The sequence below is a fragment of the Arachis ipaensis genome, chromosome B6, assembly GCF_059453495.1.
Source record: "Arachis ipaensis isolate K30076 ecotype BB chromosome B6, ASM5945349v1, whole genome shotgun sequence".
NCBI classification, from domain to species: domain Eukaryota; kingdom Viridiplantae; phylum Streptophyta; class Magnoliopsida; order Fabales; family Fabaceae; genus Arachis; species Arachis ipaensis.
In genome coordinates this window covers 146,912,069-147,033,964 of record NC_142441.1, presented here as the reverse complement: position 1 = coordinate 147,033,964, position 121,896 = coordinate 146,912,069, and the positions used below count along the sequence as shown (strand labels likewise).

The 121,896-nt window shown below is 30.2% G+C and overlaps 10 protein-coding genes and 1 non-coding gene across 14 annotated transcripts in view; 3 read left to right on the top strand and 8 right to left on the bottom strand.

Annotated features, from left to right (window-relative positions):
* Positions 1–284: 284 nt before the first annotated feature.
* On the bottom strand, positions 285–4,471 carry LOC107647663 (two-component response regulator ORR22-like). The gene is made up of 5 exons (XM_088491701.1): positions 4,260–4,471; positions 3,788–3,940; positions 3,173–3,541; positions 1,675–2,747; positions 285–453 (listed from the first exon to the last, which is right to left on the bottom strand). Exons 1-5 carry the CDS (start codon positions 4,378–4,380, stop codon positions 379–381), a joined length of 1,791 nt encoding a protein of 596 aa, XP_088347827.1. The 5' UTR covers positions 4,381–4,471; the 3' UTR covers positions 285–378.
* Positions 4,472–14,007: 9,536 nt separating this feature from the next.
* On the top strand, positions 14,008–21,850 carry RBR1 (retinoblastoma-related 1). 4 transcript variants are annotated; one of them, XM_021105196.2, is made up of 19 exons: positions 14,008–14,266; positions 14,667–14,814; positions 15,759–15,857; positions 15,942–16,084; positions 16,163–16,259; positions 16,366–16,412; positions 16,684–16,870; positions 17,126–17,192; positions 17,315–17,494; positions 17,593–17,786; positions 17,869–18,748; positions 18,922–19,066; positions 19,160–19,232; positions 19,599–19,775; positions 19,857–19,976; positions 20,056–20,200; positions 20,299–20,411; positions 21,143–21,258; positions 21,343–21,850. In XM_021105196.2, the coding sequence occupies exons 2-19, from the start codon at positions 14,710–14,712 to the stop codon at positions 21,491–21,493; spliced, it is 3,039 nt and encodes a 1,012-aa protein (XP_020960855.1). In that variant the 5' UTR covers positions 14,008–14,266; positions 14,667–14,709; the 3' UTR covers positions 21,494–21,850. The 4 variants fall into 4 exon arrangements, with proteins under 4 accessions (XP_020960855.1, XP_088345811.1, XP_016162771.1 ...); XM_088489685.1 differs by having other exon boundaries at positions 14,019–14,284; XM_016307285.3 differs by having other exon boundaries at positions 14,065–14,266; positions 15,942–16,259.
* Positions 21,851–23,317: 1,467 nt separating this feature from the next.
* LOC107605406 (class V chitinase CHIT5) lies at positions 23,318–24,883 on the bottom strand. Its single transcript, XM_016307282.3, has 2 exons — positions 23,678–24,883; positions 23,318–23,547 (listed from the first exon to the last, which is right to left on the bottom strand). The coding sequence occupies exons 1-2, from the start codon at positions 24,795–24,797 to the stop codon at positions 23,525–23,527; spliced, it is 1,143 nt and encodes a 380-aa protein (XP_016162768.1). The 5' UTR covers positions 24,798–24,883; the 3' UTR covers positions 23,318–23,524.
* Positions 24,884–46,864: 21,981 nt separating this feature from the next.
* On the top strand, positions 46,865–48,322 carry LOC107648512 (zinc finger protein 1). Its single transcript, XM_088491558.1, has one exon. The coding sequence runs from the start codon at positions 47,004–47,006 to the stop codon at positions 47,862–47,864; it is 861 nt and encodes a 286-aa protein (XP_088347684.1). The 5' UTR covers positions 46,865–47,003; the 3' UTR covers positions 47,865–48,322.
* A 4,457-nt stretch (positions 48,323–52,779) lies between these two features.
* LOC107605405 (Mitochondrial glycoprotein family protein) lies at positions 52,780–54,670 on the bottom strand. The gene is made up of 3 exons (XM_016307280.3): positions 54,179–54,670; positions 53,417–53,736; positions 52,780–53,191 (listed from the first exon to the last, which is right to left on the bottom strand). The coding sequence occupies exons 1-3, from the start codon at positions 54,422–54,424 to the stop codon at positions 53,032–53,034; spliced, it is 726 nt and encodes a 241-aa protein (XP_016162766.1). The 5' UTR covers positions 54,425–54,670; the 3' UTR covers positions 52,780–53,031.
* An 8,758-nt stretch (positions 54,671–63,428) lies between these two features.
* LOC107605404 (PPPDE thiol peptidase family protein) lies at positions 63,429–65,495 on the top strand. The gene is made up of 3 exons (XM_016307279.3): positions 63,429–64,025; positions 64,314–64,601; positions 64,978–65,495. Exons 1-3 carry the CDS (start codon positions 63,887–63,889, stop codon positions 65,187–65,189), a joined length of 639 nt encoding a protein of 212 aa, XP_016162765.1. The 5' UTR covers positions 63,429–63,886; the 3' UTR covers positions 65,190–65,495.
* Positions 65,496–71,433: 5,938 nt separating this feature from the next.
* Positions 71,434–73,153, bottom strand: LOC107605403 (uncharacterized). The gene is made up of 2 exons (XM_016307278.3): positions 72,296–73,153; positions 71,434–72,193 (listed from the first exon to the last, which is right to left on the bottom strand). Exons 1-2 carry the CDS (start codon positions 72,918–72,920, stop codon positions 71,730–71,732), a joined length of 1,089 nt encoding a protein of 362 aa, XP_016162764.1. The 5' UTR covers positions 72,921–73,153; the 3' UTR covers positions 71,434–71,729.
* A 3,160-nt stretch (positions 73,154–76,313) lies between these two features.
* On the bottom strand, positions 76,314–77,339 carry LOC107647662 (uncharacterized). Its single transcript, XM_016351719.1, has 2 exons — positions 76,730–77,339; positions 76,314–76,651 (listed from the first exon to the last, which is right to left on the bottom strand). Exons 1-2 carry the CDS (start codon positions 77,337–77,339, stop codon positions 76,314–76,316), a joined length of 948 nt encoding a protein of 315 aa, XP_016207205.1.
* Positions 77,340–88,035: 10,696 nt separating this feature from the next.
* Positions 88,036–88,105, bottom strand: TRNAF-GAA (transfer RNA phenylalanine (anticodon GAA)). Its single transcript has one exon. It is a non-coding gene; the product is annotated as a tRNA-Phe (tRNA).
* Positions 88,106–113,422: 25,317 nt separating this feature from the next.
* Positions 113,423–114,688, bottom strand: LOC107605402 (ethylene-responsive transcription factor ERF003-like). Its single transcript, XM_016307277.3, has 2 exons — positions 114,568–114,688; positions 113,423–114,040 (listed from the first exon to the last, which is right to left on the bottom strand). Exons 1-2 carry the CDS (start codon positions 114,648–114,650, stop codon positions 113,521–113,523), a joined length of 603 nt encoding a protein of 200 aa, XP_016162763.1. The 5' UTR covers positions 114,651–114,688; the 3' UTR covers positions 113,423–113,520.
* Positions 114,689–118,131: 3,443 nt separating this feature from the next.
* LOC107647659 (disease resistance protein RPP13-like) overlaps positions 118,132–121,896 on the bottom strand; it is a 4,503-nt gene continuing 738 nt past the window's right edge. The window contains exon 2 of the mRNA XM_021105193.2: positions 118,132–120,368. Coding sequence (XP_020960852.1) covers positions 118,372–120,368 — 1,997 coding nt within the window. The 3' untranslated portion in view covers positions 118,132–118,371. The remainder of the gene's footprint in view (positions 120,369–121,896) is intronic.

Below are 121,896 nucleotides of genomic sequence, written 5' to 3'. Positions count from 1 at the left end.
GCTGCTTTTCGTGGGTCAAAAAAGAATTTACATTTTAGTACGGAAAGCCCTTTTTTTTATTGTAATAGTCTTATACTCTTATTCTTGCTTGTTGAACCACTAACAAATTGGGTATGGAAAAAAAGCATGTCTGCACAAAATTAAACATTGTTAATAACATAATGCCTCTATCTATGTTGACCCACCCATGCATGGATAACATACATCACAACGCAATTCTCAATCCCTTGTTCTTGGAAGAAAGAAACTAAGTAATCTTGAATCTGTCCCAAAAAATTAAGAAACATAAAAATATATAATAGAGGGCAAATAATAAAAGATTTGTCACGATCCCAAGTTCTTCAAGCATGTTATGATATTGCATTACATATGTGGGTCTCACATAGATGTTCCACCAGTAGAATAATTGTCACACAAGAAGTCTCCTTCTGGTAATTTTATCTTGTCTTGTTTCTGTGTCACAGAAAATGAAAATTTAGCTATTTTTAGTATCTCAAAAATACATGTAATAATATTAATTTAGTTCCTGAAAGATATGTGATGAGTCTATTGAAAATTTTTGACATGGTTTGGTTCTTAGAGAAGGTTTAACATCTAGACTTTGCTATGTAACAAATGCATGATACTAAATAAGTTGATGATTTTATAAGATATACAAGAATAAAATAGAACCACATATCTTTTTGTAAGCTAAGTAACTTGGGTAGCGTTTGTTTTGAGGTACTGAGACAGAGACTGAGAAACTGAGACTCAGTATCGTGTTTGTTAGTTCAGAGACTGGTACTAAAATTTCTGTCTCTGCCTCCAAAATTTCAGTATTTCAGTACCTCCAAAAAGTATGGACACAGGAGACTAAAATTTTTAAAGATGGAAACTGAAACTTTAATAACATTTTATACCTAAAATACTCTCATTTTAATTAATTAATTCCAATTTTACCCTTTGTGCAAATTAAATTAGAGTTTCATTCTTGTTTCAATTCCTGTCTCCAATTTTGCACCAAACAGAATACTAAGATTTATTTCAATCTCTGTCTCTTAGTATCTGTCTCTCAGTCTCAGTCTTTCTGTCTCTATCTCTCTACCAAACGCTACCTTAAGGAACTAAAGTGATAGTAGAAATATTGTAAATACTGAAGTAATATAAACATATATCATTCAAAAGAATAAGACTTTTGTCGCAAATTTTTTAGAGACTAAATAAGAGAAAGCATAGAAAGTTAACTTTTAGTTTGTCAACTTAGTCAATTTTAGTATTTAGGGTTATAATTTAAGATTTAGAGTTAAAAATTTATGATTTAAAATCTAAAATTTAATATAAATAAAATAATTTTAGAAAAGTTAGTCAATGTTAATTGAAAAAAAATTAGTTACTTAACTTTACTCACCAAATTAACCTCACATATATTCTTTATGATTGCAGTAGAAGAAGAGGAAAAAGAGGACGAGAACGACAAGGAAGAAGAATGTCTATAATAATAACAACCAAATAAACTAAATCTTAGAACAAATTATTAAACAAACTGAAATTTAGTTTAAATAGAATTTGAACCAACTTATTAACAACTATCCGTGCCTATAACCAATTCTAGTAGAAAGAAATGAAAATAACAAAAAACTATTAAAATGATTTGTTTTAAAAGTAAAAGTAGAAGAAAAATGGCAAGTGTATTACCTGTTTCATAATTTCATTGACAAAGTCTTCCAAGGAACCAGCATTATTAGAAATGTGAGTGTTCCGAGTCTTGTACAACTGATGTGGCTTCAGTGAAGAATCTTCAGTCAAATCAATAACCCCATCATGCTTCATTTGCGATGCATCACAAAAATCAAAATCCAAGTTTCTGTTGAAGCTTGAATTTGAAAATGGATCAATAAGGCCACTCAATGCATGGTAATTTCCATTCTGATTATTGTTATTATTGTTACTATTCCACCCTTGAAATTGCACATTGTTACTATTGTTATTGTTGGTGAAATTCACTCCTTGGAAATTCAAATCAGTGAATGAATCATGGGATTGGCTAGAGAGTGAAGTGATTGATGAAGCACCACTAAGATTCCCACCTTGAAAAGTTGAAGAATTCATCAAAGTGTTGCATTCATTTGACCAAATATCATTGTTGCAACTATTACCATGATGATGATCAAGTAAAGAAGGGAATGAAATTTGTTCTTGGGAAGAAGATCCTACAGAATTTGGAATATTATCATAGATTCCACCTTGATGATTCTGTTCCAAGATCAAACCATTGTTGGAAACTCCCAAAATGGGAGAGCTTGGTTTCTGTCTAACAAAACTCTGTTTAGAATCAAAGATAGTGCTCAAGTTTGGAACAGAATTAAGTCCTCCTCCGGAGAGATAAGTCTGATTGTTATTGCTGCGGCCGCGGCCGAGCAAGCCGGAAGATGGGAACTGAAATTGGGTATCATTGGAATTGAAACCATGAGCATTGAGGGCTGAAGGAGTGTTGAATCTATTAAGCATGTTAGAAGGTGAAAAAGATCTTAAGCCATAACCAGAGTTATTATTGAGTGTTTGTAATTGTCCAATTCCGCTTAGAGGATTCATTCTCAGATATGATGTGTCTGCACTGCTGAAGGCTGATCCAATGTTAGAGTGTTGTTGGTTTGACATGTTGCTCACTCTTCTCAGATAAAGCCTATATTTCTGAAGATGACTTGCCACATTCTCCCTTGTAAGCTTTTCAACATTCATTAAGTCAAGAATTTTTTTAGGTACAGCCTCTGCCAACCAAGAACAAAAACATGAACATGACATGATATTTTGTTTGATTAGGATCTTGTAGCAAAAAAGCTATTTAGAGGATCCAAACTCCAACAGATCATGTTTGTTTTTTTTTCCAAAATCAATTCTTCCATTTAGAATTGATCAAGAAAGAAGCACTAAATATAAACCATTATTTACTTCAAAAGTAATGCCTAACAAAAATCAATACGATTTTTTAGTAATTAATCGATTTAAAATAATCAAATAGATTTTTTTTAAAAAAAATCATATATTTATAAATAAATATATTATATTATTTTATTCAACCGTATTTAAAATTTAATAAATATAGTTAATTTTTTTATAAAAAAAATAATTTTTTCACTCAAGTAATTTTTAAAACCTTGATAAACACAGCATAGGGAGAGAGTGGAGAAATTACTGTCAATGCCTAATTGCTCGACGGCAGTGACAAATTTGTGGTGCAAGTCGACGGACCAAACCACGCGAGGCTTCTTTTGCGCCGACGGATCATCACCGTTGTCATGGTCATTTTCATCCTCCTCCTCCTCTTCCTCTTCCTCTTCTTGTTCCTTCCTCTTTTTATTTGCCTTTGAACTCTGATCTGAATCAGGATTTTCGTGGTTGTTACTAGGTTTTTCTGGCTCCTGGGAATCATTCTTGTTCCTCCTAATTACATGCTGCCAAATATTCTTCAGCTCCTCAATTCTAACAGGTTTCACCAGATAGAAACATGCTCCATGCATGATTCCCTTCATCATCACTCTTGGATCATCATCTACAGATAACACTAAACAAAACAACAAACACATATATATGTATTCTCCAAACAAATAAATAAATAAATAGAAAATAATTATACTACACTGACATAAAATATACGCTAAAATATAAAATAAACATTATTTTTACACAAATATATGATGACTGATTTTAATGTCAAATAATACGTTTATAAAACAATTAAGAAGTATAAAATTAATCAACAAAATTTAGACAAAAATAATGGAAAAGATTTTGATATAGCCTTGCTTACTTATGACAGGTAAGTCCATCTCAAGTCCAACAAGCTCAAGAAGCTTGAAACCATCCATGTCTGGCATGTGAACGTCACTGATTACCAGATCAAACTTGTTCTTCTTCTCTCTCAATAGCTTCAATGCTGTTATTGCATTGTTTGTGGTTGTTACTGCAAAATACAAAGCAGAATAACATTACTTTGTTAATTAGATACGGTGAAATAAGAAATTACAAATTCTGAATAATATCATAAAAACCTAGCTATAACAACAGAAACAAAAATTCACTACCAAAATCAATTTAGTTAATTGAATAATAGATGGATCCTTATTATCTAACGTTTCCAAGATTATCAATACAAAAATTTGCTTTACTTCATGGATAATAATTTCAGATGAGCACACATTTAGAATTCAAATATCAAACAAAACTTATGATAAAATTTGCTAATATATAGAATAGAAGAATACGATCGGAAAAAGGTGAACCTTGATAATGACACTTTTGGAGTAAAGTCTTCAAAACTATAAGACATGTTCGATCATCATCAACAGCAAGAACACGCATTCCTTTAGGAAAATGATGATCTTTTTCATCCATCACTGCCATTTTTTCTAAGAAGAGGTGTAAACTTGAACCTATTAACCAGAACAGAATCTATGGAAGAAGATCGTTGATACGAAGAAATAGAATTAAGAGAAAAAAGTTGTTTTTGTGAGTGTAACTATAGAATGAGAAAGATAACGAATCTTGAACTATATAATTATTTGTGTATTATAATGGATTAATATATAAAATATAATAATATGAAAGAGTATAGAGAGTGGAATAATGGAGAATGAGAATTAATTTGACCTTTCTCTCTTTCCACTTTTGGACACAATTAGATAACAACCAACATAGAAATAGAAATAGAAAGAATCATGGAATTCAATTTTTTCCTGGAATGTTAGGCGCGTGAGGTGGACGCGCTTGAAAGATAATCATTATTATTACCACAATGACAACTTGTTTTGTACTTTGTTTGACAAATTTTAAGGATTCCTTCATCTTCACGGGTTTTTCTTTTTATTATTATTATTATTATTATTATTATTAGGGTTAGGCCACGTTGGTTTAAATTTTCTTGGAATAATGGAGCAGTATCTATTCATTTATTGTTAGATGATTCTTGCTAACAAATTCATGATGAGGCATTTTAATTTCCTTCCTCTTGTATCTCCATTAATATTTTTTTCTCTCTTTCTCCGTAAATTCGGTTTATGAAATGAAATATTTGAGTTTTACTCTATGTTTATTCATTTAATTTGTCTTTTATTTGTGGAGTTTTTTTCACTTAAATAAAATAAACACAATTTAAAATAACTTGATTTCTCTAAAGTAATTTTTAAAACGTAAATACATTTTTTTAATAATATATGAATCGTCTTAGGATTTTGAGGCTGCGTTTGTTTTTAGAGATGGAACACTGGGACAGGTATACCAAGACACAAAATCGTATTTGACAGATAAAATATGAACAGAGACATTGTGTAAATACTGAATTAGTGTATTTTGTGTCTATTTTGACGGGAAGAACACAGAGACACTAACAAAAAATACAACTTATTTTTTATTTTTTCTTTTATTATTCTTGTTGATTTTTTATAATTAAAATTTTTTATTATTATATTTTTCTTCTCAAATTTTCAAATAAAAAAATGTGAATAAATTGGATTTTCATAATTTGTTATACTTTATCACTAAACAGAATACAAGAATACAAAATTTTGTGTCTCCGTTGTCTTGTTCTCAATGTCTTGTCTTGTCCTCTTCTCAAAAACAAACGCAGTTTGTATCATATGTTAACAATTACACCTAGGACGATTTACGCATGAATGTTTTAGGGAAATAACTCATAAATCGTGTCAAAGTTCACAGCTTTATATATTAACAATTACACCTAGGACAATTTTCATTGCAAACTAGGCCACATGTCAGAACGAGACTTGAAGATTCTTGTAGAATGTAATCTCATTCTCCGGCTCAAATCGGTAAACTTACCGTTTTGTAAGCACTGCGTTACAAGCAAACAACATAGATTGACGTTTGGTAGATCAATTGCTCGGAGCAAGCACATATTGGAGTTGATTCATTCTGATGTGTGGGAATCGCCAGAGATGTCCCTAGGAGGAGCAAAATATCTTGTATCATTTATTGATGATTACTCTAGGAGGCTATGGGTGTACCCGATCAAGAAGAAGTCAGACGTGTTTGCGATGTTCAAAGAGTTCAAAGCAAAGCTAGAACTTGAACCTGGAAAGAAGATCGAGTGTTTAAGGACATATAATGGAGGAGAATATGTCGATGGTGATTTTCTAACATTTTGCAAGCAAGCAGGTATTCAACGGCAATTCACGGTTGCATACACACCTCAGCAAAATGGTGTAGAAGAGCGAATGAATAGGACTCTCCTAGAAAAAACACGAGCTATGTTACAAACTGCAGGTTTAGCTAAGTCTTTTTAGGCAAAAGCTGTTAAAACCGCCTGTTATGTGATAAATCGATCACCATCAACTGCAATTGGGTTGAAGACACCAATGAAGATGTGGTAAGGTAAGCCACCTAATTATTCTTCTTTACATATATTTGGTTTTCCTGTGTACGTAATGTACAATTCCCAGGAAAGAACAAAGATGGACCCAAAGTCTAGAAAATATATATTCTTGGGTTATGCTGACGGAGTTAAGGGGTATCGCCTGTGGGATCCCACTGCCCGCAAGGCAGTTGTCAGTAGAGATGTGATATTTGCAGAAGATGAATTGCAAAAGGAACAAGAAAATGACAGCACTGTTAAAGAGATAACCACTGTTCGAATAGATGAAAAATACAGAGAAGGTGATCTTTCTGAAGCAGAACCACAGCACGGAGAACAAGAAGCAGAGGCCAATGACATAGAAGTTCGTCGATCCACTCGACAAAGAAGAATACCATCATGGCACTCAAATTATGTTTTGACAAACCATGATGCATATTATCTTTTGACAGAAGATAGAGAACCAACAACTTTTATAGAGGCTATGCGTAATCCAAATGCTTCTATGTGAATGACAGCAATGCAAGAAGAAATTGGGGCATTACATAGAAACCATACCTGAAAACTTGTTGAACTTCCAGCAGGTCGGAAAGCCATTGGTAATAAATGAGTTTACAAGATCAAACGAGATAGTAATGATCAGGTGGAACGATATCGTGCAAGATTGGTTGTCAAGGGATATGCTCAGAAAGAAGGTGTTAACTTCAATGAAATATTTTCTCCAGTGGTGAGACTAACTACTATTAGAGTAGTTTTGGCTATGTGTGCTGCATTTGATTTACATCTAGAGCAATTAGATGTAAAGACTGCTTTTCTTCATGGAGAACTTGAAGAAGAGATATATATGCACCAACCAGAAGGTTTTGAAGAACAAGGAAAAGAAAACTTGGTTTGCAGGTTAACTAAATCTCTGTACGGTCTAAAGCAGGCGCCAAGGTGTTGGTACAAGAGATTTGATTCTTTCATTATTAGCCTTGGATACAACAGACTTAGTTCAGATCATTGTACTTATTACAAGAGGTCTGGTGATAATGATTTCATCATTCTGCTGTTGTATGTGGATGACATGTTGGTGGTAGGTCCCAACAAAGATCAAATCCAAGAATTGAAGGCACAGTTGGCTAGGGAGTTTGATATGAAAGACTTGGGACCAGCAAACAAGATTTTAGGGATGCAAATTTACCGAGACAAAAAATATAGGAAGATTTGGCTATCACAAAAGAATTATTTGAAGAAAATTTTGCAACGCTTCAATATACAAGAATGTAAGCCAATTTCAACCCTACTTCCTATAAATTTCAAATTATCCTCAAGTATTTGCCCTAATAGTGAAGCAGAGAGGATGGAAATGTCTCGAGTACCGTATGGATCAGCGGTGGGAAGCCTTATGTATGCCATGATCTGTACAAGGCTAGATATTGCTCAAGCAGTTGCGGTGGTAATTCGATTTATGGCAGATCCGGGTAAAGAGCATTGGAATGTTGTTAAAAGGATCTTGAGATACATCAAAGGGACCTCGAATGTTGCATTATGTTTTGGAGGATCGGAATTCATTGTCAATGGATATGTCGACTCAGATTTTGCAGGTGATCTTGATAAACGAAAATCTACTACAAGATATGTGTTCATGCTTGTAGGAGGAGCTGTGAGCTGGCTATCTAAATTACAAACTGTCGTAGCTTTATCTACTACAGAAGCTGAATATACGGCAGCTACACAAGCATGCAAGGAAGCTATTTGGATCCAAAGGTTGATAGAAGAACTCGGGCACAAACAACATAAGATTTATGTGTATTATGACAGTCAGAGTGCCTTGCACATTGCAATGAATCTTGCCTTTCATTCAAGAACAAAACACATTGGAGTACAATATCACTTTATTCGGGAAGTAGTAGAAGAAGGAAGTGTTGATATGCAGAAGATTCACACGAAAGATAACCTAGCAGATGCCATGACAAAACCAATCAACACAGAAAAGTTTGAATGGTGTAGATCCTCATAGGGCCTATGGAATACATGAGCAACATGAATTTTAAAAATTTATCAAAATTAGCTTTAAGTGGGAGATTGTGAAAAAATAGTAAAGCTAATTTTAGAAAATATATAAATAAATAATAACTAAATAAAATGAAAGGTAATAAACAATCTTAGTTTATAACCTTAGAATTTTAATGGTTGAAAAAGAGAATAATTATATACCTATAATTAACAGATGGTTCATATTGAAGAGACTCGCATATAAATTGAGTTTTTCTTTAATTCATTTCAATCAAGTCATCCAGATAGAATTACATAATATTTCTTTGATTAGTTTTCTCCTATATATGATAGAGAGAAGTGTGTTCTCCTTTTGTCAAGAGAGAGTGTTATTGTAATCTCCTTGTGATAGAAAGAAGTTGTAATTCTCAAAGAAAGCTATTCAATTGTTTCAATATTTTATACAAATTTCTAATTGTTCATCTCTATGTTTTGCTGTGTCATTTGTACCATAAATGTGTTCTTTCCTAATTTATTTAAAAATAGATGTAGATATATCAATTATTTTTAAAAGAGTATTTATTTAATATAATATAAAAATAAATATCAATAAAAATTATATACATCAACATCCTATTTTAAAAATAAATTGATACAATACAATTTGATCTTTTTAATGAAATTAATAATTAAAATTATAAAAAAATAATTGAAAATTATACAAACTCAAAGAAAAAAATGACAGAAAAAAATTATATAAAAAATATAAATTTTATAAAAACTTAAATTTATGTTACTCAAAACGACGTGAATTTATATTATGCAAAATTATATTTTTTAATTAACACCCTTTTGATTCATTTTTTTAAAAAAATTTAAATTTATGTATAAAAATTTAGTACTCTTCTAATTATAATTTGTCAGTACTCTTTTTTTATTTAATTTGGCCTTTCTAATAGAATTAATAATTAAAATTATAAAAAGTATATTTTTTAAGTTAAAATTTAAATAAATATAATTTAAATTAAAATTTTAATTAAATTTAATAACAATAAACATATTCATATTATTGTACTCATACAATTAATTATATTTATTCAGTTTTAAAAAAGTTAACTATTTTAAATGAGTAATTTTAAGTGAAAAAATTGATGTACTGTATTAATTTTAAATTAAAAAATTATAAATTAATTTTAAATTAAAAAATTATAAATAAAAGTATCCGTGTTATTTTAAAATTTTAAAATTTAAATATAACATATCTCAACAAAATATATAGATATATATAATACTTCAAATTACATCTAAAAAATGTAATTGGCAAGTTAAGGAAGAATAAATCTATGGGGTTTCCTAATTCTCCTGTATTAACTAGTTGAAGGTAAATCGTGACAGGATAATCCCTAAAGTTGAACATGATTAGCGTCAGAGAAATGAGAGTTAGCCTTCGCACGTAAATCGTGCTAGTCCTATATAATTTAGCCTCAAATCACGTAACTCCTCGATTTATAAGCAATGTATAAACCTGTGAACCCTTACGCGATTTATGAGTAATTCCCCTAAAGTATTTGTGCATAAATCGTTTTAGAGTGTCATGGTTAATATATTATATAATCCTTAAAATCTGAGGACGATTTATATATTATTAAGAAGAGGATATTTACGTTTTGAAAATTATTTTAAAAAAATCAAGTAATTTTAGGTTGTGTTTATTTTATTTAAATGAAAAAACTTATTTTTGGACGTCATGAATCACCAATTATACAAACATCAAACGTAAATTTGCTAGCTATAACATAGTCAGAAATTGTTAGCAATTTAAAAAAAAAATGGAAAGATTATGAAAAGTTTATTTTGATATTTCTAATGTATAAAATTTTTAAAAAATTATTTTTTTATTACTTCTCTATTTATAATACTTTTAAATAGTATTTTAATTTTTTTTTCCTTAAAAAATAGTGATTTTTTTTAAGTCAGTGATCAGAGTGAAAGCTTTTTTTACACTGTAGAAGGTCGATCCTTAGAATAATACAATTATGTATCTTTTAAATTATTTTTTAGTCCATTTTTATTATATTAAATTAAAAATTAAAACAAATATATTTAAATAAATTTAGATAAAAAGATAAATAGATCATTGATATTTTGGTCTGTAAACATTTAAATTTTTGAATATTTAAAAATACAATTTAACTTATAAGTTTATGGTAACCTTCTATTTAAATAACAATAATCAATCATTTTAAATTATCAATTTATAGTTCATTTGACAATGGAAATCAGCTCAAAAAAAACCTTAAAAAATATTTTTTTGACATTATTGCATGCTCATATACTTCCACAAAATAGGAAAACGGATATAATGTATATGGAATACTATAACTTGCAGGATATGGACTAGTTTGAAAAAATTAATAACACAAATGATAAGGAGAAATTATAGCCATATAAAAATGTTTACAACTGAGTTTAATTGACATGTATACATTTTTTTTTCTTCTTTCTTTTTTCTTCTTTCCTATCAATTAGGATTGCGTGTCTACTCAACTCTACACATAAAATTTTGGAGAATTTAATTTGACTCAATCTAAGAAGAAAAAAAAAAAAAAGGGTAAAAACTTGAGTTAAAATTCTGTAAACCCATATGAAACTGTTATACAATAAAATAACGCTGTCAATAGAGACTGTTGTACAATAAAATAACGCTGTCAATAGATTATTATACATTATTCCATGCATATATACCTTATATAGTTTCTCCATTTTCAAGTTTTTTTTTTTTTTTTCACTTTAGAGGCTCATTTTTTCTTTATCCCACAGTACTATACTCCGATGGATACACTTAGTTTTCTGTAATCACTACTTCTCACACTCTTATGAGTGACATGATAAGGAGTATTTTATTTTATTTTTCAGATGCAAATAGTAATTGAATCTAAAAATATTTAATAGTTAGGACAAAAATTATTATATTGAACTAGTTTTAATTTTTAAATAAACGTGATTTTTTTTGAAAAATTATAAAAGACAAAAAAGTTTAATTGAATACAATAATATATATAGTTACTCTTTACTTAAACAGTTAAACTAATGTTTCTTTCAAACAATATAGTGAAATAAATTAGACTAATGTAAACATATGTTATGAACACTACTCATCATGTATTATATTAGTAACATAAAATTTAAAATTAGTGGGGACAAGTGTCCCTACACAATATTATATAATATTATAATTCGACTTTTATAAAAAAAAAAATTGGTGTCTATAAAAATTATATTTAATTTAACTAAAAGTAGAGATAAAACATAACATAATCCACTTTTTTATGTTTAAATTTTATAATAAGTGAAATTTAGACCTATAAAATATACCTTTGAAAAATATATTTCGCTTTGACATGCATTTGTTCCATCTTTTGTGAGTCAGAAGTCAAATTTTATTGTTAAAATATTAGATATGTATTGTAGTTATTCAGTAACTCGTTCATGCATCAAACTTTTCTCCTATTATCTGCCAAAATTTTATATATACTAAAATATATTTCTTATTTTTAATATTTGTAATTTTTAAAATATTTTTAATATTTAATTTTATTCAATTTTGTCCTTAATATTTTTGATTTATTTAATTTATTTTTAACGTTTTTAATTTATATCAAAATTATTCCTAAAAATTTTTTATTTTGTCCCTAATATTTTCTATGGAATTAATATTCAAAAATAATTTTGACACAAATTAAAAATATTAAAAAAATTAAATGCAACTAAATATTAAGAATTTATTTGAAAAAAATTACAAAAAAAAAGATAAAAAGTATAATTTACCCTTTTTATATTAGTTTATAAGTTACTTCATTTTAACCTTTCCTAAAATATTGAGTATAAAGTTGGAAAAATAAACATAAGAGTAAATTTAAAATGAGACCTAGTATTAATATTTTTAAATCTATTATGTATTGCATCTCTTTAAATTTTGCACGGATGTATCCGGATCAGATTGGATTTGGATATGACCAAATTCTAGATGTGATCGGCACTAAAATTATCGGATCGAATCTAATAACTATATTTTTTGGTTCAAATAAGATATTAGATATATCCAATTAAAAAAATACAAAATTTTCTAAAAATTTTAAAATTAAAAAAGCGAAAAAAATTATTTTTCCCTCTCTTTTATACTTATTTACTTCTAAAACACTATTAAACAATATTTAAAAAAAAATACATACATATATATATATATAGTTAGTATAAACTAAAAAAATATATTTTTTAAACATAGCATAACATAACATAATATTTTCTTAAGCATAACATAACATAATATAATTTTTTATTTACTTTATGGATATACATATTAGATTTGTGGATACAAAAATTAAATCTTATTTATATCAGTAAGAAAAATGCCATTATATATATATATATATATATATATATATATATATATATATATATATAAACTAAAAAAATATATTTTTAAACATAGCATAACATAACATAACATAATATTTTCTTAAGCATAACATAACATAATATAATTTTTTATTTACTTTATGGATATACATATTAGATTTGTGGATACAAAAATTAAATCTTATTTATATCAGTAAGAAAAATGCCATTCAAAGCCACCAAGGTGTCATTCTTCTTGTTAATATATATATAAACTATAATATATATATAGATATTTTTTATTAAATAGTTTACTTCTATTTAATTTAATTTATTTTTAGTTATAAAATCACTCATTCTTAAATTAATTATATTTTTATTTAATAATAATTATAAACTCATTTATTTTTTCTTTTCATAATTATATAATACCTATTAATATTATTTTTCAATAAATATTTATAGTATATAATAGTATAATAGATATAAATTAATTAATAAATTATTAAAATTTAAAAATAATAATTATTTTAATATAACAATAAAATAAAAATATTTATGATAGGATAAAATTAACAAAATACTTATTATTTTTATTTCATATTGTTTTAGAATAGCTAAATATTCTTAAAATATTAGTGAAAATATGTATTTTAAGTTTTAATTTTAAATTTTTTACTATTTTTTATTTTTTATTTATATAGGATCGGATCAACTAGTTTAATCAGTGATCCACCGGCTGAACCAATGATCTAGTAACCTGATCGGTTCTGGTCCAGTTTTAACAACTATGGTATCTAGAAAATCAATGTTTTTTATTTTTGGTTCTTTTTTTTAACGGGTTTTTTGTTTGATTTTGAACAAGTCCAATTCTTTTAGCATATTCTATGTTTTTTTTACTGGCCCTAAATTTTTCTTTCATAGCTTGAATGGATCAGGACTCGGTTTTACTAGAGGAAAGGGTCATGATATAAAGAAATTGGGCCTTCAACTTAGAGGGCTGAACAAAAATCTTAAGAGAGATCCAGTCCGTAAAAATCAGAGAACTCCGAACTCTCGAGAAAAAATGAATATAAATAAAAGGGAATCTTTTTTCCAGGATTGCTGAAAGAGAGATAAGAATTAAGAAGAAGAAACAAGTAACTCATGCTGCTCGTGGCGACTGTCGTACATTCCGGGTCAAACCAAAATTACTAAAGTACCCTCATCCACATCAGACTACGTTTTGGCGGGAAAATCTCGTAGGGACACACCAATTTGGCGGGATATCTTAACAACGCATATACGTTTTTTCTTTACTTTTACAGACAAAATTAATCCCCAAAAAAAAAAAAGAAAAATTTACGTTACATGAGAGTGAAATGAAACCCTAGGCTTTTCTTTTACCAGAAAACCCAATCTCTCTCTCTCTCACTGTCTCTCCTCAGTCCTCCCTCCACAACAGTCCGCTACCACCGCGACGTCCACCACTCTCCACCGCCGCTGTTATTTCTTCCCCGCCGTGAGTCAATCCGCCGACACATATCCACAATTTGTTAGTCCACTGTAAGGCTTCCTTCTTTGGTTTGTTTGTTTGTCCTTTCAGATCTGTGATTATGTTGGGAGTTGTTAGCCGATGATTATTCCTTCTTTTTTTTTTTACTTTCATTGATTCAAGTTGTGTTACTTGCATTTCTTCGAGTTGCTGTAATTGTGTTACTTTATGTAAAATAAGAAGCTAATTCATTGTTTTGTTTTTTGTACCTTTTTTTTTATATGACTTTTAGATTAAGATTTCTGTCTTTTTGTACATGTTTAATTTTAGTAGAGGAAGATATTTTTGGATGTTACATGCGTTATAATTTCACTTGTTTGAAGCATAATAGAAGACACTACTAAGCTAGCCCTTTCTATCTCATCTCTTTCTCACTCTAATTCTCTCTCTCTATTTCTTCCTTTGCACTAGGGTTACCTTTCTGGCGTGATCTGCGTCAAATAGAACCCTTTGCATGAGTCCTCCAGCTACACCGAACATGGAAGAAGAACCAAAGCCTTCCGTTCCAGCCGTTGATGATGGCGACCAAGCTGAGTCTCGATTCGCCCACTTTTGCAAGGTCCATTTACAAACCTTCCGAGTTTGCTGATTTTGTTGTTTAATTATTATTATTATTATTGTTGTTGTTGTTGTTGTTGTTGGATAAAGCCTCAATACTAGTAATTTTGTTTGAGTCAAACATAGGGTCTTTAGGGTTTATCCTTAGGGGAATAAAGATTGAAGTAGCTGAATGAAAAGCATCCGAGATTTTCTTAGTTTTATTCTTAGGTTACAAGTAAGGTACTTATGTAAGCTCTTATTGAATCCTTGGGCACGTCTTAATTGTGAATAGGTGGAGCTTTCTCCTTTTTCCCCTTATGTACGACATAAGAAAACTGAAATCCCAAATTGGTTACACTCTTTAATTATGTCGAGTTTAGAAATTAATATTTTATAATGTACTCCCGGAAGTTGCGCGATTTTCTTAAATAAAAAAGGGGAGATACAGCTGAAAATATTCTATTCAATGATTTCTTACTGATTGATAGGAAGATATAAAGATATGGCGTCGTTGGCGCAAGATCAGGTCATTCGATGTGTCCCGCCGCGATCCACCTGAATATTTTATTATACAATATAATATAGTTCGTCGTTTTCGAATTCAATGAAAGCAACGGCGCAATACTAAAAACATTTAATAACTTAGTCATTAAATGGTTTGATGACTAACTATGACGCGTTGGGTATAACGGTCATCCACTGTATTTGACTCCTATCATTCACTTTATGTTGCTTGGGAAGAAAGTTTGAGAGGGGCTCGGACACATGATGACGTCATTTGCTTATTTCTCAATTCATTTTTGTTCGTAGAAGGCTGTCATTGGATTGATAGTCTTGATCTAAATAGATGTATTTGAATATATTATTTGTGTGCAGTAAGCAGGCTTTCTTGAGTCGTGTTTAAATTGAGATCTGTGATCATTAAATGCTATATATTGATATGAATTTTTTTTCCAATTGCAGAATGGACTAGTATTGGATGAGAAAAGCCTTAAAGAAGCAATGAATCTGCTTGCAGGAACCAAACATCTTTTACAGGCAAATGTTTCATCAATGGGGAATGTATGGACACCATCCATTAGTATAACATATACCTTGTAAGGAAGTTTTCTATTTGAACTCATGAGGCTCTATAATTCTTTTCAGTCTGAAGAAGCAGAGCGGTATTGGTTTGCTTTTATTTTATACTCTATTAAGAAATTGACTCAGAAAAATGAGGCGGGTGGGAAGCAAGAGATGGATAACACTGGGCTTACCTTGTGCGGTATATTGAGAGCAGCAAAGCTCAAGTATTACACTATCCTTTCTGGTTTACAAGTTTATAGTCTGTTCCAATATTCACTGTTATCATTTTTTGTGTTTAACAGCATTGCAGATTTTTTTAAAGAGCTGCCTCAGTTTGTTGTTAAGGCTGGTCCAATTTTAAGTAATATATATGGCTCAGATTGGGAGAGCAGGCTTGAGGTAATGACTAAGCAGAGAATAAGGGTTATATTTGTTCAATTTTTCACTTTTTTAATCCTTAGAAATAGTTTTTCTAAGCCATTTCTGTTTCATACATCTATACCAGGCAAAGGAGATGCATGCAAATGCCATTCACCTAAAGATTCTTAGCAAGTAAGTAGTTCATCATTTACATCCGTTTCATCATTTAATGCCTTAAATTACCAATGTATAATAGATTATTCACTCTTTTTGAAGAAAAGAAAGTAGTAAAAAAAGACGATAAGGAACCCTTTCTAAGATATAAAAGTAAAAGATAAGTCCTGTAGAGATAAACTGGGAATAATGTTATTCTTGTCTTAAGTGGCAATATATTATTAACTGTTTTTTGTTACAATGGAGACTAAGGGAGGAACTAATTGACCTATAAATTTGATGATGTAAGGTACTATAAACGTGTATTTGGAGAGTTCTTTGTGGCAGTGGATAATGTTGAAAAGAACTCATCTGTGGCTGTTCAAGCATCTGACTACCATCGCTTTGGATGGTTACTTTTCTTGGCACTTCGTGTACATGCTTTTAGCCGTTTTAAAGATTTGGTGACTTGCACCAATGGTTTGATTTCTATCCTGGTATGTTAGATTGTGATATTACTTCATTCTTCGCCACTGTTTCATATCATTTTCTCTTCAATAGTGTTGTATGAAGATAACTGTTGGAACTTGTAAAACTTTAAAAAAAAAATTAAAGTGCTTCTTGGCCTTTGAGGGTTTTCATGATATGCAGTGTGTATTAGTTAACTACTTTTGCTCCTTTATGTTCTGTTTAGGCTCTTTTTCGAGTAAAGGAAGGCAACTGTCTTACTTGCTTTTATCTATTTTTTATAGGCAATCTTGATTATTCATGTTCCTGCGCGATTTCGAAATTTCAACATTAATGACTCTTCACGCTTCGGTAATAGCTGTTCTCCTCTCATCCCACTATTTTATTTGATTTTATCCATTCTCTTGTCCTGTGCTGCCTATTTTGGTGTGTAAACTATTTATTCTGATTTTCTTCCTGTTCAAATTTCTTAGTTAAGAAGAGTAACAAAGGTGTGGACCTCCTGGCGTCTCTCTGCAATATTTATAACAATTCAGAAGATGAATTGAAGAAAACCATGGAGAAAACCAATAATTTAATCGCCAATATATTGAAGAAGCAACCTTGCTTGGCATCTCAATGTGAAGCTGAAAACCTGGAGAATTTTGATAGAGGTTTATTTCGATTTATACATACACACATATATAAACTTTTATGCATCAGGAGAATAGATGATGTCATTAACTGGTGCTTACTATCCTCTGTTTTGCAGATGGGTTGACCTATTTTAGAGATTTGATGGAGGAGTCATCTCTTCCTTCCAGTTTAAATATCTTGGAGAAAGATTATGATGACATGATTCGCAACAAGGGTGAATTAGATGAAAGGCTGTTCATCAATGAAGATGACAGCTTGTTAGCTTCTGGAAGTTTGTCTGGGGGTTCTGTTTCTGCAAGTGGTGTAAAGGTATGTTTGAAGGGGGAAAAATTGAGATTTACTTCTGCAATATATTTGCAAATACCTAATTATCTATTATTGTGCTCTGTAGCGGAAATTTGATACAATGGCATCACCCGTAAAGACTATTACAAGTCCACTCTCGCCCCACCGCTCCCCCTCATCTCATGCTAATGGCATTCCAGGCAGTGTAAATTCAAAGATGGCAGCGACTCCTGTAAGCACAGCAATGACTACTGCAAAGTGGCTTCGTAGTCTCATATCACCACTTGCATCAAAGCCATCACAAGAGCTTGAGCGTTTCTTGACATCATGTGACAGGGATGTCACAGGTGATGTGGTGCGCAGGGCACAGATCATATTGCAGGCAATATTTCCCAGCAGTCCTCTTGGAGAACGATGTGTAACTGGAAGCCTGCAAAGTGCGAGCCTGATGGACAATATTTGGGCAGAGCAACGTAGATTGGAGGCCTTGAAGTTATACTATAGGGTATTGGAAGCAATGTGCAGAGCAGAATCCCAAATACTACATGCAACTAATTTAACATCACTACTAACTAATGAGAGGTTCCATCGGTGTATGCTTGCCTGTTCTGCGGAACTTGTTCTGGCAACTCATAAGACTGTAACAATGCTGTTCCCTGCAGTATTGGAGAGGACTGGAATTACAGCTTTTGATCTTAGCAAGGTGATCGAAAGTTTCATTAGACATGAAGAATCTCTCCCAAGAGAATTAAGACGACATTTGAATTCCTTGGAAGAACGACTCTTGGAGAGTATGGTATGGGAAAAGGGTTCATCGATGTATAACTCTTTAGCTGTCGCTAAACCTTCACTTGCTGCGGAAATAAATCGTCTCGGACTATCAGCTGAACCAATGCCATCATTGGATGAAATTGCAATGCATATTAATTTCTCTTGTGGAGGTTTGCCTCCTGTGCCTTCCTTGCCTAAGTTCGAGACGTCACCAAGTAATACTTCTATTTTCATAGCTTGAAGATTTCATGTCACATTTTCTTGTTCTCATATAATTGTGGTTCATCAGTCCTTAAGAGTTCTTATGGTTACTTGTGATGTTCCATAAAATTATTGCTTGCTCTTAGTGAATTTCATTGTAAGATATCTGTCAATGAATTGATTTCAGCTCAGAATGGGGATACAATGTCACCAAAACGACTCTGTACAGAGTATCGAAATTCTTTTGCTTCACCAGTGAAAGATCGCCTTCTTCCCTTCAGCAATCTTAAATCAAAGCTACCCCCACCTCCTCTACAGTCAGCATTTGCCAGGTAAACACTGGCAGCACCTTTCAAGTTTTTAGATTTTACCACTATCTGTTGTCTTCTTTTTGTTTCTCTTTGCTGACTGTTTCTTCTCTGCAGTCCAACAAAACCAAATCCAGGAGGTGGAGGAGAAACATGTGCAGAAACTGGGATTAATATATTTTTTGGCAAGGTATTTGACTTTAATTGTTAACAAGGAGTTGTAAGCAAGCTATATATGTATTAATAATTGGTGACAAAGGTGCATATGTAGATACATAGGTTCCTTAATTCAGTGAGCTGAAAGGAAAATGCTGTAACAATTGTGCATGTGCTCCCTACTTATTCAATGTGACAACTAGAATTTCAGGATGTTTTTGTTGTTGTCGTTGTTACAAACCAAATGCCTTTTGGAATAGCATCATTGCATAGCCCCCATCTTTTTTGTTTCATGATGACAGGGCAGCTACCCTGTGTTTAAGGTTGACTTTTTTTTGGTTGCTTCACCAAACCATTATAATAAGCATTACATCTTGTATGCAATTTCTGTTTTTTGCAGATTATTAAGTTGGGAGCAGTCAGAATAAGTGGCATGGTTGAAAGGTTACAGTTATCACAACAGATAAGGGAGAATGTATACTGTCTTTTCCAGCAAATCCTTAATCAACGGACATCTCTCTTCTTCAACCGCCATATTGACCAAATCATTTTGTGTTGCTTTTATGGAGTTGCTAAGGTTTCCATTTTGTTTTAGTAACTCATAATTGCAGTGTTTATTCTGTTATTACCAATGTTCTCATCCTGTGGTGTTTTGCAGATTTCTCAACTGAATCTAACTTTCAAGGAGATCATATACAACTATAGAAAGCAACCACAGTGCAAACCACAAGTCTTTCGCAATGTATTTGTGGATTGGTCATTGACACGCCGAAATGGGGTATGTAACTAAAATTTGATGCTTACATGAACTATCCCTTCAGAATCATAACCTTATATAATGATCTGGATGGAAGCAGAGAAGAGGACAGGAGCATGTGGATATCATTGCATTCTACAATGAAGTATTCATTCCCACTGTGAAACCACTTCTAGTAGAACTTGGGCCTGCAGAAATCACTACAAAAAACAGCCGGATGCCTGAAGTGAATGTTAAAAATGATGGTATATGATTTTTTTTATTTTATTGTTTTATTTATATCTGGCATATTAATTCAATCTGATGATTTGTGTACCTTTTTTTTTTTTTGCTGGCCTTTTAGCTCAATGTCCTGGATCTCCTAAAATATCATCTTTCCCAAGTCTTCCAGATATGTCACCAAAAAAGGTGTCTGCCACACGCAATGTATATGTCTCTCCACTACGATCATCCAAGGTACTTGTTCATTTATTGGCTATATGGCTTTCCTCTTTGGACTCCTTTTCTTTCCAGTATCTTTTAATTTTTAATGCTGTACAGTATACAGTCTACTGACATCATGCTGTAAAATGAAGCAGCATGTGAGGACTTTGATTTTTTACAATTATTGGTGTGTTGAATAATTATGTCGGTATTATGCATTCAACTCTTTTCCCAGTCACTTTTTTAGATCACAGATTGATATGATGTCTATGTGCGACAAGTTTGTGACTAGAAACCACTGTTAAGGAAACAAAATCTGTTTTGGTGGAAAAAATTATTGTAATGCAATGAATGCATGTTTGAAGATAAAGGCTGGCTTCTTCATTAAACATATTTGTTAAAATTACATGATGCTGGGTAGTTTATTAGTTTTTGTCGTGTTCTGCAACTTCTGTTGGGTCGTTGGTTTATACTCCTTGTTCAAATCCAAATCCAATTCCGGAGTCTCACCAGGGTACATTGGCGAATTGGGATCTTGGATGGATGAGAATGGAGGGAAGGGAATGATTTCATGAGTAACATAGAGTTATTTTACTCTTCAAGCCCTTTCCATCCCTCCCTTTTCCTCTTAAGATCCAACAAAAACACTGGAACACCAACCGCCAATATGTTCCCTTGATCCACTGCATTTTACCTGATGTGGTAGCATATTTACCATAGACATCAACCTAATAGCAAAATGTGTTCATTAATGGTTTGTGCAGATGGATGCTCTAATATCACATAACTCAAAAAGCTATTATGCATGTGTTGGGGAGAGCACTCATGCATATCAGAGCCCTTCAAAAGACCTGACCGCCATCAATAATCGTTTGAATGGGTATGCTTTCCTTGAGTTATTGATGATTGAATCTTGTTATTACCATAAAATATGTTGTTCTTATTTAGTCTGGTTCTATTGTAGCAACCGGAAGGTCAGAGGTTCGCTCAATTTTGATGACATGGATGTCGGCTTGGTTAGCGACTCAATGGTTGCGAACAGCCTCTATCTGCAAAATGGAAGTTGTGCATCGTCGTCGGGTGCACCCATGAAGTCCGAGCAACCTGACTCTTAAGTTTAATGTTAGTGTAAATTCCCATTTCTCTTCCTTTCTCAACACACTGGATGAATCAAATACTAGATAGTTTGAGACGGGGGTTTCGTAGGAGCGGTGACAGAATGCCGCCACTGCCCCCTTGTACTTTTTTGTCTGACTTGGTGTTTTATTTTTTTAAGTTAGGTCTCTGATTAGGTTCTGGTAATTTATGTTTATTACCTGCTTTTTGGGCTGGGGTTTTCAAGCAAATAGCAATGCAGCGCTCAGAAATATAATTCACTTGCCACTTACCAAAAAAAAATATATATATAATTCACTTGCCTAAATAGATATGATTAAGAGTAAAATTCCAAATTGGTGCCAAAATTTTTATCAGTGGCCACTTTAATACCTAACCTTTGCTTATTAGTGCCTGTCTATCGATTTGTAAGTTTAGGGACTAATTGACTAATAAATAAAGATTAAGGATGAAAGTGGCCAAGTTTGTGGATCAATTTGTGATTTATTCTAATTAAAATCTTTAAAAATACAAGTAATAATGGTTCTTAGATAAAGGAAATAATTTCTGAAATTCGTAATCAGTAAGTTATGTTAATGTATCAAATATCTTGTACTTAGCTGTTATTTTATCCTTTTTACAAAGATTGGGAAAACTCGAAGTCGTAGTGGTTTAGTGTAATCTTATTTAGTTAAGGATTTTGCTATATATTTAAATATTTTTATCAATCAAGTTTAACTAAGTTGATTTAAATTCCAAAAAAAAAAAAAAAACCACTCAAACATAATATGAAATCACATAATCCCGAAGTAGAAATTTTTTTAGTTTTGATATTGAAATTTATTAAGGTTATGAATTATTTATTAAATCGTATTTTTTCTTCAAAAGTTATTGGGGTTATTATGGATAAATAGAAGAATGAAACAAAAAGTTGCCTAATTTTTTTTTGATTGATTTTTCTTTTGTTTTTATTCTTCTTAAAGAGTGAAACAATAAGAGTGAAAAAAAACTATAAAAACAAGTTGTTTGGAAAAATTATAAAAAAATAATACCAAAATTTTTTATTTGTGACATAGGAATTGTTTAGTTTTAACATGGAAATTCTTTAAACATGACTCAAAACATAATGTTGCAGTTTTTTTTTATTCTTTTTTAGAAGATGAAGATAATGACGACAAGATTAAAAAAGAATTATGCAAAAGTATAAAATAGAATGTCGCATTTTTTTTCAAATTCTTATTTTTGAAGAAGACTACGATGATTATGACATTGCAGAAAAAGAAAGAAGAGGAGGATGATGATGATGGAGGAAGAGGATGTGATAATGATAATGAAAGAAGAGGAGAAGGAAGAAGAAAAAGAAATACGCTTAAGAAAAGATTTTGTTGTCTAATATTTTTATTTAGTTAACCAAACAAAGAGTATCATCTTAAAGTTTAATATATGACAATGATATAGGAATGTACGGACAAAATACGCATACAGAATTTTGATTTGATTTGACTTGGTTAAAAAAAAGATTTGATTGTCTAGTATTTCTATTTAATTAACCAAGCAAAATCTTAAAATTTAAGGTATGACTATTATATACATGAACTACAGGTTAATTCGTTTATATTTTTATTCTATATACAATTATATATATTTCGACAATACTCTTATGTCATTCTGTAGAAAAGTTATTGAAACTTAACCTTTGGTGTTGTTAAATAATCTATTTACATCAAACTTCCATTTAAGAATTAATTTTATGCACGTTATTTTTACAAAAACCGTAACAGTTCGGTGTATTACCATGATTACCAAAAAGAATAGAAATATAGCTTTCAAGTACTAAAGCTCTCTTTCATGTAGCACGATATGAATCTGATATTATAATAATCATTATTCGATAAAAAAAGGGCAGCACCATAACACCTATTGTTCTGAATCTGTCATTGCATAATATGATCACGTGAATAGTGACATGAATTTTCAGTAAGTTACACAATATAGTTGGCTAGATAGAAACAATAACATAAAATTCATATTAATAAACTTGGTATAGAACGTCAGTGTCCCCACGTACTTGAAGCTGCCAAAGAAAAAAAATATATCAGAATTATGGATCTAATCTATTAAATTTGACCATATTTAGAGCACAAAGAAACCAATAAGAATCATATTTCATAACAAAAAGAATTAGCATGGTGTAAGTGGTTTACCTTGTCTTGACATAGTCCAATTCTTATCGCCTCCAACTTGCCAAAAGAAATATCCTTTCAATCCCAAAGACTTAGAATATTGAACCTTCCTTGTCATGGAAGGTGCATCATCATAGCTCATCCAAGTAGTGCCAGCATAAGTGTAATAAGACACAGCTGACCTATCAAACACAACTGTAGCCTTATTCTTTTTATTAAATTCCAAAATATCATTATAATTCATAGTACCATCCGTGCCATCGGCTGCTCCAACTGCGGGCGCTCCGTCCCCATGAACTTTCGGATCTTGGAGCTTCCACGCTCGCCCGTAAAGCGGTAACCCGAAAACCAGCTTTGAGGGCGGGACGCCGGACTGGATCCAAGATCCGAGACCAAATTGGGTGCTTATATTGGACTTAGGATCAAATAAAGCATTATTGTAGCCAGTGAAATTGGACCATGCACCATGGTAATCAAAGCACATAGGGCTGGCCCAATCCAAGTAATCTTTAATAGCTTGGGCCGGATAAGACCTTGGGCCAGGCCCAATAAGTACAATTGTGTGAGCATAGTACACAGCTGCGGTCAAAAGCAAACGTAGCCTTCTATGAACCTTGGCTTCCAAAACCACAGCCTGGTGCCATTCTTTGAACAACAAAGCAAGGTTTGCCATGTCTTGTTCATTTTCAGGGAACTCCCAATCCAAGTCTAGCCCGTCAAAACCGTATTGACGGGCCACTTGGATTGTCGAGTTTATGAAGGCTGCACGGCTTTTTACCGTGCTAGCCATCAAAGAAAATAAGGTAGCATTGCTGGCACCCCCTCCGATGGACAATATGGTCTTGACGGGAGGGTTCCGGTTGCTTAAACCATTGATGAATTGAGGTATGTAGTTTTGGTCGGAGGATGTGATTATGAGATTGAAGGTGTTTGGTTCTGGCTCTACAAAGGCATAGTAGATGTGTGTGAAGTACCTTGTGTCAATGGAAGAAGGTGAGAGGGAATTACCTGAAGGCCAATATCCAGCTTTAACTGATCCTGAATAATATGGCGATGGAATTGGATGTTGCAATGATTCAGTTTGGAAACTCATGAGTATAACCAAAAGGGTTGTGAAAAATGTGACCATGCTTGTTGTCATGATTGGAGTTATTATTAAAAGAATGTATATCAAGTTGGGTAATTGGTCATATATATATATATAACAAACTTGTCATGGTCATTGACATTTATATATATTGTGTCAGGCTAGATATTCCAACTATTCAAATTATTCTTATACCACTTGTCCGATAAAAGTTTTTGTCACAACCCAAAAAATAATACAGTTGTTGATAAAATTGTAACTTTATTTACTTATAGTTTGTTTGTTAAATCACCTCTAATATGATAAATTATTGCATTATTCTTATATATATATATATATATATATATATATATATATATATATGATGGCTAATGGCTATTGCAATTGGAGGGTTGTGGTTCACACTTTTGTGAAGAGTGGGCTTGGAGCGTGGCATATTTAGGAGTTGGGAACGAGTCAAACAAACAGAGACAAACAAAGTTGGACATGATAAACAATATAATAAAAGTCAAAAACGTCTAGATTAATTAAAGGTCCACTGCGCCTAGATAAATTCAATATTTTCTTATTTCTTATTACGTACCTATCATACAGCAATATCATTGTTAACTATTATGATCCTATCTACAGCATGTGAACTGCCAAGGGTTAACTTAATAATCTCTTATTATTGGTTAGAATAAATTATTTTTGTTTGATTACTTTGACGTAAAGAGATCCTTTTGACTTTATAATATCATGCAGCAGCTAATGCAAGGCGCTTATGGACATTCATTATTTTCCCCTTTATTCTTTTCTGGTACATTGACCGGCAAGATTTTTTTTTGAATTGTTTGTAAAATTCTCGATTCTAAGAAAGGAAAGTCTAGGAAGCCAGCAGATTTATTAAAATTTGGCCAGTACTTAACTAGTAAAAGAAAAATGAGTGATTTTTTGTCATTAGATGAAATCTTATACTATTAAATATATTATTAATGGTTAATTAATGACTACAATTCACAAAATCTATTGACCCCTAGCACTCAAATGAAGTCAGCATTCAGTATTTACAACACTATAAATCCAAAAATTACAACAATTTAAATTTAAAAAAAAAACAATCAAAACAAAGATTAACACACCCAAATATGATAATACAACAATACAAAAACAAATACTTATTACCAAACACAATCAATACCTAACGTCTTTGCAATTTATTTACAGAAAGACAGAATATGACTCCACAATAAACAAGACTCCGATACGACTCCATAAAAAAAACATTTGAAGACTTATACCATAACCGATTACTAATATTTTTTGTAAATACATCAGACTCACTCTTTTTTTTTGTGGTGGTATTGCGTTTAAAAATGGAAAACAATTATTATTTTGTTTTATATAATGTTGAAAATTAAAAAAAAAAATGAAAGCAAACACGATATGTTCTGGATGGTTTGAGCACTGTGGAAGGAAAAGGTCAACTGAATTGGTGATTGGAGGAAAGTAATTGAGTAATTAAACACTATCTTTCTTATTAGTGCGACGGCTGCAACTTAGTGCATTAGTTATGTGCCCACCACTTATTCACATTATAAGGATATCATTAACCTATAATAATATTCACAAAACTCATGTCCTATACTTATTAATTTATTATTAAACTCGATTTGGTTATTGGCACTAGGTCATCGATGGATGCTTCAACCATTACATTACGGTTTGAGATACAACAATTTATATATTTTTATTAGTTTAAATTGCGGAAATAAGTAAATTTATAATATATAATTAAAATTTTTGTGATTAAAATATTTAGACTAGTACAATATTTGTTGATTTAAAAAAAAAATAGTATATGACAAATAAAACAAAAGTCTATACAAATTTTATACAAATTGAAAAGTGACTTATAGAAAACATATTATAAATATAAATATTTATATATCTTTCTATTAAATTAAACTGTTAAGAATCGTAGTATTTTATAAGGAGAGTTGTTTGTTATTTGGAGAGGTTTTTTTTTAACATGAAACTCAGGACAAAGAGACATTATATGTGAGACAGACTGTGTGGAGGCTTTTACTATTGTCAATAAAATTTACATGATTGTTCTGGGTTTATTGATCATTTTGTGTTAAAAATCCGAGATGATATCTTAAAAATAGCGTGCTGATCTTCAGTTGATCTTGAGAGATATAAATATAGTAGCAGATATCATGGTAAAAATTGTAATGAGGACCCTTTCTTCTCAAATAGAACTTTTATTACCTTAAAAGGAATTTAAGAATAGTATTCGGTAAAACTGTCTTTCTTAAACAGTTTCTTGGTTATTTTTCCTTTTTTAGTTGTTGCTTATTTTTTTTGAAGTCACCAAAAAATTAAACTGTTGAATAAATACTTTCATGACAATGGTGAGTAATATATATTTTTTATTTGTTGATGTGTATTTCAATGTAATTAATCAATTGGTCCATTCAATTTGTCCACATAGCTTAAAAGGTTTAAAACTCAGTGGCAAGATGACCGACAGTTTGTTTCTAATCGGATTTTTATGCTGGACAATATGTTATCCACAAGATTTATTCAATAATTTTTTCTTTTCAAGTAAACCAATCAATAAATAAATTGAATTTTAAATTTTTTAAAACGATAAAATTGATAAAAGTAATAAAACAGAGTTAATAATTATTATTAAATTTATAACTTTTATTATATATGAATTTCATTATTTTAATTTAATAATAATTAATTTTTCATATTATTATTTTACCAATTCCTTCGTTCGAGGGGAGTTTGATTTAATAAATTTTTCTTTTTTAAATAGGTTAATTAATACTTCGAGCTACAAAATTTTCTGTCTTTAATAAGAAAAATGCTATAAGTATATAAAAAATCAATAACTAAATCAGTTATCATGTATTAAAAAATATAAAACAATAAACAAAAATGTAGTGTACGACTATCTTCTTTTAAATATCATAACCGTACGATAAAGGTTTTAAGACAGGATGTTATAGAAAAGTCAAAGATCCAACAGCAAAAATGAAAGCAACTTGGTCACATGTACAGTTTTTTTTTTTTTTTTTTTTTGAGCAACTTGGTTATGTATATGTACCTTCAATTTTCTTTTAATAGGATTTTGTTTATTAATATTTTAAGCACACTTATTAAAAAACATATATTATGCATGCATGTTTATATGGAGCCTTTAAGTGGATTCTGATTAATCCATCTATAAAGCTGCATATCAGCCTTTGTTATGACAATTAATTATCAGATTATCATTTAAAATGTGTCCCTATGAATTGATGGGTTAGTATAATTAATCTCCATGAAGAATCAAACATTATGCATTTATGCAATAATATCTCGTTTTTTAAATTTAAAAGGAAAACATACTAAAAGAATTACATGCATCTTTTATATATATTTTTGGTTTTAGAAATATTAACCTCAGCATCCTTATTATAACCTCCCAACTAGTTTTTCTGTAAGTTATTAATTAATTATTCGTTGCATACACCAAGATATTTCAACTTCTTAAAAATACTAATGTAAACATAAGCACTCTAACAGGAAAGTCTATGGAGGTGGTGGACACCATGACAAGGAGGAAGATTAACATTATGTGCCTACAATAAACGATATAGGTTGGTGCAAAGGCTAGGGAGTTGGATACTTTTGGTTTCAAACTTTGGTATACAGGAAATGTGAAGAATAGGAATGGGGTTGGAATAATTGTGGATAAGCAGTGGAAGAAGGACGTAGTGGATGTCAAGAGGGTGGGAGATCGGATCATCTCTATCAAATTTGTGGTAGAGGGAGGTGCTTTCCATGTGATTAGCACCTATGCACCGCAAGTGGGTTCGGACGAACAACACAAGATAATGTTTTGGGAGGATCTAAAGAGTTTGGTTCAAGGCATACCTTTGGGAGATAAGATTTTCTTAGGAGGAGATTTAAATGGCCATGTTGGGAGAGAAGTGACTGGATATGGGAGTATTTACGGAGGCCATGGTTTCGGGGTGACCAATGCCGAGGGTAAAACTATTTTGGATTTTTCCTCAACTTTTGATCTTTTCATCGCAAATACATGTTTTAAAAAGAGAGACGAACATCTTATAACCTATAAGAGTGGCATGACAAGCTCTCAAATCGACTTCTTCTTGTTGAGGAGAGTCGACCGAAAATTTTGCATTAACTGTAAAATTATCCCGGGAGAGAGTTTGACAACACAACATAGGGTGCTCGTCATGGATTTTCGCGTTGAGCAAAAGTTGAGGAAAAGACATCATACGAAGAACCCAAGGACGAGGTGGTGGCGGATGAAAGGTGAGGAACAAAGAAGCTTTCTAAGACGGGTAGGAGAAGAGGCAAAGTGGGATGGGAATGGAAGCGCGGAAGAGATGTGGAGGGAGATGGCAGAAGTTATTAGAAGAACAGCAAAAGAAAGTTTTGGTGAATCTAAAGGAATAGGACCAAGAGACAAGGAGTTCTGGTGGTGGAATGCGAGTATACAAGAAAAGATAAAGATAAAAAGGGAATGCTTTAAAGAGTGGTTTTTATGCCGCAATGCAGATAACTGGGAAAAATATAAGGCGGCTAAGAAAGAGACAAAAGTGGCTGTAAGTGAAGCAAGAACAAGAGCATATGAGGGTCTCTATCAGTCTTTGGGCACGAAAGAAGGAGAAAAAGGTATATATAGAATCGCAAAGAGTCGGGAAAGAAGAACGAGAGATTTGGATCAAGTTAAGTGCATAAAGGATAAGGATGGAGAGGTGTTGGTTCAAGAGGAGAAGATTAATGAAAGGTGGAAGAACTACTTCTACGAGTTATTTAATGAGGGACAAAAGACTCTTCCGAGCCTTGGTCGATTATGCACAAGGGAAGAAGACCAAAAATTTGACTACTATCGAAGGATTTGAGACTTTGAGGTAAAAGAGTCTCTAAAGCAGATGAAAAATGGCAGGACAGTAGGACCTGATAATATCCCGATTGAGGTTTGGAAGGGTCTTGGAGAAAAAGGCATCAACTGATTAACCAAGCATTTTAATGAGATTTTAAGGTCAAAGAAGATGCCTGATGAGTGGAGAAAGAGTACATTGGTACCTATCTACAAGAATAAGGGGGATATACAAAGTTGCGGAAACTATAGAGGGATTAAGCTTATAAGTCATACTATGAAGTTATGAGAAAGGGTGATAGAACGGAGGTTGAGAAAAGAGACACAAGTAACAGAGAACCAATTTGAATTTATGCCAGGCAGATCTACCACTGAAGCGGTATACCTATTAAGAAGGATGATGGAGAGGTATCGTAGTAATAAAAGGGATCTACATATGGTGTTTATTGATTTGGAAAAAGCGTATGATAGGGTACCAAGGGAGGTCTTATGGAAGGTTTTAGAAAAGAGGAGAGTAAGGATCGCATATATTCGGGCAATTAAAGACATGTATGATGGGGTCATAACTAGTGTGAAGACTCAAGGTGGTGTGACAGAGGAATTCCCTATTGGTATAGGATTACACCAAGGATCATCCTTAAGTCCATACCTTTTCACATTAGTCTTGGAAGTACTCACAGAGCACATCCAAGAGCCTGTGCCATGGTGCATGCTTTTTGCCGATGATATCGTCCTTATGGGAGAGTCAAGGGAAGACCCAAATAAGAAGTTGGAGTTATGGAGAGAAGCTCTAGAAGTGTATGGTCTGCGCATAAGCTATAGCAAGACGGAATATATGGAATGTAAGTTCAGTTTGAGAAGGGAAAACCCCAATATAGAGGTGAAGATTGGAGAAAACATCCTACGAAAAGTTAAAAGTTTTAAGTATCTTGGGTGTATCATACAGGATAATAGAGAGATTGAACAGGATGTAAATCATAGGATTCAAGCAGGTTGGTCAAAATGGCGGAGTGCATCTGGTTTTATATGCGACAAAAAAGTGCCTTTAAAACTTAAAGGTAAATTCTATCGCACCGCTATAAGACCAGCTATGCTGTATGGTATGGAGTGTTGGGCGGCTAAAGGGGAACACGAACATAAGCTGAGTGTGGCAGAGATGAAGATGTTGAGATGGATGAGTGGTCATACGTGATTGGATAAAATAAGGAATGAAGATATAAAGGAGAGGGTTGGAGTAGCACCCATTGTGGAAAAGATGGTTGAATCGCGTCTCAGGTGGTTTGGACATGTGAGAAGAAGACCGATAGAACATTCAGTCAGGAGGGTGGATGAGATGGAAGATGGACAAAGAGCGAAAGACAGAGGAAGACCTAAGAAGACCATCCACGAGGTGGTCAAACGAGATCTACATGTAAACGGTCTCTCTGTAGACATGATACATGACAGAGCACAATGGCGTTGTTTGATTCATGTAGCCGACCCCACTTATTAGTGGGACAAGGCTTTGTTGTTGTTGTTGTTGTTGAAAAAAAGCTTAGCACAATAGAGTGAAGCAGGAAAAAAAAAATATAAAATACAACTAAAAACACAAGACAATGAACACAGTAAAAGTATAATCCGTTGTCATTTTCGTTATAACTATCAACAATCAAACGGATCAATACCACATCATTTTCTATAACTCAAAAACAACCTATTTATAATTCCATCAACATTTGTTTTTGAGTTTGGAAGAACTCTCTGCTATTATAACTCAAATTTTATTTTACATGTCAGCAGTTATTAATGATGTATCATTAAAAAATTAAAAGGAGTGTTAGAAAGTTAGTAAGTTTTATAATTTGTAGTTATCAATTAGTTATTTTTAGTGTTTTTAATGGTACGAAATTATATCTAATGGTATAGAATTATTTACTTTTTTTTATTGATTAAATGTTAGCCAAATTTTAATAAAACTGCTGGCTCGTAAACTTTCTCAAAAATTAATAGAAATATACACCATCTAAACTTACATTGATATTTTTTAGGGATTAAATTGAGTTTTTAATTTGTTGAGAGATCAAATTAATTTATACTTATTTAAAAAAACTATTTTAATAAAATTAACTTGTCTAGCATAGGTGTGTCTTGCTGCTCTTAACAAAGGAAAAAGTTTGGTGACAAAAAAATTTCAGTGATAATTAGTTAAAATTTTTTTATAATTTACTTTATTTATATAACTTAATAACAATTTTATTTTTTATCTCACTTTTCTATCAATTCACTTATTATATTTTTATTAGCCCCATTTATTAATGACATTAATTATAATATCATATTTCTTACTATTAGACATTCTTGTAATCGATATTTAATATTTTTTTATGATTTAATTTTTATATTTAAGAATACAATAAAAACTAATAATAATTATAAAGAACGGTAATGATAATTTGTATTAAATGATTTAATTGTAATTGGTTTTTTATTTTTGTTAAGTCATTTATCATCATTTAATGGAAATACAAAACTTGAAAGCTACCCTAATATGGTTTTATTTTCATTAATTCAATTACTTTCGTTCAAAATTCACAACTCTAATACCATTGCAAGCACAATTAAAAATTCAGAATAGGCCAAAAAATTTTACAAGAAGTCATTTTTATCATTGCAAATAATATGGCAATTGAATTCGACCTTAATACGGTACTTATGGTAGAAGGTACTGATGAAGAATTTGAACAACAGACGGACTCACCCGACGAGGTTGTTGTCAATCAACCAATTTTTGAGGATATGAAAAATCACACTAGTTTTGATGAGGTATGGTAATAAACCGATTTTTTTTTGTGTTTTTATGTGTATTTATAATTATATTATACTACTATGTTCATATACATAATATTCATACGTTCATATACATAACATCCATAATTACATACAACTAACATCTAAAAATTAAATTCATATTTATTAGATATTACATCCATACACGTATCATTTTTTAGTTATTGCATAAGTAACTATAAAGTTAATACAAATGTTTTTAAATTTTATCATAATTGAATTTAAAAAAATGTCAAATTCTTAAATTAATTTATTCAATTGATAAATTTACTCATAACATCCATAAAGTCATATACATAACATCCATAATTTCATATTAATAACATCCATAATTTATACTCATAATATTCATAATTTCATAGCTATGATGTCTATAATTAATAAATTTTTATAATTAATATTATCAAATTTTAAACTATACGTCTTATTGTATTTTTCAAATTATCTCATATGTCCACTAGTAGGTCATGATTCTAATTATTTTAATATTTTTATTTAATATTTATATGTATTCTTATTTATTGATTTTAATATGACGAGTTAATAATTATTTTTAAATTTTTGTTTATATTTTATATTTTATATTTTATTTTTTAATAGTCTATATATAAAATATAAGTTGTATAGCAGAAATTGTTAAAATTTTTTAATTTAACTTCTATAATTTTTGCATAAAATTATTGCATTTAATGAATAATAATGTGATTGAGAGATGTTAGGGATTTAATTTGAGAAAAACTGAAATTAATTTTGGAAAGAACATTAATAACTCCAAATATACAGTAAAATAGTAGGTGATAAAAAGGATAAATGATAAGAAAGTATATATCACTTGCTTATAAAAAAAATAAAAATTTTTACATGACATTTCTATATTATAATTATTTTTTGGCAAAATAGTAGGTGATAAAAAGGATAAATGATAAGAAAGTATATATCACTTGCTTATAAAAAAAATAAAAATTTTTACATGACATTTCTATATTATAATTATTTTTTGGCTAGCTAGCATCACTTTCTTACAAATCACAATGTGGCAAACAATAAATAGTTTACAAATATCTTACTTTATGAACACATAGGAATTGAATAAGAATTTATGCGTTTTAATATAATAGCAACATCTAAAATTCCCCAGGCGGTTCATCAAAATTCTTAGCTTAACGACATAATAACATGTCAATTACTATATTGTTGTTGGCCCTATGAAGATACCAACAATTACCAACACCCTCACAAGCAACCTTCATTGTAACTCCAAGGCCATTATCTTATAAATAATATATATAATATTGCTCGGATTATATTCCATCCATCTTCATATATAACGAAATTATATTAGTTTATAATATTATTGTTCTGTTCATAAAGTGCTAATTAAGTAGACGAATGATGCTATGAAAATTTGTAGAGTGATATTTCAGTCTCAACTTTCAAGTAAAAAATATTCTTTACATGAAAATTAAATATTATTATTCCATAGGTATCAACCACAATTCTACTAACATTGTATCTGTACTATGTAAAAATAGGTTTGAATATTAAAAATTATAATAGAAAAGAAATATGTGAATCGTAAAATGTCTTAAGATATTTTTTCTCTTCGAATTTCTTTTTTACCCAATAAATTCTTTTCTTTTCTATTTTTAATTATCTAATTCTACTAGATCCAGCTATTTTCTACACCGTTACATATTATATCACTAATAACTTTACCAACCAAAAGAGGTGCATCCTCTTAATCTGAGAATATACTTGATCATATTAACCCTGTTTTCTTTTTGGTTATTATATAGATTAGATTCTTTTTATGCTTTTTATAAAAATTAGATATTTTGTTGATCAAGTATGTTAAGGTCTACCTCGTCAATCAACAATAAAATGCAATATATATGTAGTCGATATAATGAATTTGTTTTATAATAGAATTTAATTTTGATGCAGTATCAGATTAAAATAGTTTTATACGTACATTCAGTAAAAATAATTAACTTAAATATAATATATTAAGAGACATATGATTTTACTACTTGAGCCAGATGTCAGCTGCATTCTTTCACATTTCTAAACTTTTTTTTTTCTTTTCTTTTTTTTTTTTTGGGTCAGGAACTTTCTTCTCTTTTATTTTCGATCAATTCATTGTCATAAACATCTTCAAATGACAACATGAGAAACCAAATTTATTACACGTAAACAATTTGCACCCATAATGGTTTTTCTTGTCTTTAAAAGATCAAGTCTTGTTGGACTTTTCATTTTTTTTTGGTATACTGTTGGACTTTTCATTTTATTCAATCCCTTTCGCATTGATGTTTATTGGGCTACTTCTAGAGACTAAGCTGAGTCCATAAAAGAAAAAACCAAAAGTGACTAGGCCTTAGGTTGATTTTTGATAGCTGTATTTCGTTCTATATGCTTTTTCTAGAAAAAAAATAGACTATTAAATATTAAATGTCACTAATAAACTATAAATATCTTAGAAAAGTAAGTACCTTTCTTACATAATAAGTTTTTTTTTTTAAAAAGTAAGTATCTTTTTCAATATTTTTTTATAGAAATAATTGGTAACTAAAAAAATTAATCAAAAATTATTAGAATTTATTTTATTTAGTATTTATTAATTATTATAATAATTAATAAATATTAAATAAGATAATTTTTTACTATTTTTTGTCTTCTTATATTAACATAATTTATTTGTGTGGACATAAAAAGTTTGCTATTTTTTTAATTTTTGGGTGACTATTGCTAACTAATTTTTTAACTAAATTGTGATAGGTTAACTCATGAAAATACATTTGAAATAATTTTTTTTAAAGAGAAGAAAGAAAAACAATAAAAAGCAAAAAAGAAAAAAGAAAAAGAAAGAAGAGAAAAAAAGATTATATATTAAATACTGAAGCAAGTATATTTAGATATCATTAATCCTATTTTGAACCTTTAATTTATCTTGCTAGTTGGAGAGTTTTCTGTTTTAGGTCTTTTAAAAAAAATTAGAAAATAAAACTTAGTGTTGTATTTTAATAATAAAAAAGTGCTATGTAATATATAATGATGTTACTTATTAATCTGAAAAGAATAAAGTAAAATTGATCTTATTTTTAATAATTATATAGAATTGAACTGTTGGAACTCAATGAATATCTCATGATTTCATAGGAGAAGACAGATAAAAATGGGGTTTTCAATTCCTATTGAGAATTGTGTGGGGCATGGTTTCAACTACTTAGTAACAAAGCTTCCAACAAATTGATTATGATGCCCACCACCACAACATCATATCTATGCATTTCAACTTCATGATGGAAGAAATTAATGTAATCATGGCTCTATCTCAATGGATCAACTTTAATTAATTTACAGTATATACCTTTTTGAACTTCAGTTAGCACCAAGTTTGTTTCTAGTTTCCTCTAGGGTTTGTTTTGGAAAATGTTGAATATAAATAGTGATAAATTATAAAATTACCTTATAAACTTAATAAATATTGCAAAACATCAATATCTTAGCTCAATATAAATAGTGAATAATGTGTATTTATTTCATGAGCTATATCTCTCCTAATAGATTATGTAAATGGTGTTATTTTTTAGAGAAATAATATATTAAAAATTAATTTTTAAATATTTTATTCATAAAAATTTTGATATTATATCATAAATTTTTTTTTAAAAAAAAAAGTTTAAATTGTTAAACCACATAAATTCTAAATAATTTTATATTTAATAATAATTTATAGATCATCTCTAAAACTGTGATTTAAATTAAACCTACATAATAGAGGTGTAGATCAAATTCAAACTCACTCCAAAAATATCTTTACTAAGTTTTTATCTGTTTTCTTCTTTTAATCAATTTTTGGACAAACTCAAACTAACTCTAAAAGTATCTTTGAGTTTGAGAGAAGATGATAGAAAAAAAGATCAAATTAATAATTAAAATTGACTAAGATTTTAATGTAGTCGAAAAATCAGTTAGCAAAACATAATGTAGTTATATGAGCTAGCTTAGTAGCATAGTTTTCTCTACTCAGCATTAGTTTTTTTATCATTCATTCAATACGAATATATATATACATTTCTGATTCATCTAAGAACAGAATTTCATATCTTCCTTTACTTTCTTAACTACAAATACATTTCTGATTCATCTAAGAACAGAATTTCATATCTTCCTTTACTTTCTTAACTACAAATATTCTGTCTTCGATAACATTTTTGTTAATACTCTTTCTTTGCTTAGTAATTTTTTTTGGACGATGTTTATACTTTTCTTGTCTCACTTTTTATTTTATGCTTAGATTTGTGAGTGTTCACTTTGTTGATAGTCTTACAAATGAGTTTTTTTTTTTTTTTATACTTGTAAAACATGTCCAATAGTATGTTTTTTAAATTTAAAAGCAATTCTATATTTTAAAAAATAAAATGCATCATATATATATATATATATATGGATTTGGTGTTCTAAAATCTTAATATCCAATATGGTGTTTTAAATGCAGATTCAATTCATGTACACCGTTAATTGGGACAAATAGCATTTATTATTATTATTATTATTATTATTATTATTATTATTATTATTATATGAACCACACTCTCTCTATATATATAATAAGCTGCAGTTGTATGTTTTTGTTTGCCCCCGTTTTATATGATGATAAATAGCATACACACACAAATTGCATGCATAAAGCAAATAAAACTGTATGAGCCTATTGGGAAAAGACCTTTTGGATGTGTGTGTGTGAATTGAGGAAGATAGAAGCGTGTGATACATAAAACATATGTATGGAACAACAAATAATTAAGGTTTAAAAAGGATCACATATTGAAAGAAAGCAAAAGCACAAGATATTGCTAGTGGCCAAGTCAACATTATATTAACAACTATGTTTTGATTTGTCATAGTCAGAATATATGTTTGTGGAGAGAGTGTACAATACTTGATATTTAATACCATTTACAAATTAATAATGTTAGAAAAATAAAAAACAATCATAATTTATTCATAATTAATAAATACTAAAATAAGATAAATTCTGGTTGTTTTGGTTAATTCTTTTTTGTTACCAAATATTTCTGTTACAAAATGTAGTTACTAATTATGAAAGTGATATTGTTTATATTCATACCATTTCTTTTATAAGTTTTGTGTTTAGCCTATATTTCTAATAGATTTTAACAAGTACTACTACTTCACTATGTTTTTTTAAGTAGTGCTTATTATGTCCTTAATAATATTTATAAAAGTATTGTATTGATTAGAGATATTATTGTTGTCAGATTAAAGGGATGTTTGGTATACTTAGTAAAAAAACTAAGATGGAGATAATTTTAATGAGTAATTTTTTATTCACAAGTACTTCTATAACCTTAGTTACAGGATGATTGTATATTTATATTAATGCCAAATCCTAAAAACTAAATCTTAAATCAGTATCGAATTTGCTTAAATTTTTTACTAAAAAGAATAGACATTAAATGTAAACGAAAAATAGAAGTGTTTATTAATAATATGTGTCTTATTTTTAGTTTTTTATTTCTATAATAATAAAAATTAGAAACTATTTAATTACATTTAAGCTGCAAACTCTTTGAATTTCAATTTCAATTATAAATCATTTAAGAGTAAAGTATCGTTTTGTCCCCAACGTTTGGGGTAAATCCTATCTGTGTCCCTAACGTTTAAATCGTCCTATTTGTATCCCTAACATTTGTAAAAGTGATTCAATGTTATTCTGCCGTCAGTTACACATCATGAATGCTTTAGTTTGAGTTTTAAAAATCTCTTCTTGAAATTAGAATACAAATGTCTGGGATAGAATCAATGATCCATTTCGAAAAATAGCTCATCAAAAGTTGAAACTAATTCCTACAACATTTACATAATTCACTTTTCTAGGGACATAATTGAATATAAACACAAATAGTGAGTATAATATTAAAATCAAACACATCCAAGTGAGACCTAATTGAGAATGAATACATCCAAGTGAGAATAATTGAAAAATATAATCTGATTTGTTAGTATAATTGATAGTAGGATAACATTGAATCACTTTTATAAACGTTAGGAATACAAATAGGACGATTTAATCGTTAGGGACACAAATAAGACTTACTCTAAACGTTGGGGACAAAAACAATACTTCACTCATCCTTTAAAGTTAAGTGGGACTAAACACCCGCTCATTGAAGGTTGAAGTGCCATTTTTGAAAATAGAATGTGTAGCTTAATGAAAAAAAAAAAAAAAGTAAAATATGTAATAGAGATAGATAATTTTGAAGACCACTCATTACATGGTTTTATGATGTGGGGTGGATATAGTTGGAAGAGAAGGAGAAAGAAAGAAAGAGAAGAGCATTATAGTTGTCATCTTTCTTTCGAGTACTTTGATGTGGCTCCTAAAGGAAGAAGGTATGGATTGGAACTTTGTGGTTTTCTTTTTTGAGAGACTTTATTCAAATGTGGAAGAGTTAATAATAGAGACAGAGAGATCTCATAAAGAGATTTGGTTCCATGAATTGATTAGACATCTAACAATATACTAACATGGACTCATTGAGTTGTTTTCCCAATCCAATTTCTTTCACTTTATATTCTAAAACCAATCACTTTAAGCTAAGGTGGGGTTATTGGAACATTTTGTAATCAAAGTTGCCTAAAATGACTTGTGAATATGGTAAGCATAATTAGTATCATACTATATTATATGTATCTTTGTGTATATATAAGACACCGAAATTGAATCAAAACATCATTGTCCTTTTTGACAAACTAACTAGCTAATTGAAAAATAAATTGGGTTGGTCTAATGATTAGTTCTGTTTAAATAAGAGTCAGATATTTAAATATCGTTTTATACATGTAGTAACTCATTTATTATAATATAAAAAGAGTAAAGTATCGTTTTTGTCCCCAACGTTTGGGGTAAGTTCCAAAGTTGTCCCTAACATTTTAATCGTCCTATTTAAGTCCCTAACGTTTCAAAATTGACTCAATGTTGTCCTGCCGTTAGGGATTCGCTAATAGAATTGACGGTGGGACAAAATTGAGACGATTTTAAAACGTTAGAGACTTAAATAGGACGAAAACGTTGGGGACAAAAATGATATATAGAAATAAATTTTAATTTTATCCTTAAATAATATCAAATTTTTTACTATACATAGTATTCAATTATTTTTTAATCACATCTAAGTAAATTACACTTAGTCATATTACTTTTATTTTAAGTGTAATTTATTTAGATGCAATTAAAAAATAATTGAATACTATATACAGTAAAAAATTAATATTATTGAAAGATAAAATTAAATTAAAATTTATTTTTATGTATCATTTTTATCCCTAACGTTTTCGTTTTATTTAAGTCCCTAACGTTTCAAAATCGTCTCAATTTTGTCCCGCCGTCAATTCTGTTAACGGATCCCTAACGACAGGACAACATTGAGTCAATTTTGAAACATTAGGAACTTAAATAGGACGATTGAAACGTTAGGGACAATTTTGGGACTTACCCCAAATGTTGGGGACAAAAATGATACTTTACTCATATAAAAAATTATCAGGATAGCGATCAATTTTAGCGATTGAAAAAATTGATTACTAATAATGACTGATTTAGCGATCGATATAGAATTTCTAGGATCAGAATAAAATTAGCCGCTAAATCAATTGCTAAATTATATTTGACGAATTTTTTGTTGGTTAAAATGACATTTTAAAAATGATATTATTGGCAAACGATAAACCTTTAAATAAAATTCCGATCTGTAACGAATATAATAAGCCCGTCCGATCGAAAGATATCACTAATTGTAGATTTCAAATATTTTAATATACTATTAGTATATATAAAAAATTTAAACAGTCATTTAATTTAATTTATTTGTTTAAATAATCTATTAAATAATATATGATTGGTTATCTTATACTAACAATATATGACAACCAAAATTTTTAGTTATTGACTAATAATGCTACCCTTTTCTAAACACAAATTCATTTGTAATAGTAACTTAAATATATCTGGTTAATATAGATACACAACTTTTTTTAATTAGCAAATAAAAAATCTAAACTTATGTGGCAAGTAAACAAAAGTATCACTAAATTATCAAAATTAAACTCACATGTATGCTTAGTAGATATCAATTTCGTATCATTAAAATTAAAAAAAAAAGGCGTATAAAATCCAAAAGAAGAAAGAAAGTAGTTCAGTAAGCTCGTATGAACACAACTCTACAAATATTTTAGTGGGATGGAGAAAATCATTGTACTTGATTGTGTGTATATATCTATAGTTATATACCTAATCCGACAGTTTAACTTGGACACTTGATCCTCTTATTATTATACTGATAATACTAAATAAATAATAATTAAGCTTCACCAAACATCTCCAAAACTATACACTACACAATTAAATATATATATAAGATAAGTACTTCTTCATGACTAATTAAACCCCATATAAATGCATGACAAAACCTATTAAAATTAAACTACAGTTTACTTATAATTAATTATCCTTAATTATTCCTTGTGAATGTTTAAGACGGCTTTATAATTAATGGATTCCGCTAGGGAGATAATGGACTATTTGTACAATATGTCCATACTATCTCGAATAACCATCCGAGTACTAGCGATAATAAACATCTTCCCAAAAGTTTAAACTAATTTTGGGGTTTACCAATGCTCGAACTCTTAACTTTTTAGATCTAACGCTCTAATACCATGCATGATACCACTCATCCCAAAAGCTTTAGCTAATAGAAAAAGGTAACACTAATGATTATATCTCTAATACTCTCTAAACTTCCATTGTACACATTGTATAAATATTCTATTGGCTCCTCATACTTTCCCATAATTAATTTAATCCCTATATATATAAAATATAAAAGGGGTAAATTGAATCACAAAATATAATCTTAAGACTAAATTAAATCATTTTAGAAGTGATAGACTGTAAAATATAAATTGAATCATGTAGCCTCAAAGACGAATGCGAAATTAAATCTTTACTGAAACATATATATATATATATATATATATATATATATACCACTATATATGAAGGGCAATAGAGGGACTCCACATTGGTTTCCTCTTTTATTTGTCGGCCATTTGTCCCTTTATTATGCCACTATATATGGTACACACAAAATATCACATTGGATTTTCCTTCCCTCTACTTTTTAAAATTCTTTTCTCTAATTTCCAAATCTTCATTTTTTGTATTTTCTATGATTTTTTTTAATTTAATTGGTCAACAATTAATCTACACATCCAAATTTTATTTAAGAGTTTGTTATTAGTTAATATTACATATATAAAACAAAATTTAAAATTCTATAATTATTTAAATAGACAAATGAGTTAACAATTTGACTAATTTAAATTTATTTCAGATATTCAAATTTATTATATATATTATGTATAATTACTTGTGGGCCAATGTTAGTTTCCGCAACATGGAAGATTGAAAGAAAGAAAGCTAGAATATTGGAAAGAAGCTATAATACAAGAAAGAACTTAACCAAAAGCACAATATCCGAGAGTATACCTAAGTTTATGTTCACTCTTTTGGAATTATTAGAATGTGATTGATGTTCTCATAGTTGTCAGCATATCACATGGTTATAAAGGCATTGTAGAAATTAAATGGAAATTTTCATTATCAATTTCATCAAATTAATAAAAAATTAAAAAATCAATTTAAATTCGTCTAATACTTAATTTATTAGTCTATTTAAATAATAATTAGAATTTAAATTTTATTTTGTATATGTATTAATTTATTGGCAAACAACAACTCTTAAATAGAGATCACATCTACGATAAATTAATTATTGATCTATCAAATTAAAAAATATTACAAGAGAAAAAGTTAATACTTTAAGAGGCTTCATCTTTAAAAAAAAAAACTTATTTTTCATAAACTTTTTTTAAATATTAAACTAAATTATAAGACAAAGTTTGGATTAGACAGGTTAGACTAATAAGTAGTCTCAACTCAAAACTAATAAAAGAATAGAAATATTTGGTAACTAAAAAAATTTAGCCAAAATCAGTCAGAATTTACTTTATTTAGTATTCATTAATTACTGCACTAATTAATAAATATTAAATAAAATAAATTCTGATTATTTTTTTTTGTTTTTCTAGCATTATCATAAAAAAAAAGAAGTGAAGAGACATTTTGCATTGCATATATAAAAACAAATAATATATATCAATATTAATAAAAAACATAACTCAAACTCAACCTATAAAGTATATTAGATAAAATTTTACAATTTTGAACCCAACAAAAATAAATATTTGTGTGTTAGTTATAGGTCATGACCCTTTAGAACAAGTGGGAAAGATGTGAAGTAATGGTTGTAATTTCAGTAGTAGAAGTAACATATAAAGTTGTTAAAGTGGAGTACTAGGAATAGGATACTAAATAAAGCTGTTACTTTGTAACTTGGGAGCCCTTTTCCATGTTGACAAATTAAAAGAGAAGAATTTTATTTCCTTCAATTCGTACATGATATCATTGGGAAACATGAGTTGAATTTGGAACAGTATAGTTCCATTACATGAAAATTGGAAGTGACCGTTTTCCTTTTTTTGAAGTAAATTCCTATGAAATTTTCCGTTGATAAAAGGTCTACAAATTCTATTTTATTATTTATTTTAGAAAATGACAACAATCAAGGGAAAATCTATGTAGGTATATCTAAAAGAGCTTAACATTTTAAAAAATAAAAATAAAAATAAAAAATCCCTCTTGACTTAAATTTTCTAGATTCATAACTTCTGTGAGAAATCTGTCTCAAAAATTCCTTACTAACTTATTTCATTAAACTTCTCAGTTAACACATGATTCTCAACTAACTAGATGTTACAAAGATATATAGCATGTTTGTAAATATGGGATGATATGATCCATCACTTTCATCAGCAATGTCAAAAAATGTTATTTCTTGTAATAATAACATAAAATTGAATTACATTATTATGGAGATTGAAGAAAAAAGATAGAAATATACTTCTATTTACTGTTTAAATTTTTTACATAAACATTTTTATGATATGATATTAGAATTTTTATAACAAAAAAAATTACAATTTAATTCTTGTTAAATCTCAAAAGAAAGAATTTTAACATAAAATAATTTTTTTGGAAAAGAAAAAGTTATATACAAATTCACGTAATGCAAAAAAAAAAAAAAAAAAAATCTTGTGTGAAGAAAGATAAAAAGATATATAATCATTTATTTATATTTACATAATAACTTAAATTTTTAAGATAAATAAGTTTATAACAATAACAACGTGAACAAATTAAAGAGGAAGCTAATTAAATTTCTTGTGAAAAATAAAAGATGTAATGGGACAGGCTTGGGGACACGATGGCCTTGTTGATGGACTTTCAAGTACATAGCAAAGTTTTTGTTTGGTGACTTTGGTGTAACATGGACAATGTTTGGCTTTGTCTCCCTAATAATAATTTCATTAACCTACTTTATTTAAAGGGGACGCGCGTGATGCTCTCACTTCATCATTTTTTTTTTCCTTTTAATTAATTTTTTTTATTTTATTTTATGATCCTAAGTTGTTCCCAAAGGCCTTCTCCATCCATCACTAACTAAATAGTAAACAGTTTTGTTCCCCACAATTTGGTCTATGCTATATATGTGTATGATCAGTGAATATATAGTAGTAGACACAGTTCTCATCATGGATATGCTAGCTGCATGCAAATCCTGATTATTAGGAAAATACTATGCCCTTCGCCTCAAAACATTTGTCCTTTTTTAAGAATATAATTTGGTCTAAAAAAAGTTGTTAGTCTAACAAATTAGGCAACATTAATTATTATTATTTTTTTCACAAATAATCTTACTATATAAAAAAAAAATAGAGTAAGTATAAGAATAAAATAATTAATAAAAACAATGGTGTAACCATACTCAAATTTATTTAAATTCAAAAAATGATTGATCCTCATTTATATGGGTAATTATAATCATATATAAAATTATTATGTATATGAAAAATTAGTTATTAAATTAATTATTATTTATTCAAATATAAATATATATTATTTTATTTAATTTTAATATTATATTATATTTTAACATATATTTTAAATAAATAACTGAATTTTTTGTGTATATATAACATTATTATTGATATATAAATAGATATATAACACCTTTAATAATGTGCTAAGATAAAATTAAATAACGACTCAATATACCAGACTCTATTTACTAAGATTTAAATATCAAACTAGTATTTTTACTCGTAATAATATTACGGGAATATAAATTTTTTAAAATTATGGTCTATTTTATTCTGACAGTATAGATTATGGATGGCATAAAAGATTTATAAAATCAAACTATTTTTACAGAAAAAAGTCGTAGGATGACAAAAGTCTCTAACTAAAATGACCAAGATATTTGTAGATAAAAAATCAAATAATAAAATTTTTAGTTATTATTTTTATATGAAAAAGTCTAATTTTTTATTAATAATTAATTTTAACATTCATTATCTAAAATTTAAAATAATTTAACGTGTATACTTTTACATTTAATTAGGTGTTACAAATAGAAATAATTAATTTTTATACTTGCTATTTAAAAATAATATTTTTTTCTCAGTGTATATAAAAATATAATTAGATATTAGTATAAAAAAATTATACTGATAGTTATAAAATTAACTCAAAATTAATTTTTTTTAAACAATTGAATCTTGATTCTAACTTTTAATTATAACATTAGTATTCTCTCCAAATTATATGTAATAAATATTTGAAAGAAGAGAAATAAAAATATAGATTAGAAAGATAAGCGTTGAAAATTTAAACCTAAATAATAAATTAAAAAATATATATAATAATAATATTTTTTTATTTGAATTATATTATTTTGTTAATTAATTTTGCTTTCTGTAGAACATAAAAGATAGAAAAAATAGATAATGAGAGAAAATAGAGAGAAAGATAAAGATGAAAAATGAGAGTGAGAGTGAGAGTTTGTTAATTTTAGAAGAAAAAAAAATTATTTTAATTATAAAAAATACCGAATGACATATTTTGATTTGTCAAATTATTAATATAAAATATAAATTATATATAGAGTAAAAATGGTAGAGAGAAATAAAAAAATAGAAAGAGGTAGATGAGAAAATTTAGTGAGTTTATTAATTTTGAAAAAAAATATTTTCTCTCAATTTTAATAAGAGAGTGTCATGTGACACATTTGATTATTAAATTAGATAGTAATATATGATACATAATATAGGTATATTTTAATTTCAATTTTAATATTTCAATTTTAATTTTAATGCAATTAAAGAATGTCATGTTGCACATTTTGATTGTTAAATTAGTAATTAATCATTGATATTGATAATGATATATAAAATAGATAGAGTAGTTGAAGGAATGAGATAAGTAGAGAAAGGAAGATGGAGGAGGAGATAACTCTTTAATTTTAGAGGGAAATATTTTATTTCAATTGCAATGAAAGAGTGGCATGTGGCACATTTTGGTTGTAAAATTAGTAAGGAGGAGGAAAGAATTCATTAATTTTGAAGGGAAAAATTTAATTTCAATTACAATAAGAGAGTGACATATGACACGTTTGGTTGTAAAATTAGTAAAGATAGGAGAATTTCTTAATTTTGGAGAAAAAGATTTGATTCTAATTGTAATAAGAAAGTGATATATGATACATTTTGGTTGTAAAATTAGATATATATAATAGATATGGTACGTATATATAAAAAATTAATTATTAAATTATTTAAATTTTGCATGTACATAGGATAATAATATGGTACCTTTTTATGTGAATAGATTGTTTTTAGAATTTAAATTCGTAACCATGCATCATTGTCATAAGTTTACATTTTTATTAGGATTGTATTTTAGAGAGTCAATATTTATTTATTATTTTTGATAAGTAGTCGATCGATAATATTTAAAAATATTAGTTAAAAATATAGTATTAGACTATTGAATTAAAAATATTAGACTACTTATTAAAAATATTGGCTACAATAAATTACAATTTTTTATCCCTAAACTTTTCTTTTTCTTAATCCATCGCACCGAAGCTCACACTTTTTTATTATTAGTTATTATTAGTGTTTTGCCAAGCTAAACTCCAAAAAAAGTCCCTATATAATTGAAAGGACAATTTTATCAGGGTTATTATTTAGTGCTTGGTCTTTATTTAACTTATTTTTTTTTAAATTAAATATTAAGTATTTAATGTTTTGACAATTAAACACTAAACTTTTATACTTGATAGCAAACACCTTACTTAAATACTATAGCATTGCATATAAGTGTTATAGATAGTCAAAAGTGTAGGTGTACATCAAATTTACTATTTTGACAAAACAAAGACTTGAGCATATAATCCTTATTCCAAATCCAAACATACATATTACATAGGATAATAATAAGACCAAATAAACCATTATTTGTCTCCCCCTCTATTTTATCCACTCTCAAGAAAGCCATGGAAACACTACTTCCTACCAACAAGAAACACTTCTTCTCTACTCCTCCAACTCCATGTACACCACAACACAAGAATCAACAATCTTTGCAAGACGAAGAAGCAGAAGAAAACGATACAAACATAGGTAATAACAATAATGCTTTGTTATTATTGGATTTGAATGTCTCCGGCAACCAAGACGATCTGGACGACGGATCGCCCGAGCTCAACCTCATAACTTGTTTGGATATGGATTCATTATCCAATAACAAAAATAATTCTCCATCAGAAGAAGAACCGTCATTATTACCAGACAAACCGAATTGCTTTGGTGACGGTTCATCTTCTTCCGACGTAGAAATGAGGGTTTTTTCTTGCAATTATTGCCAGAGAAAATTTTACAGTTCGCAAGCACTTGGCGGACACCAAAACGCTCACAAAAGGGAGCGATCGATAGCCAAGAGAGGCCACAGATTCGGGACGCAAATACTGTCCTCTACACCTGCCTTTGGAATGATTCCACTTCGCTATGCTGCCTCCGCCGCCAGCATAGCGTCTCTGCCGCTCCACGGCGGCGCGTGTGGCAACAGAGGACTCGGAATTCAAGCTCATGCAATGATCCACAAACCTTCACACAATGGACACCATCACGGTTGGTCAAGACCCCTTATTGATCCACAACCCGGTGTTGCAAGACTGGCTATGGCGGATTTTCATCGAACTTCGGCATTATCGGCGTCAAGAGGAAGCGTCGGAAGATTTGAAGTGATGAATTCAGCATCGCCAAATAAAGAAATCAGTGGGTTTTTTCTTAGTAGTGGAACTCATCGTCATCATCAAGATGAAATCAAGCACCTTGATTTGTCTCTCAAGCTTTAATTAAGTGATGTTATCAAATTTTCAAGTCAACTCGTAAATTCTTATAAATTTAGGTAAATTAAAATTATATTCTCCAGTTCATGTTCACTATATTTTCTTAATTAGTTAGATCAATTAGGGAGTCTTAAGATAATTTTTTTGTCAATTTTTTTTTTAATTATTCACTGTGTGATATAAATATTATTGTGCATATTTAATTTTGCTTCTTGGGAGGATCAAAAGTTCATTACCAGTTACAATGGCTTTAGATATTTTCTCAGGTTGAGTTAGACAAGGTGTATTAGTGATCGAAGCTTTTTAATTATGTTTTCTAAGTCCTTTTTTTCAGATTTTTTTTTTCGTCATCATCTCAATTAGATAAGTGAACACTATAATTAAAGGGTACTTTTTTTTTTTTTCAATTCCAAGTTTTTATGTATACTCTTGTAGTCTTGTTGATCTCATGTCTGAAGTTAGAATCTGCCACTGACATAACTGATTCTATTTTCAAATTGGTTTTTCCCGAATTCCCATATATAAGATTGATTTGAGAGAATCCGTCACTACATCAGTGCATTGTCATAGCTGGCATGAATATAACCATTAACCAAAATCAAAATGCTTGGAGAATAATATTTATACTGAAATTTAGTACTCAAGGAAGATGTTCTATCTAATTTTTTTTATAAATAACATGTGATAGATCTTTTAGCCGTTAAGAGAATTAAGATATGTTAAAACGAATTATACAAGAACAAGTTAAGCAAATTGATATTCTTAAATTCCTATCATCATACGATTATTCCTTGATCGGTTTAGCACCTTAGCTACCTAATTTATATCCATGAAATGAAACATTTAGTGCTACATTCTTGATTATCATACATTCTTTTTGGTCTTTATCATCAAAATTTGGCCATTATTACAGAAAATTCAACTAAATTTACTCAAGAAATTGTCTATCTGTTTTATTTCTCTTTTTTTATCCTCAAGATTCGAACTCAAAATCACAGGTAATTTTATCATAGATTCTCAACTATGCATCAGGAGATAATATCGTAATATTCACTAATGTATAGTTAGATTCAAGAGGTTTGTTTATCTTGGGACAAGAAGATTCCTATTAAATGTACCAGAATAAAAAGACAGGAGCCAATGGCAAGGCGACTCCACTAATAAACGTTTTAAATATTGTCATTGTTATAACAAAGACCAAAATAGCTAGTGGGTTAGGAACTGGATAACACTAATAAAAGTATAAAACATACTATATTATTATTATTATGATTATAGAATTTTTAAGAACTTATATTAAGATTATTATTAATAAAAGTTTTTTATTTTTTTCAATATATTAAAATTTTAAATATTATGTGTTTTTCAATTAATAACTTTAACATATGTCTTTTTTAGTTGAACTATTATTATTATATGATGAAAGAAAAAGAATGAAGAAAAAAAAATGAGACTATTTCTTTGTCCAAACCTGTTGAAGGAAAAATCAGAAAAACACAGCTTTTTCTATTATTCAGGTTTTAATAATAGGAACAGATTTTTGTCCTATGTGAGGTTAATGTACTAAGTACCAACTACTAAGTCACTATCAATGCAGTGGCCTCAAATCTAGGAAGAGATCCTTGTGTGCTTATATGTAATTGTATAATAACAAATGTTAATAACATTATAACAACTGCAACTAATTGCATACTAAGGACAAAGTATCCGTGTTTAAATAATATTAACCAAACGTGGCTGCTAGTCATCAAAACCTGCCATGATGTCAGTCCCATTATATAATACCTGCAAGCAAAATATCAGATAGTACAAATTATTTTACACATGCTTTGTTCCAAAAGCATGACTTATCTTTATTTATTCATTTTATTATTATTAATTCTTTACGTTAGGCCAATAAATATTATATTAAAATATTTGAGATTCTAGAAATACATCTCTCTTAACCCCAAATTTTTCATATGTAGCATGTAGGTATTAAATTTAAGAATTTAAACCACTGATCAAGAATATATATTTGTTGCTTAAAATTTAAATAATGACTCTTACTATATAGTGATATATATGCTAGTGTCACCACATGAGAATCTATCTTTTTCTGATCCTTTTAGTACTTTTCACAAGCGCATGGATAACTAATACTAAATGTTGGTCCTAGATTTAAGGGACTGTTTGGCTTCTAGCTTATAGAATAGACGATGCTTTGGTACAAAAGATACTCAGATTCTTTTCATTCATGATTTGAAGATCACTCACTATTTTTTAGTTAAATATATTGAAATGAGTTAGAACCTTCAAGTCAGGATTTGAGTTGCCCAAAATGAAGTCAAGATACCTAACGCTATATGCTTTACACCTTTCAAGAGAGATATCGACAGAATTTATATTTCTATGTGATAATTTTTTTTAGACACCAACAAATAATTATATACTGTAACATATATAAAAGTAGTGATTATCATACTATTTCAATTTGTTTGTGTTACAACACTATATGACTGAATATCAATATAAAACTCTCTTGTATACGGATAATAAAAACGATTAAATTCGTTTAAAAAATACTTTTCTTTTTTCTTTACATGAAAAACAAGGGTGGAATTCTAGACGTTTGAAGAATCAAGACAATCAACAAAGTTACTAAACAACTTTGGAATTTCATGTGAGTTTTTTTTTTTTTTTAAAATGTTGTACACATACTCGATCCAAAAGGGGGAGGAGACTAAAATATTCTATGATTAGTTAAACGTTTCCCTTCGACGTTATAGTTAAATTTGGATTAAGTTAATAGTATATATTTAAATAGACCCACAAATCCAATGCCTTAATTTGAGTTAAAATGTGATGTCAAATCCATTTTACCTTAATCTTTTAGTTTGTTAATTTGAACCTTCTCAATTTAGGAACACCTAACCACTTCCGTTAATTTGAATCTCCTTAACTCTGCTCCTCACAGCCGCTTGATCCCAATAAATAATTTGTCAAACTATGGAAAAAGGCTATTGTGTTCCCTAAACGCATGCTAGAGAATCTAGGTCGTTTATATAGGACCCAATGAATTCAAGGGTATGATGCACCCTACAAAGTAAGGAGCACCCCAAGTCCCAACCACATCACCTTCACTATCACCAATTCACCATCATACCATGATCTTTAATATTGAAAAACAAGGTTTACCACTAATTTTTAACCAACAACCTCTTGATTTCTCTGTTCAAAATTACCCCAACAATTTCTAGTTAATTAGAACTTCTCAAAACAAACATACACCTGATAACTAGTTAACTACAAAGTACAAACTATAGCCAAGAGGTTGAGGTATCCAAAGCTATTCTCAGTGATGAAGTTAATACGCCAGGGATTTAACATACAAGATTAGGACTATTTGCTTTTATTGAAAATTCGATGAATTGACTCCATTATAACACCATAAGGACCAATGACAAACAGAGCCCAGCACCTAAATACGCATTAAGACAACAGCACCAAGTAAAGTGGTGCATCCTATGTTGATTCATTTCTAATTCCACAGAAAGAACAGGCACATTAGTGCCTCCCGAATATTTAGATGTAAGGAGTAAGGAGTAGTGGTTGCTGAGATGGCACAGCGAAGTGTGTCCAAGGGGAACTTTTGGGGCATCAAATTCATAATGCATCCAACCAAAAAATAAGTGCATTACCATTAGTTGTAGGCAACTGGATATGCAGTCCTTTCCCACATGGTTTAATTCATGCTTGATGTTTTACAAGTTTCTTGGCTCCACAATCTGTTAGATGTTTTCATGATTTCAGACTTGGTCCCACTTTTGCATAACAGAATTATGCAACTTTGTGTAAAGAACAATGGGTATGCAATTTCAAGTAGAGATTTAATTTCAATATATTGTTAGTGCAAAACATCTATACTAATATCCAATCAAATGTTGTTACCAAGATAAATGACTCTTACAACTAAGACCGGTCAATATTCACGTGCAAAAATTCCATGAGCTAGATATTTAAAATAATATAATAGTTTTCACACAAATAATTTCACTCTTTTATTCAGACTTTCCCTTCATCACTCGGAATATTTCCTAAACAAAAATGATGTATAGACCTGGTCATGTTTAAGCCACTTCTAAGTTCAAACCTCACATGATTCTAGTATCTTAATGAAAAATCAACACAAGTTGGCCCTACAAAAACTTATGTCAATACATTCACCAACATATCACACTACAAGATTCCACCACATAATGTTATTACACACCAAAACTAAAATTATTCACATATAAAAATTACACCCATGTACGATATAAGGGTGTACATGGGTTTGGTTTGGTAGGTTGGCTTGATCTCTCTCTCGTTTTTTTTTTTTTTTTTGAAAGGATAGAATGCTAGATGCAAAAGGCACCAAAATTTCAAATTTCAAATCTATATTCTTTGAGGTGGATAGTTTCTAAATATTAGCAACTATTTCTCCAGATAAATCACTATTCATTCAGACAAGTTAGCAACAGCAACTTTAGAAGAAGCTTTGCTCATTTTATGCTAACATTAACATAAAAAGGAAAGAAGGCCTTCAAGACATGCCATCTTCTCACCAATATCAACAGATCTGATGTGGATATATCACTAATCAAGCACAATAAAGAATATAGAGTAGATTATGTACTCAAAACGTAAATGCAATTGCACTACACATACAGTCGAAGCAAAAAGACGTGATTATCATCGTGAGGATAAAAGTTATTCAGCCAAAACAAGATGCAATATCACCAGAAGATAGAAGTCACAACACTATTTTAATGCCTAACACAAGGTATATTGGTATGGCATTGAGTACTCAAAGCTTACAACCAATTCTCAACCTCAATAATGAATCCACACTTTTTTTTCTCTAGATATGTTATTAAATAGAAAATAATACAAATAATATAAATTAAATTAAGTCATTTCAATTCTATCTTTGTTCACTATATAATCATCAAAGTTTTAAACTACTGGGATTACAATCACAAATGCAAAATATTATAGTTTAACCACCCGAGGGTGTATTCACATCAAACAAAGAAATTGATGCCAAGTACTACAAACAAAAGAATATCAAAGAACTTCAACTCAAGAAACTAATTCATACAACAGCAAAAGTAAGTGTTTATATCAACTTTTAGCTGCCAAGCTTACCGGTCTACTTTTCCACAAAAGACTTGAGTCTATCCATCCATCGCAAAAGTTCAATTTTATCCTTGTTCAACATATAATAATGCAAGAATTTAGAGAGCTCATGATTTATTCCTCTTGCATCTAAGTACTCGCAAAACTTTTCCTGAACCTTAGGATTTAGGCTCCTGAAATCAGATGAAACATGTTATAAGAATCATCAACAAATCGACAATGAATAACTAAATAAATTAAAAAACTAAATTTTTGTAATTTCATGCAGAGATACATAGTTGAGAATATGAAACTTTTTGCCCTTGAATGCATGAGAATAATTGCATAGTTAAGCCAGATTCTACTCTACCAAATAAATAATGCGCATGAAGATGCAAAGGTAAAAATGTAAGTCAAACCTAAAATCAGGTCCCAGGTAAGGCCTAGCTGACATCTGTTTATGCCTTAATATGTAAACTCTCTCCACATTTAAACAATCTGGCCATGCTGAACAGATAAACTCCAACTCATTGCCACTGTCCCCCTTTGATATATCCACAAGTAAACTAAGGTGAAGACGCACATTCATTGCAGAACTGTCCTCCACAGGAACATGTTCACACCCATCAAACATGGTAGCTTCAACTTTGATATCTTCCCGATCATCAAACCTACCCCTCATCACTACCACCTGCTCACCCGATCGCTCTTCAACTGCAAAAGAATTGAATCTCGTAGGCTGCATAAATTTGGGGAAGACATTATTCTTTAGGAAACATGATCCAGTACTTACTAAATCACACAACAATTATTTGAAAATGAGAAAGAAAATAGCATTACACAAATTATGGAGCAATTCAACAGCTGCCAGTTATATTTCATCATATTTCAAATATTTATTGTGAAAGCAGCATCCAATATATGCTCAGTTTGATAATTCACACTATATGCCATGCTCATAAACATTATGTCAAGAAACCATTCCTCCTAGAAGTTTAATTTAATCCGTTGGAAAGGGACACATGAATGATTCTATATCCAACACGCTTCCCCAGGTAAGAGACCAATAACAGAAATAACTGATAATAACAGAATCTAAAGAGCATTAACAGTAACGCTAAAATGCCAGAATTGCAGATTTTCTTTTCTTCGCTAGAAAATTGTTGAAGGAGAGTGAGAACCTGTTTTGGAGGAGTATACTCGACCAGATACTCCATTTCGTTTCCAAGTATTCGCAAGATGTTGGATTCAAAGAGCGATTTGGGAGATTTGGTAATTGCCTCGGCTGCATAATTTCTTCTTCCAGAATCCAACGTAACAGAGCGACAATTCGTCAGAGTTGTTTTAACAAGCGACGAAGAAGAAGATGAATGACAGTTCCATTTCCAAATATGCGCTCTTTGAAGCGTTCTAATGAAGCCAGCCATTAATTCATTCAAATTTACAATTCTGGAAATTGGGGATTACAAGAGAAAATAGAACGAAGGTCTCGAATAGGATTCAAGGAGCGACAGGTGTGGCTCTTCCGGAGCAGGTGGTCGGAGGTGGCGACGAACGGAGGATTCGGAAGAGGTGCTATTCTGACCTTCTGGAAGCCCGGGAAACAGGGGAAGAAGGGACTCAACTGTTAGCTGTTGGGTTTAGGGCTTTAGATTTTAGGGTTGTTAAAGACTGTCAATCTGATTGGAATAATTAAATTATAATAAAATAATAAAATAATTGAAAATTTTAAATTCTCTTTTATCTTTTAAATAAAATAAAGTAAAATTTTTGATTAGTTAAGTATCAAAAATTCAAAATAAAATTTTAACATTTATGCTCTATAATAAAGATTTAAATGGAAATTTTGTAAGTACAAAGTTTTTTCTTTAAATTGATTTCAGACCTAACGAAAAATTATCATTTTAATACTGTGTCTCAATTTAGTTTAAATTTTAATGTAAATTATATCATAAAATTATTTTTAATAATTTTGATTAAATTACAAAAATTAACGAAAATAAAAATATAGAATTAAAAAAATAATAAGTATATACTATATTTAAAAAATATTGCACACTAACAAAAATAATATTTAAATATTATCTAATTAAGCATGACAATATTAAAAAAAGTACATTATATATTTAAAATATTATATGAATAAAAAAATATAATATTAAACATAATAAAACTCAACTTAATTATTAAATGGGTTCTATTTTTTTTTTACTAAATTGATAAGAAAATAATAAAAAAATATATAATAATAAAACATAAGAGTACAACTGAGTATATCTTATTTATTTGAGTATATTTTGATTGAGTGTTTTTTTTTATCAAATATAAGGAGACTCAAACCCGTAACCTCATAGGTAAATATAGAGAGACTATATTTTGATTGAATGTTTGTCATAATATTAAAATAACAATATTACAATGTTTATTTAATAAGTTTAATAAATTATACAAGTGGCGACATTTTGTTGATTTTTTTTTAAATAATACTATTTTTTATTGATACAATAATTATTTTAAATATTATATCCAATACAAATTTTAATTTAAATCAATTCAATTAATATAAAAGTAAAGAATGATAAAAAAAAATTCTATTAAAATTGCTCTTATAAATCGTATATAAAACACTAATTTTATATTTTAAAAAAATAAATATTTTTATATTAAACTAAAATTTAATAAAAGACATAATATTCGATTAAAATAAATATTAATAAATAAAAATAAATACAAATAAACATGGTTAAAAGCAGCACAAAGCTACAAACACAATCAACCTTTCATGCAAGAAAATCCCTTAATATTTCTCTAATCACATTCGAGTCCTTTGGCACCCTCATCAAAACCATCATCTATCGAGTTATATCCTTTTTAATATGATTAATAGGAACACAAAAAAAACTGCGCCAAAGAAAATTCCTCTTCCAAATTAATTTCGCACTCCACTTTCTGGAAGTCAGCCTCTTTAGTTATTACCTGTCCGGCGCCAGCATCATATGGCGAAGAACTCAACTCGAAGCACACTAATGTCCGACACTTTACCAGCCTTGCAGCCAAATTTTCAAGATTATTCCTAGACCCTGATGATAAAGCACTCAACCAGATTTTCCGGATTTCATAGATTTTGTAACGGTTTCGCTACGTTACCAACAGCCCTTCTGCCAACTTTTATTTATAATTGTGTACTTTTATTTATAATTGTGTTTCATGGAAGTGTGTTCGTGGATGTGTCTAATAAAAATGTCTTTTTTATAGCTATATTTAATAGAAGTGTCTTTATAGATAGAGTAAAGTATCGTTTTTGTCCCCAACGTTTGGGGTAAGTCCTATTTATGTCCCTAACGTTTAAATCGTCCTATTTGCATCCTTAACGTTTATAAAAGTGATTTAATGTTATCCTACTATCAATTATACTAACAAATCATATTATATTTTTCAATTATTCTCACTTGGATGTATTCATTCTCAATTAGATCTCATTTGGATGTGTTCGATTTTAATATTATACCCACTATTTGTGTTTAGATTCAATTATGTCCCTAGAAAAGTGAATTATATAAATGTTGTAGGAATTAGTTTCAACATTTGATGATCTATTTTTCGGAGTAGATCATCGATTTCATCCCAGACATTTGTATTCTAACTTCAAGAAGAGATTTTTAAAACTCAAACTAAAGCGTTCATGATGTGTAATTGACGGCAGGATAACATTGAATCACTTTTACAAACTTTAGGGATACAAATAGAACGATTTAAACGTTAGGGACAGAAATAGGATTTACCCCAAACGTTGGGGACAAAAACGATACTTTACTCTTATAGATATATTTTCTGGATGTGTCTCTTTATATATGTATTTAAAATATATTAATTATTAGACACATCCACGAACACACTTCCATGAAACACAATTATAAATAAGAGTTGGCAAAAATTGGCAGATAATATGTTGGTATCCTATACTTTTCTATTTTGTAATACCACTTAATGTTGAATTTTTTTTTGTTTTTTTTTTTTTTGTGACATGTTTGATTTAGTGTTGATATATATTTTTGTTAACCATTTAATAGTCCATCTAAAAAGATAAATAATAATTCTTATTGGTATTGAAATAGATATTGATGGACTTTTACTTGGCTAGATCTGTAACTATGGGCTTATCAACGTGATTTTAGAGAGGGCCAATTTTGATAGATGATACCAAAAAAAATCATAATAATGTTGAGCAATGCAACCCAAAAACTTTCACTGATATCATTGATTCATAAGACAAAAAATTCTTAGAAGGTAACAAGTTTGACTTTGATATTTTTAACAAACTAATGAGGCACAGGATTCGGTGGTTTAAGAATCTTTGGACCACTTAGTGGTCCAAGTAAAAAACATATTTTTGGAATTTTTTTTATCAATTATTACGTAGTCTTTGAACTAATTTTAATTACAAATTAATTCCATATATTTTATTTAATTATAAAAATAATTTTTTATTTTATAAATTATTATTTTATCAATTATCTATTATATTTATTAACAATCAAATACAAAAATAACAACCAATTATATCCTCCATTCATCCTAATAATTTAAATTGATTAAAAAATTAACTTTGATCTCGTTACGTTCGTCCATGGCTTTAATTTCGTCATGTAGTATCACGGATTTAATTAATACTAGTAGAAATACATTTCCTTCGTCCAAACTAGACCAAACTACAGGATCAATGATTTAAGTTAAGTGATAAAAATTTTTCTTATGTTAATACATTGATATTGGTGCAAGAAGATAATAAGATCTTGATCATGGTGATTGAAAAAAAAAATTGGATTAATGAGAATTTGTACAACCTATTTGTGATTTATGAAAGTATAATAGAATAAATTGTGCAAAATCCTACAGAATTCTGAAAAATGAGAATATTACCAATTGATTGAGTAGATGGATATTCCATTACCAATAGATTGAAATTGGCAAAACATTCAACTTCATCACCTTCCAATCGATTGGATTACATTACCAATCGATTGAATTTGGCTAAAACTTCAATGTCATCACTTTCCAATCGATTGTATTTGGCAAATCCATGTTGTTTTCGTGAATTCAATCAATTGTTTTGAGACATTCATTCGATTGGAAAGTATAAACAATCGATTGGTTTAAGATTTTTACCATTCTACCTTACAACTTTCAATCGATTGTTTTGTGATATAGTGTAAACCAATTGATTGAGTTATCATTCAATCGATTGTTTTGAAAAACCAATCGATTGTTCAAGGAAACACGATTTGGAAGCCATGGACGAATGTAACGAGATCAAAGTTAATTTTTTAATCAATTGGAATTATTAGGATGAATGGAGGATATAATTGGTTGTTATTTTTGTATTTGATGGTTAATAAATATAATAGATAATTGATAAAATAATAATTTATAAAATAAAAAATTATTTTTATAATTAAATAAAATATATAGAATTAATTTATAATTAAAATTAGTTCAAAAATTACGTAGCAATTGATAAAAAAACTCCAAAAACATGTTTTTTATTTGGACCACTAAGTGGTCCAAAGATTCCTGAACCACCGAATCCTGAACCAACTAATGAATATGCAATTCTATACTACCTTAATGTTTCTTATGAGTAAAACATTCAATCTTATGTAACATTGTTCTCATCAATTATTGATGGTAGCTTTGAGTTATCGTCTTGTACATATATTTACCTGTGCTTAATACTTATGCTTCATTTCATATTATTTTACAAGATAATTACTACAAATTGCTCAGTGTGTAATTGTTAATATGAACTTCAGTGATATTTGAAAGGGGACAAAGATGATGGATTTCAAGCTTTAATTGTTCTATTTAGGATGTTCTGGTAGATGCATAAGGAAAAGAAATAAAATAAATAAAAAAGTTATGCTACTAGATTTTCATAATAAGTATATTCTGGAAATATAATGGAACACGACTAGGGTATATGAACAATTAAAATATTATTATCATTAAATTTTTGAAAAAAATAAAAATAAAAATAGACATAAATCATAAATGAACTAACTTTTTCCCATCTCCACTATATCTTATGGTGTTACACTAGTAAAATAGACTTCCACAAAGTTATTCCTGTTCCTATAGAAAAAGCATGTGACTTTTTTCTTCAAGAAAGCAAAAGAGAAAAATGGTGGAAGGAAAAAGAAAGATAGAAATTAAAGCATAGATTCCTTTAATTTGGTACCAAATTAAAAGATATGACAATTAAAAGTTAGAAAGAAGCTTATGAGGTATATGTATATCTCTTATAAACAACTAGAGAAATTAAATTAATATATTAAAATATATTTCACAACTTTATAATGAAACAGAGCATATCCATCCTTTATTATTTTATCAAATAAAACATAAATGATGATAAGAATGGTAATGTATCCATTTTATTTACTTTAATTTTTAAAGTATTTACCATTTATATTAGTAATTAATTATTTTGAGATTGAAGCTTTGTTTAAGAGGATATAAATTTCCAGTCACACGACGTATATTCTCTATATATACAATCATATTATCGAAGATAATTGAATTCTTAATTAATTGTCAAATGTGCTAAGGCTTTTATCCATTTTATATCCTGGCACTTAAAATGATGACATTATATATATATATATATATATATATATATATATATATATATATAAAGAATAGGAAGAAAGGAAAAGTAGAAATAAAGCATTTTCTCCAATCTTAGCTTTTTAAACCCAGATGAGGACTTGTCATTATTTTGGGAACTTAGAACCCATCACTTTTGAGTACGACAAATCCCAAAATGATGAAACTGGCAGATAAGGTCCTGTCTGTGTTTGAAACCCGGACATCCACGCTTATAACAATTCAATAATACAACCTTCTGTTTTTTTTTCTTGAAGATGAGTACGGTATATATTATACGAAGAGTTTTAAGTGTAATGGAAATACCGTGTTTCAGTTGTTTTAACAGTAAATTTAAATTATAAAAAATATATATAATATATTAATTCTCGGTAGTCGGTACACTTAAATTTTTTTTTATTATTATATAATATAATAATTCTACCATGTCTCATGCTCCATCAGTGCATCATCACACATGATGGAGGGTTTTTAGAATTTTAGTATCCTCTCCTTGCAGAAATCATTAAAGGTATGGTACGATTGGTTCGGGAAAATATTGGTGAAAATATTTATGGATGAAATGTGAATTTGTATTTCAGTTTTACCCTCTAATTATTAGAAATATGTTTTAGAAAATTTGATATTAGATAATATAATCCATCAAAATTATGAGGTAATGTTAAAATTAAGGGAAATATTTATACAATGGGTACAATAGAGGTTTATGGAGTATTAGAGATATAATCATTAGTGTTACTTTTTCTCATCAGCTGAAACTTTTGGAATGAGTGGTATCACGATATGGTATTAGAGCGCTAGATCCGAAAGGTCACTGCAACAAATAAGTCATTAATTAATATTTAAAAAACGTGACCTATTATATATAAAAAAAAGTGTTAATTTAAAAAGAAAAAAGATATATGACTTTTTTGAATCTCATAAGATAAGTTTGAACCATAAATTGTGCAAAGGTCTTTTTTTTCGTGACCATTCTCTATCACCTTGTTTCTCTTGAGCAAGCTGGACCATGTTTCATTTAATTTTCTTGCATGTCTACTGTGCTCCAACATCTTTGAGTCAAAGAATGCATGAAATCAACGTCCTGTTTGAGCATGTCTCTCATTCTGCTCTACCATGTTTTAGATAATATAGCTATAAGGTAAATTGAGAAATAATAAGGTGCTAGTCCAAAATATTAGCTAAAATTAATAAAAAGTATTAGTCCTTAATATACCTCTAGAGTTAAACTTTAAAATGGTTCTTCAGATTGATTGTTTGTACTGAAAAAATTTTTTAAATCTTAATTGTACCATAAATATTTTTGAGATTAAAAAATTTTATTCCACTACATTAGTCCCTTACTCGTAAATATTTGATCAAAGATAAATAATATAATTTCCCTCAAGTTACAAGCAACGTAATTAACTAATTAATATTACATGCATGTGTAGGCCTATGCTGCCTCTAAACAATATATTTGGACTATGCTTTTATTAACGAAAAATATTAGAAGGTTATTAAAATTTATTATTTTTAGTCATTAGTTTTTTTTTTTTTATCAAAGATAGGAGACTCGAACCCGCAACCTCTTAATTGAGTATGGAGAGATTATGCTATTTGAGCTATAACTCATTGGCAGTCATTAGTTAATTATTAATGTTTAAAAATATAAAATAAAATATGTTATTAGATTAATAGATTAATAAAATTAAATTAAAAAATTAAATTAATAACTAAATAAAAACAAAAAATAATAAATTCCCACTACCTCTCCTTAGTATTTTTCTTTTCTTTATTAATTAAGTTGGTCATAAGCACAGAAAATTCATGCCGAATTTAAAAGCATGCGTCGTCTAACACGGCAAAGTTAAATTCTTAAGTGTGGACTTTTTAGTTTCTTTGAACTTTTTTTAATTAGGTATATTAATTTGAAGCTGAAAAGTAAAAAAAAAAAATTCAATAAATTGTATTAAAAATCCTGTGATAAATTTTAACCATGAAAGAGTTACTTAAAATTCAAGTACATTTATTTTTATGTAAAATTAATAGTCGAAAATTATTAACCGCACATCTGCACATGATGACAACTATACGTGAGTCTTCATCTTAAATAAAAACTAATTTAAAATGATGGGAATACATTTTTTCAATTTTTTTTTAACAATTAAAAAAATAAAATGTGATATCTAACTCTTCAATACTTTTTTTTATGTTTTCTCTTGATTCTATTTATAAAATTAAGGGATAAGTATTGTTTTGGTCCCTAACATTGAGGGTCAAAATCGAAATCATCCCCAACGTGATTTTTTTATATATTAAAATCGTCATTTTTTTTAAAAAATAATTTTATTCTTAAACTACCCCTATTTTAATATTAAAAAAAAAAAAGAACGCGGTGTGAGCGAGGGGAGGAAAAGGATACACGAAGGGGGGAGAGGAGGGAAAGGGGAAAGTGGAAAGGAAGAGCGGGAAGGGGAGGGGGGAGGGGGGAGGGGGAGAAGAAAAGAGGGAAAGGAGATGCGTCAGCGCTGTTAGGGCTCGTTACTGCCGTCGCGTCGTCATTGGGAGACCACGCTGCTGAGCCGTCGCTGCCGATTCGTCCACAAGCTGCCGTCGGAGAAGCGCCGATGGTTCTACTTCGGCTTCTGCATCTGCTTCTTCTTCTAAATCTGCTTCTTCTTCTGCTTCGGCTTCTGCATCTGCTTCTTCTTCTTGCTTCACCTTCTGCTCCTTGCTTTGACTTCTGCTTTTTGCTTCTGCTTGAGTTTCTGCTTCTACTTCTGTGACTGCTTCTGCTTCTGCTTCTTCTTCTTGTTTTGACTTCTGCTCCTTGTTTTGTCCTCTGTTTTCTGCTTCTACTTGAGTTTATGCTTCTATTTCTTCTGCTCCTGTGACTGCTTCTACTTCTACTTTTAATTCTGATTTTGATTTGTTGTTTTTTGATTTTATTGTTGTTGTGTGTTGATTTGGTTGTTGAATTTGTTGAATTTCTGATTCCTTGATTTGTTGAATTTGTGTTGATTTCATTGATGTTATTTTTTGTGCTGGAGGTAAAGGTGTTGGTGGTGATAGAGGTAAAGGTGCTGGTGGTGGTAGAGGGTATTTTTGTTCGGAAAATATTAAAAGGACGGTTTTAATACGAAAAAAAACATTAAGGATGATTCTAAACAAAAAATTACGTTGGAAATGGTTTCGATTCTGACCCTCAACGTTATGGACCAAAATAATACTTATCCCTAAAATTAATAGTGAAAAATCACACTTTATTCCTTTAATTATTAAAAAAATTATAAAGATCTATTTCCGTTTAATTAATACTATGAATAAAAACTTTTAGTTTTTTATTTTAATAAATATATAATAAATACATTAAAAATTTAATTTTTCAATTAACATATCGTAACTAAACCCTTGAAAAACATTGTTTCTACTTTCTACATAGCAATATTTTGTGGTTATCAAAACTATTAAAAATGTAAAATAATATTGGTGGAATAAGGTAAAATGAAACAATTATTATTATTTATTTATTTTTTTTAGTCTTTCCAAACCATTCAATTTCCTTTATTTCCGGTACATGTATTTTCCTTGACAATTTTGATGAAAGTCAAAATTATTTATTTCCTTGACTAATTTTGTCCATGCACCACAGCACAGCACCAACAAATACAATTGTCCTCACAAAAAAATAAAAAGTGGGAATACAAATATGATAAATAAGAATAAATACAAATCTAATTCAAATCAATTCAATATATCCAGATAGACATCATAATAATATATACCACTATAATAGAAATACTATAAAAAAAATAAATATAAATAAGCAATAAAAGGAAAAGTGAAAGGTGGGGAAACAAAAGCATACACACTAACATAAGATTCTCCTTCTTCATCATCCCTTGCTCCGAAAGCGAAGGGAGAAAAATGTAAAAAGAAAAGAAAAGAAAAGAAAGACAGAAAGCATGTTATGGGAAGCAGAAGAAGAAGGAAGAAGAATCTCTGAAAAAGTTCCTCAGAGAAAAATTTCAAGGGTTCTTCTTCCATTTTCCCCTTATCTTTTTGGGGTTCCCATTATACCCTTGAATGTTCTCTAAATTCTCCCTTTCAACCCTCTTAACCGTTACGTTACGCACATCCCCATAAAACCCATAACAACCTTAACCGTTAACCGTAACTAATTCCGTTTCAACGAGAAAATAATAATAATAATAAACAAAAATCAAATTAATATATTTTACAAAATGTTGTGCACTAAACTTCAATCGTCTCAACGGAAGAAAAAACCCGGTTTTCCAGTTTACCTTAATGTCTATGATCTTACGCCCATTAACGGTTATGCTTATTGGCTTGGCCTTGGAGTTTACCATTCTGGTGTTCAAGGTAACTTTTTTTTTCTTTTTTTGTGTTATTCAGAATTGTAATGTATTGTGTCAATTAAAGTATAGTTTTAATTTGAGAATCTGGGATCTCATTACAGATCCATGTGCTTTTTATAGTTTATGGTGAAAATGAAAATGAATGCTTATTTTATTGAATTCTGATGTGAGTGTTATAGTTTGAGCGAAAAGAATTGAATGAGTGATCTTAGAGATGATTAATTGTATTATGTATGTGATTATATGAGTAATTTTTTGGTTTGGTAGTTGACTAGATGAATTTTGATGTTAGTTCATGGTATTGAATATGGATTTGGAGCGCACGAACGAGACACGACGGGAATCTTTGAAGTGGAGCCTAGGCACTGTCCTGGATTCACTTTCAGGAAGTCAATTTTCATTGGAAACACAGACATGGGACCAAATGATGTGAGGTGTTTGATGGAGAAGCTAGCCCAAGAGTTTTCAGGGAACACCTATCATCTTATCCAGAAGAACTGCAACCACTTTTGCCAAGATCTTTGTCTCAAATTAACAGGACGCTCCATCCCTCGATGGATAAATCGTCTTGCTCGAATTGGTAATGTTTTATTTCTTGCATTTCAATTTATGCAATTTTATGGTTATGAATCATAAATGTTATGCTTTTGGTGAAGTTGATAGTTGAGAGTCGATAAAAGATTTGACAAGTTTGACTAAATTGTCATCTAACAGTTTTTAATTATCAAATTCACATGAAGGAAGTAAATTGCACCTGAATTTTCATGTATGCTTTTCAGATTATTCTTTGGTTTTCATAGTAACTTCAAATTCTTGTATCTCTAAATCACTCATTGTTTCTCTTATGCTGCATTTTCTGGATTTAATGTGTACTTTTGGTGTTACATATGTTTTTTTTTAAAGAGGGGGAAAGTTATGATAATGTCTAATGGTTTAAATGTTGTTTTGAATTGAAGGTTTTCTCTGCAACTGTGTTCTGCCGCCAAGCCTAAACGACACAAGAATCAATCCGCAGGAAGCAGAAAAGAAGAAAATGAGAACTCAATCCTGCAGGTTTGAGCCGGCTTTGTCCTCTCCTCCTTCGGTGTCTCGTGGCCATAGACATAGCCTTACTGCTCCTGGGTCTTTAGTAAACGATTCGCCAATGGCAACGGTTAAGGTAAAGTAAAAGACTTCAGACAGAACAGGAATCACGCTCTGGAAATTGTAGGCTATTAGAATTTTTATGTGAGCAACCAAATATGGGAAAGGAAGCAATTTTCTCTGTTTTCTCCCATATGTTCTGTTTTCCTGTATAAAAAAATGGCATGGAATGGTTGCTTCGTTAATGTGCATTTAGAAATGCTCAATGCTTACATTAATTATTCTTCTGAGTCTTGATTAATAGGGTTAATGTGTGTACATTGTTAGGAGGATAATGTACATTTTGCTCAAGTGAAAATATAATGCAAAAGAGATGTAACAGATTCAAATATCTCAACATTGTGCTTTTCTGGATCAAATTGGAGTTCCAATTATCTTGAAGGATCCTTCTTTTCAACTCTTCTTATCATGAAAGGTTAAAAGAACAACAAATTAGCTTGATTAGCATGATTGTTCATAGCTTCTTTACTTTTTTGGATGAGTCCAACATAGGCCTTGAACCTATGAGTAGTTTATTATATATTTAATAAGATATGTTATAACTATTAGATTAAACATATCAATAATTATATATCTGATTGCACTTCAACTTTTGGACGAAATTTCGTTAGATAGGCACAGATCATAGACAGACAGCCTTGCTACAACTGCAAGCTAAGGTTGTTGCTTCATAATTTGAAGGTCACATATTTTAATCCTAAAATATTTTCTCCCCATGTGTGTGTGTGTGTGGGAGACAAAGTTATTCATTTATAGTTGTAAAGCCATTTAGATCACCAAATAATTCATGAGACGAAACTACCCTTAATTAAATTCAATATCAAATGAACAACGTCACTAATTATTAAAACAAGTTTAATTTGTCTGAAAAAGTTTCGTTTATAAGAGTAGCCAACGCAATGTGTTGTGTATACACCTCAAATTTTGTTTACTTCTCGGTTGTATCTTAGCTTGTACCACACTCGTAAAGGATAAGCAACTTCCTATCCTATGATCCATTTTTGTTTCTCGTGCTTTGAACTTTGCATGATGCAACGTCACGTGAAAGCATAATATAATAGCTATATTTACTCACTTCTACTTAATTCTTGAAGGGAAAGTATAAGGAGCCAATGAAATATTTGTACGGAGGATTAGAGAGTATTAGAGATATAATCATTAGTGTTACCTTTTGCCATCAGTTGAAACTTTTAAGATGAGTGGTATCATGATATGGTATTAGAGCTCTAGATCCGAAAGATTAAGAGTTCAATCCTTGGTGAACCCCAAAATTAATTTAAATTTTTGGAAAGATGTTTATTATCTCTAATACTCAGATTGTTATTCTAGATAGTATGAGAGATGTTCATTTTATAACTCCATTAGCTCCCTAACATAACTCAATTCTTTAATAGTTTGTAAGTCGTTCAATATTTTCATTGGCATGTGCCATTTTGTCTCGATGTATTTGGTGTAACCGTGTAAGTTTGAGTATTAGAATGGAGATCACTCTAAAATCTAAAAATAATAATTAAGGTAAATTAAATGTGATCATAATATATTAATATAATATTTTTCAAGTGTTAGGGTTTTCGTATCCCACCTTATGTATGCCGCAATTTGTTAACCAACGACAGGCACCTAGACACCTAATTAAATGGAGTTTAAATTTGTCATAGATTAGTTTTTATTCTGTCGGACTGAAGTTTTTATTCTGTCGAACTCAAAAATGTGGTGAGAAACCAAAATATTATGTTTTGCTGCTTATATGACTATTCTTTGTGAGTTGCAGAAAGAATTTACATGAGTGTTAAATTACTCATAGTAATAAAAGAAACTTAAACATGCTATAATTAGTAATAAAAACCATGCAAGAATTGAACATGAATAATGTAGAACTTGTATTAAAATATGCATATATGCATGAAAATAGCAGAAATATAACACTGGAAAGAGCATAGTAAATGGCAAAATGATAAATTGTAGGAATTCAAAGACAATAGAAATAATAAGGTGTAGAACCATAAATGACAAAAATTAAACTAAGATCCAAATACTTAAATTCATTTGCAATTCATCTTTTCCTTTAAAAATTTTCGGAGTGCATGTGCATTGTAACACAATAGAAGCCTCATTGGCTTCAGAATTCTTATCCTATTTATATACAGAATTTTCTATAATAAAAAAAGAAAAAGTTTAGGGACTAGCAACTTTTGTATTTTCTGGCCAGCACTTAACCATCAAAACAGAAGTGAGTGATCTCTCACCATTAGATGTAATCTCACATCATTAAAAACACTATTGATGGTCAATTGATGGTTACAAAACATCAAAATTGTTAACCCCCTAGAAAATTGAGCTCGGATTTCAAATTTCTCCACGTCTTCTTACATTTTCGCCTGAACTATTATGAGAACTCCCTTAAAATGCAAAATAATTTCTCCCTTTCAACCCCATTTTATTATCATGTCTGTCTACCCTTTATCCAAAATTTGGAATAACGAACATATTGATGTTGATATTGATATTGGAGAAAAGGATAAATAGGTTCCTGACCTTTTGCCTCGCGGACATTTTTATTCCTGACCATTGAAAAATATTTTTAAGTCCTGACCTTCACAAAACTTGGACGGATCAGTCCCTGACGGAGGCATTTGGACGGATCAGTCCCTGACGGAGGCATTTGGACGGAGGGACTGATCCGTCCAAATTTTGTGAAGGTCAGTGACTTAAAAGTATTTTTCAATGATCAGAGACAAAAATGTCCGCGGAACAAAAGGTCAGGGACCTATTTGTCCTTTTATATTGAAAAACATTTTTCATAAACAAAACATTAATATTAGGTACATGCTGAGTACAGAAGCATGCAAGGCAAGGTCCTTGAACAGAATTTTATTATATTTTTGCTGTTGTAAAGAAAGTAGCTAGAGATTGCAAGAATCAGTCAGAATTGTTCACTCACATAAATACTTTAATAACAATACAATATAATTTTAATATATAATTTTCTTTTAATAATAATATAATAATATATTTAAAATAAATTCTAGCGACAAATTTTAACTATCATTTTGTAATTTGACTAATTTTGACTTTTTAAATTTGATTCAATTTTGGCTTTTATATAATTTTCTTACTCTTATCAATATTGATGAATTCATTTTATGCTTCTCTTATACATTTAGATATGAATTGTCATCATGTCATATATATTAAAGCTTCTATATTTTTTAACAATCTCTAGTGATTATAATTCAAGTTGAATTCTTCAATTTGGTTACTATCAATTGATAAGCTTAATTTAATTTTCAATACAGATATAATTTTTATCTAACTTTTTTTATTAGTTTAAATTTTTAAAAAATGTAATTTTATGATATAATATCGGAATTTTTATGACCAAAAAATTTAAAATTTAATCATTATTATTCTCAAAAGAAAAAAAATTGCATAAAGAAAAAAAAAAAGAAGTCTATGTAAAAAATTTAAACAAACTTCAAATAAAAAAATTATTATTTAAAATTCATGTTAGAGATATAAATATTTTTATGTTTTTTTCTATTCATTTAAGTTCTTGAAAGAAATAATTTTATGACAATTAAATATTTTTCTACTTGAATTTTGTTTCGGTCAATTAATTCTTAGAGCAATTACGATTTCTTTTTGTGGATTTGATCTAAGATTTGCATGCACTTGTGATAATTTTTTTTATGTTGCTTCGCTAGAATTGGAACGTTTAGAAGGTAAGTATTAGATATATAATTATTAATATTATATTTTTCTATTAATTTAATTTTTTAAAATGAGTAATTTCATGATATAATTTTAGAATTTTATATCTAAAAGATTTTGAGTTCGATCTTTGGTAGCATAAAAGTTTTTTTTTTTAAAAAAACGAACATGAATAAAAGATTTTATAAAACATCTATTACGACATCCAATCTTAATTAGGTGAGATTGTTTTCTAAATTTTATTTGGTCCAAAATAAGTATACATTAAGATGAAAACTCAGGTGCAGTCGACTTCACGTGAAGTTTATAGCTGAGAGTCGTTAGATTAAAATTTTGTCAAATCAGCCAAATCATCTAACGATTTTCAATTATCAACTTCACGTGAAGTTGACTGTACGTGAGTTTCCACCGTACATTAAATAAAAGAAGGAAATAATTAGGAGAAGAGCGAAAATAATACACTATAAAAAGTTCCATATCCATATAAACTTTTCTCTTAAACAATCATTGACCTGATGACCTTAGTCCATCGACTCTTCAAAATAAATATCTAGTAATGATTCTAATCAGTTCGTCACAATACTACTCTAAGACAACAGTATGAAAACAAACTAAAAAAACTTGGCCACCCCTTTTTCCTTTACAATCACATATGATATGAGATCAGACTTATTTGTTCCAATAATTTTGTTTCAATTAACTTCAACATTTTGTAAGAAAAGCTTTTAAAAAATGTGAAAATCTGGATGTAGTCAACTTCACGTGAAGTTGATAACTAAAAATCGTTAGATGAAATTTTAGTCAAATCAATCAAATTATTTAACGATAATAATGGTACATGTCTCTTCATGTTATAAATGATGTACATACAGATCAGATAGTACATACATACAGCTCCCTCCAAAATTACACATTACACCCGATCGCAATAAAGAATTCTATGTAACAAATAATAATAATAATAATAATAATAATAATAATAATAATAATAATAATAATAATAATAATAATAATAAAATGCTTGGCACCAATATAAATTTGCTAACACAAGGTGATTACTATTTATTTAATCAAAATAGTTTTAAAAATTAAAAAAAATAAAAATAATTTTAATATTTAATAATTATTTCAGATATATCCCTAGATGTTGACAATAAGTAATGTGATCATTTTATACTTAGGATTATTATATCAGCATTTTCGTTAATGACGTTAACTCCACGATATAATTAAAACATATTTAAAATATTAGTTGAAAAATTAAAATAAATTAAATATTAGGAAATTTTTAAAAGTTTTTTTATAAAATTTCAGTACAAAATACATACTTGTTTTAAGGAAATTAGTAGTTAATTAATTCTACTAAACAAATCACATTTATTACAAATTAGCATAATCTTACAAAATAATCAAAATATTAAATAAATCAATTTTCTATTTTGTTAAAAAGTTAAAAAAATAAATTCTAATTAAAATCAGCTTTCAACATTAAAAAAAAAAAAGAAACAGAGGAAAAAAGGTTATAAAATAAAAAATGCACCATTATTGTGATTTCTGACGATGTAGCAAAATGACAAGAAATATATAGATTATGTTCATTACTTCATTTCATTGACTAAAAATTAAATGCTTCAGTCAGCCCAAATAAATATCTCTGGAAGCTAAGGTATTTATTTCTTTTCTTCTACGTTGTTCACAACATTGACCATGGAAACATTATCTTAAAAAAAAAAATTATGTGGACCAAATTAAGCCCACTGGTATAGTACAACCTACAAACAACCGACCCGTTAGGCAAAGCAACTACGAATTGCATGTTGCCCCTTTGGCCACATCAAATTTTCTCTGTAGCCAATCAAGCACACACTTTAATTGTGTTCCCTCATCCTTCCAACCTAATCAAGATTGTCAAAAGAAAAAAAAAAATTCACATCTTATTATGACAATTTAATTAATTCGGTTTAAAAAATTGCAATTATATCTCCTAAAATTTTCTATTTTCAGAACTCAAATTTGATATATCATGTATCACTACTAAAACCAATGAACTTTTTGCATTAGTCATCAAGATATCAAGCAAGGTCTTAATTTGTGTTTTCTCAACCTTCCACATGTCACTAGAACTTTTTTTTCTTCATCAAGGATGTGACAAATTCACATATTGTCTCTTTCAAGATGAGTTTTTTTTTCTTCGATTTTTTACAATTCTAAAGACGAACTTACTTACTAATTGACTAAGTATGTGTTGATCATCAAAATCGCCATTTAAAAATTAGTAAATACGTTTTTTATTTTCTATTTTCTTTTTTTTTTCTATTTTTGTTGAAAATGACAGCATCAATATCTTATGATGTTAACTAATGTTAACAATTTGAATGAATTGGACTTAACAATTGAATATTAATTGGACTATTCAACCAACCTTATTGTAATTAGTAACCATTTATCCTCATGCGAAGTTGCAAACGAAGCTTAATTAGCTACCAAATGAAAAATTCTATCAAGCTCTCATTCACTCATTTCATCGAACACTTAAAACGCACACTGCCTAACAACACGCATAATTTCCCTCAGCAATTCATTTCATGTAAAATTTCACTAATTTGTGCAAAAGAAAAATTACAATTTACATATGCTGATCTAAAAAAAGAAAATTAAAGTACATAAGATCAATATAAAATAATACATGATCTCTGTAGAACGAATGGGTCAACGTAAAAATCTATATCCTAACCATCTCTAAACTTGTGTTAGTAAACAGTAATAGAATTAAAGAAAATCCAATAAGTAATTTGCTCAATGAAATGCAAGAAGAAAGAAGGAGGTGATTGAAACATACAGAAAGTAACGGCGATCAAATTCCAATTCTCCAAGCATGAACAAGAAGAGTTAATCCAACGGGACCAATCAACTCGCTCTCTTCTAGATTGGACCACTCCATGACGGAGGAGCTTCCGCCGAATGATCCCAGCGAAGACGACAACGAAAACGACGACGATGACAATAATAAACTCTTGCCAGTTTTCCCGCATTCCGAATCGTTCCAATAAGTCTCCCCGAAATCCTCGTCCTCCTCAAACTTGAACATAAACACGGCGTGACCATCATCACTTTTACCCAGATTGTTATAATAATAATTCTTATTCTTATTATTGTAGGAGTTGTTATAGTTGTTGTAGTAGTGTTGGTATTCCTCCTTTTTGAATAGCCAGTTATGAACGTCCCACGTGATTTGCACGTGACCACCTTCACCAATTTCCACTCTCTCGTTCCCCCTAAACTTCCACCTCAACCTCTTCACTTCCAAAACCTTCTCTCCTGTACAATTACGAATACAGTATTAAAATACATACAAAATTAGTGGTAAATAAATTTGAAAAGTAGGATTTGGATTTGGATTTGTCCATCGTAGCTCCTCACCGTCGAAACTAAACAGAAGCCTCGAGTTTTCGCTATCGTCGCCGCCGCCGCCGTGATATTCAACCTCCAACTCTCTCGTTCTTCCGGCGATCGTTGCCGACGTGGAGTAGACTCTGTTGGAGACACCGTTGGCGTCGACGTCGACGTACTCTTTCCTGGTGACGAGTACCTGGCGGTTCTCGGGATCACGTGCCTTGCACGTGGCGCATGCATCTTTGAGCGGTACATCTCCGACGAGGAGTGCGATGGAGTCGTCTAGCGTGAGGGCAAGGAGGTAATTAGACTCAGGCTCCGGACGGTTACCGAACCTGGCTTTGGAGAGGTTCCAGAAGATTCTTATGTTGTGAGAGAGAGATTTGTGCCCGCGCTTCTTGTTGCGGAAGGAGAAAGGGAAAGCGTTGATGCGGAGGTTGAAGGTGGGAGGGTTGAAAGGGTGGTGGTTGTGGAGATGGAGCTGGAGGGACCGGCCGAAGATGGACTGAGACCATGTCACGGTGACGGTGCCGGCGGCGGTTTGGTATGTGTAGCTGGTTTGCGTTGTCAAGAAGAGTTGCTGCCGCAGCGGTGGATGCGGCGGACAGTCGTCGGAAGTTTTTGAGAGGTGGAAGCATGAAAGGAAGGACATTATCTCTGGTTTTTGTTATTTGAAAAAAAAAAAATTGGAGATTTTGTTGAATATAAGGGTTTTTATTTTTTAAAATGTTTTATTATGGTTATTTTGGCATGGAAATTGAAGAGAAAAGAAGGAAGGAATGTGGTATTTGCTTTTTTTAATAGTGCCAGGGAAACCAGGAGAGAGAGAGAGACTTGTTAAAACATTAATACACTTTGACTCCTTTTGTGCATGTATGTATGTTTTAAGGGTCGTAATATAGTTTCAACTCTCAACAAATTAAAGATATTTTTTATTTTTATTATTAAAATATATAATATAAGTTAAATGAATTTAAATTTTTTAAATTTTAAATTTTTATTTGAGAGAATAAAATTTGATTTTTTATTTTTTATATTTTTTTAAGTATACTTTTATTATTTATTTTAATAATTATGATTTTTTTAACTTAAAAAATACTATTTTCTTATATATTAAAATTAGGGTAATTTTATCAATTAAATTATTTCACTCTCAATATTACGCAAATACATTGTTTCCAAATCCAATACGCAAATACATTGTTTCACGTATCTATAGAAACCGCTACTGACATTAGCGGTTTACAAGTGTACAGAAATCGCTACAATCAGCCGCGATTTACGTGCAATAGGGCTAAGTCATAAACCGCGGGTACCAGCCGCGGTTTACGTGGAATATGCATTGGTCATAAACCACTGCTACCAGCAGCGGTTGGTTTACGTGTGTTGGTGTGCGTGCGTAAACCGCTAGAGCCTATAGCGGTTTATGTGTAATTGGCTACCTATATAAACCGTGGTGGTAGCCGCGGATTATTCATTTGGAGGGGTTGTGACGTTTTTTAGAGAGAGAAAATTCTAGAGAGAGGTCAGAGCAAGTTGAGAGCGGGTCCGAGGTATCTCAGCAACGACTTCTGGCGAGTTATCATGGCAGACAGGACCTTGTACCGACTGAACGGTGTTGCGCATATTGCCGGTTCTATTGGTGACGAGGTTAGTTAATAATTATTTTTTTAAGGCTTAGTATTTGTTAGTTAGAAAAATTGTATGTAAGGTAGACGAACTAGAATTTATAGATTATTCCCTCTAGTTTGAAATTAGGCTTCGCATGCTAGGATGTTAGTTTAATCAATTTGGGTTAGTGTTTTGAATTTTTCTTGTTAAGTTATAAATATGACTAGTTAGCTGAATTTCAAATCCCTTCAATGAATGTTATTCTACATGTTGTTAGTTTAGTTTAGGGAAAGGGACAGTTGACGTTAGTGGTTTATTTTAGTTCGGTTAGTGTATTTGTATGATATGAAGTTTTTTATTTTAAAGCTTTATAATATTTTTATAATTCTAGCTGTTATTTATTCAAGTATGTGTGTTGTTATTTTTACTATCGTAATTAGTTTCTATAATTTGAAGCTTACATGTTTTTCGATGGCTTAGTTATATAGGGTTCATAGATTAATTTGTTTACCGGTTCATCATTTGTTGATGGTTTAAGATATTTGTTATTGTTAGATAGGGGAATTTTTTTATGGATAGGAGAATTTAATTGGACCTTGTATTTCTTTCATGTTTTGTGCAGCCCGCTAGGTGTATATACAGTGTGAGACGGCAACAGAATATGCCCATGCATGAAAGGATCATCCCGTATTTAGAGAGGGTTGGATTGTACCATTTGACCAGGCTAAACAGCCAATGGTTCTGGCTGGATGAGCCATTGGTTAGCGCGTTCGTTGAGAGGTGGCGTCCTGAGACGCACACGTTCCATATGCCTTTCGGAGAGTGCACAGTGACATTGCAAGACGTGGCATTTCAGCTAGGACTGCCTGTGGATGGGGAGGCTGTGAGTGGTTGCCTTGGTGAGTTTGAGAAATACATGGAGGGTGGCCAACCAGCTTGGGAGTGGTTTGAGGACCTATTCAGTGAGTGGCCTCCATCGAATAAGGTCAAGCAGATGACAGTACACTTTACATGGTTCCACGAGAGGTTTAGGGTGCTACCACCAGATGCGACCGAGGAGACTGTCCGCATCTACGCACGTGCCTACATCATGATGCTGTTATCGACTCAGTTATTTGGGGACAAGAGTGCGAACCGGGTACATATACGGTGGTTGCCATTTGTGGCAAATCTTGATGACATGGGGAGGTATAGCTGGGGGTCGGCCGCTTTGGCTTGGTTGTACTGATGCATGTGTCGGGTAGCGAACAGAAATGTGACTAACCTTGTGGGTCTCCTCCAGTTGCTGCAGAGTTGGATATTCTGGCGGTTTCCGACTTTGAGGCCGTCCGGGTTTGAGGTTTTCTCTTTCCCGCTGGCATCCAGGTATGAGTTATGTTTTTTTAATGCTTAAAAATTCCGAGGACGGTTTTTTATGTTTGTGTCTCATATGATTTACAATTAGGTGGTCTGCATACTTACCTCTGAACGATAGCAAGGACCAGAGGGTCATAAGCTATCGGCTTGCATTGGATCGCTTAACCGCTCGTGATGTAAGTATTATACTAGTTAGGGTTTCGTTTCTAGTTTGCTCTCTTGTTGTGACTAGATATATACTTGTTGTGGTAATGTCTGATGAGTTCTGAATTTTCAGATTGCATGGGAGCCCTACTCCGCGCTTGATGTACTTGCCGTGGTCCATCCGAGATACTTACAGAGGAGCATAGTCGCATATGGCGAGCGGTCACTACTTTGATATACTTTACGGTCATCGAGTGGCATCAGGTTGACAGGGTTGTTCCACAGCTGGGTGGAGTGCAGCATATCCCCGAGGATGCTTTGAACGTAGACTGGCTGCATGCTAAGGACGGGAGGGGTGGAGATAGGTGGTTTCCCCATTACTATTAGGGGGACTCTAGTGCAGCCTTGATGCCGTTATGTCTATCAGAGATCATGAGAATACCTTGCTGTGGAGTAACATGTCTTCTAAGATTAGATAGAAAGTATGACCAAGACTCTGCATTTTTCCCCTCCATGAGTGCAAATACAACAGGCAAAATATTCGAGTTACCATCATGAGCGATCGCCAACAACAATGTCCCGCCATACTTGCCATAGAGGTGTGTTCCGTCGATGCTTACGAGCGGCTTACAGTGGCGGAATGCCTCAATACATGGAGGAAATGTCCAAAACATGCGATAAAATTAGACTCTATCTTCATCAACTTGGTCACCCACTCTAACCGGGGAGGTCTTCAGCAGAGCAACGGAACCTTCCATGGTGCATGTGACCCCAAGGATCCATCGAGGCAGATCCGCATACGACTCCTCCCAATCGCCATATATTTGCGATACTGCCTTCTGTTTCGCCAACCACACCTTCCAATAACTAGGCCTGAATCCATATGTCGCCTCCGTTGCCTCTTGCAATACCTTAATCGACACCGACGCATCAGCTACTTGTGATCGCTCGATATGGATGTGGATGTGGCCATACACGTGTGTGGTCCGTTGTACCTCCTAACTTCCCATGTGCTCTTCCTTTTCCGCACGACTATCCGAATCAACCACGTGCACCCGTTATCAAACTCCTTGCATCTCCCTTGGTATTTCAGATTGTCTGACTCCATAACCTTGTACTCAACTCCACGCCGAATACTGTAATCTTTTACGCTCAGCACAACTTCCTCCTTACTCTGGAACGATTGGCCAATCTGAAATTCAGTCATAGGTGTCCCATCATGCATCCCCTGCCCATCGAATGTTGCATCTACATTCTGGTGTTGGCCGATGGCTTCCAAGTTCAAAGAAGAGAAGTGGGGAGGGTACTCTTGTATTCTAGAATCGGAACCTCAATGGGTTGTATGTGTACCTCTTGGAATATCATCATCACTGTCCCCACCAATATTGACCGGCTCCTCATCCGAATCATTGTCACACAGTGCATTCTCAACTCGATCTGGACCGGCATCAAATTCAAAATCAGGCACAACAGGAGCCACATATGCATGAACAGCCCCAGCATGTTCGGGCTCAGGAATCGGAACTGCCGCTGCTATCACAGGCATCGATGTCGAGGCACCACCGACTGTGGTCGACTGAGGATTCGGTGCCGATGCCCCAGAGCTATCCACACCATCTTCCAACTTCGCAAGCAGCTCAGGTACCCTCACCTCCGGAAAACTACGCCTGCAGTGAAACAAGACCTGCAGGTCTTCATCCGACCCTATCATGAAGGTCTCATATCTCACACCAGTTGAAACAACGGCTATTTGAATCTTGTAAAATAATTTTTTTACCCACTTCGTCCTACAGGTACCGAACTTCCGTAATATGCTTAGCTTAATCTCTGCCAATATAATCGACGATCTGATAAAAATATTAAGCGGTTCTCTATCTGTGAATTTCACACCATGCCTTTTGCTCTTTTGAATTTTTCCAGAGCAGTGAACCAGAGCCACAAAACTATCATCCCTCTCCATTTGTGAATAACACTCTACCTCTCCACATTTGGCCCCTCCATGGTTTATATAGGCAGCCCCATTCATCATCCTCAACGTAAATCGCTATAGGCTCTAGCGGTTTACTAGCACACACGCACACACATAAACCGCTGCTGGCAGCAGCGGTTTATGACTTAGCCCTATTACATGTAAACCGCGGCTGGTTGTAGCGGTTTCTATACACTTGTAAACCGCTACTGCCAGTAGCGATTTATATAGATACGTGAAACAATGCAATTACATATTGGATTTGGAAACAATGTATTTACGTAATATTGAGGTTGAAACGATTTAATTAAGTGAATTGCCCTTAAAATTAGTTTTATTTTCTATACCTAAATTTACAATTTTGATAATATTAAAAACAAAAGTATTACTTAGTGTAACCCTAAATGTTCATTGATCTTTAGTTTAGGACCAGTCATGATTCTAGATTAATTAGTAGAGTTCTTTAAGTTAATTTTATCTATTATTAATTTTAATGAATAAAAGAGTTGTATATATGGATATTTTTGGGGCTATTTTTTTTTATGGAAGCAAAAGTAGTGATATATCTTAATATTATAATTTTTGGTATTTTTTAAAATTGTGAAAAGTACACAAATCGGAGGATTTTTAATTTTTTTAACATAAATTGGATGGTCCGATTTGTGTACCTCTCACAAATTGGACGATCCCATTTGTGTACCTCTAGAAATTGGACGATCCAATTTATGTACCTCTAATAAATCGGACGGTCTGATTTCTACTTCTCTAATTAAACGGTTTCACATTTGAGAATAACACCCCAATAATCCACATTTTAGAAAAAGAAAATGCTACTTGTACAACAAAATTCAGCCTTTGGTCAATCTTTAATATTATTTAATTATCTTTTAATTAAAACATATTCCTATTTTGTAGGATACACATTTATAATTAAAATTAATTTAAATTTTAAAAATTAAAATTTCTTTAACTTCCTACCCACTTCATAGTTAGTTATTATTTTCTTCTTTTACGTTTGTTCTTTCTTTAACACATTTTTCTTCTTTCTTCTATTTTGCTACAATATTCCAATTTGTATCTGCAGAAAAAAAAAATTCAAAATCAGTACATTTAGAAAAAAATTAATCCCTTACTTACTGTATCTTTGATGATAAAATGCAGGATCTGTCTTACGACTTTATATTGATGAATGGTCGAATATAATTATATACACAAACTAAAATATTTTTAATTGTAGCTTTTTTTTAATTGTAACACATCTAAAATTTTAAGTTATACAAAAAATATTTTTAAAACACATCCAAAATCATAAATCTAAAATTTAAATTTAAATATTAAAAAATAATTGTAACACATCTAAAATTATGAAGTTATAAATCTAAAATTATACAGAAAATATTTTTGAAACACATCCAAAATCATAAATCTAAAATTTAAATTTAAACATTAAAAAACAGTTGTAACACATCTAAAATTATAAAGTTAACAATAAAAAAATGAACGGTGAACGAGGAGGAGGAAGGCGGCGACGAAGATGAGTGTTAACGAAGGGGAATGTGGCATTGTGAATGAGCACTGAGAAGGAGGAAGGCAGCGTCGAGAATGAGCGCGGAAGAAGAAGGTGGCGCGGATGAACGACGGCGGAGGATGACTTCTCGATGTGCGCTTCTGAGGTTTTTCATGTGCCCCGAGGATGACTTCTTTGAGTGTTTTGTACAGGTTTAGTTAATAATTAGATGGTTTAAAGTTTATTTTATAATTTTAAAATTAAAATTTTGAATTTTAAATAATTTTATTTTTAGATATGTATTTAAATTATAATATAATAATAATTAAATATATTAAATCTGAAACAGAAATTTAAAATTTAAATTTTAAATTTTAGTTTTATTTAGATTGTATTTTAAATGTGTATTTAATTTAAAAAAATAATAAATCTATTCATAATTTTTAGATGTGTTTATTTTATAATAATTCTCCACATACAAGCGTTTTTTTATACAAGTCTTTATAAGTCATTTATATTAACGCGCTTCGAACCGTTACTGTACGTTTTCCCTGCACCTTCTTCTTCTTCTTGCTACACGTTCTTCTTCCTCTTCCTCTTCTTTTTCTTCTTTTCTTTCGTTTCTTGCCTTCTCTTTCTCCTTCTTTATTTACGTGCTTTTCTCTCTGTTTTCTTTCTTCGTTATTCTCGATTTCCATTGTTTTTTGATATCAAGCTCTGAAATCGTTTTTGAAGAAAAAGAAGTAGCAGAAGATGAGGAGGAGAAAGAGAAAGAGTTCTGAATTATGCATAAGGTGTACTTCAACGAATTTTGGATGTATTTCTTAAATCCTTTGGGTGTAGTTTTATAATCCTTTGGGTGTATTTCTGTAATCTTTGGGTGTATTTATATAATCGTTTGGGTGTATTTCTGTAATCGTTTGGGTGCATTTCTGTAATCGTTTGGGTATATTTCTGAAGTTCCATTATCTTCAAATTTGGCAAGAAACTTGTTTTCATGGAGAAAGAAGAAGAAGAGTCGTTCATAATGCATGGTGAGTAGCACGCTTTGGAAACAGGAACTGGTTGAATAACGTGCATTTATTTACTTTTGAATGTGGGACGTGTGTTTTGTTGGACTTGTGCCAATTTATAAGTCAAAAAGACTTGTATGTGTAGCAGACCTCTTTATTTTAATTTTTTTTAAATTATTGTAATAAAAATATGAATATTGTATCATTTTTAAAAGATACCTAATTGAATTGTTTAAAAAAAACACCGTTAAAAAAAGTTTTATTTTTGGAAGTGGTAAAAGAATCGTATCAAGAAAATAAAAATTCCAGGTACTGTCCAATCCACACTTGCCACTGCCCAGGTATTGTTGGCGCTTATTATTTTTTATATGAGAGAGAGAAGTGTATAACAAGAAGCTGTGAGCAGAGGTGTGTTTCACATTGGTATGAGATGTATAAATTGGATGCATCGATTTGTTTGTTTTATTTTTTTTTTTAAACAAATAATCACAAATCGGACGGTCTGATTTGTAATTTCGAAAATAAAAAAATTTTTAATGTTAAAATCGGACCGTCCGATTTTTATTTTAAAAAATAAAAAAAATAAAAAATACAAAACGGACCCTCCGATTTGTAGTTTATTTTTTTTCCAAATAAATCGGACCTTTCGATTTGTAGTTTATTTTTTTTCCAAACAAATCGGACCCTTCGATTTGTAGTTTATTTTTCTCTTCAAACAAATCGGACCGTCCAATTTGAATAAAACACCATATAAAAAAAACACCTAATCTTCCAATAATAATATATTACACATATATTTAATCAATATAAAAAAAATTAGCCTATTGTTGGATTTCTTAAATGAAACAAATCAAGTCAATATATCAATGGATCGGAACATCAAATTAAGCAAAAATTAAACCAGTTTAACAACATTAATTACCTATACGTTTAACTGTCCAGTGGCTGTGGTTTTTTTTTTTTTTTTTAAAAAAAAAACAGGCACAAACAGTTACCCAGACAACGAAGGAAATGTTTCAATGTTTCATGACAAGTAATAAGTGAGAGACTGTATAAGAACTAGAAGTAAATCTTTATTTGGCTTTAGATTTTAGAAACGGACAGATAAAGTTGACCACTGCCTCGTGTGTGTATTTATAATTATATATAGTATATGAAAATTTAAATTGAAATAAAAAAGTAACAAATCGTTGTCATCATTTTTATTTTTATTTCCCGGTTACTAGATACGTAGATATCTAGTTTGTCATTCTAATTAAGCGCTATTTTTAATTTAAATTTGACATAGTAGATTAGTAGTCATGTTTCAATAGGAAAAGGTTATGTTTATTAGTGCACAAAGGTGTCTACCTATGATGCACGGACATTGACACGGACACGAGACACGATACGGGACACACCGACACGCGAATTTTAAAATCTTATAAGATGTGGGGACACGCATATATATAAAATATAAATTAATTTTTGTAATTACTTTTAATATCTTATTTTAATTATATCAAGTATTTAAAATATTTTTTATTTTAATAAATAATAATATATACTATATCTAAATTTATTTCAAGAATATATGTTAAGAATAAGACTGGACACGCTGACACGTAATGGTATTTAGGTGTGTCTAAACGTGTCCAAAGAATAATTTTTTACTTTTTATTAAGACACGGTTGAACACAGCTGACACGCGTGTCGGTCGAGTATCGGTGAGTGTCATGTCCCAAATGTATCCAACATGTGGACACGACAACTCAGTAAAATGTCCGTGCTTCATAGGTGTCTACATATATATATACAAGGATGTGTATATATTTGGCCTTCATAAAGTTAATTTGGCAAAATTTAAATTAAAGTGATAATATATCATAGAAACATTTTTTACACATATACAAACTTAACGCATCAAATTTAAGGATATAAATAACAATAAAAAAAAAATCAGACTCGATCCAGCAAATTTATTTAATAAATATTATATACTCATCTTTTGTGGATCTCATCACATATTACTTCAAAAAAAATAAAATAAAATCACACTCTTAGGTTTGTCCAATTATGCTCATGCAAAACTTACTCTATCATTTATATATCAGCCATTAATTTACTCAGTTCACATGATCTCTATCTTACACAATTTATATTTATGTAATATGTCGTATTCATGAGAATATTCTTAGTTCATGATAATTTGTGTGTCAACTGAAACTATGTCCGTCGTTCTCTGAACCTCTCTTTTCTCTAGATCTGTATAATAATTTATATAGCATACAATAGCATATATATACACTAATATTAATTTATTTTTTTTATTAATCATAATATTTATATATTAAATATTCTTTATATTTGTATAAAAGATGCAATTATTATTAGTTGTGTGTTTAAATTATTTTTTAAGTAATAAAAAATAGTATTAATTGTTTCTTAAATTTGTAAAAAAGATACATTTTCATCCCTACTTCAAACCATCAAAGTTTAGAAATTAACAATTAATAAACAAAAATAAAAGACTAAAGTAGTCACTCAAAAAAAGTTTAAGGATTAGTTTGAGTTTTTACTTAAAATTGAAAGTGCAAACTAATAATAACTTTTAGTCTAGTAATAGTATATATAACTGGGTTCATTTACCACACATTTCAGTCTATCTACTTATATTCTCTTTAATAAATTAACTTAACAACAAAGCTCATCTTTGGTTAATTAATTTGATAATGTCATATGCTATATATTAAAATTAAATCCTCTGCTCAATTAGTAGACATAGATCTTGTGGGGTCCATCATAGTACTCACGGCCACGGGAGTAACATTACACTATGGGGGTATTCATTCAAGATATAATAAAATGGAATCAAACACTTCTCAACTAACTTGTATTCTTCGTGGAAATTCCAAAATTATATATATTAATTAATCTTGCGTCTCAGTTAAGATTATTGGTTAAAACGAATCTTATATATGGCACGCATGAATATATTCTTTGAAGTTGTTGGTGGAAAAGCGTAAGATAACCTTAGCTTAAAGAGTGTGTTTGGACAATGAAAAGATTTTAGAAAGAAATAATGTATTTTTTAAGGGTAATTAATTTTTTTGTTAAAATTATTGGTGTTGGATATTTATTGTTAGAATATATTTAGAACATCATATATCAATATAATATAATACAATATTTAGACATATTTCATATTAATTTTAGAAAAATATTAAGTGGCTAACATCCTTCTTTTATATATACTTGCCTTACACTACTTGGTAGGGGTGACAATATATACTCTATCCGCGGGTACCCAATCCGACCCCACCCGATCGGGTAGAGTTGTCAACCCGATCCGTAGCGGGTAGGGTTGGGTGTGGATAGGATTTTCGTGCGGATCGGGTTGGGTGCGGGTTGAGACTCAACCCTACTCGACCAACCCGCACTCTATATAATGTATATGTTATATACTTATATAAAAATATGTTTTAAATGGATGTTGAATTAAATACTTCTCTCACTAAATGTAAAATATGCTTAGCCACTAAAAAAAATCATTAATTGATAATTCAATTTTTTTTACATAAAAATCAGTTATATTTTAAATTATCATCAAGTTGTATAATAAAATCGTATATTTTTTATAACCCGCGGGTAGGGTCGGGTACCCGCGGATTAAGAGTGGGTAGGGTTAGAGTTAGAAAATTCTCAACCCGTGAGTAGGATTAGGGTTGGATCCAAACCCTACCCTACCCTACCCATTGCCACCCCTACTACTTGGGTCATTCTTAGCCAATTTCTCAACTTTTTTCCATTATAAAAGTATTAGTTCATAACATTTTTTAAAATTTTTTATTAATCCAGTTTGATATTAGATTGATTTCGTCTTATGATCATATTTTATTCTTTTATTATGAGATATATTTAAATATATATTTTTTCTTAGAAAAAAATGATGTTTGCATCACTTTTTAATTTTTTATATACACCTTTTTTGCACACTTTTTTTTATATATCTTATTATCAATTATTTTTAATATCAAAAATAAAAAGCTTGTAAAAAAATGTACACAAAAAAATCATGCATATAACATTTTTCACTAATTTATTCTCCAAAAAATAGAAAATAAATTATCTTCTATCAATTAGATCTAATATTTTATTTTATAGATTTTAATACATGAAATAATAACACCTTTAACCAATCAATTTTGTCTTACAATTGTAAGGTATTTCTACCATTACACCAATACTTTTGTAAGTTTTTCCATTTATATAGATGATACTATACATTTATATTTAAATATTTAGTATGGCACGTAGAATTATATATCTACTTTTATCTGTATCTAAAATGAGGGAAACCCTAACTTTCCATCAAAAAACCATATAAGTAAAATGAAGAATCATATTCTCAGGTCTCAGCAGCACCAAACTAATTGCAGTATGCACAAAGTAACTAAACATTAGAACATTTAAGTACAAAAATATCTATCACAATAGATCAATTTAATTATGAGATTAATTAATTTCACATCAATGTAAGATACTTTGATCAAAACCATCACAAGAAAACAAAAACAAAATAAAAGAAAGAATCAATTCATTTTGCGAGAATAAACTAAAAGAAAAATGGAGGAAACAGATATGTGCACAAATAGATATTTAATCTTGTTGTTTTTATATAAGATGGATAGATAAATACTTGCAGTTCTATAATAGAATTAAAAAAATTGTATTTAGAATAAAACCGAAAAAATGTGGTATGTGAGTATGTCCCGGCAAATAAGGACGGATGTAGAGAGGAGAATAGTGATCTCCACTTTTTTAAAATTTTAAGAAATTATATTTATATATGAGATATATGCTTAACGAAATAATAAATATTATATAATTTAGTAATTTTATATGTATTATTTTTTTAATTTTGTAATGAGTTGATTTAATTTGTCAATTATTATTATATAGCCTACTAATATTTTTTATTTATTTAAAAAATTTAATATTATATACTCAAATCTTTATATTTTTTAAATTAATTTTTATATATCCATATTTATATTTATTTTTTTAAAATTTATTTGTTCTTTCAATATTAACACATTTAATATTTTGATATTATTATTATATAAAATATTAATAATAATTTACATAATTATGTTTTGATAATTACATAGTATATTTTAAATGTTTTTTATAAAAAATACTCATTTTTTTTAATTTATATTCTTAAAAAAAAAAAATTACCTTACTTTCTCATCATAATTTATTTCAATTATTCTTTTATTTTGATATTTCTTTCTTGTATTTTATATGGGTATTGTGCTTTTTAAATAATTAATAGTTTATAATTTATTTTTAAATTTTTAAAATTTTTGAAAGAACTAATTTTAATTAATAAGATATGTGATAATTTTTTAGCTAAACATATTATAAATTATTGATATTTTATAATTTTATAATATATTGTTAATATTGTTATTTTTTTTGTAATTATCATATTAAAAATAAAATTACAAAAAAAATTATAAGATTATTTTTTTATGTATGAATAAAACCAATTCAATAACTACATATTATGCTTAAATTACTTTTATGTAATGAAAAAATATAATTAAAAAAAGATCATTAAAAAATTTATTTAAAAATTAGTTTTTTTATAATAATTTTTTTTTACAAAAGATAATCTAATGTTCAAGTCAATAAATATTTAAGAGATATAATAATATTATGAATATAAAATATTAGAATAAAAATATAAAAACATAAGATATGAGATGGAACTTAATGAATTCTTTTTTATTGAGAAATAAAAAATACTTTATATCGATATTACGGGATTGAAGAATATCATATCATTAATGCTATGATTGTTTGATCATTAAATCAATAATGGTGGTGAGTGATGACTAATAAAATTATTGATTAGAAGCATAGTTATCAAAATCGAACCGGTAATCAACCCGGTAAAATTATTAGGTCATTGGGTAGTGATTCAACTGATGGATCAGTAGTCGAATCGTTTAATTTGGTAATAATTAAATAAATATATAAAATTATAATACAATATTTATTGAAAAATAAAAATTAATGTTTAATATTTCATATTATTTAAATTTAAATAAATTATATATTAATTTCATTAGTTTATTACTTTAATATATATATATATAATTAATTTTACACATATGAACTAGTGTGTATGGTTGTAGAAGAATGTCTGGTTTAGTGGCAAAAATGATAAAGTTTTTGCACAAAGTTCTTGGTTCGAGTTTCAAAAATGAATGATAAATAAGATTTTAGTATTTATAATTCATCGAGTAATTAAGTTGGAATTAATTCTTATTGAGTAACAAATTAAATCATTATTCCGCACAAAATTGATTTCATGAAATTTATTCATGTTTCAAGTTAATCTCAAATTGACACACGCATCACTTTGTGTGATGTAGTGCAGCTGAACTTTGTAAAGCAAATTTTTTTAAAAGATCAAATTAAATAAAGTAGAGCGAGACATTACAAGTTGCAACAACCATATTTACTAATAATGAACAACTATCCAAAATGGCTTATTTTTTTTGCCTTGTGTCATGCATGTACATATGTAAAACATGACTATAATTCTTGATCACAAATCTAAAATAACTTTTTTTTTTTCCAAAAGCAAAAGTTAAACCAGTTCAGATCCAGAAAGCATTTTAAATCATAGTTAATATCTTCTTCTTTTGTGTATTTTTCTCACAACCACTAACATGCATTTTGGACAAGTGGACCTTGTCTTATTCGGTGTGAGCACTATCACATCACATGCTGAACCATATCCCCATTCTAATGTTTCTTTCATTTTTTGTTTCCACCCAAAATTATCATCGGACACGGACGGACCCAGGTAGAAGGTACCCCATAAGGCTATAAATATTTTTTAAAATTATATATTATTTGTCTCATTGTTATATACTTATATTATATTTATTTAAAAAAAATATAAATTAGCTTTTTTTCTTTTATTTAAAAAAAATTGTTAAACAAAATATATAATAATATTTTTAAACTTAATTTAGTATGTAAATAAAAAAAAAGTTAATTCAATAAAAATAATAAATATTGATAATTACATTTGCAATACTAGCTAATTAGTTAATAACTAAATCGTTGAACTTAATTTCCTAACAGAAAATTCTGGAGCTAGCAGTTTTTAATAATTTTAGCACAAATCAAATTATATTCAACAAATAAATTGTACTAATGTATATGTACAAACTTTAATAAATGTGGACGCAATATGTGTTAATTTATGAGTAAATATCTTTCTTGACCTTGTCTTTTTTGAAAATTAACAAGTCGCCCTCTCAACGTTTAAAAATAATAAATTGGTCTCTATTTATTTTTTCCGTTAGACACATCAATCCTTTCATTAGATAAATCGGTCTCTGTCGATTTCTTCCGTTAGACACATTAATCCTTGTCTATTGGCCACAGAAGGGTCGATGTGTCTAACGAAAGAAATAGACAGGGGTCGATTTGTCATTTGTTAAAGGTTAGGGGACGACTTGTCAATTTTAAAAAAAGACAGAGGCTGAAAAAGTTATTTACTCTTAATTTATATATACCATAAACTCTAATAAATATAGATGTAAAATATATGTTTCATGTGTGCAAATTTTTATAAATATGATATAAATTATTGTTTGTCAAAATGATAATATTTGTTGGCCAAATAACATTATTGTCTCCTATATAGAGAAAAGGATAATAATCAATTTATATAGAGAAAAGGATAATAATCAATTTATGTGATTTATTGATGTTTAATTTTTTATTATTTATTTTGTGTCATTTGTTTATTATTTTATGTAATATAACTAACTATAATTAATTTACTTTTATAGATAATCCTAACGTCGTGTGAAAAATAATTCTACTTGTATATATACAGACATACACACGCTAAGATTGGATTTGAATTGCGACCCCTCCATATAAAGTCACGTAATCATAAGATCACACTATATATATGATTTTGACAGGATGAATTTTGATTTATTATAGATTGAAGAGGTTGTCCCCTTTATATAGTTTGTCTTCTTTGCCAGCCAGCTGGTTCATTTCTTGAGAGCTACGTTAGGCTTTACAAACAATCCAGCAATTCAATCATACGTTATTGCTGCCAAAAAAAAAAAATTATAACAACTATTGTTATAAAGCGTGGATCGAACACGCGACCTTCAGATCTTCAGTCTGACGCTCTCCCAACTGAGCTATCCCCGCAGTTGATGTTATATTCACTTCATTAATATTAATCTATATTGAATACATAATAGTTCTTGGGATTTTATTTTAAGTTCTCACGATATCCTCTACGCTAAGAAGTATTTTATCGCAGATCAGAGCTCTATTAAGAATTTATTATTGGTTAACAGATTGTTATATGAGATTCGAATCCCAACACTTATTTAAACTGACTAATAAACTAACCACTAAATCAACTTAAATTGATTAGTTCTTGCAAATATGATAAACATCATTTGAGAAATGACTCACAAGCGTGCATATAATTGAGAGAACAGGGTGAAGCATGAACTGTCGGGTAATCAAGAATGTAAAGAAACCGAAAGAATGGATGCACACGTGGTTTGTCATTCTAAAAAAGTTTTGATTGAATACATACATTAATTATTATAACAAACAAATATTAATCTGTTAATGAATATATGATATATATGGCATGAAGTGATAGAATATGACAGGTTCAACCAATCACTAAAAACAGGTACGCGTTTCATGGTAAATGAGAGAAGCTTCTTGCTTGAATAATTGCCAATTATTGGTCTTTTTTTAAAAAAAAAAAATATTTGGTAGGGGATGGTGAATATTGATAATGACTATGCATCGAATACATTTCCTTGAATTTGTGCGTGATGTGAGTGTGTGTTAGGGTGATATTAGGCAACAAATTGAAAGAACCTCTTCTGTGGTCTTTTTTGTTTGTTTTTCCACTGTTTACCTTGCATGATTAATTCATCACTAATTGTATTGTACTTTCTTAAACGAGGGAGAAACTGTAGGAGTGTGGTGGAATAGAATGATTTCATTCAAACATTAATCGAGTGTTTAAAATTTAATCATCGCTTTAAGTATGTAAAAACTTTAAAAATTTTTAGCCAATTGTCTTATCTATTAATAAAGTGCTTAGTAGCTAAAAAAGAAAAAAAAGAAAATAGTTACCAGATACAATTGTGGATATTTCAGTGATAGTGATAGGAGTGACCATGGTGGTGTGCCTTTAATATTTCCTATAATACTATTTATCAATTATGAATTTTTAAATTTTTGTTGCTTTTGACAGTTTGCACTTTCAACTTTATTTTCCTTTGATTTAAATTGCTGTTCGTATCTTTTGTTACGATTTTTTATTAGGGTCAAATTTATTGGGTCAGCTTATTTACTCATTTAAATAGATGTGCTTTACTTTTAAAATTAAATTCGTTTAAAATTTGGGTTAAATGGGCTGAGTCCAATTAACCCAAAAAAAAATGAGGAGTTAAACGGGCTAGCTCACAGACTAAATGGGTGACTCGTTTAAAGTTTTTTTTACAAAACAAGTAGCACTTTTAGCCGGCATTTCTTTCGATTTGGCCCAAAAATTCAACCCATCAACTAAAAAATATTGTTTATTTAAGATTTTTGACTTAAAAGTGATATTTTTTGTCAAAATATTTTTTCAAAAAATAAAATAAAAAGATAAACGAATTGGCCCGTTTAACCCATCGAACTGACCATAAACAATCTGGACTGAAAAATTATGGCCCGCAAATAAAGCGGACTTAACAAGCCGGGCTTAAATGGGTTAGGCTAACCCGTTTGATAGTCCTATTTTCTATCAATAATTACACACACATATATATATATATATTAAAATAGATTACTAAATGAGACAATTTAGGAGATTAATATTTTTATTAAAATTTAGCTAACATTATTTAATCAGTAAAAAAAAATAAATAATATTATACTATTAGATATAATTTCACACTATTAAAAATATTAATAATAACTAATTATTAATTACAAATCACAAAATTTATTAATTCTAACACTCTTTTTAATAAATAATTTGGACTTAATAAAAAGTCCAGAGTTTTAGATAAATTTAAATAAGAAATACCTCAGTTGATGAAATATTTGTGGGAGAAAATAATAACTTAATCATTACTTATAGAACCTTTATGGTAAGTAATGGGTAGTTACTTCCCTTATTGCATGAAAAATTATTTCATATTACGAAAATTACTGATATGTAAGTAATATCTGAAATAGTGGTAGAGAACAAAAACTTGCTTTTGGATTCGGATCGGATACGAATTGTGATATCGCTGAATAAGTTGGATAGACTCACCCATGTCTTTAGTATTTTTAAGTGACTCTGGTCTGACCTTTCTGGTGTGAACAAGCTCAAAAATGGTGGATCAGTTTCTTCTACATCATGACCTTAATTATTTGGGTCATAGACTCATAGTACGAAGAATTACATTTCTCTTTTTTGTTTTCAAATATATATTTTTTTTTTTTTGGTCGTCAAATATTTTGTTTTCATCATGCATTGATTGATTTATTTTGTTGGTATGGGTGTCATTTGTCTTATTTTATTTGGTCTAATTTTGTTTTTCGTCAGTAGTCTGAATTTACAACAATCCTTTTTAATCTTTTGGACCTTGGGTAAAATCCTTTTTGGCCTAAAATACTCCAGTTATTGTTTTGGGTCAAAGTAATCTGGATTTAAGAGATCATTTTTAATTTGGCCCATGAAGTGTTTTCATAGCCCATATAGCATTTAAGACACCCTTTTCGGCTTTGCATTTAAGACACATATACGACCAAAACACACATATATCATGTTGAGAAAACGACCAAAAATCTTTATTGGGCAATAGTTAACTACAATTTTTTTAGCCGTTACCCCTTTCTCTTGGTCACAAAATAGGAGAAGTTGTGTACACGAAAAAAAAAAAAAAAAACATAGGAGCAGTTGTCTTAGTCCCTGTATCCGGGTATTATCTAAATGGTTCTACTCGAAATCTTATTCATATTAATGAATGCTATCTTTGAAAACAAGAGAGTAACGAGTGATGAAGACTCTTATATAGTTATTTTTATATAAAATTGAATGATAAATATTATTAGATAATTTAATAAATATAATTAAATTATTATCTAAAAATTATGAATTATTAACTTCACATAAAAATAATTACAGATTAATTTCTATTTTTCATTGTAATTATTTGATGAATCCATTACATAGTATTAGATAAAGTTTGAAATAAAATTTATATATTTTAGATAAGTTTATAATTAGATGATTGCTGTTTAAAAAAAAAGGTACGATTTTTTTAATAGTAAGCACATAATTACAAATTAAATTATATTGTCATATTTCAAAGTTAAATTTTTTATTTAAATTAAAGAAAGCTCCAATTTTTCGTTTTCTGTAATTATAAAGAGTATAGATTAAGAATTTTTTATTCGGTGAAAATTGTTTTATAATTATGAGATATGAATTTAAATATACATTGAGCTAAATAAATATAATGTATTTAATTTAAAAAATTTATAAGATTAAATATATTATTAATAATGTATTATTCATTTAAAATCATAAAAAAAGAGTATGCTCATTTCGATTCCTAATCATTTGGACGAATTACTAAGCGCCTCCAACAATTAAAAACTACTCAAGTGATCCTCACCCACCTAAGAAAATGGTCTTCGTACTCTTAGCAACCGATTGAGAAAGGGTAGAGTGTTGACGTGTCGGTGGATTTTTCATGTAGAATTTTGTTCTTCCAAAATTATGACAAATCGACCCTAGAAGAAAATCCAAACCAACTAGGGGTGTAATCGGTTTGGTTTGGTTCGGTTTTGGACTGAAAACTGATTCTGAAGCAACAGTCGAGACCGGCATTGCTAAGACATCTCTAGCTATTTGGGATAAGATAGGATACTTGCTAGAATTTGCCTTCCACTAATTTAATATGTCAAAAGTATTTTGATCACGAGGCTTCTCTAAACCATCCATCAAATATAAATCCACCTCATTCTTGTTGATGATCTCATGAAAATGCACCTCCTTGAAAAAATCACCAGCCATGTCGCCATCAGGTACTCCCACATTTGATGCACCATCCATTATTACTGAAGTAAAAGATCTACCCCCATTATTTGCATTCACATAGCATTCAAACATCTTGGAGAAGGTCTTTTTCACTTTTGCACCCAAAAAATCAGCATCATCCTTATCATATAGCTTTTCAAAGCTAAAGTTCACAAACTTCAACTTGTATCTAGGATCAAGAACCACAGCAACAAAAATTATCATATTGATATTTTTATGTTACCCCAGTACTTGTCATACTTAAGCTTCATCCTCTCAGCCATACTCCCAAGTAATGGATCTCGACTACTACAAGAAGCCTTGAACACTCGCAAGATCTTACAAAACTCATGAAAATATTGAGAAGAAGTCACAAGCAAACTACTAGACACACTCTTTGTAACACTATGAAAAATTTTTAAGAATTACATAAAGTGTTTTGCATTGTCCCAATCAAGATTCCTCGGAATACTACCTTGCATTAGAGCATATTCTATATCTCTCTCCCCTATCCTCTTGAACGCCTTTTAAAACTTCAAATCACTTTCAAGCATGGTGTATGTAGAGTTCCATCTAGTGGGAACATCGAGTTGAACAGTACACTTGTTTTGTATCCTAGCTTCCTTAATGAAATTTTTGAACCTATTCATGCGACTAGGGGAAGCACGCACATATCTAATGGCATTTCTTATCTTGCTAATAGATTCATGCATCTCTTTCAATCCGTCATTAACAACAAGATTAAGAATATGTGCACAACACCTAACATGCAAATGCTCTCCTTTCAAAGGATGTAAATTCCAATCCTCCATTCTAGTTCTTAGATAAGATATTGCAGTATCATTAGAACTAGCATTATCAACAGTAATTGTAAACACTCTAGATATCCCCTACTCGAAAAGACATCTCTCAATTTTTCTACCAATTGTTTCTCCTTTGTGGTTTTTAATAAGACAAAAATTGATAATCCTCTTTTGCAATTTCCAATCATAATCAATGTAATGAGCAGTGAGACACATATAATTCAGATTTTGCACAGAAGTTCAACAATCAGTAGTTAAACAAACAGATTGATTTGGTTGTTTGAACATAGTTTTCAACCTATTCTTCTCACTAGTATAAAGATTCCAACAATCCTTAGCAATAGTAATCCTTCCCGGAAGTGGAAATCTAGGTTGCACAATACTCATATAGAATCTGAATCCCTCCCCCTCAACAAACTTGAACGGTAGCTCATCAACAATTATCATCCTAGCAAGGACTTTTCTACACATTTCAGCATCAAAAGTAACTGCAGTAAATACCCCTTCACCCTCTTTTTTTTTCGTTGGAAGGTAATGATTGTTTGACTAGGGTCACCCGACTCCCTAGGAAATTTTTTACATTGATTCAACAAATGATAACGCATATTAGTTATACCATTTCTATGAGAGTCACATGCATATGATGCACCACACCAATTACATTTAGCCCTAGGATGTGATGGCTTGGACTTAGGATCCTTTGTAAAGTGTTCCCAAGTCCAAGATCTAGGTCTAGAAGGTTTTCTGTTATCTTCATTGGGATCATCCTTGCCATCCTCTTCATCAGTTTCCACAGTGCTTGGAGTTGGATTTGTAGGAGTTGCACCCACATTAGTTGAATCAATCTTCCTCTTCTTTGATCTAGGATGGGACATGGGTTTGGTAAGCACGCCGCTGTCCATTGAAAAACGTACCACAGACTCAACATTTTCACCCCCAACTTCAGGCGTCGGTTCATTGGGCTGTTTATTGCTTGTTGATTGCATATATACAAACATAACAATGAAAAATTAGCATTTTAACTCATCAACAGCACCAAAAGTATTGTTTTCAACAACAAATTTAGCATTCAAACTTGTGAAAAAATATCGTTTCCAACATTTAAGCCACAACAACAAATTGTGAAACATATTAATTATATGTAGTCATATAAAATCACGTGAAACATATATATGCAGCCAAATTAAGCCACAACAACAAATTCTGAAACATATATATGCAGCCAAATTAATCCACAACAACAAATTGTGAAACTTAAGCATTATAAGTCACGTGAAAACAAAGAAAAGGCAGACATATATATGCAACCATATAAAATCATATAAAATAAAGGCACACATATAAAATCACATGGTCCATGTGAAAACAAAGAAAAGGCACTCTGAGTTTCAAAGAAAAATACAATTACTTCTTGAGTTTGAGTTGGCTTTTATATATATATATATATATATATATATATATATATATATATATATATATATAGCATAATATGGGAAAAATCTATTTTCTGTGTTTTACTAGAAGCAAATAGACACCATGTCAGCAAACAAATTAACCAAATAATTAAAGCTATTTAGTAGAAACTAAGAAAGATTGTTAACTTTTTATTGGATAAAACAAAGACCAGGGTTTGGTAAACAAGATAAAAAGAATAGATAGTAACCCACATTTTAGATCACCATACATTGTTATCATCACTCACCGAGTACAGATTTCAGTAAAAGCAACAACAATAAAAATTCTGTAGAAAAAATTTCAATCAAACTCATCTTTGTAATTAAGCACAAACTAGCAACAACAATCAGAGACAATATTTTAATCAAACTTGTCTTTCTAATTACGCGTAAACCAGTAACAACCCTCAGAGACAAAAATTAAAAATCAAACTCATCTTCTTAATTAAGAAGAGACCACCAACAACAATCAGGGACAAATTAAATTTGATATACTATGGCAATATAATGATTTCTGAATTTAACTAATATATGTGCCTTTGATTAATTATAAAAATTTGAACATCAAATTCTAACCTCCGAAGAAGACATTGTTCAGGTGCTTTTTGCAGGAGAGGGCTCGACGACTAGAGTGCTACTCGGTGACTGGATTGCTGCTCTGCTTAAGGTTTCTTGCCACGACTTAGGGTTTATTCCGACGGCTTATGACTGGACAACGGCGTGGACTCAGGACTACACGAGGACGCGAACTGGACGATGCTGCTGGCTACACGACGGCACTACTCTTTGCTACATCTGCGAGCCTGTGATGGAGATGAATGGACGACGCTCTCTGGCTCTATCAGGCTCTCATTCTCTTAGGCATGGCCGTATGGAGGAGGAAGAATGGAAGATGGAAGTGAGCTGTGGCTTGTGGGTGAGTGGATGTCTTTGTGAGGGAGTGAGGGTGAGTGGGTGGCTGCGCCAGTGAAAGGAAAAGAAAGTGAGGGTATTCAGCAGATCTAGGGTTTTATTCCTAGGTTAAATTAGTAAGGGTAAATCAGTAAAAAGAATCACTATGCAGCATCTTTTTTAGTTCGGTTCGGTTCGGTTTTTATCAAACCAATCGAAAACTGAACTGAACCGATCGGTTTAATTCAAAAAATAAAAAAACCGATTTTTCGATTTTTTATTCGGTTGTTGTAATTTTTGGTTCAATTTTGCGGTATTTTTTGGTCCGATTCGGTAACTTACACCCCTAAAACCAACAACGTAAAGAACAAAATCCCAACAGAATACATAAATATTGGATCAATCCCATTAGGTCCAGCCATAGCAGGCAATTCCTAAATCAGAGCTTGAGCATCATTCCTAGCAAAACAAATGTGCCTAGAACTCTGCAAAGCCCAAGCAATATCACAACTTTATTACTAACCTCAAGATCATAGCCATGTACCCCAAATCCTGCTTGTTCGATACTTGAGGTTTCAATGTGTTTAAGATCAATGTCGTTCCAATAGAAGGCGGTACGGTGAGAAAGGCGCAGAACTCGTTGGTCTTGCTGTTGTTAAAGAAGGTTTGCGGACTGTGATGAAAAGTCCGTAAACCGTGAAGAACCTCAGGCTCGTGATGAAAAGCCTATAGATATGATTATAGTTATGGGCTGTGTCCTTCCCTACTTTGTTCGTCATACGATCCTTCTAAGAGAAAGGGACTTTGGGTGGAATTGAGCCCGTACACGGAACTCAACGAATCCCACGGCATTGGCAATGAGGACGGAGAGACCGAAAGGGGAGGCACGGCGTGGCGACCTGCTCACGCGCTTCTCTCAGTTGAATCCGCCACAAGAGGTTCGGAGGAATTGAAAGAGTTGCCGTCGATTTCTCTGGTTAATGTACAACTAACGATTTTATTGGTTTTTGTTTCCTAGACATGGAAGGTGCGTGATCCATCAAATTTAGTTAAAGCATTTTTACAAACACTCTAGTTACATATTTTTATTGGTCTTGTTGAAAAGGGAGAGGGTCTTGATGGAGGATTTGCAAACCTCCCAGAAACGAATGTAGTCACCAGAGGTGGCAGAGAAGGGACGAAAGGGTGGAGGGGTGGATCATAAACTTTGTGGAAATAGTTATTTTATCGTTTTGAGATTTTGTTATTGTTGAATAACATAAGTTTTGCTCTTTACATTGTCGTTTTGAGATTTCTGCAAGAATCAATTTGTCTTAATTTTAGAAGATTCACTGACACATCAACTTTTACGTTTTTTTTTTAACCGATTATAAAGGATACAAAGATCTTTTTTTTTTTGGGTAGGTAAAGACCGTTTGGGTAATTTCTAATTATTGAAAAGCGTTTAATCCTTTGTGTAAAAGATTAAGGATCAAAATGGACATTTACTCTAAAAAACAAAATATGAATAGAAAAAAATTATTTTTATGTGCACTTAATTTAACTTTTTTTTTTTGTTGCTCTTCAAATACTTACAAGAAAATTAAAAACTCTTGTTATCAATTATATATGACTTATTAGCCTTCCAGTGAGCTTTGATCCAACATGTGCCAACTATAATTGTCATTTCAACTGAAGATATTCAACAAATACACCATCATTGGGTGCAGTATGATTGGCTTTGACCACTTTTTCTTTAAACGAACACATCACCTTTGACTCCCTCACTTGCCTTTGTTTATTTGATTTTTTTATGTGACTTCTGATTCTGTAACAATCAACTTAGTGGAATGCCTTTTAATGAAATTTTGTACCCGTGACATGAATTGAGAGACCCTTTTCACTAAGATTACTTTCTGCTAGTTACCATCCTCTCACGCATATTGGCTACAACTAGTAACTGACAGACATGATCTATTTTAATTTTTACCCTAAATTTGCTCTAATTTGGCCTGATTTATTTAATAAATAAATAAAACTAAAACTTGTTTTTCCAAGAAAAATAAGTTAAAATAACTAATTGCCGTTATTAAAAATACATAGTGAGTCTAACAAATTATTATTATTATTATTATTATTATTATTATTATTATTATTATTATTATTATTATTATAAAAGATATGTTATGAAATTAATATTTTTTATTAGAATAATGCTCTATAATTAAGTTAATTATTCAACCAAGTCCAACTACACTGGTATAACCTAATTGACATTCATATGCTACTAAATACGCCACTACAGTTTCCTTTTTTGTGGACTTTTTTTTTTAAATTCTGTGTTTTTCTTCTTTTTACCCGTGATTGTTCTTGTATCTTCTTCTCCTTCTCAGCTTTTTCCCTCATTTTTCTCTTTCATTATTGTCGTCATCACCACCACCACACCACCACGCTACCTCCTCCATCTCCTTCTCCTCCTCCTCATCCTCCTCCTCTTTCTTTTCTCATTTGAATTTCTTTGATCTCTGCCTTCCTTTTTTTCCTCCTCCATCATCATTATCATCATCGTTATCATTATCGTTATTGATATTATCCTCGTCTTCTTCTTATATGTATAACAGTTCAAATCCAGAATGCCCTAAAATTCCTTAATGATGACGACATACAAACAAACCCAGTTTAAAACAAGTTTAGACCAAAATGCACCGAAATTAAATCTAGAATGCACCAAAATTAAATACAAAATGCACTGAAGTTACTAAACGATAACTCAAAACTCATCCTCATCCTCATTCTTCTTCTTCATTATCATCATCATCTTCTTCTCCTCCTCCTCCTATTTTTTTTCTCGTCTTTCTCCTTTGTTATCGTCGTCACCACCACCACCACACCACCACCTCCATCTCCTTCTCCTTTTCTCATTTGAATTTCTTCGATCTCCTCCTCCTCCTCCTCCTCCTCCTCCTCTATCATCTTTATTATCATCATTGTTATCATTATTGTCATTATCATTGTCTTTTTTATATGTTTAACAGTTCAAATCCAGAATGCATCGAAATTTCTTAATGATGATGACACAAAAACAAACTCAATTTAAAACAAGTTAAGACCAGAATGCACTGAAATTAAATTCAGAATTCACTGAAATTAAATCCAGAATGCACCAAAATTCAAATCCAAAATGCACCAAAATTCACCACACCATTCTCCATCACTGTTTCTCAACTTGATGATGCGATTTTTCATTCTTCTCACAATGTTTTTGCATGGTAGAGACGAATGTTCCTGTCACCATCTATAATCCACATCTACCTTGATTTTTGGAGCCATAACAGTTCTTCTGACTTTAAGATTGATTCCGGTTCCTCGGACAATTCATTTTCAAACTTGAAAAAAAAAACAGTTCTTACCATAGTTTAAGGATTTTTGTATTCCATTCAGCCTCCTGATGACACGGTCTTTCCTTTTGAACACATCTCCAAACACATTCTTATCCCAACTTTTCAAACACCCAGCTAAATTATTTAGATTATTAGGCAAGAAAAAGGAAGGGTTTTCCACCCAAGTCTTCTTAACAAAGTTGCAAAAATCAGGATGAATTTTTTACATCACTTCATACCTGAAAGGTTTTTCTCCAATATCAACTGCGTTCGGCTCCATATTAATGAGAAGAGGGTGAAGGTCGGAGCTACATCGAGTCAAGACCTTAACTCTAGCATCAGGATATTTCATTTGCCAATTTATGTTAGCAATGGCTCTATTTAGTGTTTTTAGCACCCTCTCCATACCAGATCTTTCTCCTCCTTTCCAAGTGAATTTTGAATCCACATACCCCAAATTAAGAAGGTTGCATTTATTTATCCAATTCTAGAACTTCCTGCAAGCTTGCTAGTTTCCACTCCCTCCACCTCTTCTTTCTGAAAGATTAGCTATTTCATTGAAGTCACCCGCTAGCATCTAGGGACCATTTATAGTATTGGCAATATTACTAATATCCCCTCCAAAGTTTTCTTAGAGTGCTTTCTTGAAGAGATGCATAAATTGCAGTAAAGAACCAGACATCATGACCATCATACTTTATTTCAAGATGAATGAATTATGGTTGTTTAACAAGAGCAATTACCACCACAGATGCATCATTCCATATACTACCGCTAAAGCCAATTGCTTTCACAAGGCAATGGTATCGGCACCCTACATTTTTTGTTATCTCCATCACTCGCTGTCCACTGCATCTGGGTTCTATAAGAGAAATAGTGTTAGGTTTGTGCTTCCTCTTGAGCTCCTTCAGGGTGCGAACCGTTTTCATATTCGCAATTTTTCTTACATTCTAGACAAAGATATTCATGGTCCAAAAAACAAATAGGAAAGAAAAACAGACCCAAGAAGCCTAACACATAGTAAACCATTTTCTCCACGGTATGTGAAGTTTAGGAAACATCTTGGTCCACTTCATGAACCACACCCTACATATCATTCTCCTTTACCTTTTCGTCTGGTGGCTTTGGATCAGGGTTTACCCCTTTCTCTGCTGGCCCAGATGAGGATCTTGTCTCTTGGATTTTGGCCTCTAAACTTAGTGAATTGGGTTCTACCCAATTTTTCTGAAAGTGTGGTGGCTTAGTGATAGCTTTGTTTAGGGGGACGTGAGGGAAGTAGTGGCCTTGGTTATGTTAAGAAAAGGGGGTGAAGAAGATTGGACATTTAGGGTAATGTCCTGTTTGGTTGGATGTGGGTCAAGTTTCATGATGGTGATATCTTTTTAGGGTGGCTTTGATTGTGGGGCCTTTTCAAGAATTTGGGTCTTTTGCTGTGTGGGCTTGTTTTTTTTTTCAATAAGGACAAATTTTCCTTTTTTCGCAGCTGTGTTTTTCCTTTTATTCTCATTCGCATAATTTATTTCAGCCACATCATGATGTTATACCTCCACTGCATTTGTTTTCTCATTTCGCAAAACTGAAAATCTGAAAGGATTACCTGTAATTGTGCTTGCAGTGTCCTTGCCAATACCTTCTCTACCAACATTTCTATTATCCCTTGATTTTTTATTTTTTCTGCCACGTGTGGTCTTTTGGACAATCATCCATGGTCCGTATAACTCCACATTTTTCTCTGCTACCTTTTTGCCCTTATCCTTTTCAGAATTTTCACAATTGTTCTCATCCCTTTTCTCTGTCCCCCAAGGATTTGCCTACTTCAGCAATGCCCGCCTCCTTGGCAACTGTTGCTTCAGAATTCTTTTTTTTGGCACAGCTGGCCTTTTCATGCCCTATTTTTTCGTAGAAGAAACAAACTTGGTGCAGACCCTCATACTCAATTGCATGCTTTTTTCCATTGATCATGTAAGGCTTGTTTAAATATACTTTAACGCAAATTCATGGAAACTTCCCTCTCATCACATTAGCAGTATTGTTATCCATATTAATAGTCCTGCCAATTATATTTCCATTTTTTTCTAAAATTAAACGTTGATAGTATTTAATAGCTAATCCTGGGAGACGAACCCAAGCAGCAATGTTATTGATTGTGGCTGATGCTAGGTCAAAATCTGGTCTTTATAACTGAGCAGTCAAATAATGATAAAAAATTTTCCAAGGACCCTCCATTAGCGTGTGATCCAGGTCTTCAGAGTTAAAGAAATGAACGAAAAAAAATTCATTACCTAAGTCAATGACTTCCAAACTGCCTTACTTACCCCACATAACCTCCAGTCTCCTTCTAATAATATTCAGAGAGATTCTACGCCCCAAGAGTTTTACAATTAACAAGTTCTACCATTCTTCTCTAATCTCCCTCTTGATGTGCTCTCCTATCACCAAATTATACAGGCCATTAGGTATTTTTTTTATTATCACTTCATCATCATATTCGTTACTATCTTGTTCTGTTTTGTTAAGGTTAGGCTCTCCCTCCATAGTGGGCTTAGTTCCTTCTTTATCCTCTTTCCCCCTTTCATCATATCCGCAAAAGAATAGGTGCTACTAGCTGGAGCTGCAGAAGCTGTCACTGAGCAACCCTCCACAACAACTTCTCCCTGTATTTCACTCTCTGCTTGTTCCTCAATCATCCAATCTTCTGTGGACATAGAACTCTGCTTTCCAAAAATACTTTTCTTCCGGTAGTCCTCCTTCCTTTCTTCAGTGATCTACCCTCCTCCTCTTCTCTCGAACTATGTGTCTCCTCTTCTCTTGAACCATGTGGGCATGAAGTATCCTCGCTCACGAACCCTCCTCGCATGCCTCACACAAGAAAGTTTTTTATGGAGAAACTCTAACAGAGCTTCTATTTGCACTTATCTTCGGTATTAGATAGTGAGATCTTCTCCCTATACATTGTGAAGACGGGAGATAGACTAAAGAGTCAAATTTATCTATAATTTAATTTTGATGCACTATCAGTGTAAAATAATTTTACATGTACATTCAATTAAGCAATGCTATATCAGTAAGAGTAACTATTTTTCACATTAACTGCATAAATGATCATTCAAAAAAATAGATATAATTATACAATTGTATAAAACGTTTTATATAGTCAGTATATCAAATTTAAACTCATTTATTTATTCATTGAAAACAAATAAATTTTTATCTCATACACTACATAAAACTTTATGAAATTTCAATGGAGCACTTGCCCCCACAATCTTCAACGTAAATCCGTAGCAATGCTCTATATGTCCGCTCTAAACCCAGTTGAAACAAAAACCTAATTAACCTAAACGGCTAAACCCGTCATAGTTGGTGGTGCATATTAAAATCCTCAAGTTATTACCTTTTTTTTTTTCCCTTTTTTTCTTTCTGTATCTTACTCCCATAGCGATACACTCATTAAGTCATTAGTCATTAATGAAGAGCCTAATTCTAACTTTTCAAATATGCATACATCGGTTCGGTTACAAAGTTTGAGACACCGCTAGCTAGCATCATCAATAATTGGAACACAGAAGTAAAATTGACATATGTAACATACAGATTGTGTTTTTGTTTTTTCCTCCTTCATAAGGAATATGCTTCATTTGAAAGGGACAATTTATGACATCTATAATTCCCTCAAACAGTTCAACATTCAACATTTTGGACGTACAAGACAATGCATGTGTTCTTAACATATTATGAATATAGTTTTGATCTGAAAAAAAAAATCTGCATTGCTAGCTAGGGTGGTATAGGGTACATGAATTTATTATGCCAAACTGCCCACTTAATCCGGCGTTGATATCTATATATGCATGAAATAATCAAGACCACTAGCTTCCAAACACTATTTGAAATATAATAATGTCCTCAACTGTTAGGAATTTTTTATTTAAATTAAAAGTTTATTATTTACAGACTTAAATCAGGACACAAAAATTTACTAATTTATGCATTTAATATCGTTTTTGTAATGAGAGACTGAGAAAACAATATTTGTATGGTTTTGATGGCTATACCAGTAAAACTATAATGTATTTTTTATTTTCTCTCTATTTTTACAGATAGAAAAAGTAAAAATAAATAAAAAAAAATTATTGTTCCTCTCGGTTTAATGTTATCTGTCATATATTAAAATTGTATTGCGAAATAATAATAAAGTACCATTAATATAACAACAATTATGACAAGTCAAAATGATAAAAGATGAATTTTTAAATGCTCATGGAAAAAGAAATTAAAAAGTGCTGCAAAATAAAAGTATGGCAAAAACTTTTGGTAGACATTCTATTCCCTCTCTCGTAGGGTAAACAGCTTAATTAAGTTCTTTTTGAAAAAATAACTTAAATATTAAATATTTATATTAAAAATAACTTATAAATAAATTATTTTATGTTTGATTTTTTAGTTCTAAAAGTGTTTATTTTAAGAGAAGAATGATAAAAAGCTTTTTATTATAAGAGAAGTCATTTTTTTTAACTTCTCCATAAACATTAAAATAGCTTTTTAAAAAGCTACAATTTAATTTTAAAAATTGTACTAGACATTAATACTATACTTTTTTATAAATTAAAAATAAAAAAAAAGTAATTTATGAACCTATCTAAACGGACTCTAAGAACTATAATTCAACTTAATTACACGATAATTTCAACTATAAAATCAATGATATATGGAAGAATTTATGTAACATATATTAACTTGAGTATCAAAATAACTTTTTGTAACATACATCACTTATTTTTTGTTTGACTAATTTGACCATGACCATAAAGGAGTTTCTTATAAAGGTCATCACCATATTGGCTATAAACTCCACAAAATAATAAAGAGCCTTACAACTCATTTATTTATTCAAGAGCAATGTTAGATTCAGCTAGTATTGACTAATTTTTTAAAATTATTTTAAATTTTAAATTTTAAAATTATATTTTTTTTAATTTTAAATTTTAAATTTAAAAAAAAATATTTATAATTAAAAAAATAGACTAATATTGACTAACTAAAAATTATCTCACTATATAGTTTTCTTTGTCTAAAGATTAATAACCATACTAGCTATGTTATTGCGTCATGCCGAATTTTCAATGAAGTTGCGATGATAAAAGCTATTTGCAGTTGAAGAATCAATATGCTGAATCAACAATGGAACGTCATCATCTGCTTAATCACCTCATAAGAGAAGGAATTCCATAAAAGATTTTATTCTTACAACAGAAGATGTAGCAATTATCGGAGCGGCGAATATTGAATTTCATCACCGGTACAGAATATCAATCTTGTATTTTTGTTGAAAAATCCTATTTTAAAACTAACTTGACTTCTAAAGTTTTCTTGCCGCAAAAGCTATTAAATAATGTACTTGATATTACAAAAATCTATTATATTGAGTTTATGTTAGTTTTGTTGTGACAAGCGAGTGTTTATTTAGTTTTGCTCTAATGTTACCCTTAGTGTAAATTCTGTCAAAAACTATTAGTGAAAGTGGTAATATATATAATAAATATTAGGTAAAAACTCAGGTTAAGTTTTGTTTTTTTGGTTGTAAAGTTGATAGTTTCAACTTTTAGATAATAATTTAGTTAAATCTTTTGAATTATTTTACAATTTTTAATTATTAATTTCACATAAAAATAACTATACGTGAATTTTCACTTAAATATTATATGTTCCTTCTACTAATAATCTATTATCTATTTCTATTTTCTTTTAATTAGATAAATAATTTAATTAAACTATTTTTAAAAAAATTAAAACATAAAAATTTATATTAAAAATAATTTATAAATAAATTATTTATTTTATATTTAATTTTTTAATTACAAATAAAAGTATTTATTTTAAAAAGAGAATGATAAAAAAAGATTATTATAAAAAAAATCACTTCTTGTAATTTCTCTATAAATATTTAAATAAATTTTTAAAAGTCACAGATTAATTTTAAAAATTATATCGACCAAATATTAATATTATCATTTTTTATACGTTAAAAATAAAAAATTATGGGTAAAGTATACTTTTTGTTCCTGAAATTTGACAAAAGTTTTAAAAATATTCTTAAGTTTTATTTTGTTTTAATTTTGTCCTAAAAGTTTTCGATTTGCATCAAATATACCCTTGGCGGCTAATTTTTCAAAAAATTTAAGATTAATTCAACAATAATTTCATAAAAACAATCATCAACACAAGAAAATTAAGCATCATTTTCATGAATTATTGTTAGATTGATCTTAATTTTTTTGAAAATTTAGCCGTCGAGAGTATATTTGATGCAAATCGAAAATTTTTGGGACAAAATTGAAACAAAATAAAACTTAAGAGTATTTTTAAAATTTTTGCCAAACTTTAAGAACAAAAAGTATACTTTACCCAAAAATCATTTATAAACCAATTCAAATTGGCTCATATATAATCCAAGTATACTGATTACATCAGCTTACTCAATTTTACCATCAAAAGTCAAAACTAATTATTAGTATTAACTTATACACAGTACTTGTCCCTCCTCCTATTCACCAGAAGGTAAATGTTTCTAGTTAATCAACAGGATTTGTTAGCACAAAGGAGGAAATTCCACAACAATAATGCTTTAATTTTTTTTTCTATCTATATTTATATGGGGTGTTAATAATTTGACTCGGTTATATAATTGTTGGACATGACATCAGCATAAAATGAGGAATGTGACGGGGGGGACACACAATAGGACTCAAGATTTTCAAACTTCTAATGATGAAAGACCTCATCAATTATATGCCACGATATAAATAACCAACCTTTTTTCTTTTAGCTGATTCAAAAGTTATAACATAATCATGAGGCTAACCAACTTTATTATTTGATGGTTGTGGGGAACAAAATCAATCCCAATGCATGCAGGTAAATAATCATGAATGCTTCACTGATAAAGATGGGACACCATGAGCAACACAATCCCCAACATGTACATTGTTGCCTTAATATTTGTTCAAGAGAAAAAAAAAACATCTAAAATATCATATATTTTCTAAACACTACCACCTCCAAAACAAATATGAAAAAGTTTAGAGACTAGCACTTTTATGAAAAAGTTGTGTTTGAGGGAGAGAGAGTAAACAGTGATCTTTAGAGAGTGCATGGAGGCACGTGCGACATAGAGGAGGATAATGGAAGAGAGAGGCGCGGTGGAGATAGGGCTGCCGGAGGAAAGTGTAGATAAAATTGTCGGAAAGAAGCACAGACGGAATTACCAGAAGGAAGCGCAGACGGTGTTAGGAAGTTATAATTTTTTAATATACTTATGGTCAATGCATATAATTGATCATAATCACATTAGCTATTTCATATTATATGACTTATATAGGTTATCTCATTTATTGTTATAAATACTATAATGGAATAAGTCATCATTATTACTTTTAATTTAGAATTAAATGAGAATAAAACTAGAGATACTATTTTATTTGGATTTTAGGATTTAATGGTGTCATACTCAAATATAAATAATGACTTCAGAATTTTGGTCTCCAACATATCAAATACACCTCCGTAACTCTTTTTCCATCAGAGGAGTTGCAATTCACCCCTATTAGGAATAAAAAAGACTTTGGTTGAGAAATATCAAAGAACCAATAAAGTATTTAGTTTACTCTGGCTTATGATCTCATAAAGGTATTAAAGTTGGACCAGTTAGAAATAAGTATACATGAGATCATTTTAATGTAATTTTTGAATTTTCTCATTCAAATCTGATCTATGTCGTTGAGTATATTAGTATGGTAATCATCGTGATTTCGTCGCGACATTAATGTAACAAAAGCTACGATAATTCCATAACTGATATTTGAGATGGACCAGATTCTTAAAGTAATAAGGAAAATATCATTTAGATGCACGCATAAAGTTTATAAGATGTGATTAATTATCTCAGGAATATATATATATATGTATAGCCCATGCAGAAGACTGTTAGAAAATTATAATTTCCTAATCTATTTATGGGAAATACATATAATTGATCATAATCACATTTGCTATTTCATATTATAGGACTTATATAGATTATCTCATTTATTTTATAAATGCTTATGGAATAAGTCATTATTACTTTTGATTTGGAATTAAGTGAGAATAAAAATAGAGATACTATTTTATTTGGACTTTAGGATTTAATGAATACCATAATCAAATATAAAGAGTGACTTCAGAATTTTGGTCCCCCAACATATCAAAGTCACCTCCGTAACTCTTTTTCTATCAAAGGAGTTGCAATTCAACCCTATTAGGAATAAAGAAGGTTTTGGTTGAGGAAGATCAAAGAACTAGATTCTGTCAATCATGTTCACGAATTCAGGTACACTTTCGCTCTCAGTTATTTATTTCTTAATCATTTAATATGGATGATCTTGGGATTGAGAAATCCTAGAATTTCCAACAGACAAAACTGCTGGAAGAAAGTGCAAACAAAACTATCGAAAGGGGATTGACCTCGTTGCAATTAAGGACGCCTGTCTTGTTAAAACCTTGAACCTGGGCTAGTGCGATTTCTCTAGCTTCCTGAGGCACACACAAAAACTAGTGAATATTGTATACTTTTCATACTCATGCAGCTGGGACCATGAGCAAAAATTAAAAAATAAAAACATAATTAAATTTGATTTGCACAAAATAGCAGAACATAATGATGCACCTCGAGACCCTCAACCGTGTCGTCATATCCAGATAGCAGATATTCCCTTGTTAAAGTCCCCTTAATACAATTTGGCGTCCATAGTGTGAAAATCTAGTGGTCCAAGCCTGATAGGAAAACTATTTAATTTTAATTACACACCAATAATAAAAGGTTCAGCTAATTCTCTGGCTAAAGTAACAAATGCAATATAAGAAGAATTGGAAATTATTGTGCATGCGAAATTGAAACTAAAAAAAAAATTGCAAGACTAACCATTCAATACCCTACTAAAGTAAACATTCTATAAATATCAACCAAATTTCAACAATGGTCAGTTAGTTTACGTCACATTACATGCACAGGTACGGGGCGTGAAAAAAATTTAAAAATAAACTTCTTCTATATATACAAGGTTACCAAACTTTTTCGACCATTTCCGCGCTAAAGTTAAATGATCATGATGCAACAATCTCAACCAACATTATATTTCACATACTCTAGGATACTAAAATTGCACCTAATGCTTTCTCGGTAAGTATAAACACTCATATCAGCAGCAAAAATCTGTCAACAGTACAACATGCAACAGCGATTAATATTCGAAAAGTAAACAACTCAACCCACTTACCTTGGATGGTTAGCCTAATGCTGGCGATGCTGTTCGGTGTGGTTCCAGTGAATGGTCGATGAGCAGGTGGGTAATCTTCCAGGATCGGATGCACGGCTGCCAACAGTGCGACGTGTATGCTGGAGACGACGGCTTCGACGCGAGGAGAGTGGCGCAGCTGTTCGGTTCGGGGGGGACGACTCCCTTGGCTGCAGTTCGGGACAGAGGCATCGAGCGCAGGGGCTGGGCTGCAGTTACGATGAGATGTGCAACGGCAACAGGGCAAGGGACTTGAGGGCGGCGATGAATGACGCTCGCGAGGACGGGTCGCCTTCCGGGGTTGCTGCTTCTGGCGCACGCGGTTTTGGTCGATAGAGGGATGTGCAGCGACTGGGAGGGTTTTGGATGGGGGAGACAAACCGTGGAACCAAAGGAATTGGGTAATTGGAGAAAAATTCAAAATAGAAGTAAATGGGTAGAGGGGTACATTAAACAGCCATTACAAATTAGGATTACTGAGAGTTAATTTACTCTTTTAATTTAAATTGGGCCCAATAAACAACCTATTGTAGCCATTGTATACCTACTTCATTATCTCCCTAGTGGGACTCTTATAAAAATATGCACCTTCCTAAATATACATGACAATATATTAGACGGGAGCTGAGGTTGTACTACTATACAACGCTTATTACCAAGGGCGCGATTAGTTTGGCTCATTAGCCATGGCTGAGCCGTCACGCGGTAAAATCTTGGGCTGTCAGTAAAATATTAAAATTTTATTTTATTTTTCAAGCGTTATATTTTTTTTAAAAGTAGTGAGACTCGAACACGAGATTTCTAAGTGAAGATGAAACTGAAAAGACTATATCATTTAAGTTATAACTTGTTGTATTTATCGAAGGTTTGACCATGACAATTATTTTATTTTTAACAGCAATAAAAATAGTTGTTCATATATTTACCAACAAATAAATATTAGTCATTTTATGTTTTATCGCTAAAAGATTTTAATAATAATTATACAATTACTAATAAATACTTTTTTATTGGCAAAAAAATATATAATTATTATAAAAATATAAATTAAATAAAATATACAATGACTACTATATTATTACCACTAAAAATTATTTTTATTGTAATGGTAGTTGTCAAATAGTGCATATGTCCTTAATGATAGATAATATCTGGATTTTATTGTAATGAATTTTTTGTTTGTTTATTATTTATTTAGTAATTAATTAATTTGATATTATTTGGTTCTATAAGTTATTTAAATATTTGGTTATAATAAAATTAAGGTGCCCGAGAAAAACAACATCTAAACCATTACCGATGAACTTTAAAAATTAAAATTTTATTAATTATTATTACCGACACTAATTATTTTTATCGACGGTCCATGCGTCGCTAATAATAATAACAGTAATTTTACATTGTTACCGATGATATCATAGCGTCGGGTATGGTTGAATTTTATCAATGAGACCTTGACACACATTTTTATTGATTATCGACGCTTTAGCCGTGGATTGGTCCGTCGGTAAAACTGAAAGTTGTTGATGATGTTATGTTAATAAGAAAAGTCGATGTTATATTGTATAAAATGCATAGAATATTACGTGCCATATAATTTAAATCTTGGAAAAGGTTAATATATATTTATTTATTTGTTTATTTTACTGATAGAATGATTTTTGGAGAAGTCACATGTGATATTTTACCCAAGATTTTATATTATCAATCCAAACTTTCAATGTTAAAGGATCGAAGGAACTACATGCATGTAATAAACTAATAATGTACTCTTATATGTATCATGTATGCATGTCATCATGGCTTTACATTTTTATTTTTTTTAGATATATTTATACAATTAAATTTTATTTTATATATTAAATGTAATACCTAAACATTTTATATATCCTTTAGTTTATTCTTAAGTTGCTATACTATAATGATAAAATAAAAATAAAAAAATGGGAATAAAGTTGATTAGATGTGCATAATGTAGGAGTTGGGTGACATTTTGTCTTAGTCATGATTGCTAAGGATAAGAATTGCCGGTGTATGTGACAGGAATCAAGAATTACCTAATTTTATTTTTCTCATTTGATGAATTGAACCCAATCAATAGGATCTCTCTGGAGAAATTAAATAAGGGAAAGTATGAGGAGCCAATGGAATATTTATACAATATGTACAATAGAAGTTTAGAGAGTATTAGAGATATAATCATTAGTGTTACCTTTTCCCATCAACTGAAGCTTTTGGGATGAGTGGTATCATGCATGGTATTAAAGCGTAAGATTTGAAAGGTCAAGAGTTTGAGCCTTGGTGAACCACAAAATCAATTTAAATTTTTGGGAAGATGTTTATTATCGCTAGTACTCAGATGATTATTCTAAATAGTATGAGAGATGTTCATTTTGTAACTCAATACACATTATACAAATAGTCCATTGTCTTCCTAGCGGAATCCATTAAATAATGTGATTTATCGATAATGACTAGGAAACCAACAAACTTTGAACTAATTAATGTCATTCAACTAAACTAAATTAGTCAAAAAAGTTCCATGCAAGGGGATTTTTGAACAAAACACTGAAATAGTACGAAATTGAAATGGTAAACAATAAATAAATAAATAAATAGTTAGTTTAACTTTTATGTGCATTGTGACATGCAATAAACTGGTATCTCTTGGACAAAAATAATTAACTTTCATGCATACACAACACTACCATCTCAAAAGATTAATCATTTTCATCTACGTAGATCATGCACCAAATTAAATGGAAGATTAAAAAACGAAATCATTACGTACACTAACATTTATATATATATATATACATAACTTAAATTTATAGAATAAAAATATGAAAGTTATAGCACTAGCTAGGTAACCTTGTAATAATTACTAATTAGCATGAAAACGACATATTCACTTCTAAAACGCATATTATAACTATTAGATCTTAAACGGATATAATTACCTAAGCATGGAGAAAAAAGGGATATACCCGTTTTGAGCAAACAAACGATGATAGCGATGTTAATAATGACTCTTCCAATTTTATCGTGTGTATTTTCTCACACAAGAAAAACTGTACTTTATAATGAAAATAATTTAAAATAATAAACTCAGTTTAAATAATAAGTACTGATACACTTAAAATTATAACGAACATTTATAGCAAAATTATGGTAATTTTTAGAAGTTGAAATTTTGAGGGAAAAAAAAATTATAATAATCGGATATTTTTGTCTTTTTAAAACACTAAAAGTTGAATTTATTTTTTATATAATTTTGTTGACAATTAATGAAGGCTCGTCAACTGACTCGAAAGACGACCGAAAAAAACTAAAACAATTATTCTCTTAAATTTTTAGGTAATGAGAATAATTTCTATGTACATATAGTCATATAGTGCATAATTGTACGCTACCAACCACAGAATATTTCAAGAAAAATGATGAATAGTGATGGTAATAATTAGGGAAATATACATTATGTGTAATTTGAAATTTTAAACATTTTAATAAGTAACAAATTTTTATTTATTAATGCATGGTGTTTTGTAAAGATAATAACTAGGTTTAGATATGAAAAGAAATATAAGTGTTAAACTATTCACATTAGTGAGGAAGGAAAAATATGAAAAGCAAGTGAGATCCACAAAGAAGTGAGACTTGGTTAAAAAGTAAATAAATAAAATAAAATAATTTAAAAGGGAAAAGAAATGGAACTATACATACTGAGTCATGAAGATAAATATTGAAAGTCTCTTAGGATAGAAATGAAAATTGTATTATAAGCTGTTAAATAATTTTATATATTTAACTTAATATATTTTATTGAATTATTTAATTATGAAAAAATTTAGAGAACCAACTACAACACAAGCCAACTCAACTCAATTCTTTGTATTTCTAGTTTTGAAATTCGAAAAATTAGGATAGTAACTAGAGAATTGTTTTTTTTTTTTTTTTATAACAGACCTTCTGTTTTTTCAATTAGTTGACTCTAATTAATTACACTCGGAGTTAGTTACCTAACGAAATCGTTTAATTATTTATACTACTATTTTCACATAAAAACATTTTTGCAAAAGTAGCTATTGTAATTAAAAGGAAAAACTACCATTTGTACCCATGAATTTTGCGAACGCTGACAAAAGTACCCATCAAACAAGAAAATTAACGTTGTACCCATGAAAGATGAATTTCGTGTGACAATAGTACCCAAACCGTGATTTTTCGTTGACTTTTTAATAAAATTTCCAAATTACCCCTTCTATCTTCTTCCCCAAATTCCAAATTTCACAACCCTCATCCTTCGTCTTCCTCTACTGCTACCAGCCACCAAATTTCAAATTAGGCGCCACTCCGAATTCCCTCATCAAACGGAAGACGCCCTCGGCATCTCCCATTCGACCCTCGTTGCAAAGAACACAGATCATAATAATGTAAACCACAACGGTTGGTTCAATTTTGCGGTGGCGCATTTCATCAAATAGCTTGCGTGCACCAACAGAATCAACTTGGCTGCAACAGCACTGCATCAAAATGCCGTAGCTCACAACGGTAGGGGAGAATCCACGCGACACTATGTCCCCATAGACCTCCGACAGTGAATCAAATCTGTGGGTGTTGACGAGGGCGTGAAGAAGCACGTTGCGAGCCTTCAAGAGAGGCAAAGAAGAGACGTTTCTATACACCGAAAGAGCTTCTTGGACATGACCCAATTCGCAGAAGGCGACTATGAGGACGGAAGCGAAGTTGGGTGCTTGGGAATGGGTGAGCGCGCGGAAGAGCTATAATTCAAATGACATAATCTCTCCATACTTATTTAGAGGTCCGAGTTTAAATCTCACTTCTAACTTTGGAAAAAACAATCTCTTTCTTTTTCTAGTTTCAATATAATATTAATTAGATTTTTATTAACTTTACCTTTATTTAATAATTTCTATCAACTTATAATGTATTAAGTAGAGTTTTTTTCCCCTTTCACAACAGATAACTTGTAAAATGATGCAACTCTAACGAATTTTTTATAAAAAAATGTTATTTATACACTAAAATTAGTCACTAAAATCAGTCATCAATGTATTTATATATAAATACATGTGTGATTTAATTTATTTTCAATGTGTATTTATATTTTAACATGTATTTTATACTGGTAGCTAATTTTGGTAACTAATTTTGATGTACACGTAGTATAACCTTTTTTAATATGCATGTTAAAGTAGTATTAAAAAGACATTATAAGGACTAAGAAACAGTTGTGTCAGAATCAAGAGAGATTTGAGGGCATAAAATTCTACAATCTTTGACATAAAGGGCAGAGCAAGTTTTCTAAAAACTCGTGCCCCTTTGACAAACAAATGCTCCTTGCTTAAACAAATTGAACATGTCATGATCATATAGAAACACAGGGCAAGAGAAAAACATAAAAAATTTTACAGATTGCAACATGATTTGGGATTTGGGATTATAGCAGAATGCAAATCATACTCAATTGTTTTATCTACTAAGAATATTTTTTATGTATTTATTTTATGGCGTATATTAATTTAATAAATATTTTTATATTACCGAATGAAATATAAAATTTACACTATACAAATCCCATATATCACTCAGTGATATAAAAATATATGAATTTAATATACGAGATAAAATAAATAGAAAAAACACAGGTTGATTAGTGATTACTAAATTAAATATCTTGGTGTGGAAAAACAGAACAAAGTTCAATAGAGCCATAATGAAGAAGCTCCTCAATCATTTGGTCAATGTGATGTTCTTCAAGTGGCTTGAACTGTGGACCAATTTGGTCCATACCCTTAACTTTCTTGACAACCCAATTGGCCTCTGAATCTTGTTTCACCTCTTCCTCCTCATCATGTGTTCTCTTTTTTGATGACACAATTGAATCACCCTTTTCACTAACTTGTTCTTTGGAGTAGTTACTATTATTATGATTATCATTTACCCTTTGAGGATCTTGTTGCCGAGTTAATTGCAAAGAAGCCATGTAGCATCTGTGCAATTTTGCGGTCAAAGTTGGTGAGAGAAGCTTTGAAGAAGAAGATTGAGAGACATTGTTGTTGGTAGTGTTAGGATTGAAAGGGAAATTGGTTCTTGCTCTTGCACCACACATAAGCCTAGCTGCTTCATCATAGGCTCTAGCAGCATCCTCTGCTGTTTCAAATGTTCCAAGCCATATCCTTGTCTTCCTGCAAATTAATTATAAATAATCATTTTTTTCTTTTAGAATTCCCATTTAAAGGGAAAAAAATATATTACTTGCATGAACTTTTTTCATTTTTTTTAAAGTTCCCAAAATTCTACTGAAAAATAGACAAGTTTATTTATATTCAACTAATTCGGTGCTAATAGATAAAAAATAAAGACAATGAAAATGAGAGTTTAGCTAACACACGTTAAAGTTATTAGTAGTAAAATTTAAATTTTATATTTTTTATAAAAAAATTAATTAATAATCTTAATACAGAGGAATGCTAAGAGACCAGCAATTTTGATATTTTGTAACCATCAATTAGTCATCAATAGTATTTTTAATGGTGTGAGTTACATCTAATGATAAAAATCACTCACTTTTATTTTGATGGTTAAGTGTTGATCAGAAAACACAAAAGTTGCTGACTCTCTAGATTTTTTCTCTTAATATATTCTAAAAACATAAAAATTTGGAATTTAGAATTGCATGGGATATTATGCAAGTTAACTAAAGTGCACTTACAAAATGGGGTGGCGAATTTCAGAGACCCAAGAACCCCAATGCCTTTGTCTCACACCTCGGTATCTCTGTTGTGATCTTGCCATGTTTGTGATTTTTGGGGAGAATGAAAAAATGGTGTGTTTATGAGTGAGTGTGTGTGTGAGAGTGAAATGGAAGGGTTGGGTTTTTGTAGTTGGAGTTTTGGATCAAAGACAAGCCACTCTTTTTCTAAACAACCTGGCAACCAGTTATGCACATGGGCCCACAACAATTTTAACATCTAAGATATTTCTTTTTTCCTTTCCTTCAAATCTTAGCCAGCCTCAAATTATGGACAATTTTTTTTTTTTTTGCGGTAATCTAGTGTCACTCTCGTATATTTGAGTGAAGATTCTCTGGAATGAGAAAATTAATAAAATGATAAAGGAAAGAGTTAATTATTATTAAATTTATAATTTTTATTATATGTAGATTTTACTATTTTAATTTAATTATTCTATTATTTTATTAATTTTTTATTTTAGAGAACTTGATTCCATATATTTTCGTGCTCATTTAGTAAATGGCATTTTAAGTTTAGGTACTACATTCAATTTTAAATAATTCTTTTTTTAAATTTTTTTACAAAGGTATTATGATTCCATAAGAGAATTACATTGTGGATCACATGGGTCATCATAGCAAGAAAACAGATAACTCGCAACAAAAAAAAAATATTGCATAATCAATAGTGTATCAGAAAAACATTTAAAAAATAAAGAAAAAAATGTAAGACTCAGTAAAATTTATTATTTTTTTCTTAGTATTTTTAGCTATTAATAATCTAATTTTTTTAGTTTAGTAATCTAATAATATACTTTTAACTCACATATTTTAATATTGATGACTAATTGCTAACAAAAACAAAATGTAATAAATTCTATCAGTCATATGATATTCCTCGTAAAAAAATTTATAAAGACCATTCATTTCTAACTAAATGCTTATTTAAAAACTTAGATAACTTAAATAACCATATTATTATTTTTAAAAAAGAGAGAGAATAATTGGATAAAAAAGTAAAATATAGGAAAGAATAATAATTAATAAGGATATTTTTTTACAATCTAATATTAAGATATTTCTAGTTATTTATTAACTTATGTGTATAATTAATTGTAGAAATTTATTTAAGATTGAACGTAAATAAAAAAAAAATGTAAACCTTTTATATGCTCATGCAAATTTGCCTACCTTCTATTGTTTTTCTTTGGCTATGAACTATAATTTTGTCTATATCGCAAGTTGCAACTATGAAATAGGTATTTCAATGGACAATTCACATGTCTTTTGGTTTATTCTACTTACTACTAAATATTTTCAGATATGTCTATTTTTCGAAAACTATTATTTGGCCATCATTTTAAATACCCGCAATAGAAAAAAAAAATATTGCTATTAGCTACTAGCCTTAATTAATTTAATTTCTAACTGTAATATATATAAATATTAAAATCTAAAGGTCAATATTTTTTTAACCAGAAAGCAGTTTATTTTATCATTACTCTTTTTAACCTAAAGTTTTGAAGGATTTTTTTTTCTGAAAAATGGAAAAAGGGCACATTAGGTCCCCTGTTTTCTCGAAGGAAAAATATGAAATCTATGTGGTCGCAATCATTTTGATTCTCTCATGTGAGTATGGAGAAAATTGTGGATAATGACTTGTCTTTAGTGCCCCATGCCGTGAAACTTGAACTGCGGTATCTTTGAATACATCATTATGCAGCAAATTAAGAAAGATTAAAAACATGTCACTCAAAAAAAGAGAAAAAAACTAAAAATATAAAATTGCGACTCTCTATTTAAAATTGGTAAAATAATATCTCATTTACCAAGATAGCTAGAGAGACTTTTTATTTTTAATATTGGAGACGAGGGTATGTTTTATGTTTATAATTTTTTATTTTTAAATAAAAAATTCGTAGATCAGATTTATGTTTATAATTTTTTAATTTTTAAAATTTGAGTGTCAAATTTATATTTTTAAATTTTTTATTATTTTAAAATTACTAATTTAAGAATTTTTATACTTATAACATCTCAACATAAAATCTAATTCTCAAATTTTTTATCTCCACATTAGAAGAAAAAAAAAATAAACCTACTCATAATAACATTAGATAATACACTAGTCTATTTCCAAAAAAACTAGCCAACTAGAGATTATAAGTGGAAATGTCTATACTTTTTTTCAATGAAATCAAAAAATAAAAAGCCATCGTTATTTTAAAAAGCATGGAGCAGTTCCTTCTTAGAGATACGTAATTATATGAGTGTGTATGTGAAATTAAAATCGTTTACATTTCCTAATTTAGAGTTGACATGCAAAGTGTGAAGCTTCTGACAAATAAAATGGGTTTTGGAAGGTGATATTGTCCTTACAAGCTCTGATTATTCATTATTAGAGAGTCAAAATTGAATTAAGTATGTAGTTTGCTAAGTTTCTCTGTGAGATTAGCAAGTTCAATTTGCTAAGTTTAAGAACTAATTAATTTTAACAAAATTATTATTTAAATAGTAATATTTATTTATTTATTGAAAAATCAACAAGTTGATCAATGATGAGTTGATGACCAAAGCATATTCTAATCCTCCATAAATATTGATATTGATGGATGGAAACGAAAATTCAAACACATGCCCATTGCTAAGCACTAATCAACAAAATTTTCTTACTAGTAGTGCGTTTTCTGCACATGCTATAACATATTTAATTCGCGCATACATGTTATGAATAAAAATATAAGAATAAGGACGTGGGTGGTATAAAACTAAAAATAGGGGTGAGAGTTTTGTAAAATGAATAGAAACATGAGTAACTAAATCATGAATTCACATGAAATATTTCATCTCAACTAAATAATGAATAGTAAAAAGTTATGAAATATAAAATAAAATAGTGTACAAAGCATTATTATTATTGTGTATCTATAATTTAGGAAGGTGCATATTTTCATAATTGGGTCAATAATCCCAATTGGGACAAATATGAGTTAAAGTCAAAGATTCTTTGACCATCATAATTACCCCAAAATATTAATAATCGGCGAGAAATTCAATCAAACCTAGTCATTACTATTATTTTATCAAATCACAAATCACTGATCCATAGCGTAAAAACAACCCTCTCTTTATTCTTAATTTGTTGCGTGTGGGGCTGGGAGCAACTCATCATGGAGATAATACGTATCACTGTATCAGTACTTGGGAGAAGCTATAAACAATTATATTTATCATAGTCATCATTCTCTAAAATATTTAAATATTGTACATTTGGTAACTAACGAGTGTTCCGTTCCTGAATGTAATTAGTTATTATTTGGTAGTTAATTGGTTTAAGAACTTTGGAGCTTAATATTAGTTGATAGTTAATATACAGCAACTAAAAATGGTTTTGTAAGATAAAGATGACATGTGCAAAATTTTGTTAATAGAGAAAAGTTACTATATCAAAAAGCAAAGAACAATTTTGAATATAATTTATTTTCACACCATGTAGATTAATGTTTACAAGTGTAAAAGAAAATATAGAAATGTATGTACATAATGAATAAGCAGTAACCACATGATATTGCTGAAATGTCAACAAGTGACGGGTGCTCTATAGCCTATATAGTATAGGAAAGTTATCAGGTGTACCCGAAAATATTGGTATTTTAGTTGTTTTAACCGTTGATTTTAATTAATATATATTATATATATTTTTTATAATTCATATCAACGATTAAAAGAATTAAAACACCGATATTCTCAGTACACCTGATAACCTTCCTATATAGTATATAACTATATAACATGCATGAGTTTCCGAACATGATCTGGCACTTGTACTGCTTCTAGATTCCAATTCCTAAGTGCGAGAAAGAACTCTTGGAGGCAAGGCAGTGATCCTTCATCTATTCTAATAGCTTTCAATGTTGAATCCGCTAGGGTGAGTGATCGTAGTTTCCCGAACCACCCCTTTTGGATGTTTAATTCATCACCCTCGAATGGGCGGACATAAAGTCGCATCAATTCTGGCAGGTGGCGCCCTACAAGACACAATTGGTCTTGTGTGAATTTAAACCGTATCAACTCCAACCCGATAAGATTTTTGAGTCTAAAAACCCAATCTGGCACCATTACTCCATATAAGTAAAGACGCTCAAGGTGTGGAGGAGGACTAGTTAGTGACTCCAATTCAAGGATTTCATTGTGTTTGGCATTTATCAACAATGAGCATAGATTGGTCATGCTCTCTATAGCATTGCACAACCACATTCCATCCTTTCTATCAACATTTTCGATCTTCAAACTCCTCAATTGCTTCAAATTCTTCAGTTCCCCAAAAACATCACTTGCATCAACCCCGGCTAATTTTTGTAGAGCCGTTAAATTTGCAACCCCTCTCTTTAATTTTACACCTTTCCACGCTTTTGTCTGCACATTAAGATAACACAGCTTTGTAAGTGAGTAAATCTCCACTGGAAGATCATTCACATTGGTCCCTTTTAGGTCAAGAGTCTCTAGGTTTCGAAGCTTTCCGATGGATTCGGGGATGATCTCAATGTTGCTATATCTTAAATTTAGGTATTTCAAGTGGACAAAGTTTCCAATTGTTTCTGGAACATGATCAATTGGTATTTTCTCAAAGTCCAGTGTCACCAAGAGCTTGAAATTAGAGAAAAGTGAGTTCACAAAAGTGCTTATCGTTTCCTCCTCATCTATAATATCATAAAGAAGGAAAGAACGCAACAAGCTACATTGGTTTCTATCAGCACTTGTTCTCAGATCAGCAAAGTCAACATTTGTGCCAATTGATAAACGTCTACTCCATTTATCAAAACAAAATGGGCTACCTTTCTTCACTTGACAGAAGTTGAACTCTTCACATTTCTTGACAATGAAGTCATGCATTAAATCATGAACTCTACACTTTCTAACTCTGCTGTAACTGTTCACATAAGCTACCTTAACCAAGCTCCTAGCAATGAGCTCAGCTAAGTACTCTTCTCCAACTTCTTGTTGAGTTTGGTGCTCTCTGCACTCCACAAACCCTTCAGCTATCCACAAATTGATGAGCCTTGCCCTCTTGATTGCGTATTGCTCGGGAAAAAGGCCAAAGTACAAGAGACATGACTTGAGGTGGTAACTAAGATCCTGATAACTTTCTGACAGTGCCTGATGGTAACCTTTAAGATGAGAATCGCTTGCAAGCTTTGATTGAAGGCTGTTGTACACCACCTTCCAATCTGAGACTCTTTCTTTCTTGGTTGACAGAAGAGAAGCTATAGCCACAATTGCAAGTGGCACACCGTCACACTTTTTTGTGAACTCTTCAGATAGTTTCATCAACTCTTCACAGAGATTCTTAGAACCAGATTGAAATGCCTTCGAATGGAAGAGTCTCAAGGCATTTTCGGGTTCTAGAGGCTCCAGTGGGTAGGTATGAACTTTTGCTGACACTTTGCAAGAATCAGCAACACCCGTGTCTCTTGTTGTAATCATTATCATTCCATTATTTTTCGGCAATGCCAATTCCACAGCTCCCCAAAGCTCTGTTTCCCAAACATCATCAAGTACTATTAAGTACTTCTTTTCTTTCAAGTATTCTCTTGTATCTTCAATCAAAGCATGAAGGTTGTTGTCCACATTGCTTCCTTTCATATCACCAAAGCTCCGCAGCAAAGCCTTGAACAACTGCACTCCTTTGAGTGAGCGAGATACATCCACCCATCCATAACAATCAAAAGAGTGCTTTTGTTGTTCTTGCTTGTATACATTTCTCACCAGAGTCGTTTTACCTGTTTCAAATCATACATGACCAAAAGGTACGATTAAATATGTATAAAAGCGTCTAAGATAAAATTAAAGAACCATGATTAAAAAATAATTACTTCTAGAAAAGAATTTAAATAGATTAACAAAAAAAAAAAAACTCTTTCCAACTATCTCATATTCATGGGTACACTAAATCAACGACCGAATTAATAATATATATTATAATATAAACTACGTACACATAAAAAATAAATAAAATAACATATATTTATATATAAATATATAATAATTAATTTAAAAAATATTTTTTTGTATACATAGCATTTTTTAACTCTTTAATGCATGTTATTGATGTTACTTGAATAGTAAAATAGAAAAACTAATTTAAAGATGATAATATAAATCATCAATAAAATAACAATAATAGTTTGTAATTATCATCTATCAGATACAAATATAACCAAATAATGCATATCTAAAATATTCAAATAAAAAATGAGAGAGTAGGTACTTCCTTAATTGTTTACTATTTATTAATATAAAAATGATATATTATATGAGAAAAATAAATATAAATATGATAAACTGATTAAAGAATTAATAACATCTAATTGTATACGATCTTACCTTTTTATTAATAAAAACATAATATAAAAATATTATATTAATGTGGCAACAATTTACTTCAATATACAATGAAGATATATTTTAAGTGTTCAAACTTTATTAACACTTTTCTCTTTTTCATTATTATATAGAGTTTTGTGTTTCTGTAACTGTTTTCTTGTTTTTTTTTTTTTCACATTTTTATTAAAAATATAAATGTTAAATTTATCAATAAAAAAAAGCTTCACGGATAGAGTGATCGACAAGACCCTAGAACATAAAAAAACATATGTTTTGTGTTAACAAATTATTATTTTAAACATGATTTATTTCAAAAACTTGGCACTACTACTCCTAAATTTTTGCTTGAAAATTAATCTTTAGTGTTTTTGGATGATTATGAGCTAATTGTATCTAGGATTCTAAAAGGGATGTCCGAATATTAGTACCTAGTAGTATTATTTCAAATTGTAATAGTCCAAAGAATTAATAACTTGCGAACTATTTTTCCTATCGTCCTTCACAATAATTAGGAAATTAATACTCATATTGATTTATAAAGTTACACTCATTTTAATTTAGTTTTTAAAATTTTAATTTTATTCAATTTGATCTCCTTATCTAACTTAATATTCTGTAACTCATGTTAGTTTTTATTATTATTTTTATTAAAGAAATTGTTAACAATATTTTACTAAACTTTCTAATAGTTTGCAATTGAAACTTTTCTATCTCAATAATTTGCTCCCTACGAAATATTTATAATCTTAATTCTAATTTTACTTAAAATTGTTAAAATATTCTTATGAAGTAAAATGAGATAAAAAAAAATTAATTGTCATAGTTTGTAATTGTATCTCAAATATGTTATTAATAGTTCTATACAAAAATATAAAAAATTAATGTGAGTCACGTATGTCAAATTAAAGAACTAAATTGAATAAA

Excerpts from the sequence above, each read along its gene's own strand:
- LOC107647663 (XM_088491701.1), bottom strand. The coding sequence starts at position 4,380 with ATGGCAGTGATGGATGAAAAAGATCATCATTTTCCTAAAGGAATGCGT. Across the intron at positions 3,542-3,787 it reads GATGGACTTACCTGTCATAA|TGTTATCTGTAGATGATGAT; the intron begins GTAAGCAAGGCT and ends TGTTTTGTTTAG. Across the intron at positions 2,748-3,172 it reads CGAGCAATTAGGCATTGACA|AGGCTGTACCTAAAAAAATT; the intron begins GTAATTTCTCCA and ends CTTGGTTGGCAG.
- LOC107648512 (XM_088491558.1), top strand. The coding sequence starts at position 47,004 with ATGGAAACACTACTTCCTACCAACAAGAAACACTTCTTCTCTACTCCT.
- LOC107647662 (XM_016351719.1), bottom strand. The coding sequence starts at position 77,339 with ATGGAGAGGGATGATAGTTTTGTGGCTCTGGTTCACTGCTCTGGAAAA. Across the intron at positions 76,652-76,729 it reads TGATGATGATATTCCAAGAG|CCATCGGCCAACACCAGAAT; the intron begins GTACACATACAA and ends TGAACTTGGAAG.
- LOC107605403 (XM_016307278.3), bottom strand. The coding sequence starts at position 72,920 with ATGTCCTTCCTTTCATGCTTCCACCTCTCAAAAACTTCCGACGACTGT. Across the intron at positions 72,194-72,295 it reads GCTTCTGTTTAGTTTCGACG|GAGAGAAGGTTTTGGAAGTG; the intron begins GTGAGGAGCTAC and ends GTAATTGTACAG.
- LOC107605406 (XM_016307282.3), bottom strand. The coding sequence starts at position 24,797 with ATGACAACAAGCATGGTCACATTTTTCACAACCCTTTTGGTTATACTC. Across the intron at positions 23,548-23,677 it reads TTGGACTATGTCAAGACAAG|CTTCAAGTACGTGGGGACAC; the intron begins GTAAACCACTTA and ends TTTCTTTGGCAG.
- LOC107605405 (XM_016307280.3), bottom strand. The coding sequence starts at position 54,424 with ATGGCTGGCTTCATTAGAACGCTTCAAAGAGCGCATATTTGGAAATGG. Across the intron at positions 53,737-54,178 it reads AGTATACTCCTCCAAAACAG|CCTACGAGATTCAATTCTTT; the intron begins GTTCTCACTCTC and ends AAATTTATGCAG. Across the intron at positions 53,192-53,416 it reads TACCTGGGACCTGATTTTAG|GAGCCTAAATCCTAAGGTTC; the intron begins GTTTGACTTACA and ends ATCTGATTTCAG.
- RBR1 (XM_016307285.3), top strand. The coding sequence starts at position 14,710 with ATGAGTCCTCCAGCTACACCGAACATGGAAGAAGAACCAAAGCCTTCC. Across the intron at positions 14,815-15,758 it reads GATTCGCCCACTTTTGCAAG|AATGGACTAGTATTGGATGA; the intron begins GTCCATTTACAA and ends TTCCAATTGCAG. Across the intron at positions 16,260-16,365 it reads ATTGGGAGAGCAGGCTTGAG|GCAAAGGAGATGCATGCAAA; the intron begins GTAATGACTAAG and ends CATCTATACCAG.
- LOC107605404 (XM_016307279.3), top strand. The coding sequence starts at position 63,887 with ATGTTGTGCACTAAACTTCAATCGTCTCAACGGAAGAAAAAACCCGGT. Across the intron at positions 64,026-64,313 it reads TTACCATTCTGGTGTTCAAG|TTCATGGTATTGAATATGGA; the intron begins GTAACTTTTTTT and ends TTTTGATGTTAG. Across the intron at positions 64,602-64,977 it reads AAATCGTCTTGCTCGAATTG|GTTTTCTCTGCAACTGTGTT; the intron begins GTAATGTTTTAT and ends TTTGAATTGAAG.
- LOC107605402 (XM_016307277.3), bottom strand. The coding sequence starts at position 114,650 with ATGGCAAGATCACAACAGAGATACCGAGGTGTGAGACAAAGGCATTGG. Across the intron at positions 114,041-114,567 it reads GAAATTCGCCACCCCATTTT|GAAGACAAGGATATGGCTTG; the intron begins GTAAGTGCACTT and ends ATTAATTTGCAG.